This window comes from Musa acuminata, chromosome BXJ2-7, assembly GCF_036884655.1.
Source record: "Musa acuminata AAA Group cultivar baxijiao chromosome BXJ2-7, Cavendish_Baxijiao_AAA, whole genome shotgun sequence".
Lineage (NCBI taxonomy): Eukaryota > Viridiplantae > Streptophyta > Magnoliopsida > Zingiberales > Musaceae > Musa > Musa acuminata.
In genome coordinates this window covers 5139697-5271966 of record NC_088344.1, presented here as the reverse complement: position 1 = coordinate 5271966, position 132270 = coordinate 5139697, and the positions used below count along the sequence as shown (strand labels likewise).

The following is a 132270-nucleotide window of genomic DNA, read 5'->3' as shown; positions in this document are numbered from 1 at the left end:
TACGTGGAAAACCCCTTCAATGTGAAGGGTAAAAACCACGGGGCAAACTAGAGATAATCCACTATGAGAATAATGAATATACAAATCTCAATCTCTTGCCCAAAACCCTAGCAACAATCACAAGAGAATAACTGGGATACAAGGATCACGTCACTGCCCACAATATCTAAAACCTTCCAAGTAATCACAGCAAGAGCCTACTGTAGATTTGATCTAACCTGAGATGCTAGATGATTGAGAACAGTCTCTCTGCGTTGTCCTTGTCTTCTTCCCATCTGCCTCGTTGCTGCCTTTTTATAGCTTTAATCTGCCTCTAAAACACAGCCACCACACCCCCCTAATCTTAATTAGGGTTAGGTTAAGAGGGGGGGTGGGCTATGGGCTGATAAAGCCCACATGGGCTGAATATGGGCCATCAGCCCAACAATCATGTATTCAACCCAAGTGATCTATAATAGAAGATAGGATTTCCTCAAAAATTTCTCTATTCTATCAAGAAAAATCCTCTAGTTTGTTGAGAGAAAAATCCTTCCTCTTGATAGCGACAATTTAAACTTCTTTATCTTCTATTATCTTCTATCAGAACAGTGAGAAAAGCGAAGCTTCTTCGCTCGACCAATATAGCTAGTTGAGAAAAGCAAAGTTTCGCCCTTGCCTTCGGGTAGTCGGCCAGCGATCTGCTGCTGGATTTCTTCCTTCCTCCTAATATGTATATGTATAAATAGGAGAATGACATGTTAATGTATTTAAGCTTCTTCACTTCTTCAATAATTGTTCTTATCTTTTATTATTTTTATCAATCTTCCTCCCACACCAAGATTGAAATCTAAAGTGACACTCCGAACCTTAGTCTCATCCCTCCACCGTACCAAGATTGATGTTTGGAGAGATTTTTCGACATAGTCCCTTCGATGTTCATGTTAATATTCAAAGGGAATAGAGAATTTGACCTTGAAAATCATATTAATATTTATATTTTATAGTTGGTGCCTCCCTAAGAGACACCTTTTGTAGTTTATTTTTAAGTGATCTAATTGTGCAAGGTCATTTAAGACAAACAATTTATCTCAAGCCCTCATATTCAGATACCTCAATTCTCATACTTAAAGGACATTGATAAGTCTTGAAGATCTTTTTACTATATAAATATCATGTATGGTAGATCTAGATAGATCGAGAAGAATTTTTTTTGTTTATATAAGAGGATATATAAGAATTTTAAGCATGAGTTGGAGTTAAAAAAATTATTTTTCTATATTTATTAATCTCATATCCGCACATTATTGAGTTTGTGTTTTATTGTCAATTTTCTTTATTGTAATTTTTATGATCAAAGTTTTCTTCCCAGTGCTTGTAATTACACTAAATTAATTACTGTGTGAGCTGCACTCTGAGCAAGAAGCATTATCCTCTGCTCTCTGGCCTGCACTCAGTGGTGTGCCAGCGGTTGTCTCCTCCTTTTTGATGAGATCGAAATGGCATGGGCATAATCCTATGAGCCTTCGCCATTGCTTCTTAAGAGGATTACTTTAGGCAAATTAAGCATGGGAGAGAGAGTTGTAATCCACATTTTTTGAGTCTTCCAAAAATAATTGTCCATGATATTATTTGAAATCAATGAGAACTTCATTAGTCATTTTCATTATAATTTTGTGTAATAAATGCAACTTATTTAGTGGCCAGTAGGATGAATCAACCTAAAGCAGAGGCGGGGACAGACCGGGAAGCATATTACTGAGATCCATTTCGTTCTCACCGGCCGCATTAGACTGAAAAGAAGTGAGAGAATACTCGAACCATCAGAAACCTTGATGAAGAAGAAGAAGAAGAAGAAGAAGAAGAGCTTCTATCTATATTCCTCGGATTCAACACCCTCCTGGGCACTTCCCACGTGAGTTCCCTGGTTTGTCTTTCTCTATACATGCAGCAGTCCATCAAGCTATATAGCACAAGGCAACAAAAGAGTCCAAACAACAGGACCATATGCGCATGAGAGAGAGAGAGAGAGAGAGAGAGAGAGAGAGAGTGTGTGTAACTCATATCAATCATTCAGGGGCAAGTCCCAGCTGTGATCATGGTGATGAAAACCTAATGCGCATGAGAGAGAGAGAGAGAGAGAGAGAGAAAGAGAGAGAGAGTGTAACTCATATCAATCATTCAGGGGCAAGTCCCAGCTGTGATCATGGAGGTGAACACCTAATGCCTTAATTACCAGCTGAGACACAGCATGGAATCTGACTTTTATTTCTTGATGGTTTCAGATGAAGGCATGCATGTTCTTGATTTCAGACCAAAGAAAGAGCAGTTTTAGAACGAGATCTATCGGAACACTTAACACCACCAAGTCTTAGGAGGAAAACAAAAGTGATCCGGATCCAGTACTAGGCTTTGAATATAATCTGAGTTGAGGAATGCCTGTCATAAAAGAAAAGCTGACAGGATTCTCCTATCGATCACCCACCCAACCATCACCATCACAGCACAACACTCATCGTGTGCTGACAGCAACAGTAGCATCCCATATCTTGCAAGAACCCAGAGCCCATGGTCATGGTGATGGTGGTGTGGGTGATATGGTTGACAAGAGCTCGGTTACGAGCGCTGCGGAGGGGCATCGAGGAATGGCCGGAGCGGGATCGGCGCCCATGGGCCCGGGATCGTGCGGTGGTGGAGGAACTGATGGTGTTCCGGCATCGGCTGCGCCGGTGCGTTGGCAAACGGTGACGAGGTTGAGGTTGTGGTGATGGTGGTCGTCGTGGACGCGGTGGAGTTGGAGACGCGCTCGCAGGAAGGGCACATGGTCAGCGTGGTGGGAGGAGTCATGTGCATGTAGAACTGAGGCGACAGCTTCAGAGCTCTCAGCTCTTGCACTTCCTTCTGCAGTCTCCTGTTCTCTTCCGTGAGGGTCTCGCAGCACCTTCGCAGGAACTCGCAGTCCACCTCTGTTTGCTTCAACTTCGTCCTGAGATTAACCCAAGCATTAACGAGATCAGTATACGAAGGTCACAGCATCATCACACCTAATTAATCGCCGGAGAAAGAATACCTTGCTCTTCGGTTCTGAAACCACACTTCCACTTGCCTTGGCCTCAGGTTGAGTTGTTTGGCCAACGCCAGCTTTTGCTTCTGTCATCACACAGGAGAAGCAGACCCATGTTAGCAACGATTGCTCCACCATCGTGTATCGGTAGTCACCGAAGGAGGAGAAGAGGGACTTACGGGGTTGAGGGTGTTGTGCTCCTTGAAGCTCTCCTCGAGGATGGCGGACTGGTCCTTGGAGAGGCGGAGCTTCTTGCGGGAGCCATCTCCGTCGTCCTCGTCGCTGATCCCGCGGTCGGGGTCGTGCTCGTCGCCCAGGTGGGTGTCGCGCTCCGCCCGCTTGCCGCTCACGCTCGAGAGCGTGCTGTTGGGGGACGACGCCCCCGCATCCTCTTCGCTGTCCCTCTCCACGGCGCCCGACGATGGCGCCCGGTTCACGTCGATCCCTCGGAGCAGGGGCAGCGACCGTGCGTCCACTGCTCCTCCGCACACCTCCAAAACCGGTCTCTTATCTGCTAACGGAATGCCACACACTCCATAAGAAACTCGTACTTGTGCAATCAATCTTTAAACACGGGAGCAAGAAAAAGGTTCAGATCTGCGATCACTACCTGAGTCAGCAAGGAGACCAGCCCACTGGGTCGTCTGGTGGCAAGGGAAGGGTGGCGATGGCGGACGGCCGGAAGCAGAAGAGGAAGGCATGAGGTTGAGCTGAAGAGGCAAATGCCGATGATGATGACTGGAGGAGCTCAGGCTGAGACTCAGACCTAAATCATCCTTTCCCATCATCGTCTTTGACCACTCCCCGCTCTTCCTTTCTTCCTTTCTTTCTCGATATGTCCTTACTACCTCCTCTTTACTTTTTCCTCCTCTTTCTTGCAGGGATCCTTAAGGAGGCAGCAGCTAAAGCAGTGCAGCTAAAGGTCGGAAAGGGTCTGAGGCGCTCAACAGAGGGATGAGATGGGTATGGAGTCGGGAGGGGAGAGGAGAGGGTATTAAATAGTCGGTGTCTTCCTCCCCATTGTTTCAATGGTTATTATCTGTGGATGTCATGCTTCTTCTCACCCTAATCATCTCAATCATGACTCCTTATCACTAACTCCTCCTCCCTTTCTTCGACGCTAACCATAGTTAAGCCAACTGCTTTGGGCCGGCGGCTAACTTTGAGCGCTGACTCCCCCCTGTCTTCGGCTCTCTTTTCTTCTCCCGCATCAACCTTTTAACTGCGTCTCTATAGCATGCAGTACGCATGTTTTAAACGTATGGATGGAATAAAAGTATATATGTATCTTCGAAGCATAATGTATGTGCACATATACGGAGTATAAATACGGATATCCTCTCTCTGCTGTCACACACACCACAATGCAAGTTGGCGGAAGCTGTGGCACATTGCGGGAGGAGGCCACCATGATTGCCATACATGGTACCTATCATTGCCTTCGAGTTGTGCAATTATTACTCCTGTTGATGTTGATCCGAGATGGGATCCTCAGCAACATTGTGCCCCCACACCATTTAATGCCCGTCCCTTTGCAGGACTCCTTTCACTATCTCTCTCTCTCTCTCTCTCTCTCTCATCTCACCGTGTCCCTCAGTGCACAACCATCATCACTCCATCATTAGCCATCAAACAACATCACCACTCCCGGATGATCTTAACCTCATCGCCATTAGTAAGCTCAGTCATGGTCGGGTGGGAAAAAGGAATCGAGATTGCTTGTGTCGAGATGGAGGAATAAGAGGTAGGTGGCTTCTTGGAAACCTGCACAGTTCACGATAAGCGGTCCCGCAACTACATGCCGGTCTTTAAAGAGAGCGACTTCAACACACCAATTATTCTTCCGACTCTCCTGTCAAGCCAATCACGAGAGCGTGGAGCTCAGAGGCCATTCGTGCCGAGAGAAGGCCGAGTCAAGTCGAGTCGAGCCGAGCCGAGGGAGGGTGGGGGCGGGGGTGGGGTGAGGGCGGGGGGGGGAACAGAGTGGGGTGGGGTTTCACGTGGGAAGGGGAGGACCAACACCATGGCACCCGGGTCACGTGGGCCAACATGCCCCTGCGACGGCACGTGCGAGCACGCCCGGGACAAGGGCGGCCCCGCCCGGTCGCCCCACTCACCGACACCCACACCCCGCAATCATTTGCACTTCCTCCCTCCGCCGGGTCCCACACTTCCCCCCACCCCTTTTCCCATATTACCCACTCTCCACGGCATCCAATTTCAGTTTGAATTTTCAAGGGATTATTTGGTATTAACATAATACAAGTATATATATATATATATATATATATTCTTTCATAATAAAAATTAATGAAAACAACAACATGAAAAAGAATGATCCATATGTATGTAACATCATGTTCTATTTATGATAAACAGGTTCGAAGATGAAATATAACCATACATGTCACCGATCCAGCTTGCGGAAATCGAAAGCATTCAGATTTTTGTTCATCGATGGGGACCAGTTGGATGCATTATTTGGATCCAAGAGATCATGTTATATCACATAGGATCCCGTGTAGGGTCGTAGTGGGATCCTTTCCAACTGTACTGTGCCAGAGATAGTTGAACGATAATTGGATTTTGGATCGGGTTCCGACGGCTCTCTTTGGATCCTTTACGAGACTCGCTGAGAATTTATTTTGTTGGCGAGTGATGTGAAAGAAATAGAAGGAAATAATTGGTGATCGCAAACATTTCACATGATGAAAGGGATGTTGTTTGATTTCAGTTGGCATGTCATGAATGCCATTATTGGCTCATCCTTTTTATCTGCAATATGCACACACAGGACAAAAGGGTAGTTTAGGCAACGGGGGACGAGAGCGGTGATGGGCGAGTGCGTCGTGGGACCCGATTTGCATCTCTTCTTCTTCCTCCTCCCTTCCACCACCTCGGAACCTGTGGATTTAAACCCCGGCATGATGTCGGGGGTAGCGATGATTAATGGTGCTCCCCACGATTGCTTGCTAGCTGTCCCACGTGTCCCTTCCCTCCCTTCTCTCTCTCTCTCTCTCTCTCTTATCATCATGCCTCGTGGGAGATGAGAGAGAGAGAGAGAGAGAGCGAGAGAGAAGAGAACGCTTTCCAAGAACACAACACAACAAGCAACCCCCAATAATTACCACTTTAATGGGAGGGCGGTACGAGGGCCAACTCCTCCCCATGTGACCCGCAGGTGGCCCAACGCCCTCTTTCCCGCCCCCAAGGATCCCCACGTTCACCGTCCTGCCCATCCCAGCGCCAGCCAATCCCGCCCCGTCACCCGTGGTTCGCTCGTAATTAATGGCTTCTCGAGGGCTGAGGAGGTAGTAGGTCGACGCGCTTGCGGTTATCTTAAGCTCCGTGGCCATGTGGCGGGGACGTGGACTGCCGGGAGAAGCAGCGGGAGGACAGCGAGGCGCACGTACGTCCCAACCCGTGCACGTGCGGTCAACCCACCACCCCGCTCATCATCATCATCATTGGGAACTCAAATGTTTATTCGATGCGAGTCTTTCGTTCTTCGCCTCGCCGCTTTCCTCGTTGCTTCGCCTCTGTAATGAACGGAAGTCTTGTAGGGAAGGAGAAGATTTTAGATCATCCGCGAGCGGTCCGACGCATCAGAACAGATCTGAGCCGTCGGGCGGAAGTTCCTGGGACGTGATGCGCACGTGCGGTGCGCGACCTCGTTGTCCCCATGTGCGCACGCCCTCCTCGCCGCCGCACGGATAACGTCCGCCCTTTCTACCGAAGTTTCCCGTCCGTTACAACTACCGTTATAACTAATAATAATAATAATAATATTATTATTATTATTATTATGTTCAACTAAAGGGGCAATCGTGAAAATTTGCTTTTTCCCAAAAAATTCATCCAATAATAATAAGTTCTGAGCACTAATTGTATTATAATGCGATGCAATATAATTCGACTCGGAAACGATAGACTCGGTCGTGACCTAATCACAGGATGGGTTTTCCAAATCCAGCTCACACCACGTGCAATTGGGTCTTATTTAGTCTAAAGTCTCAATCAATAGACCTTCCTTAGTGTAGTAAAAATTATATTTGTGTATGACAGTATGGCCTAACTTAGGGAACTTTTGGTGATGTGGGCCTGCTTGTCTCCTCCTAATTAAGTGGGATTAGTAAACATTATTGAGGAGATACATGGTTGGGGTGTTGGATTCCACATGAATGGTGGGATTATTAAAGCATGAAGAATGAAATCTTGGGTTGAGTTCCCAGCCATTATTATTCAAGCCTGAGCCCATCTGTTCCTCACCGAGTGTTGGTTATCACAACATATATAATTAAGGTTTGCCTCTCTGTGTTCTTCGATCTTTTTGGTAGCCGCAGGTGCTGTCATTGTTTCTCATCATTTTAACTAATAATTTGACCTTGACTACTACTACTACTACTATGATCGTTTGTGATTCGGTAATACATCATTCGTATAAATGTCATATACGTCGATAAATGTTAACATAGAATATTGTCATCCGTTCCGAATGTTGATTCTGAATCAATCGAGATCTTATTTTATATTTTTTTTATTATTATAAAAAAATCCAATGAATCCAATTAGAGATATATTGAATCATACAAAAAGTAAGTCAATAATATACTTGACAAAGTTTCTCTCATGCTTAGATTAGTATTGATGAGGTGTCACTCAAATATCAAGATTTTTTTGTCAAATGTATGGTAGTTAACTTTTTGGATTGGACATTAGGAAATTAGGGAACACACTTAATGGGCCTTTTATAGTAGAGGTTATAAGACTGATAATATGTCTTTAATATCAAGAACAGTTATATGAGGTTTTTCGATTCCAAATGTAATAATAGGTGCACATGTAACATAAAAAAGTGTCGCTCCATAAACCCAAATGTTGATTACGTGATATTGAAATGTCAAACTCATGGCATCGATGTGTCGATCATATAGCTTATATCAATCGAATGACAGTGATATATTGACTCTATCGTTACCATATAATATCTTGATTAAAATAATAATTTAATTAGTATAATTTTAGTAAGTTAGAAGAAGAGTAACATTTAGATCATAAATGGAAGTGCGACTCTCTCTCTCTCTCTCTCTCTCACACACACACACACACACAGCATATGATTAGAATTGTACAGTTCGTTCATAATTTTTCATCTATGCATTATTAGAAAATTTCATGTTTCGGTATATCATATCTTACATCATTGGCATTATCAACACAACTAAAGAAATACGTGATTCTCAAAGTCGAACTTAAAATTGGTTTTGACGTAAATCTTCCATAGAAACACACTCGGATTGGGTTGGCATATATGATTCGAGTAATTCTACTATCATTACTTAATGGATCAATTATCATCGAGTCTAGCTGAAACAAATGATATTACTTACACACATCTAATAAGTATGGCAAGAGAACCTAATCTAAAAGAACTATCTGTAAGTAGAGCTAGAGATGCATTCCAGAATTTGGATCTTGATGAATGCATCAAGGCTTTAGCGAGTGAATTTGTGACATCCTATGGTTGAATTGTGTTCATTAGATTATTGTTGGGTCAAAGCTCATTAAGTTTGAATATGACTGAGGTAGATGAAAGGCACAGACCCAACTATTGCTCTTAGAGTCAGTAAGTATTAAATGGATATATCATGAAGCAATTCACTTTGCAGACTAAACTTTGCACTTATAATTGCATCGATGATCAAACAAACTGCATGTTTTCTTAATCTAATTCATAGAATTTAATATGTTGAACTTTGCACTTCAACTCCATCTCGGGCTCTGTCAATGGATCGCATTTGAGTCGACTCAATGCGAGATCCGACCCGACCAAATCAGCCCGGGATCGAGTTTGTGATCCAATCGTGACCCGAACGGATCAGAGTCTAACCCGATCCGATTGGGACTGCTCGGTCGATTCGGATCCGTTCGCAGCTCCACTCCCTGCAGGCCACGTTAACTAGAAGAACCAGACGCACCACCAAACACTTCATTCCTCCATTCATCTGTCTCCATGTGTGGTTGACCAGTTAACCTCAAAAACACGAAAATAACACCAAACACATTGTCATACCATTCGTAAATTGCCACGTTTGATCGACTGCCCATTAACGAACCAACCTCACTCCTTCCCACTGTTTCTGTTTTCCTTTCTCCTCTCTCTGTGTATCTCTCTCTCTCTGAGACCAGTTTCCGGAAGTGGAAGCTTTTTCGTTGGTCATCCAAGAAAACTCCATCCAAAGCCTCCCTTGCACCAATAAAGAAACCATCTTTTCTATGTTTTCTTATCCTTTTAGCTTCTCCCTGTTCTAACACCTCCAACCTCTTCAATCCCTAAACTGAGCCCGATCCCTGTTCGAGATTCTACATTTCTCCTTGAATCTCAAGAAAATGGCAAGTATCCGGGTTTCTCGCGGTTAGGTCGAGGTTGGCGAGCCTAACATGGAGAGGAGCCACAAGATCAAGCTACTTCTCGGTTTCCTCTGCTCATTCCTTGCCCTCCTTGTCTTGTTGGCATTGTGCCATTACTTTCGGAAAAGATTAAGGTGGCGAGGGAGGCGCAAAAGCGAGTCCTTGGAGGTTGGCGACGAGAGAGGAGGGGCTGGCGCGGAGGAGGAGGGGGAGGAGGAGTTGGAGGCGGAAGGGCTGGTGAAGTTCGCCGGGGCCGAGAGCTTGACGGTGCACGACATCTTGGAGGCGCCGGGGGAGGTAGTCGGGAAGTCGAGCTACGGGACGCTGTACAGAGCCAGAATCGAGCGGAGCGGCTCGGTGTTGCTGCTCCGGTTCCTGCGGCCATCTTCCGCCGGCCGGACCGGAGAGGTGCTGCTCGTGGCTCGGGCGCTGGGGGCCGTCCGGCACCCGAACTTGGTGCCGCTGCGCGCGATGTACGTGGGACCGCGAGGGGAGAAGCTCTTCTTGCAACCCTTCTATGCCGCGGGGTCTCTGAAGCAGTTCTTAAGAGGTGAGTCCTAGGTAGGTTTGTCGGTTGTTGGTGGCGTAAAATTGGCATCTTCTTCTTGGTCTGAAGCAAAGTCTGCATCTTTCTTGTGATCTGTTGTCGATGTTGATGAAGCAGAGCAATCTTTACTTCTCCGTGTAGTCACGGAATGTCGGGCTTTTAAGATTTGGTAGTATTCTAGTTGCCTTAAATTTGATTTAGATTTTGGTGTCTCTACGTGCTTTACAACGTCGGGTTTTTGATGTCCTTGAAATTGCGTGACTACATAGAATTGCAATTGAAGAACTATATAGTATAAGAACTGTAAAATATAAAGAATTCACCTTTTCTTTGTTACTTTTGATTGAGCTGAGAAAGTTTGTGTCAATTATAATTGTGTCGGGGGGAAGTTTTCAAAATTTTGTTATTGTTACACAAAGAAAACCATAATCCTCTTGAATTTTTTGAACATTCTTGGAATTTTCTGTGCTTGATTTGGTTCTTTTGCTTTTAGCAATCTGACTGAAGATCCTCAATCAACAACTCAGTTCCTTGGATTTGCTATGTTGCAGTGTTGTTATCTATTTCCTTTTATTTGTTTATATATCAAAAATCTTTTTCTTTCTCTTGGAAAATTTATGGTCCGGGTAATTAGTTTACATATTTATGCTCGTATGAAGATCTTCTTTGGAAGCAATTGTATGAAAGATCTTATCGCAGAGCAACTCTCATTAAAATAAGCTGTATGGTTAATGCTTCAGTTGAAGTGCTTACTGGATTCTACAATAATCTACAGCTGGTGTTGCTGAAGCACACAGATGGGACATCATTCTTAAGCTATCCCTTGGAATTGCCAAGGGGCTGGATCATCTTCACACAGGATTGGAGAAGCCCATCGTGCACGGCAATCTCAAGACGAACAACATTTTGCTAGATGCAGATTACCAGCCTCACCTTGCAGATTTTGGCTTGCATCTTATGTTGAATCCAGCGGCAGCCCAGGAAATGCTCAAAGCCTCTGCAGCTCAGGGATACAAAGCCCCTGAGCTGGTTAAGCTGAAAGATGCTAGCAAAGAGACTGATGTCTACAGTTTGGGAATAATCTTATTTGAGATGCTCGCTCAAAAGGATCCCATTAACATCAACTTGTTACAGTCCAAGGATTTCCATCTTCCAATCTCATTAAGAAACTTGGTTCTTGATCATAAAATCTCAGATGTCTTTGACTCCGAGCTCCTAAGCCAGAGTTTAGATAAAAATTCTGGTAAGGCGCATGGTCTACTGATGCTTTTTCAACTGGCAATTGCTTGTTGCTCTCCTTCGCCTGCTTCGAGACCAGATACAAAGCATGTTATTTCACGGCTGGAAGTTATTGCCTGAAGATGAGTTCTCTATTCTGCCATGGTAGCAAAGTACTCCGTTGTTATCAACAATCATTGTTCATTCAGCTGTGGTGGCATAGCACATCATCCTAATGGCATTATGACAAAAACCTCAGGTTGTCGAAATAGAGGTGGGAAATCTTTTAATTTGTGATCTGGATGACAGCATGTTGTTGGGAAAGTGGTATCCAATGTGAGCTCGGTTGTTGCTGAGGAACCATCAGCAGTGTGGATCTTGGGATTGACTTATTTTGTATTTTTACAGAGATGGACAAGGAACTTTAAATGCTTGAAAGATTGAACTTTGGCTACATTTGGAGGACTGCATGAGCTGGACAGTCGGGTTGTGCAAGGATGTGAAGCCAAGAAAGGGCAATGACAACTGCATTCACCTCTTCTGAGCTCCCAGTTTTATTGATCTGACTCAACTGTACTCACCATACTGTAGATGCATTAGTGGAATCTTCTCTTGTTTAAGGTAGTAGCCTCCTGATTTGCTGAATAGAACAACAGATGTAAAGCATGGAGGAATTTCCCTTGTTATAATTAAAGCTGTCATCTTCCCAAGGCATTAGGCATGAGCAGAAACTTGTCCATAAGAGTTAGGCTATGGTCTTTATCTTCAGTTGGGTGTGGTTTTTAAATGTTGACATGCGCTTGAAAAAGTGGTGGTGTTGCAGAGATTCCCTGCTCTACTGATACCGACTTGAATTGACCAGCTCCAAAAGTTGTCCTAATTAATTCAATGCGTTTCTGTATATTGATTAATGGAGTGGTCCAGAATGTCATCTCCACTTCCTTGTTTTGTTTGACTCCAGTGAAGCAATATTGTATCATCTTAGATAGCAAGTTATGATGAGGGGTGGCTCACTTAACAGCAGGCACTACAACTATTTCTGAGCAAGTATTTCTCAACCAAGTGGCTGTCTGAATCACAACATTATCCTACAACTATCTATGTTTCAACAAAATGGGCTGCAAGGTTTAAGGGTTCAGTAGAAGGCAGCAGAAGAAGAGCTTTTCCATATGACATGTATAAAATCCCAGACTCTTTTGCAGCTTTTGCTTTGAGTTTTAAACGATGTCCAGCCCTTGATAACACAACACAAAGGACAGTGGAAAGTGATTCAACCAGCAGGTGCTCCACTTGGTAATGATGGTAGGGACATTATGGCCACCATCATTCTAGTAACTGGCAAAGCTGCAAACTCAACAAGCTCAGTGCTCCTCCTTTTGTGGCAGTGCATACTTGGACAATCATGCTTGGACCAGGTTAGTGCTGGGAGCTTCAACTCTGGCTTTCCATTACTCGAAACTCAAAAAGTTTCTACATATTAAGTTGAGTTGAACTTAAGATCTCAGATGGTTACAAAGTTAAGAAACAATTGTTAATACCTAACTGGTGATGCCTTTCTCTACATAAAGGTAAACATTACTTCGTCTCTTGTCCAGTTTGCAGTGGACCAAAAGTGTAAGAGCTCAAACAAGGTTGTTGCGATGGTGCAGAACTGTGTCATGCAAATGATTCTTGTTACTAAGAAGAGAGATGACGACAGTTCAGCAAATATTGATATTACTCGAGATCTGTAGCATGGTGATGTGTTTGTATTCACCATCAGGTTCAATCTTTGTCTCCCTGCTATTGATTTCGGGAGATGAAGAAACAATGATAAGCAGCAAAACCCTGGCGATCGTCACTGCTAGTATGGCTTGTGGTAGCAAGCAAGCAAGGTAGAACTCATGATCCTCTAGCTCTGAAACTTTTACTTGTGATAGTAAAAGTATCATTCATTTGCCAAGTTCTTAGCTCAAGCCCAAAAGCAAAGAAGCCATGTTCACAAGGCCCAATCATGACCCAACTGATAGGATTTATTTACTGCCTAATAACTCCAATTTATTTTTACTACATGAGGGATTGAATATTTTTATTGAGAAATTCGATTGATTAGATAATAAGTCTTAAATTTGAATCCACATATAAGAGTTTCATATTCATCATTTAATATAATGAATTAAAAAAATAATGATCTTTAAAACTTGACAATGTGCTGACAACTGTGTGTCTTCATAGAGTGAAATCATTGGATAAAATTAAATCTGGTTTTACTTTACCTACCTTTTGATGCCATCTGAAAAAAAAGATATCTGTTTGATCTGAAAAAGAGATGTCATCCAAGATCGAAGAAAACTAGATTCTTCACGGAACCACCTAAATTGATGATTAGGGAGAAGAGTTGAGAGAGATAGTGTTATCCGTAGATATCTTGTATTTATAGGTGAGAACATAGGGTATAGGATAAGTAATCAGGAAATTTTCTCCCATTATATATCATCTTAATCCAATTAGTTATATTATAACAATTATAAAGAATCACAAAATAATAGATAAACACGATAACCATTTGATGAATTGTTTATTTTCACCCATAATCCAAATGGAATAGCAGCTTCATTAAAACTAATGTTACATTTAAATTTTGTCGATTCAACTCAAAATTCTCACGCCACACGCCTCACTACTCCCTCCCCGTCCCCTATTCTCTCATTAAGGCCAACTGATTCCCTTCCCCCTAATCGAATCAACTCGATATGAAATAAGAGATGGGGGAAGAAGATTAAGGAGAGAAGCTGAAGCGCCCCATCTCCTCCAGCTTCTTGCATTCCCCCACCGCCGGCCGATCTCCTCGCAAACCCTCGCCCCGAATTCGATCGAAACGGCCCCGAAACACTACGCTTCCCAAATGCCGATGCTGCTGGCCACCGATTTCTCGTGTGAATGCAAGAGCTGATCGGCCGTGTGGGGATTCCTCCATCCCGAGTCGGTTTGCTCGCGATGAGCCGCAGGGTGCGGCGGCGGACCTCCCAATCCAGAGATAAGGAGAAGGTCGCCGTGTCGCCGCCCTACGCTGAGGCTCCCGACCACTGCGAGATCCCGCGGCCCGGCGGCTGCTGCTGCGGCGGCGGCGGTGGAGCGGCGGGCGTGGACTGGACCGCTCTCCCCGACGATACGGTGGTACAGATCTTCTCCCGCCTCAATTACCGCGACCGAGCGAGCCTCGCCTCCACCTGCCGCTCCTGGCGCCGCCTCGGCTCCTCCCCTTCCCTGTGGACGTCGCTCGACCTCCGCGCCCACCGCTGCGACCCCGACATCGCGGCCGGCCTCGCGGGGCGGTGCGCTCACCTCCGCCGGCTCCGCTTCCACGGATCCTCCTCTGCCTCTGCACTCATCTACCTCCAGGCGCGCGGCCTCCGGGAGATTGCCGGAGACTGCTGCCGCGAGATCACCGACGCCACCCTCTCCGTGCTTGCCGCGCGCCATGAGGCCCTCGAGAGCCTTCAGATCGGCCCGGACCCCTGCATGAGGATCACCAGCGATGCAGTCCGCCATATAGCCATGTGCTGCACGAGGCTGAGGCGGCTGCGCCTCTCTGGTATACGGGAAGTCCATGGCGAGGCCATTAACGCCCTTGCGAAGCACTGTCCGCAATTGGCGGAGCTTGCGTTCTTGGACTGTGGCTTAATCGATGAGGGTGCACTTGAGAAGGTGGTGTCACTGAGATTCTTGTCGGTGGCTGGCTCGAGGAATTTGAAGTGGTCTACGGCATCCCTCTCATGGAGCAATCTCCCAAGCTTGGTTGCTATGGACGTCTCAAGGACGGATGTGTCTGCTAGTGCTGTCTTGAAACTTCTCTTGACGTCAAAGACTTTGAAGGTACTTTGCGCTCTCAACTGTACAGTATTCGAGGAGGAATGGAGCTATAATTCTACAGCATGCAGAAAAACTAAGGGAAAGCTGCTCCTTGCCCAATTCTCCAACGTGTTCAGTGGGGTTGCTTCTTTCTTCAAAGGATATGGATATGTTGTTAGAGAACAGAGTATTTTTGCAGAATGGAGAAGCTTGCTGAATGAGGATAAGAACCTGAGTGATATCATGAGCTGGCTGGAGTGGATACTCTCACACTCTCTTCTTCGAGTGGCAGAGAGTAATCCAAATGGAATGGATGGATTTTGGTTGAGACAAGGGGCTGCTCTTTTGCTGAGCTTAGTCAAAAGTTTTCAGGAGGATGTACAGGAAAGAGCAGCAACTGGGCTGGCCATATTTGTAGTGACTGATGACGAGAATGCAACAGTGGAACCAGCAAGAGCAGAAGCGGTTTTGCAAAATGATGGAATCCCCTTGCTTCTGGAACTTGCAAGGTCTTCTCAGGAGGGTGTGCAGTCTGAAGCTGCAAAGGTTGAGCGTCTACATCTTTGATTGGATTTCTGATGTGATTTTGTTAGGTTTATTGAAAGATATTTTGTATGTGCAGGCCATTGCAAACTTGTCAGTGAATTCCAAAGTTGCAAAAGCAGTTGCTGATGAAGGGGGCATACGTATCCTAGCTAATCTCGCAAGGTCCTCAAACAGAGTGGTTGCTGAAGAAGCTGCTGGAGGGCTTTGGAACCTGTCTGTGGGAGAAGAGCACAAGGTGTGCCTTATGCTGGATATATGTGACCTGCCTTTGTTATTTGCCTCAGTAATCCTGTTGGCTTTTGTTTCAGGCAGCCATTGCTGATGCTGGTGGGGTAAAAGCTCTGGTGAATCTTATCTTCAAATGGACATCTGGAGTTGATGGAGTTCTTGTATGCCCCATTAAAGAACGGTTCATGCATAATATAAGAATTTTTTTGAATGTACTTGTTTTATCATTTATGTTTAAGCAGGAACGAGCTGCTGGTGCACTTGCAAATCTGGCTGCTGATGACAAGTGCAGTGTTGAGATTGCGATGGCCGGTGGTGTCCGTGCACTTGTTACACTCGCTAGGACATGCAAGGTTGAGGGAGTGCAAGAACAGGTCTGAAATTTTTCTAGTTTTATCTTGCTATTCTTTGTTTCTTTTTCAGTGATTCCTGGAGCATGTTTTTTTAATGATGTATTACTATGAATAGCTTTAATGCATCAAAGCATGAAACTTGGGTTGTTTCAATCTTTTTAATACAGATGTAATCATTGTAGTCATTCAGCTTGTCCATCGACATAACAAAGAACATATTCTTGTATGGAGATTATTATTATTATTTTTTTGGTAAGTTTCTTGTATGGAGATTTGCTTGGGAGACCTATAAATGTTGGAGTTAGAAGATGTGAAATAATACATTAGTGGTATGAGAGGTAGAGGGAGACATAGAAAACTTTATTGGAAACTATAATAAAGATTTAAATACTCTTATTCAACTAAAATTGTAATTTTTTACATAACTCAATGGTAGCAAAAGATCTAGGTAGCTGGCCCTAAATAGTTGGGACTTTATGCCTTTGTTATTGTTGCACAAATGCTTGCTTAAGGATGATAGTATTAGTTTATACTTTCTATACATTGTAGTGTTGTTTATTAAAATGGCTTACTTCTTGATGCTAAATTCATTTTGGTTGTATGTAGTTTAATCATATCTAATTAGATAAAATTGGATTCTACTTGTTGGGTGGTTCAAATGTTATGGCAATTCTGGAGATTGAATCATTACCTCTTGTTAAGCTAATGCTTGAATATGCATTCCCAAAAGACACTCGAGTCCCATGATTAACCAAATTATTCCACTTTTTGTCACTGTTTTTCTATGTAATAGTAGAGGGGAAAATTTGCATTTCTTCCTTGCAAACAATTCTTGCTTGATATCATAGTCTTCAGATGCATCTAATTTAAAAGACTTAACTCTGATCTGATGGTAGCAACATTTTTGCCAAATCCCTTGATAATAGATTTCGACAACTATGTTAATACTGCTACGGGTGGAAACTTGCTATATATATATTTTCTGCCCCTACTATTTGGTGCTCTGTTGCTAACATAAAATGATCATTCGATTGGTTCTTGTACTTTCTTGATATGTCTGTATGTTGTTCTTTAAGGAGTTTCTAGAAAGAGAAGAAACTGTAGGTACTGAAACATTTGATAGTTTTTTCCACACCCAAAGACTGTCTCCTAGCACCTGTAATGGAGTACAGTTTGGGATTTATTTTTCTTCAATTGCATAAATATGCCTTTTGAAGTTGGCAATTCTGTGGTCAAGATGGCTTGTAAATAGTATGCTTTCCGGTTTTCTTCTACTTGTCCGATTATCACTTAAATGCATGAAACCTTTTTCTTTGGATATACATTTAATATAGTGTTCTACAATCTGATTGGATGATTACCTGAGTTCATCTGTTGGTTGCATATGGATACAGCTTGACCAAGAAAAAAGGATTATAGAGGGACTTCTATCTTGTTAGTGAGTATGTTGGGCATGGCAGGGGGTGGTGCTGGAGGAAGGGTGTGAGAGGAGGGACAGTATAAGGATCGTATGATGGAACAAGTAAATGAGATACAAGGGAAGAGCTGGAAACTGGTTGAAGAGGCTGTGGGAGAGAGTTAATGGTGCGCTACAATGTAGATCTTGATGCTTGACAATGTTGGACGGAGGAAAACTCTTAGAAAAGACTTCTCTTGCCTTTTGCGACAATTTTGTTTTTGAACACTATATTTTTGAAAATTAAGTTTTCAACTTCTCCTAATTGAAAATGATGTTCTTTTCCCTGGTATCAGAATAATCATATTTGATCTTTTGGAAAGACCCATGGAGTAGTATGTTACCTTTTAGTAAAGGAAGATTCATGTAGGAATATTGCAAATATGTTGGGTGTGAAATGAAATTTTACCTCTTTTATTTTCTTGTGGTGATGGGGGTTAGTTAGGATGGGGAAAAACATTCAGTTGATATGTTTATATGTACAACATGTATACATGTACATGGGGTGAGATAAAAGTGAGAACTTAATGCACGAGATCAGTGTTAAGTGATTGTTTATGATTATTTGCTAGTGAAAATAGTGGTTGGATATAAAACTGAGCAATTCAAAGAAAAAAAAGAATGTAGATTGGGCTCAATTTTAGAGATATCAATAATTTCTGAAGTCATTGGACCAGTTCCTTGAAATATTTCACTGAACAATCCAAGTGCTCAACCATTAGGTTCTTTGGTGATGCGGTGAAATTAGCAAAAGTAAGTTTTAGCCGGCTTTATATTTTTTCTTTCAGAATAATATTCCGGACTTTGGTACCATTTCTGGTGGTTGTTTATGTTTAGGATAATGGGAAGAAGGTTGATTTATTTTTAATTAATCGAGCTTTATGTGGTGATCTGTTTCCAAATTTGAAGAGTCTTAAATACAAAATATTGTGAAGATCTGGGCATGGTTGGATGAATCTTAGAAGTTAGAACACTGTATTTGGTTGATTTGTTTTGTATTCATAGTTCATGTAGGAATTAACTATTTCTATGGAAGAAATTGTGACTGTGATAAGAATAAGGAGGATATAACTGCTTCATATTGATGAATACACTTGCTTTGAGTGAACATTTGCATTTATTGCCTTCTTTTCTCATGTTTTTTATTTACTACTGTTTACCTTGTTTCTTTATCATATTCTAACTCTTCATCTTTAATCTCTAACACAATCTATCTTTTGGGTTATATTTATGCTGTTTTGTGTTACTTAGGCTATATATTACTTTTGATGTGGTTAAATATGGAAAATTTAATTGCTACAACTTTGTTAACTCTCATGTGACCATGTGTTCTGTTACCAGTATTACTTCCTTTCTATCTTCTTGGGATTTTTGGATTCTTAACTTTTTGACAATCCGGGCCGTTGGTCAGAACATTGGCTACTTGCTTTAAAGTTTAACCTGCTACTCATCGACATGTATTGTGAAACGGTGTGTAAATCAAAATGCATATGTTCAATGACAGATCTGATGGTCCTTTTTTTAGGCACATTTTAAGGGTTTGACCATTTGTTTCATTTGAGTCCATCCCCTTTGTTCAAAATCATGTTTTGCTTTCAAGTTTCAAGGTTTCTTCATTCAGGTGTTCTCCTCTCAGGCTGCTCGAGCATTAGCCAATTTGGCAGCTCATGGTGACAGCAATAGTAATAATGCTGCTGTTGGTCAAGAGGAGGGTGCACTTGAGGCACTAGTGCAATTGACTTTTTCTCAAAATGAAGGTGTAAGGTGATTGTTCCTTTGTATTTGTTTGCTCAGAAAGCATATTCATTTTTGTAAATTGTCATCTTATATCGTATTAACATATTTTCGGAGTTTAAATCTCTTTGCATGTGTAATAGATGACTTTATTTAAAGTTCATTTTTTCTTTTTCATTTTTTGCTTTTGGATATGAAATTAGCTTTTGCAATTCTTTTAAGTGTGAAGACCAACTTGTTGAGTTTCTTTTTGTTAGATGATTTTTTTTGTTTGTGTAATTGGCCTTTGTTAATACTAATATTTCATTTTCAAATTGTTTATGCAACTTGTGATAGATTTTTATCAATCACTCAGGCAAGAAGCTGCTGGCGCTTTATGGAACTTATCATTTGATGATAGAAATCGAGAAGCTATCGCTTTAGCTGGTGGAGTTGAAGCCTTGGTATATCTTTATGATCGTCGACTCCATTCCTTTTTCATATATGAGTATTGTTTTTTTTTTGTGTTTTCCTCTTCTAAATAATTTTTCAAGGGTCCTAGTGCTCTTTTTCTTGATACCTCAAGAAATTATATATAATGATAGTCAGGGTTAAGGATCAATAATTGCTTTTTGATTGATGAAATTTGCAATCTAATGACATTGTTGTTGACATTGCTCGATGGTGGGAAATTATCTATGTACTAGTCCTTGATAATTAGAAGCAACAACTTGGTAACGAAATTCTTTATTTTTTGCATCTGTAGATTTAAATATTTGCTAGTTGAGGTAATAGACAAAGGATGTTGTCCAGACATAGAGTGGTCCATTTTGTATCCAATGTTTCTAATCTTGTAGCATCTTTGGGTAGCAAAATTTGTGGAAAGGATGAACATTTTGTAGGCCATAGTATCATGCCTTGAAACGAGAGATGAGATGAGTAGTGATCCCCCATTCTTAGCCTAACACCCATTCAATCTCCCACCCCCTGCTTGAAATGCATTTTCGATGAGTTCAAACTTCAAAACTCGTTTTAGGGCATTGGCCATAGATCCACCTCACACCTTCCCTTGCTTCGTACCGAGGATGAGATTCATCATACAACGGTGTCAAAAGGAGATAGATACTCATGGCTGATAGAGCAGCTGAACTCAACAAATAAGCCTGACCTTGCGAGTAGTCTAACACAGAGCTTGCAATGATAGCTACTCTCTATCTTAAGACAGGGGGCATTGGGTGGATGGGATCTTCTGGCCAGGATCAAGAGAAGACCTCATTGCATTGCCTGGTTCTTTCACTTGAGGGAAAGCAAGGAGTAACTTGGACTAGAAAGCACCACTTGTCCGAAAACAACGATCGAATCAGGCATGCGATGGGTTATAACTATATCGGTAGCAGTGATTTCAATAGGCGCTCGGGCGAGGCGAGGTGAGGTCCGAGCGCCTCGCTTCATTTCCAGGCAGCGCGCTTCAAAGAGGCGTCGCTTGGGTGCTCGCTCGAGCCCAGGCGCCGAGCACTTTGGGCGAGCACCTGGGTTAAACCAGGTGACCGAACCAGCGTTTTAGGTCTGGTTCGGTCTTCGGTGCTTTAGTTGGTTTAATCGAACCAACTAAAGCACCGATACCAACCTTCCTCTCGCGACTTCCCGACCCTAACTCTGCTCGCCGCTCCCGCTGCTGCTGCCGCTGCTCGTTGCTACCACTATCGTTGCCACTGTCGTCGCTCCCGCTGCTCGTTGCTACCGTTGCCACTGTCGCTACTCACCACTCCCGCTGCAGCTGCTCGCTGCTACCGCTACCACTGTCGTCGCTTCTACTCCCGCTGCTCGCTGCTACCACTACCATTGCCACTGTCGTCGCTCGCCGCTCCCGCTGTCGTTGCTCGCCGCTACTACTACCGCTGCCACTGTCGTCACTCGCCACTCCCACTGCCGTTGTCGTTGCTCGTTGCTACCGCTGCCGCTGCCACTGTCGTCGCTCGTCGCTCTTGCTACCGTTGGTCTTAGTCAATAGTCTCGATTTTCCTCTTACTCACACTCTTCTCACTTCGATAGTATACTGTTAACAGTATATTAACAGTATAATGCTAATTGTATACTAGTAATAATATTTTTATTTATTAGATTAATAATATATTATTTTGATTTTAATACTGTTATTTTTTATTTATTTGAAATTATTGTTATTGTTTTGAATTTTGAGACTTTTTGTTAATGTGATATTGTGATTTTGCAAGATTTTCTTAATTTAATATCATATTGTTATTTAAATAATTATATTTATTAATTATATTTTATATTTTTATATATTAGTGCCTCATTTCGTTCGAGCGAGCGCTTAGCGCCTCGGGCGTTTTTGGACCTTGGCGTCTTTTGGCGCCTAACGTTTTTTAAATCACTGATCGGTAGGAGTCAACTCCAACTTGATGGATTTGACTACAGGGGACTTAAAACGGAAGGGAAATGCATGATATCAAGCCCAACGGGTTTCTTAGCACAAGCGTTCCCTTCCCAAGCAAGGGGAGGTGTGAGGTGGAACTACAAGTAGGAACTCACTAATTCCCCAAGCCTATACTCGGTCTTCGTTCCCTTGGTCTATAACTCCTCTTTCCTTCTTGCTTCTATGTTTGAGGGCAATCACTCTTCCGGAGGCTGCTTGAGTCGGGAAATCACTTCCGGGCTATAGAGAAAACCTCTTCTTCTTGCTCCTGTATGAGGGAAGGCACTTGTACAAGGAGTGCCTTTCCAAGTCAGTTAGTGCATCATCCAAGAGAAATTATATACTCATGTTGTTATTATCTATAGCATAATAACAGTGCAAGAAAAAGAATATCAGATTAAGCTTATATGAAAAAGAATTAAAAAAATATGGAATTATTCTACTCAGGTCATCAAGTTACTTACCTTTAGTTTATGTTACAATGAAAACTCACAGGTAGCCAATAACCTTAAGTTGAGTTCTAAAACAAGAAAATGATGTTTTGGTCATTTCATTGCGTTATAAATAAAAAAAATCAATACAATGTTTTTTAAAAAGGTCTGAAATAAAAATTGTACAAATTAATTTAATTGATTTGTGGTTCCATTGACATATTTAATCGATTAACATTTCAATATATGTTAACAGTTTCTATAAAATAAATATAAAAGAATCCCAACAAAGTAGCATTGATATAATATAAAGAATACTCCAGAAAGAAGAAAAATAAATAATTCAAGAATGTATGAGGATCAAAATAATAATAATAAAATATATTAGCTTAATTGGAAGATTCACAAGATTTATTTTTTTGGGATTTTGAAATCTAGTTTATTGTTAAAGAATCTATCTAATGATCCAAGGCCAAGATGATCTTGGTGCATTCTCGGATTCTTGATGATTCGTATGTTGTATCAAATGGTTTCTAGTGTGTTTTGATTTCATTTGGCTCAGTTATAATGTTTTTTAATAGCGTTAGATTATTTTTGTTGAGGTGTTGAAAACAACTGTAATTGACTATATTATGTTTCTTTGGTTGGCGTTACTCGTAGATCATTATGATACCAAATTTTTAGGTTGCAGTTGGTTTGGTTGAAGTTGGAAGTCCATTTGGGTCGTTTACAGAATTTTTGTTGTGGTGGTCGAAATAGGTAAACTTTTGATGTTGTTGTTCCTAAACTGATATAAATACCTTTTTGAATCTTAGTATGATATGTCAAATAGTCTTTAGTGTGTTTTTATTTCATTTGACTCACAGTGTTTTAACATAGTATTATAGTGCCTTTGTTGAGGTGCTGAAAACATTGTAAAACTATTACAAAACAGTATAACTGACATTATATTATGTCTCTTTGATTGTCGTTGCTCGTACACCACCATAATGCCATGTTTTGAGGCTTGTGCTGAAATTACTGTAAAGCTATTGAAAAAGTGTAGGTGACATCATATTGTGCCTCTTTGGTTGTCGTTGCTCATAGACCATTATAATACCAAATTTTTAGGTTTGTAGATGATTTGGTTGAGGTTATTTATGGTGTTTTCAAATAAGCTTTGCAGTGTTTTTGTTGTGGTGACCCAAAACTGTAATATGCTAATTTTTTTTCCCCATTTGGGTAACTAAACTGCTCTGCAGACCATATGGATTGGACCATGCGACTTTGCAGACCAGTCCATCCACTTGGACGGTCCATAGGATGTCTCTGAGATTGGCTAGAAAAGTACCATTGGGGCTGGTTAGATGTATTTTTGGCATTCAAACAAGGGGCATCATTTGAAAAAAACATAAACAAGGACACTTTTTGGAAAAAAAACAAAAAGGGGCTTTTTTCTGGGAAATCACCCATATCTTTTTTCCCCAAAACTAGTCTTGCCTACCAACATAAATCTTTAACCCCGAAGGGCAAATAGATAGTAAGAATGAAATTTAGGTAATTCTTGATAAGTTTGAAATAATAATAACAAAATATCATTGTAAAAGAATTCATGATCAGTTGGATATTTTTTCTTAATCAAATCAGCTTAATTTAGGTGTATAGAAAAAGAACTAATTATTGACATAATTGAAACTCGAGTTGATTATGATTAAATGATTTGAACCAATAATTGATTGCTTAGCCATCTTTAATGAGTCAAACTGATCTGTAGGTCTAGCCAAGTGAGTTCTAATTGGCTCGATGCCATACATAGTCATAATGACAATATTGCTTCCCTAACCATTTTTCACCCTGTAGATGGATGGAGTGGCTCTGATGCAATATTTAGTTCATTATAATTCTGAAATTAATGATAATAAAATTTTTTCCTCAATTTTTTTTGATGTGTTTGCCTGTTGTTATAGTGTTATTTGGTAGAAAATGACAGCTCATTTTAAGCAGTAGAAGTTCATGTTGTAACTTCTATATACATTTAAGTTTTGCTTTGATGAATTATTTAGTTTGTTGATATTTTCTCTCTGGGAAATTGAATTTTTTACAATCTCCTGAAGACTGTAGAGATCAAGCATAGGCACTGAACCCATTTTTTACAAAGTATATTATAGAAGGCAAATATTCTAGGTACATTGGAGATCTTATTGATTAGTGCATTGTTGCACAATTGATGGGTCTTATGTTTGAATTCATGTGAGAACGAGTGCATTGTTGCACAATTGATATGTCTTAGATTCAAATTCATGTGAGAGCATAAAGTACACCATTTAATGTAATAAAAAAATTTCTTAGTTTTTTAAAAAGGTACATGGATTTTTAGCTTAAGTGGTGAAGGCGGATTTTGATCGCAGAATCTTGTGATGACCTGACAAAGACTTTTACCAGCAAGCTATTCAGTACCTTCGAGATACATGGATCTTGAGAAATGAAATATGACAATAGTGTTGGCTGATAGCAGTGGATACAAGAAAAATCAGCTTCCATTCTAGTATGTTACCTTTCACTTTGTTTACAATAATTCTTTTCCTGCCTAAGGATTGCCTTTTCCGTTGCATGGATGTATTGCAATGGAATTGTACTGTGCTAGTTGGCACACCTGTGTATTGACTGGCATGTCTAAATTTAGTCTAGCAATATGTCAGCACCTTGGCACAGCTTGACATGGTATGTGCCAGCTGAGATAAGCCTAATGACAAAATAGTCTGTGTTTCTGTAATACTTTAGCAAAACTATCTAGTGAATTTTTTAGTCTTCACTAATTGAACTCATCCATTGCAAGAGGCTTTTATCTTCAGTCTTAATTGTGTCCTTTTGTTTTCTAGATTTATCACTTAACGGACTCAGTTATGATGTGTCATACTAATCATTTCTATCTATATATTGAATTGCTTGTTCTTATTACTGGTCAATACTTAGTTTCTTTCTTAAGCTTAAGATTCAAGTTATTAACACAATGCTTAGTTCTTCTTGGTGGTTTTAAATTGTCTGCCCAATTTATATAGCTTCACTTCTTCTCAGTATCTCTTATACTTTATCTTCATACTGATTGGATTCTATGTTGTTTTTTTAAATACACAAACCTAATGTGGGATTTGGATAAGGTCAATGTTCATTTAGAGAGGTTATTTTCGTAACTCAAACCATGATCGATATTCTATATTGTCTTTTCAGTAGATAAAATTTCACATTGTTAGTTCAATATATTTTTTCGTTTAATTTTACAGGTAGCTCTTGCACATGCATGTGCAAATGCTTCTCAAGGACTTCAGGAAAGGGCTGCTGGAGCTTTGTGGGGCTTGTCAGTCTCGGAAGCTAATAGGTAATATCACTTGTAGTTAAGATGCTAGTGATATGATTTGTTGATCCTGCACTTGTTGATATATGATGTGGTATCCAAGGATCACCATTTCTGGAACGGATATGGTCGGACTGGTACATATGGGTCAGTGTACCATGTGTTGATACACTGATATGTACTGGTGTTTCAAACAGAAAGAAAAGGAAGGAGAAGAGGAAGGGGTGGTGGAGGAAGAGGAGAAAGGAGGAAGAAGGAAGAAGGAGAAAAGAAGAGGAAATGGAGAAGGAGGAGGAAGTTGAGAAGTTGTGTGCGGCAGAGGTGTTACAAGGTCATGGTGGAGGTGTGTGGCTGTGCATGGCAAAGGCGGTGTGTGGCGACCATGTGGCATACTAGAGAAGTGATCAAGGTTATCACACGAACTGTTGTTTCCTTTCTATATGGGCAGGCTGGACCGCTTGAAATGGAGGCAGTCCTGGTACTGGTTCATAACTGGACTGGTACTTACTGCCCTTTTTGTATTAGTCCGGGTTAAACGCCATTCATTGGTGGTACCTGCAAATCATGTTCTGTAATAAAGTTATAATAATATTAGAGATCAGTTACTCATATATTGTCTAATGCATTTCTTGAGATGATGAGCAATGACTAAAAGTAGTCAATAAACTCCTCATGCCTATGGATATTTTACTTGAGGTAAGTCTAGTGTTTAAGAGGAGATAGTGATCTCTACAACAGCATTCACTCATTTGGAAGGAGATTGCTGAAAACTACCATGTCTTCTAAAATGGTGAGCTGGATGTATTTCTCAATCTTTCTAATCTATTATACTTTTTGGTCCAAATTATAGTTAAGTCGGATAAGAACACCTTTGATGGTGTGGACTGGAGAGCAAACTTCTTGGCTTGTTATTTTTGATCCACGATATCTTGTAATTGTGTGAACTATGTCATTAGTGGGTGTGAATTTTCTACAAAATTATGATCAAAAGGTAGAAGCACTTGCAAGGTAATTACTAAAGTTTGTTGTCTTCAATTCATGGATAGAAGAAACGTAATTCTCAGGACTCATGCAAGGGTAATGGAAATTTGAACTGGAAATAGATACTCCACATAAGTATTTTCTGTCAGGTTTTAAAATAAGCATTTGGGCACCCTATGTCAACTTGTGTTGCTTTGATTTTTCTGAAATTAAGAATTGGTTCATAAGTCAAGTTGCCTGAACTTACGCAGGTGATGATCAAGTTTTTAAATTGAGGATGAGGTCTTGTTAGGGTATATGTAGTATAAACAAGTCAAATTGAGGATACTTTTGTTGGTTTTAGCTAATTTTTTCTGTTATAGGTTTAATTTTGTCAAGTTTGACTAGCTTGTGATCTTTAGGTTGGGTTAAGATTGAAAAGAATTTGGGTTTTAGAGCTAGCAGCTAACTGGTTTTGATTGCATTATGCAATGCAATTTATATGATCTTAAGTTAGACTTATGAAGCCATGTTACTGCATGCCACTTGTGAATCTTTTTTTTTGAGTTTGTAAAAGTTGAAGTCAAGTTTCTGTACTGGGTGTTCTTTTTGGATTTCAGTTTCAATTCACTTAAGTACCAAACACCAAAAGTACACCCACTTAAGCTAAAGTCCACTTCTGCCACTCGTTTGCGTGAAACTAAATGACATAGTATACAAACACAAAAATGCCATTTTCCAGCCAAAGTCCACTGAAGACATCTTAGCTTTTTCACATGGTGCATGCTGCCATGTACCATGAATTCCTCTGTGCCTTGGTTGTATCTGGTATGTGCTCTAGTTTCATCTGCAGCATGGCAGGGTCACAATTCTTGCTTCTTGTGGGATGCTACTCAGGGTTGAGAGGGCTATCATTACCTTAATAATAAACATCATCTGCAACTGGATTTGAGAAAAGGAAGGCCGTGTAACTTTTTGAAGCAACATATATTTATATAATATTGGTATGCCACAGTAAGTGGTTTCATCAAATTCCTATTTTTTGTTTCTCATCTCAAGGTGTTTTCTTATTTAAAGATAATAATATGCGATATGCTCTAAAAGTTCTTATACCTGCTCTGGGAAGAGCTTGGACCATAATGTGGCCCAGGGATTGGGCTTGAGTCAGAGCCAATTAATAAACAGACTGGATTGTTCGGTTCGGTTCATTAGACCTTATCTATTCTGAAAGATTCATTTCTGATAGTCGCTGAATCCTGATTGTAACTTTAATTGTTTCTTTTTCCAGCTTTAATTTTTTCTGTTGTTTCTTCTATTAATGTATTTCTTTATGGTATCTAGCATCGCAATTGGACGAGAAGGTGGTGTTGCACCATTAATCGCATTGGCACGCTCAGATGCTGAAGTAAGTTGTGTTATATCTCTGGAAACGTTCAATTAATTTTTTTTGGATCTATCCATGGATGCTGTACTTCATTTGATTTGAAACTTTGAAGTATTATGCTGAATTGGATATTTTGATAAATTAGACCTGAAGGTGCCAAATTGGAATAATTGTTGAAGTCTATTAAAAAGTAATGATTTTTCAGATTGGAAATCTTTTATGAGGTTGTAACTATTTCGGATTTCTTTAGCTGTTGGTTGAAGCCATCATGCCTAAATTGTTGAACAAGATAGTTGTTGTTATTGCAATACTTGATATCTGCCATCCTGGCACTTTGACCTCGTGACAAGTTTGTTGCTGCTATAAGTTGTGAGGCTGAAATGAGAATGTATGCTGTCAGAAAAGCTGAAAACAATGCTATATGAATTAAATTGACATTTAAAATTACCATATATTCTGGGAGGCATGCAATGCTGGATTTTCAGATACTAAATTTCTGGTAATTAACCATATATAGTTATTACTATTGTCTTTAATTAGGTCTTTCCTTGCACTTCATGCTTTCATATGTACAAGATGATAAGTCGGTATCAAAGTTGAAAGGTTGATTTTTATAGCTAGTGAAGAGTGCTTAACTATCAACATGAGATTCCATTGTAATGCATGTGATAATTTTTGTTCTATCCCTTGGAAGAAAAGCTAATTTTAACTAAGAAGATCAAAGCTGCTAACAAGTTCATTTAGCATAATATATATGGACTTTCAGTAGGCCACAATATTGAATTAAATGAATTGATACAATGAATGTGCTGTTGCATGTGTACATAAAAAGTTAAAAGTCAACTTTAGTGCATAACTAAAATCCTGATTATATACAGAGTTATGTAGATAAACTCTTCTTCAAAGTTTGGTAGTATATATGCATTTAAATGATGGAAAAATCTAAAAACATTGTAGTCTGAGATTTTAAGCATAAAAAAGGTGATATATTTTGTTAGTAATTTTCATGATACCACACATCAGACATTGTTATGCGGATTTTCCAATGCCAAAAATGTAATTTGAAAAGCATCTGTCCTTAAGTAACAAGGTTCTATCATAAAAATTGAAAAATGAAAAAAATGATGGAAAAGGTATCATATTTCATCTCGTATTCTCTTTGTTATTGAAATGGACTATTGAACATAATTATTTGAAAATTATTTCTTAGCAATAAGTAGCGTTGGCCAAAGAACTAGAAATTATTACTGTCTTATACAATAATAGTTATGCAATAAGAACATAACTATTATTACTATCTTAGAAATTTATTTTAAATATTATTTAACCTTTAAATAATTCTAGCATTGAGAATCATCAAGAATTAGAAATTATTGTGTCTGAGTACTTCATACTTTCTTTGTGTACAGGATGTTCATGAGACTGCCGCTGGGGCTCTCTGGAATCTTGCTTTTAATTCTGGTAATGCTCTCCGAATAATTGAAGAAGGGGGAGTTCCAGCTCTTGTACATCTTTGTTCATCATCTGGATCAAAAATGGCTCGTTTTATGGCTGCATTGGCACTTGCTTACATGTTTGATGGAAGGTACTAATTGAAATATTCCTTCTTGGTCATCTATGATGTTTTAATCTTCAAAGATTAAGCCATTTATGTTGATTTACCATATCGACATAGTTGTCACAAGATTTCCTATTTACTAAGGGGATAAGCACTTAAAGTTTCTTTTTGCTGCTTAGCCTTGCAGGTGTTAAAGAATTACGATTCTAATTTTCATGGAAGCACATAATGATATATTTAAATATGTAGTTTATAAATATGCATATGTATAAGAATTCATGTGCTGATTTGACTTCGAAAAGGCAGAAAATTGAGTCGAACTCAATGTTTCTTCAGGATAGATTTATTAGATGGTCCTATTCCTATGTATGCATATATCTGCTGAAATGAAAGGATGGTTTGTGACCTCTTAAATTATGCATGTTTCAACTAGGTGTACGGGGGAAAGAAAAGAGAAAAAAAACTTTTTTTGTTGGTTATGGCTCCTTTATATCTTTTTTCTTTGATCTACTGAATTTCCATCTTGGTGGAGCTATAGTAACTTTTATTTTGCCCTGTTAATTTTTCTGTTATTGTACCCACCGTTCTTGTCTTGTTTTTTCAAACTTTAGTTGTGTTCACAGAATGGATGAAGTTGCACTAGTTGGCTCTTCATTAGAAGGTCGTTGGAAGAGTGTTAACTTTGATGGGGCTAGAAGGATGGCATTGAAGCATATAGAAGCTTTCGTGTTGACCTTTTCAGATCCACAAGTTTTCTCGATGGCTGCCTCATCCTCAGCTCCTGCAGCCTTGGCACAGGTAGCGGATGCAGCTCGTATACAAGAAGCAGGTCATTTGAGATGCAGGTTTGCATTTGTATTCTGTAGTTACTAAATTATAATTTTCAGCGTAGGACGGATGAAAATTTAAATTTAACACTGGTTTACAGAATTGTGAAATTTGGTGGTGCTGAAGCTATGAATCTTTTCTTTTTACTGTAAGCACTATGGTTGCTTCAGCTGTTACATACTGCAGCAAGAGGGTGCTGATACCTGGAACTCGGGTATTAATACACATTTAGGCACTTACTATGATTATTAGTTGATTACTATTCATTCCAAGCCTATTCACTGGCTCGGATATTTATCCAAATTTGTCTTTTTTATATTTAGAGGAGTTTGAGGTTTTGCCTTCCCCAACTCTGACAATTCATCTCCCTCTTCTGATAAGCACTATGGTACCTCTGGGTTCCTGAGGCAGGTGCTGCATTACTTGCGGATGTTGGACGGGAAGCTAGAGGAGCACAGAGAGTGCTGGAAGAGAAGTGGTCTGTTCTAACAAGAGTTCCGGGTTGGGAGATACTTCCTATTAATGCTGCCAGTGCCCCACTTCACACCAAGTGTTGACAGGGGACATCATCATGTTTTGGTGAATGACCAGCACTGCTGGTGTCAGCAGGAACAATAACTAGATAAGCGCATGATGTTTGTTGAAGTTTGTACCTAGTTTTGTGAAATTTAAATGTCTAAAGCAAATACAGTTGCTCTTGGTTGCTTGAACCTAAAATGTTTGACTAAGTTTGAGGCCTTTCCTCTAACCCAAGTTAGGTCTTTGAAGCAACTAGGCATGCCTAAACTGATTAGATAAATAGTTCAGATGTAAAACTTTTGTACCTTGCATGGCTTGTGTGATTCACAAAATCTGTCCAAAAATTTTAAGCTGTTATGTTGTTTTGCAATGACATTCTTGAATTTATTTGCATTGTTTCTGTCCACTTAAGGTGTGACCCTTTCTATGCGTTCTATGTTCATTCTGCTGATATAGTTTACAAGAAAAAAGAATCTTATTTACCTTGGTTTGTATTATTTTTTAATCTTCTTTCCAGTGCTGCTGAGATTGGGAGATATGTTGCCATGCTACGGAATCCTTCATCTGTCCTTCGTGCCTGTGCTGCTTTTGCTCTTCTTCAGGTAATGCACGATCATTATTTGTATTATTCTGTAAAGTGTCTTTTGTTTCTGATGGTGGATACACATTTGGGATTTTGGATTCTTGCTAACCCTCTCTCCCTCGCCGTCATCATCCTCTTCTGTCTTCTTTTAGAGATGCAACTCATGTTGATTAATTATGGTGTTAATCATCTCAAGCTCTCAAAATCTTTCACCTGACCTGTTGTAGAACTCTAGCCTCTTAGCTGAATCAAACAGGTTACCTTCATTGAGCTAGTAATTTTGAGAAAAATAGAAGGATGCTTTTACCATGAAGAGGTGGGAACTAGTTGGAAGACAGTCTTCTTATAATTTAATATTTTATAGGGAATAAATGCTATGAATGTTTAGAGAGAATATATGGAAGAAGACCACACCACAATAATTTTTGGAGGGATAGATTGCTTGGATGACATATTATCTGTTAGTGCCAACCCTTGTCTAGGTGGAAACCCAGAATGGCACCCTTCACCCTCTGCCCCATCTCCCCCTCATACCGCCGCCACCCCCAAGGTTTTGCCTTGGTATTTCAACCTGAGCTCCACCTCTTGGTGGAAAACTGAATTGCCTCTGCTTTTGCCAAGGTTTTGCCTTGGTGGAAAACTGAATTGTCTCTGCTTCTGCCAACCCCATCCTAACATTATGCTATGATTGATTAATAAGTGGTTCATGTCTTGGTGGAAAACTGAATTGTCTCTGCTTTTGCCAAGGTTATCTAAAATTATGCTGGGATTGATTACAACAAATTCTTGACCATGAATTCATGATGCTAGCAAGGCCGGTTCCCAATGTGGCACCAACCTGGAGATGGCCCTAAGTGCTCGACATGCTGGCCATGGCTACCAAGAGGCAGGATTGTCCATGGTCATACTTGTTAACATTGCCTCACGTTGCAGCCTTACTGTATCACCAGAGAATAATTAGTGTAAACGGTTAAAATGATGTGACAGTTTAGGATAAAGTATTAGATTGTTTAGTTCATTGACAAGAGAAGAATAAATGAAAGGAAGAGGAAGCATAGAAGAGGATAAGCAGGGTCAATACCCAAGAAAGAAATGTCATCCTATCAAATTGTTTCATGCAAGATTGAAATCATTTGTTAATATGCCTCCCTCTGCATATGTGGATTCGTTAAATAAATGACCTTTATCAAGGAATTTCCTGGCTTTTTAAAACCAGGCTTAAGTGATGCTCATCCAAAAATAAATAAATAATTAAATAACTTCCAACTTAAAACTCATATTTGGCTTAGACTCAACTGACTACAAAATTATACCTGCAATAGTCTATTATGTAATTCATGATATGCTTGTGTTATTCCTTGATACTTGTAATAAGGTTAAAGAGTTCTTTGGTCAACTCTACTTATTGCTAAGAAATCATTTTCAAATAATAGTTATGCTCTTAGTGCATCATTAAGAAGTTCCACAGTTTTTACATGCTTTCACATTCTTAACCTGCAGTGAGATTCTAATGTCATATTTTGACAAAATCATTTTTGTTTATAAAATCTTTTCTGTAATTTATATTATATCCAGAAGCTAGAACTGGGAAAAACTATGTATGCTGCAGTTTAAATTGATCTTATCTATTTAATTGTCATCCAAGGGACTTTTGAGCACATTAAGTTTGTTTGACAATGATGGATATTGTCTTGGAAGTTCTCTCTAAAGCTTGTTGGGTTCAACCAAGTCTTCATGGTTCTTCTCCTTTTGTAACAATTCTTTGTTGCTATATCCTCGAAATGCAGTTCACTATTCCTGGAGGTTGGCATGCAGCACACCATGCCAGCCTTTTGCAGAAAGCTGGAGCAGCACGTGTCCTTCGTGCCGCTGCTGCGGCTACCACTGCTCCCATTGAAGCCAAAATATGTGCAAGGATAGTTCTCAGGAATCTTGAACACCACCAACTAGAAGCATCAACATAAGTCAGACAAACAGGTAGGTTTCATTGTATAGGTAGATCAAAAAGTTCCAACTTGTATCAGCATGAAATGAGGCATGCACATGAGTTCTATTTCACTCAAATGCAGAGTTCTTAATCATAAAGCTTTCCTTTCTCCAGGGGAGGGAGAGTTCGGATTTCCTTCCTTCGCTGGTTCATATACTTAACAATAAGACCCAAATGGGGCTTGTGTTAATTAGGCATTTGTAAGTTTGCATGGTTTGTCAGCCACATTAGTGCTTGGGTGTATTTTTTTGTTAGTTTTTTTGGCATGTACAAGAGGTGATAGTGGCTAAAAGAAACTAGTCTCAAGTTTTGCACTTCATTCATTTAGACACTATGTTTGATGCCTGTTCCAGGCTAAACGAGGCAGATTAATAACAAGTGTTTCGGCCTTCTCATGAAACTTTAGTGCTAGTGATATATGGATCGATATCATTGTGTTTGTTGTTGACAGAAAATTTGCATGTTCAATAACCCACTGATTCATGTGATGTGAGGTTTTCTTTCTTTTTTTTTGGATTTACAAGATGCTACAGATCAACTGATGCTGGCTTATTATCTTCTCTAAGACTTTTGGTTCATTCAGAGATGAAGAGAAAACCCCTAATTCTTGCCCTGCTTGTCCTTCCCTCAGCTTTGCAACTTGTGCTTGCGACCGTAGTTGCTTAGTTTTCTTTGTGTCAAGTTCTTTCAACTGATTTGATGAATTAACTTGCATAAAAATTTAGGAAAGAATCAGTAGTCATGATATATGAAAAAAAGGAAAATGTTATGTTGGACAAACTCCAATCCCCATTAGAGATGAGAGAATAGCATTGCTAATTCCGAGCTGAAAGTAGTTTGATATTTCTTTTTTCATTTCATGCTATATTTGCAAGTTTTTTTTTTAATATATATTTCCAATTCTCCTGCCTAAATTAAGCTCGAGTAATTTCTCAGGAAATGTGTTTATGTTTTTGGTTTTCCGATAGAACCTCTACTCATCATTCGATTATCTTGTCGATTAATCCTTTGACATAGCAACTCATTGACTAGTAATTGAACTTCACAACTGATGTTTATCTTTTTAGCTCATCCTTTAGTTAAAATGTTTTTTTTGTATCACTTATATAAAAATATATATTTAATAGAAGGTTAATTTCTTAGACTAATCAATTGATTTTCTCGTGATGATATGAGATTCATTAATAACTACTACCTCTCATTGGAAACTAAAATGGAAACTTTAAAGTTCATAAACTAAACTACATTAGATTCCATCAATTGTGTTTTATGCAATAATGGAAACTAAATTTCACATCTAATAATCATAGGAGCAAAGCAGAAAGTATGGTTCATCTTTGAACATAGATGGAATAACAATAAAACTCCAAGAAAACAAATGATAATTAGGATCAAGTTAATTTTGCAGGGAATTGTGTAATTACAGATGCAAGTACAGAAACTAATAAAGATAAAGAAGACAACAACTCGATGGCGACGGCGACGGCGACGGCGACGGGGGATGTCGAGATCCATACCCCACGACACATCAAGTCGTCATTCTGCGTTTACCATCGCATCAATGTTTGTTTCCGAGGGATTCCTAAGCATTCAAGTACTAACCATCGAGAAGGTGCCAATCTCGCACAGCAGCCAGCATCTACTTTTCTCTCTACAACACTAACACATATCTGGCTTTCCTTTTCTCCAGCTGTATGATTAACCTGATTGAACATAGAAATGAAAAAGGTGGATTTGATGCACCAGACTTACCAAAATCATAAACGAGCAATCTTATATAAGAAAATTAACATATTTGAGGGAGGAATTGAAAGCTGTGGTCCTCGAGATGGTGAAAGACCGGAGGAGGAGGAGGTAGGTGCACAATAAAGCCTTCAATTCCAACCCAATAATGCTGCTGATCTGTTCTTCCCTCGCCGTAAGAAGAAGATGGATAGCATCAGGTTTTGTTGCTTCGAAGTTGCTAGCATTATGTTGTGGCGTGGCCCCCCGATGTATTGCTTGCTTGCAAGATTGTAGTTGGAGATGCTTGGTAGCCACAGGTTTTAGGGAGGCAACTAAGAAGCATACAATGATGAATGTATTTAATTCATGAGGAAATCCATGCCAATCATAATAACACTAAAGAGAAAATAAAATGAGCTTTCTTTGATAAAGAACATTGATAAGATCAAACATACTTGTCAATTTGATCGATTTAATTTGGTTATTTTTTAGTACTCACATGTCTATATCTTATGTCTCTTACCGGACGAAAGATTTCTATATCCTATATTTTACTTCTGATAGAAGATTACATCGACACTTATCTAGTAAAATTTATATAATAATCAAGTTAGTATACATTCATAAACGTCTAAACGCTCGTAAATATTGGTTCATGAAAAAGCCTCTTTTGATATAATATTATTTTTATAATCATTTATTTAACAAGAGAATATATCTTTTTTACTATTTAATTGATATCATATGCATAACAAATCCTTTATCGTCTTCAATAATTAATATGATGTGTCCAATATATATTTATTGGTTTTCATATATTGAGTCCTATTTGACCGAAAATAATGATATGATCAAATAAGTTATAAACAAAATTATTCTGGACTTAAATGATTTAAATGGATCCAACAACTCGGACGGCCCACCAACCACATCACCGTTATGTCACACATTACGGCGTTAACGTTATGTCACACCGACAAGCACACTTTTTTTCTCTCTCCTTCTCTTTTTTTTTTCCCTATTTATTTATTATTTTTGAAGCAAATACTATGATTCGTTTCTTTCATCTCCTCCTCGCCCAACTACCCGTCTCTCCCCCTCCTCCTCTCCAACCTCCTCCTTCCCTTCTCTGCCCTCTCGTGGTTCTTCGATTTGATCGCGATCTGTGCGGTCGAGAGATCTTTGGCTTGGTATGGTGCGTGAGATGAATGGAGGGGTGGGGGACGTCGGGGGAGAGGATTGGACGGAGGAGGAGAGCGTCAATGGCGGGAACGACGTTTGGAGCTCGTCCCGCCCCGCGGACCACCTTGTGGTGATGGTTCATGGCATCCTCGGGAGGTTGTTCTTCTCTCTTGATTTCCGGATGGATTGTTCTTTTTTGTTGTTTGTTCTTGCGGTTACGTCTCTGAGCTGCTGTTCTGTTTGGCTTAGGCGTGGATTTGATTTATCTGAGGAAAATCCTAATTTCCTTTAACTTGCACTCTTTCCTGCGCGTTTGGGATGCTGAATCCTCTTCTGTTTTGTTGGAATCGTGCTGACGTGATTCTTGTTTCGATTTTGCAACTTTATACACGAAAGAGCTAACGACTATGTTTATTGAATTTTGCGACTCATTATTTCTTTGCATCTCTCATACTATCTAAATACAAAGAACTTAGTTTGGAAATCGTGGACTATTTTATTATATTCTTTTTAGTTATAGTGTCTTGGTTTTTTTTTGCTAGAAAATTTTATCGTGCTCTTCTGAGTGTATGTGCACGGTAGTTAGTGCCATGAATTTGGAGGTTGTCTTTGTTGAAACTGCAGGGTTGTCCTAACTTGATGCTTGCACGTGGAAATGAAGCAACATAAGCAACAAAGGTTTTTTGAATTTTGTAGACAAGGCTCTTCTTTGTCTTATCACCTGTTTCAATTGGTGATTTCGAGCAACAGAACTCATACCTTAGTTTTACTCCTTTGTGCAAGTTATAATTTTGTTTCTATTAAAAAGGATGACTTATTAGACTATTAGAGTTCACAAAAGAAGCTCATTTGTATAGTTCCAGAGAGAAAAATGACAAATAGTTATGACTAGTTTCCTCTGTGATCACTGGTGTCTGCCAAACACTCTTCGTAAACATGATCTTAGGAGTTACTTAAGCTTTTCCATCTAAGTAACACAATAATTGTGTTGATTTTTCAACTGAAATATTTGTTAAATTCTGTGGCCACTTAATTGGCAAGCCTTTATGGAACAATGCAGCTGATTCTTTTATTTCATCCTTTGGATCTGCAAGACTGCATGCACCGTTTCACATTATGCAAAGGTTTGAAATTTTGGTTGCAGCACTGCTGACTGGAAGTTTGCAGCCCAGCAATTTGTTGCAATGCTTCCAGATAAAGTGATAGTTCATTGTAAGTTATGCTTTGTCAACTTTATCTAGGCCTGCACTGAGTGTGTCAGTTTATTCTGTTCTTTGAATGGTGGATATCATTTTTCCTTTCATTCTTGAGAGATCATAGTTTTCTACTTTGCTTGACTTCAGGTTAAGATAATGTCCTGCCTTTTCTTGTCTACTTTTGATATTGTTACATCATATGGTTTAGGATTTTTTTTGTTTTTGGACAGCAACTTAGGATTCTTATTGTCTAAGAACAAAGTATGAAAAATGTCAAAAATTAGAAGCTTCCTGTTTGTTGCAGTTGATGCTAAGTTTGCTTCGGTATAATGATAGATAACGTTAGATCAAGTCATTCTTGACATAGTCTTCCATACTAATCAATAGACTCCTCAAGTATAATTTCATGCACCTTTCATCAACTCTTAACCCATGCCAAAATGTTGTCTTGCACATATTGGATATGATCATTCTCTGTTTGAAAATTTTTTATGTGAATGCCTGATTTTGTATATGCAGTCAACCATACAATTGCCAGCATTTTTTAATCTTTATCATGCAACATATTGTATTAATAGTCTCAGTTGATCTTTAAATCTAGGAGAAATGTGATTTGTTGTCCTCCAAGAATAAATTGCCTTAATTGGTTGTGAAATATCAGTAAAGATGAAGTATGTTGGAATATCGATATTGGTCATCACAACAAATTATGTTTTCTAGATAATACTTAGAGAATGAGGAATCTGGTTTTGACTTTCAGTGATTGCAACATGTTCTTTAGTAAGTATTAGAATTCCATTTTTTTCTTTCTCATCTTTTTGTTGTTGACATCCATGACTGGTATAAAATGGATTACCTGACTAAATAATATGATTTATTTCTAGATTATGTGATTTTTTAATTTTTTTTCTTGGGTTTCCTGTTGTGATGATTTCATGTTATTTTGTATAAATTGTGCTCTAATGAAATCTGTCCTATTTATTGTATACCCTGTAGGACATTGACACACTTGTTTTTGTTGTAGGCAGTGAAAGCAACATGTATAAGCTAACATTAGATGGTGTTGATATTATGGGTGAACGATTAGCAGAAGAGGTTAGTTGCTCTTAAATAATATAAACATCAGATTTCTGAAATACATTTTGTTGTTTAGTCTTTTGAAGCAACCTAGTTAGCCAGATTATTGAAGTGGTCAACAAAAGGCTGTATCTTCGAAAAATTTCATTTATTGCACACTCGGTTGGAGGATTGGTTGCAAGATATGCAATTGGGAGACTGTATAGACCCCTCATAATGAAATCCCTAGAAAATCCTCTCTGTGATGCCTGTGATGATAGTCACAGAGGTACTATCTATGGTCTGGAAGCAGTCAATTTCATCACAGTTGCTACACCCCATCTTGGTTCTAGAGGAAACAAACAGGTACTCTTCCATTTTTTTTTCTTTGTTTCTGAAATTTTACTTTTATATACTTGGCCAAAGAACTAGATGGAAATTATGAATTGGAGTTAAATGTGACTCAGAAAGGCCTCGGCAGGTGATGGGATAAAAGGTGAAAATAATTATTAGGCCAGTCATTGGAATAACGCATAAAGACAACCTACCGAGCTGAATAGTACTGTTAACTGCTTTCTCCAGGCCACATTCCATAAGTTGTTTCTTATATGTATCTTTATTCTGAATATGCATCTGTGATTAAAGATGATTTATCAAACTCCTTAATTTGAGAAACATCGCATACCTTGATGTAAACTTTCTTTTGCATACTTGTTTTTTTCAATAAGCTCTAAATTCTACATTCTTCATAGCACTAAGTGTATTAAACATCAAATAATCTCCTACCCATGATTCACTGTGAATAACCTTGCATCTTGACCCTACATGTACATTATGGTGCTCTTACAGTTTAATGGAACATTGACAAGAATACTTCCTAATGGAAATCTTGTTTGAAGGGAAGTTTGACTATTCTTGCTTTATATAGTTACATGTCCATGTAGGGCCTAGATTAAGAAAGGTTCATGAAGGTTTGAGTAAATGTTACAGCTGGTTGTGAACTTGACATTGATGCCCCTGGTGCTAAATTTCTGGGGCAAGCCAAACATAGATAAATAGAGTCCTAGAAGGGTTGTAGCAAGCCATTTGGCTGTAAAACGATCTAGTCGACTGCTTAAGTATAAAGTCATGTATTCAAATAACAATACAGCAATATATTCCTAGACTTTGAAAGACCAAACAAAGGATAAACATAATTAATTTCATATATCGAGCTGCAAAAGACAAATAGCTAAACAATGTGTAGTCCCATTAAAATCTTTAAACATTCTCTTTTCCTTCATCTTCTTACAGAGCACCAGTAAAATTCATAAAAGTGCATGTTTTAGCAGTAGTTTTATGTTTCTTATGTGCTCATATTTTTTCATATTCATTCTATCATTTTGACAAAGAAGTAGGCATATTATGGCTTGGCATATATTTCAGGTTGTAGTTCTTCCACCATGATTAAAATGCCAGTTGGATGATATGATTTGACTGATTCCATCTTTAGGGTGGTATAGATTCAACCTCACCACCAGTTTTGATGTATACCAAATGAACCATGCACTTTTGTTCCAGAACTGTGGTTTAACTGCTCTGTTTTTATTAAAACAGCTCAAAATCTAGACAATTTCTTCACCTATTCTATAGTTCAGTGTTGAACTGAAACCCCGCCCTAACTTTAATAGATTTTTACTAATCTTTGAACCGTCCCAAAATCATGAGATTTTCCTTATTCGTTTTAGTCTAAAAGATACATCTTCATAGCAAGTCCACTTTCCGACAAATTTTGGCTCCAGAACATTCATCTTCTGATGTTCTACCAACTTATGAGTTCTAAGTTCTAACCTTGTTCAACATTTTCTCTTCTTTGTGTTTTAGCTACCAAACTCTTTTGTCTGGTTTGGGTCAAGTTCCCTCATTTTTGGCCCTTTGGGGCCAGGATGGGTGGTTGGGGTTCTTTTAAAACTAAAATTTTTATCATTGTTGAGTTGGAGTCATCCTCTAGTTGTCTCATTGACATTATTTATGGCTATAGTGTAAAGCTCCTTATAAGTTGAACTATTTCTTGTTCTTCTGAAACTATGTTTCAGAATATGTCATATGTGATATTATGTCATCATATAATTGCATTCCAATGTTTCATATGGGAATTATCTGCAGGTCCCATTTCTTTTCGGTGTCACTGCCATTGAAAAAGTTGCTTCTCTTGTCATTCACTGGATATTTAGAAGAACGGGCAAACATCTTTTCCTAACAGACGATGATGAAGGAAAGCCTCCATTATTGCAACGAATGGTGGATGATTGTGATGACCTTCAGTTTATGTATTCTCCATCTTTGCTTTGTCTTTGTTGCAGTAGAAGGATTTATGAATTATGAGATGCTATTTCTGTGTAGCATGATCACACTATGAAAATTCATGAATCCAGGTCTTCCCTGCAAGCATTCAAACGCCGAGTGGCCTATTCCAATGTTGGTTATGATCGTATCCTTTTGTTGTAATTTTCATGCTTGTGGTTCAGTTAGTTTCATGCATACAGTTTTCTGAGAATTTTAATTGGCAGTTCAGTTGTTTTCCACAACTGAATAAAATTGAAGACATAGTCGGCTGGAGGACGTCATCTATCAGGCGTAACTCTCAACTGCCTAAGGTATTCCTTTTATTTTCTTTACAGTTGCCCCTCGATATTTTACTAATTCATTGTTGAGGATAATTTATTTTATATCTAAGTCTTCATACTTTTTTTTCTTATAGTGGGAGGATTCGCTGAGTGAGAAATACCCACATGTTGTATATGAAGAATACTCAGCAGGAAGCAGAAATGATAAGTGCACAGATGATTCACTAATTAATGGTGACTGTGATCTATTAGAAGGTAAATATCATCATTTCATATTGGTTTGAGTATTCTAAAATTTATTGCATAGGTTCCTTGTTGCATAATGTCACCAAAACAATTTTACTTGGCATTTCTTATTTGTGTACATTTTTTTCCTTCCGAAAAGACAGGCTGTTCATCCCTCTTCATGAATTGCTATATTGAGCATGATGATCCGGGTGATGATTCAACTGTTAACCATTTTGGTGTACTTGTAATTATATTCTTTTTTTTTTAACCTGTCAATCACTTGAGTCTTTGTCCTCCAAGTTTTTATGTATAGAAATTACCAAGGAAAAGCTATATAATCTACAAAATTGTCATTGGATGTAGGGTTGCAAAGATAAAGTGCAGTAACTCATGGTGGTAGTACTGTCAACAATTTGGAGATGTGCATCTAGTAATGATTGTTAACCAGTTTGACCTTAAATAAAAGAAGAAAAATGAAGAAGAAGAAGAAGACAAAAAAAAAGGAAATTCTGGTTACAGAACAGTTACTGTAACTGAGACAAGGATCAGTTAAAAGTATTCTCATGCAAGAAGACATTGGCAAAGAATAACTTTGACCTTGCGGAGGTCATTGAAACCAGTATGAATATCAACTGTGGTTTTCAGAACTAATACAATGTTAGCTGAGAAGAAATGTTATTATGAACCATCGATGCAGGAAACAAACATATAGAGTAGTCATCACGAGGTCTTTGCATGTATACATGAATGAAGTGTCTATTTTGAGTTAAAACATGTAGATCCGGAAGCCAGAGTAATAAATGTAAATTTTTTTGCTGGTTGAATCGACAGCACAAACTGTAGTTGGCTAACGTTTGGCTTTATCTTCTGCAGAAAAGCTAGTAACAGGCCTCGCACATTTGTCTTGGGAAAAAGTCGATGTCAGTTTTCACAACAGCAGCATCCATAGGTTTGCTGCACATAGTGTCATTCAGGTCTCTCCTTGGCCATTATGACTACCTGTCTGCCTCTCACTGTTCCTTGTTCTTCCCCTCTCAGTGATAAGCCTTTCTTCTGTAATCGCTTATATGTTTTGGTTGGATCTGTCAGGTTAAGGATCCATTCATGCATATAGAAGGTGCAGACGTTATACAACATATGATCGATCACTTTCTTACTTGAGGAAACTAAAGAAATTTTGGGTTGAAATGATGATTGTGCTCCTGTATGCAAGTTCTTCATCGTAAGAGTACATAGCTACTCAGATGCCAGATGGAAAATAAGGTTTGTAATCAAACTAAATCAGCAGCCATAGAGCTGTCACTCTTCTGGTATCCTCGAGTCCTTGAAATTATTTACTTTCAGGACTGATGACTGTTCTATGTATATAAGTTAAGCTTCAAACAATACATGATTCATCTACTGTATATGCAGATATTCTGCTCGTCCACCATTTTCGATATGGGATGATGTCAAGACAAAACCTTAAAAATGATACATGATGTCATGGTAAGAAAAAAAAGAATCATCTGCATCTTCTTATATTTAAGTAAAGATGCAAGGTTGAGAGGTTTTATAAGAGTTATTTAAAATTCACATTATATATTTTGTCGTGGTAATATTTTGTAAGGTTTCCTTTTATAAATGTTATATAGGCATCAAAATTTGCATTATTAATATCTTTCATTTTTTTAATTTAAAATTTACATGAATAAGTCTGAGGGAAATTAAGACCCAATCGATCGTGTTCATTTAGAAGTTTTAGAACTGAAATGACATTAGAGGATGCACCATATTCAAATGCTAAATTCAGCATGTCTTTTGATTTAACTAATGTGTTGGTGACATTATGCATTTTCATGAACTAATTGTTCAAGAAGTATCCGGATAAATTTATGATCGTCTAATTAGTTGAGATCATCATTTATAGCCAAATAATACATTCTCATAAACTTAGAGGAGTATGAGATTCATTTATAGCCAAATAATGCATTCTCATAAACTTAGAGGAGTATGTTAAGCACATTCAAATAATTTTTAAAATTATCAAGGAGAATATTTTGTTCGTGAAAAAGGAAGAAGCGTTACTTTGCTCTGATAAATATTTTATTCTTAGGACATCGAATCAACGAAGGTTTCATTCATATGGATAAATCGAATGTGCAAATCGTGGTAGAGTGGCGAATACCAAAGAACGTATCAGAGCTAAGATCCTTCTTAGGTTTTGTTAACTATTATCAATGCTTTATAGTTGGGTACTAGAAGCACACAGCTCCATTGACAGAGTTACTAAGGAAGGAGCAGCCTTGGTGATGGTCAGACAAATATGACATGACATTCCAACACCTAAAGGCTATTGTGTTCCAAGAATTGATACTTAAATTGTTATACTATGGGAAACCTTTCAAAGTCCAAACAGATGCTTCGAACTTCGTTGTTGAGGGAGTATTTATGTAGGAGAGTCACCCAATAACCTACGAGAATTACAAGCTCAACGAGATCGAGCGGTGATATTCGGTGCATGAGAAGGAGATGACAATGATGGTCTATTATCTACCAATTTGATAGCACTACCTTCTCATAACGTAATTTGTGCTAAAGACAAACAATATTGCGTTGAGTTACTTCTAAACTCAAAAGAAGCTCTCCCTAAAACAAGCACGGTGGTAGGACTTCCTAGCTGAATTTGATATGACAATGGAGTACAAGCCCGAAAAAATAAATATCGTAGTTGATGCATTGAGCAGGAAGTGGAGCTAGTGAATGCAATGTAACTAGATGGCAGAAGCTAAGCAAGTCAACTACACTCCAACTTTCTTTCCATGATCAGGGATGGACTATATAGTAATCCCCAAGTAGTAACCTAGATGCAACTGATTAAAGAAGGATTTGTCTATACCAAAAGGAATAGAGTTTATGTTCCTCAAGTAAATAATTTGATAAATGAACTCTTGAGAGAGTGTCACAATTTCCTTTGGGCAGAACATCTAAACATTGACTGAACGTTGGCTCTCGTAGAGATGACATTCTATTGGTCGAAGATAAGGACTGATATGGAGGAATATGTTTGGATGTGCCTTACTTGCTAATAATATAAGGTAGAACAGCGAAAGCCGATGGGATTTTTGGTGTTGCTGTCCGTGCTAGAAAGGTTGTGACAGAGCATTTCTTTGGACTTCATATCAAACTTGCTGATAGTATAGGGACTTGGATTGATACTCATGGTGGTCAATCAGTTTTTAAAATATGCAACATTCATTGCTGCACCCCTACACTGCTTAGTAGAGGAGGCAACCAAGTTGATAATAAAGAATATGGTGAAGTATTAGGGAGTCTCGCATAATATAATCAACGATCGAGACATGTGGTTAGACGGATGACCAAACTGAAAGAAGTAATATCTTTAGCACTACGTGAGTGTTAACCGACGAGATTGGGTGAAGCTGTTGAGCATAGCCTAATTCTCCTACAACTTGCAATTGAGCTCTGCATCCAACAAGAGCCCCTTTGAGATCATTACAAGATAGCAACCATCGACTTCTCACACCTTAGCGATCGATTATACTAGTTGTCTGTCAATATATCACTTTGCAAAGGAATGATACTGAAATATAGATATTGCCTAGGTTTACTTGAGAAAGTAATCAAAAAGATGAAGTGGGCAGATTTAGGAAGGCAACCATAGGAGTTTAAAATCGATGACATAGAGAAGCTCTAAGCAACAACACTCCAGTTCTTTAAGCATAAAGTGTATAAGGGACTAGTATGTAAGTATAAATGACCATTCCTAATTATTAGTAGGGTAAGCAATGTCTCCTACAAGTTGCAACTGCCTGCATGACTCAAAATTCACTATGTCTTCTACACGAGCAACTTAAAAAATCTACCATAAGTCCGCAAGATGCTTCCCGAAGTATTACAACTCAACTACCCATGCCAGAGTCTCTTATGAAAGCGAGTTGAAATCATTTTAGTGGATCACAAGACAAAGTTGGCCAATGGAGTAGAGCAAATTAAGTATTTAGTGAAGTGGCAAAAACTTTCCCAAATCGAAACTAGTTAGGAGCCTAAAAATGCCCTACGACAAGAAGAAGCAATCATCAAAGCCTACCAGCAAACATCGATGAGGGTGTCGACAGTATAAGTGGGGAAGCATGTCACGGACGGTCATTGCACACCCATAACACCTTCGTCAATGGATCGTTCATCGCTTTTATTTGCTTGTACATATGTTAGCAACATGTTTTGCCTTATTTTTACGTGGTTTTGCTTAAAAACTATGAGCAGGAACAACTTGTAAGACCATAAAGTGATCACTTATCAGAATAAGCAAAACTACCCCAAAATGACCTAGTTTTCGTATGCTATAGCCTATTTTCTGTGAGTTGCGGTATAGAGAATAATGTTAACCATCTTAGCACCCTAGAACATCTCGAATAGCACCTAGCTAGATGAGGGTTTAGGGTAATGTTGGGCATTCATTGGTTCACAAGTTCGCACATTAAGTTTATTAGAGCCTATGAGAATTTGCCAACACGCCCAACACCTAGTGAGTAGTCATTTACGAATTTACGATTGTTCGTTTGTCTTCTAAAGTTATTGTTTTCTCCTTTCTCTCTTGTATACTAACTTTTTTTTCTTGCACATTATGTGTTTGTTGAATTACTTGTAAAGCTATCAGCTTGGCAACTATGTCGGTACCGACACAAATGTAGAGCATTGAAAGGGTCGCTCGGTATTTGCATCAACGCCGACATAGATACAGAACAATACCGCTCTTATTCGCATCGTTGTTAATGCTGACACAAATATAGAGCGATGCCACTTTGTATTTGTATCTGTGTCTCGGTATCGATGTAGATGCTGAGTGATCCTTTCACCACTCTATATATGTATATATGTCAGTGTCGAAGTAGATGCAGAGCATTAGCATCTACGTTATCCTCTTCCTCCTCTCCTTTTACCTTTACCTCTTATTATCGCTCTCCCCTCTTATTATCGCTCTCTCTTATCATTCGTAACAAACGATATCATTATCTGTCATCGTAAAAAATATAACTATGATATTAAAATTATTTTTTTATTCATCGTTTCGGTAAAACTTAGATGTTTTGTAATTCTAGGAACCGCGAGCAACAGCCATCTCAGATGCATTCAACACAAAGGAGGGAGGACTGTTGTTGGATCTTGAGTAGCTTATAGCCTAAGCTTCGTCCGATTTCCAAGAGCCTCCACCACGGAGAAGACCTGCCCAAGAAGTAGGGTTGGGGCTTTTGGATGGAGAGGGTTTAGCCGGACTTACAGGGGAGAAGGTGGAAGAGATGATTTGGGAGATGCATCGCCAGAAGTAGGGTTGGGGCTTTTGGATGGAGAGGGTTTAGCCGGACTTACAGGGGAAGGTGGAAGAGATGATTTGGGAGATGCATCGCCAATAGGGTTGGATGATCCAAAGATTACCAGGGTCAGGTGAGCGAACAACCGTAGTAGCTTGTGGAAGAGGTCTGAGTTGGAGTCGAGAGATGATCACTTGGGGCAGGTCGCGAGGTAGGCTATCGTAAAAATTCGGAATTCGAGGAAGATGAAAGACGATCGAAGAAGGGGTATTGCAACCAGAGATGTTATTGTTCTCACTCTCGTCAAGAAGTCGATGAAAATTTACTTGTATCCGGGAATTTCAACACCCAGTCTATTACAAGTGCAAACGAACGAAAGAATAATAGTGCACACGAAGAGGGATAGGATTCCGTCTTCTGTTTTTGTTTTTTTGTTTTCTGTTGCTTTTGTTTCCTAAATCTCTTCAGCTCACGGTGACTTGAGCACATCCCAGAGAGGGGTGGGGAGATAACGGCGACAACGGCGGCACGTTAAAGATTCCCTTCGTGTCCGCCCCCTCCCAATCCCACACGCCCTTCCAGCTCGACGGCGTCAAGGGGCAAACCGACATCGACGGAACGAACCCTCCGTCGCCGCCTTCCTCCATCGCCGGCGACCTCTCCCTTTTGATTCCCCTCACCGCTTCCTCCTCCTCCTCCTCCGCCTCCCGCTTTCTTTTCCCGGATAGGACCTGCGCGGCCGTCGTCATCGCCGCGTCCCACTGCTCGGAGCTCCCGATCTCGTGGGGGAAGTTAAGGATGGCCTTGCGGCCGCGCATCTGGAAGGCGGCGCGGTCGTACGCCCTCGCCGCCTCCACGGCGGTGTCGTAGGTGCCGAGCCAGACCCTCGCGCCCCGCCGGGCGGGATCCCGGATCTCCGCCGCGAACTTCCCCCACGGCCGCTGCCGGACCCCGCGGTACCGCTTCACTTCGTCGCAATCCGCCGCCGCTCCCACCGGCCGCGGCGGCACGGATATCGTCAGCGATGGCCGGCGGCCTAGCGCCGGTTCGGGGAAACGACAGGCTCCGTCGCAGGGGAAGGCGGGGGCCAGGCCGGGGGAATCGGGCTGGGGAAGGTCGCCGAGGAGGCATTGACGGATGAGGTCGAGGGTGGAGTCGTCGAAGCCGATGGATGCCTCCATAGATTGATGTATCAGAGAAGACGATAAGAGATAACTGTGGTGTGGAATGCCTTTGGAGACCACACAGCCTCCCTGGTACAATATATAGAGAAGCTCTGCGGTATGGTTTTGGGATCCTATACAAACCTAACGGAGCATCAGAACGTACAATTTTCCGATGCCATCAGAACCGTTGATGTGAGGTAGTAGGAGATGGCGGAACCGGTGGATGGGAGGAGTGGTGGTATTGGATGCAGTAGAATTGTAGAGGATCCCACCAACTCGAAGGATGCTTCCGCGAATGAGATCAGCGCGCGGGCGTGGAAAGAGGCGAAAGTGATTACTACACTAATATTATATCCCTAAGAGAGGGAAAGCGTGACATCACTAAAAGACCGGTAGTAGAGAAAAAGAAGAACGGAAGGGAGGTGGAAGCGGCAGTGAGCTGCCAAGTTGCGTGGCACGGATGGATCCGGGAAGGCACCGGGTGACATGGACCACGCGACCTAGCGGGCCCCGCGACACCATTACTGTATTTTATTGGTCCTTGTTATGGACACGTGATCGATCTACCGAGGGAAGCCCCGCGATGGGCGCATATCAAAATTGGCAGAGAATCCATGACCCATTTCTAAGATCCTCAAGAATTTTGGTGATCGATCGATTGAATATGGACATTTATCTTTATATCACACACTAAATTCAGCTTGAATCAAACTGAAAAGGTCTTCTGGAATCAACAAAATTCAAATGAAAAAAATAAATAAAAATATTTTACCGAAAAAAATATGCACTACATATTCATTTTTGCTTGGGGCGTCCTGTTTTCTATTTAAACGAAATTGGCCTGTCTTTTACTAAAATAACTTAATCACATATGCTATTAAAAAAAAATGATTATCATAAAAATTTTAAAAATATAAATCTACTTAATTTTTTTTTATCATATTTAATTATCAAAATTAAATATTTTTTAAATAAAAGTATGAGAATATTTTCATGTAAATCGAAAATAAAACCTCGAGATAAAAACGAATATGGGGAGCGGGAGGCTTTTTTTTTTCCCCAATAAAATGTCCAAACACTAAATGGAGAAATAGACTGGTGGAGTAACAGTTCAGAGCATTGAACAGTCTGCCATCTCTGTGACTAGGACGAGACATTTATTTATAGCCTCTCGTGCACATAGCACACATGGCATTAATAATAATAATAATAATAATAATAATAATAGTAAAAAGGTTCCTTTACCAATATGAAGACATAAATTGAGACCCCTAAAAACATATCCAACATCTCGGGTGTACATAATACATATGGCAATTTTTGGTAGGAATGATTTCAGCTTTTTATACATATCCAACATCTCTGGCCTTTGGATGTTCTCCATATCCAATAAAGGAAGCACTGCAACTGCACAATGTTAGATTGAAAATTAGAGCAGCAACAACGTAAGTTTCAGTGAGTTCAAAATTTTACAAAGAAAAGCTCTTTTAGTCAAAAAGCAAAAGATAGTTTTACCTTTTAATCTTCCAAACCTTCGATCATGGAAGGTCACTCTGGATGTATAGTTTCAAAGCGCTGGGATCCATGACCAACCTCTGTCAAAATCAACACAATCTGAATCTGAACAGACCCAACTCAATAGTTTATTGATACATTGCAAAGATCCTCCAAATACAATGTATGTGACCATTGCAAGCCTCAGGAAGACAAAATAATGATGGAGATCTTCCAGGACCAGGGAATTTCATCTGAGTTTGTATATTAACTGATGAGCAAGATTGGAGTAGAATTTTACACCAAACAATCATACTAAGGATACCATCTAAAGAAATGGAGAAGGTAAACTTCTAACTGCATGCAGAATGGAAATGCTTGTACCCATCTATATGCAGCAAATTGACAGTCATAGAATTGATAAGAAGACCTACCAACACATGAAGAGAGAATCATAAGCTACAATTAGAGTCCCCCTAAAAGAACTCGAAGTCCAAGTACTTTCCTCCCGATTTCATGTCTGCCCCTAGCATCCTCTTACTGCTACTCTCCACAGCTTCTGCAACCCCAAACTTCAATGAAAGTTCCATCTCGACAGGCCTCGGTACCTCCGGTGGTGTGCTGCATCGTATGAGTGCCCAGTTCACACCTTCAAAGAAAGGGTGCTGCTTTATCTCGGTAGCTCCTCTTTTCACGCCCAGACGATGCTGGGGCTCTTTAACCAAAAGCCCTCTTATCAAATCTCTGCTTGCATAACTAGTTGATGGGGTTTCAGGGAACCGAAGCTGCTGGCCGACCACGTTGAACAATGTTGCCCTATTGCCAGAGCCTTTAAAAGGTGTCTTTCCATACAAGAGTTCATGCAGTAATATGCCGAACGTCCACCAGTCCACAGCACTTCCATGGCCTTCTCCCTTAATGATTTCAGGGGCCAAATACTCATGGGTCCCAACAAAGGACATTGACCGGGCAGATGTTGGCTCAGCTACAAGTTGAGGCAGGGCGGAAGAGTGGTGCATCGATTCGACCTTTGGCTTCCTTTCCTTTTCCTTGTTTCTTTGTGGGAAAATTTTTGGTATGAAGCACGAAGGCTGAATGCAGACTGATGATGGCTCAACACAGGCTGGCTGGACGCAAAATGCTCCAGCTGACCGTTTGGAAAGATCAGAATCAAACGATGATATTTTTATGAGTGTTGGTGAGACAGCACACCTTAATGATAGATCAAAATCTGAAAGCATTATGTGGCCATCATCACGAACAAGCACATTTTCAGGCTTCAGATCTCTGTACACAATTCCAAGCATGTGGAGATATTCAAGGGCCAGTAGTACTTCCGCAGCATAAAACCTGTTTTGTAATTAAATAAAAACCCTTATAATTTATTTAAAAATAGAAATTTCAATTTAGAAGTTCACTTAATGGCAAATACAAATGTCTTAATACATTTTTCACATTTTCCCCTTCAGTCTGCTCAATACATTCATTCACTTGCATTTGCTTCAGTGTTTTTGTTTTTTGTTAAATGGTAGAAAATTGGAGATGCTAAGATAATCTTAAATCATTTCAATATAAAGCTTACTGAATTATGAACATTACTCGATGAGAATTTTATCACAAAATTTATTATGTTGACAAGTTAGCAACTTTACACTATGTTCAACTTGAAATAAAGGAATACTTTCAGGAAAGAGATTAGAATTAGTATACACTATGATCAGAAGAATAATAAATATTGCTTGTTTATAAGAGACCAAGTGGGTAGAGAAAAAATCTAGAGATGTTGATAGTATTAGATTTAAAATTTGGTATACTGAAAAAGTTAAACACATAAATGATGTAGGAATTATTGTTGATAAAGATCTTAAGAATAATATTGTAGATGTAAGGAGATTTGAAGATAGAATTATAGTTCTAAAATTTATAAAATGACAAGATGTTTTGAATGCCATTAGTGCTTATGCCCTCAAGTCGGATTGGATGATCAAAACAAAAGAGAATTTTGAGAAAGCTTAGATGATATCATTGAAAGAATGCTTAAAATCGACTTATAATTAAAGAAGATTTGAATGGTCATATAGGGAAAACATATTATGAATATAAATGGGTGCATGAGGGCCTTGGTTATAGGGAGACAAATGAAGATGGTGATATGATTTTAGATTTTGCAACTTCGTATGATTTTATAATTGTAAATACTAAATACTTACTTTAAGAAGAGAAATGAACATTTAATTACTTATAAGAATAGTCACAACTATAGCCAAATAGACTTTTTTCTCGTTAGAAAGGTAGATAAAGTTATATATAAGAATTGTAAAGATATTCTTAGTGAAAGTTTGACGAATCAACATAGGTTGATGATTCTAAATATTTATTATTTTTAATAAAAAAGAAAAGATAGTAAATACTAGGACCATATAACGAAATTTTAATGATGATACTGTACACACTTTTAAGAACAAGATGGAAAAAGAGACGACTTAGAACTTAGATCAGGATAATATTAATACTATTTGGACTATAATGACTAATAAGATTAGGAGTTTAGCAAAGGAGATTCTTGGTGAAACTAAAGGTAAAGGTGTAACTAAGAGAAAGTTGATGGTGGTGCAAGGACGTTCAAAAAAAATTTTTTACTAAAAAATCAGATTTTAAAGATTGGTAAAATTGTAAAAATGAGAAAAAATTTAAAAGATATAAAGAATCTAAAATAAAGACTAAAAATGGTTAGTATGACAAAATATAAATCTTATGATAACTTTTATACTAAAAATAGTGAAAGAGATATATATCGAATTGATAAAGCTAGGGAAAGAAAGTGTAAGTATTTATATAATATTAGATGCATTAAAGGCGAAGATCAAAGAATACTTGTTAATGATAACAAGATTAAGGAAAGATGAAAAAATTATTTTTATAAATTATTTAATGAATATTCCATATAGGACTTACATTTAACGATAAATAATAGTGATATATTTAATAATAATATAATTTTTCATTAAATTAGAGCTAATGAAGCAAAAGGCGTATTAAAAAAGATAATAATAGCTAAGAGTATGGGGCCTAATGGTATCCCAATTGAGGTCTGAAAAAGTCCATGAGACAAGGGAGCTTTGTTATCTAGCTTATTTAATAAAATCATGAGATTTAGAAAAATGTTTGATGAATTGAGAAAGAGTCTTTTAGTACCAATTTACAAAAATAAGGATGACATACAAAATTATTCAAATTATAGAGAAATTAAAATCATGAGTCATACTATGAAACTTTAAGAAAGAATTATTGAAAGTAGGATAAGGCTTGAAATGAATATATTTGAAAATCAATTTGGTTTTATGCTTGGAAGATCAACCGAAAAAGCTATTTATTTATTAAGACAATTAATAAAAAAGTATTGGGAGAAAAAGAAAGATTTCTATATAGCCTATGATAAAGTTTTTATAGATTTATCATAGTGGGTTTTAGAAAAGAAAGGTGTATCTACTAACTATATTATTGTTATTAAAAATATGTATTATAATGTAGCTACTTGTATTAAAACTATAGGGAGTGCATCTAGTGAGATTCCTATTAGCATAGGATTACACCAAGGATCTGCATTAGGTCCCTACCTTTTCACATTAATAATGGATTAACTTACCAGTCACTTACATAATAGACTTTCTTGATATATGTTATTTGTTAATGATATTGTCTTAGTTGATGAGAGTCTACATGGAATTAATTATAAATTTAAGTTATGGAGGCAAGCCTTAAAAACTAAATATTTTAGATTAAGTAAAACTAAAACTAAATATATAAAATATAATTTTAATTATTTTAGAAATAGATAAGAGAATATAATTAAATTAGATGCATAAGAAATCAATTTAAGTAATAGCTTTAGGTGTTTTGGATCAATTATTTAACAAGATAGAGGGATCGATGAAGACATTATTCATAGAATAAAAATATGATAGTTAAAATAACGAGGGGCATTAGGAGTCTTTGTAATTATCAGATACTTTTGAGATTAAAAGAAAAATTTTATAAGACAATTGTGAGAACAATAATGTTTTATGGATCCAAGTATCGGGCAGTTAAGAAAAAAACATATATAAAAAGTTTATGTTACCGAAATGAGAATTTTGAGATGGAAGTGTGGAGTTACTAGGAAAGATAGGAAAAGAAATATTTTTATTCATGAACAACTAGGTATCGCTTCGATAGAGGATAAGATAAGATAAAATCGTTTAAGATGATATAAGTATGTGCTAAGAAGACATCCGGATGCGATAGTCAGAAGAGATTAAATAATTAATGTTAGTGGTACAAGGAGAGATAAAGAAAGATAAAAAAAAACTTTAATAAAAACTATAAATAAATATTTCAATACTCTGAACTTAACTAAACATATGACATCTTATATATTTCAATGGCAGCAAAAGATCCATATAGCCATCCCAAAATAATTGGGACTTACGGCTTTGTTGTTGTTTTTATTGTAATTTATCATGTTGACAAATCTATTCGAATGCTACACATGTTAGTTGATCTTTTGCCAATTAGATGGATGGAGAAAAACACTCTAAGATTGCTCATTCTTTTGTTATATTAAAACTTATATATATCCTATTACAATGGCATAGAATTATGATATTGCTCAAAGCAATAAAGATGACATGATTTTTCAGAGACTTACTAATAGTGGTGGTCATTACGCTTGTATGAAATAAAGGGGTATACTCGGCTTAAATTTATAAGTGAAAAGATTATTGGTAAGTAGTTGTTCAAATGTTTGAAAATTATAATTTGGTTAAAACCAAGGTTCATCGTACCACGGCATACTACCTAGTATGGACGGTATATACCGATTTGATAGGGGATTGGTATATACCGATTTGTTGGTACGCTCCATCATACCATATTGTCATGAACGGTCGTCGCGCACCCGCAACAACTCCGTTCAACAAACCGTTCGTCGCTCTCATCTACATGTACAGCTGCTTGCCAGCATGTTTTATCTTGGTTTTGAGTCATTTTGCTTGTAAAAATGTAAGTTTGAACAAGTTGCAGCACTACAAAGCGACCACTCACCGAACCGAGCAAAACAACCCTAAAACAGCTCCATTTTCGTGTGCCACGGGCTGTTTTCTGCAGTCCGCTTCCGCTCACAAAAACGTCAGCCATCTCAGCCCCTTGGAACCACCCAGGTGGCACAAGGTTGGATGGGGCTTCGGTATAGTGTCGGGCGTTGAATAATCTTTCGTAAGTTCGCACGTTACCTTGACGGGAACTTGTTGTCGTGCCCGGCACCCGGTGAGCAGCTGCTTGTGAACTTGCAGCTGTTCGTTCAACCTTCTAAAGTCCTTGTTTTCCCCCTCTCCCTCTTTTCTCTTATGCACGCAAGGTGCTCGCTGAATTGCTTGTAAAGCTTCCCCTTTTCATGAGACGTCGGGACTTGTCCGTCGCTCGTTCTTCGAACTAATCAACTTTCTCTTTTTACAGGTCCTTCGGGACCTGCGAGAGGTTGCAAGTGGGCTAATCTTTGCGGACGCAAATCGCAAGGGCAAAGCGCGACTTAGGCAACGCAAGCTAAGTTCGCATCATTGCCGCAAGGGTGCCTCACTGTCACGGACAAACTTCTAAACAAGGTGTTCGATGTAATGCTTATACATGTCCGTGTCGTTTGGCATATTCATGCCTTGTACAGCAGGTAGAGGGGGCGACCGAAGGCTTATAGTCCTATTTTAGTAGGGTTGGTGGCCTCTTTAGGCTTGTAAATAAAGGTTGTGTCATGTGGATACGTGCGAGAGCTTTTCGGTCTGTAATGGACCATTTTACCCTTTGTTGTGCCACTGTTCAGAGCTTGTAAAGTCTGTTTGTAATTTGCATTGTCTATGAAGTGTTTTTCGGACATGTTTGCTTGTGGATCCCGATTGAGGCGTTCTCTCTAACCCGTTCTCTCTTTTGTTGGTCCTAAGGGACAATGAGAGGCTTCGGGGAGGCTGACCTTTGCGGACGGACACGCAAGGGTGCCGCACGACTTAGGCAAAACCAGCTAAGTCCGTGACATCACGCCTTAGGCAATTCCAGCTAAGGCCGTGACAATATGTCGATATTTGGAACGATTCGATACATACCATACCGATGGCCGATCTGTCACGAACGATCGTCGCGCACCCATAACATCTTTGCTCAACAAAACGTTCGTCGCTTTTGCATGCTTTTACAGATGCTTAGTAACATGTTTTGCTTTGATTTTGTGTTTTTGCTTGAAAAATGCAAGCAACGATAGTTCGCAACGCTGTAGTGCGACCGCTCACTGCGCCGAGCAAAACTGCACCACCGCACACAAAACGTTAGCCATCTAAGCACCCTAGAAACCCTTGGGTGGCACCAGGGGGGATGGGGCTTCGGGGTAGTGTTGGGCGTTGATCGGTATGCATAAGTTCACACGTTAACTTGATGGAAATTTGTCATCGGGCCCGACACCCGATGAGCAGTCGGTGGTGGACTTACGACTGTTCGTTTTGCCTTTTAAAGTCCTTACTCTCTCCTTTCTCTCTTGCACTCAAAATGCTTGTTGAGCGTATTGGCTACATTGTTGTTAAGCTTTGGAACATGTTTCTTTGCATCTATTACCTTCTAGAGCTCATTGTTACAAACTAACTCTGTTTAACCACTTATACTTTATAGTAAACAATTTTTAACTCTTTTGATCGCATAATAATTATTATATTCTACACCATAATAGTGTTTTTTAATTCTTTTATGTATAATATTTCTTCTACCTCAGTGATCTTCTTAAATTTACATACTTAGGTTTCTTGATTTATTTTAAGTTATTAATAGCTATCTTCTTTGTACCCAAGTTTCAAATGAAAAATATGAAATACTCATTTATCAATTTGATGCTCATTCTAATTGTTGTGCAATCTCTAGTTCTTTCTTCTTACGGTTTCCTATTTTGTAAGTCACTACTCTAAGACACATTCTTGAAGTAATTTCTTAACCAACATAGATCCGATAACTTTGAGAAAAAAGGGAAGAAATAAGAACTTGTTGAGCTCCCAAAAGAGCATGCAGTACCAAAGACTATGAATTTGTGTGATTAAAAATTAAGCCCCATTGTTAGATAAAAACTGGAGGCAACTTGGGTAGCTGAAATGAAAAATCCTCTACCTCTAACCCAAAAATATTGATGTTTTTTTCAAGAACAAAAGGATGTGAATGCTTGTAACATCCAAAACAAGGTGTAACTCTAAGGAATAATTGCCCAAACGGATTGATGGTACCATGCTTAGAATTGTTACACTTAATTCATAGGATTAATCACTATTATCAGATCTGGCCTAAGTGGTGGCCTGGACCAATTAGGACATGGTTAAGTAAATATATAAAGTGATATAATATTAACTACTTAAATATTAAAAAATGTTAAAATACATAAAATTGAAATAATAGAAAATTGATAATATAACTTTGGATTGTAGGTAATCGAAGAAAACATGTTATTCATTATTTTTATAGAAAGGTGGAATTTATCCTATGTCGTAGTGAATAGTTAAGTATCCAACCATCAATAAGTTTGTAAAATGGAGATATCTCGTTGATAAGGAAGAAGGATATGCTCTGCCTCAATGTCCTGGAGATCAGATATCTTGTAAGAATGAAAAATGAGGCTGAAAAAGGGATGGAACAATTAGGGCTAGAGAGGGAAAGGACACAGGCTAGAGGAGGACAATACAAAGAGTGATACAAGACGGATGATGGTGAGCGGTGTTAAGATGAGAGGATGTATAGTATTGGGTTAAGAGGAGGCATTCTTGGTATATGTTAAGTTAGCGATATGGATTATCCTCCTAATCCAAATGACTGAAATGCCCATGACAAAAAGGAAAAGAACACCAGAAAATGGAGACATGCTAGTTATTTGAGAGTAGCTAACAAAACTAGACCATTTGGATTCAAACTACCTAGTTCTCATGCGTAACTGGCTAGGTCAACTGGTTCAATCCAGTTTTAAAGCACAACCAATCCAATTACAGAACACCAACCAGCAGTCTGAATCCCCCTTGTTTTGCTTAAAACAGCTGATCTGGTTTGGGTCAAATAACTAAGGGATAAATTCCCACTTAAAATATGCACTTGAAAAACTTCAGTTTGCTGTGATATTATTAATTATAGAACCCAAGAGAGGAGGGCCTTTTCAGTATATCATTGGACAAAATCAGTTCAAGTCAACTGATATCAGGTAATATTGATTCAACACTACAATTGGTTAACAGGCCATATTTTTATAGAGAATCTTAGAAAGCAATAGTTTAAGAAATTAAAGCACATTGTTACAACAAGAAAGAAAAATTCTTCATCACTCTTATTTTATCATAATTGACCATAATACCAGAGAAGGTATATGTTAATTTTCAAAATCAATACCTCCATATGGGATCAGATAATGAATAGATAACTAATCGTTCTGTAGAATGGAACCTCCTTTCCATCAAGGGTAACAATATCCTCAGAACCCCTAAGGTTTATGATTCAAATAACTAGTCATCAATTCATGTCCATGGTGACATCTCTCTATATCACTGTTTCATCAGGAGACTATCCCTCTGCAGCACAAAATGCACCTAAAGTATAAAAACTATCAGATTATGGTTGCTAGGCCTCCTGTCATTAAGTAATTCGAAAAATAGGCCAGTAAAATTTATGCAACTTAGACAATCCCTGCTAGCTGATGCCTTTGAAAGACACGAATGTTAAAAAGGTGAAGTAACTAATCTCTGTCAAACTGAAAATTAGTGGGAAGCCATAATGATCAGTGAATTTACTAGCAAGCTCCTTACTTGAAATAGGATAATCCATCTATGTTTTTGCTCATCTCGTTACTCCAAAAGAGTATTTGAAAGCTTGTTTTTGAAAGCAGCAAATGTAAAAAGTGTGAAGTAACTGTTCCCTGTCAAAATGAAAACTATTGGGAAGCTCAAATTAATAGCCAAGAAATTAGATAGCTCCTTTAGAATGGACAGAAATTTGTAACTGCAATAATCTATCAACGTTTTTGCTTAAAAAGTATCTTAATGGATGGTATAACTTTCGCCTCAACTTAAAAACCTACTTCCAATGGATGGCACAAGATGATTAGACTCCGTTGATTAAGATCAAAGGACAAGTGGCAGAAAGTTGACGTATAACTTAAATTCAGAGTACACTAAACTGTACTCTCAGGAAAAAAAAAAAGATACACAATGATAGTTATAGATACCAAATTCATTAGCAAGAAAATTCAATGCAAAATGCATAGAAGACTACGAATTCATAGAAGACCTTAATAATTAAAGCTTTCAACAAGTGGTAAAAATATTGAAGCAAAATATTAGGATATACTGGAATCGGGCAATAAATACTCATCATTATGTTATAAATTTATGACTGGAAGAATAAGAAAAAATGATGAATCAGTAAGTCAATAGAAAACTCCAGACAGAAGATATTATCATTCTCAAATTTGAAAACAGAACTAGTAAAGGATAAAATCACCTAGATTAGTAAATATTAAAATTTCATGTTATAAACAATACCTTGCTGCATATTCAGAGAAGTGCTTTCCAGGCTGGCGCTGTCTCAGTGTGTGCAAATCACCACCAGGGCAGAACTCCATCACCAAGCATGAGAACCTGTCAGTCTCAAAGTGTGTGTACAAAGTAGGCAGGAACGGGTGATCCAGAAGCTGGAGAATCTCTCTTTCAGTTTGAGCCCTTGTAAGCTTCTTCCTGCTTGCCAATGATGCCTTGTCCATTACTTTAATTGCAAAGTAGCATCTTGTGCCACTCAGTTCAGACAGATAAACACTACCAATATCACCACAACCAAGCCGTTTGAGAAGTCGAAAATGACTCATCCCCAAAATACCATCCCTAGCCCTAACTGCAAGAATAGCTTTCCATCTTGAATCATTCCCCTTGTGAGGCTTATTAGCACTCCCAGTAACATTACTCCAGTTACTATCATCACTGAGACCACTGCTATCACTTGCTCTGCTGACGCTGCTTTTAGCACTCTCAAGCGAATCCCCTCGCACACTTCCCTTGACACTTCCACAGGTCCTTTCCACACTGAGCATACCGTCACTAGTAATTCCTTCACTTCGATACGTGCTTGTGCAGCTGTTTACAATACTCATTGCAGTTATCACACTGGTGCTCGCAATGCTGCTATGAGGACTGACATTGCCACTTGGGGGGAGGGAAGCATCCCAGACGCACTCCTTTTCTTCAGAATCATGCCCATCACATGTCGCCTCTGTTGATTGTGATGCACAGGGAACAGAAAACAAAGAACTCTCTGTTCCCACTTCATTTTGTTCCTCGATTGATCTTTCTTTTGGTGATAGAAGCACTTCATTTGATTTGACTGCAGGAACCTGAATTGAAATATCTTCTATAAAAGGGACTTTTACAGACAGACCTCTCATCAAGCACCCAGCTTCAGACTTGTCCTGATTGATTGCTACATATGCTGCTTTCATGTGATCAGTATCAACAGGTTCCATGGGATGACTTGCCCCCAAGAAAGATGACTGCCCCCAATCTTTGTAAGAGTCCGTCCTCCTAAAGCTATTGACTTCCAGTGCTAACTCCTTCTCTTCTGTGAAAGGGGTCTTGCCTTTCCATGCTTTTCTGGGTATAGTAGCATCTAAATCTGAAGTCTTCACAGCATTGGATGAATCTTCTTCATTTTTCACACTATTCCCATGCAAATCCATTGTGTGATTCACAGAAGGCAGATGAGCAAGCACTGTCTTCAGTTCCGAGAATCTATCCATCTCAAGCGAATCCTTAACATTACCTGCAACTCAACTCCGCTATTGTGCTTCCTATATGCTCGTCAAAGCCTACAAAATCAGGCTCGTTATATGTTCAATGCCCAACCCACTATAGATTCAACGGTAGGCCTATATCAACTTCCAAAAGCATGGATTACTGGCATCTAACAGTTTCCTTGATGTCAAGATCAGAGATATACTATATTGCATTGCAATTACTAGAAACAGGCAGTGCGAGAATGCAACATGGAGTGTGAAAAATGAGTGGAGAATTGACCTTTTCCACCTTTCCAGAGACCTGAAAACCCAAGAACAGCACTATCAGAACAAATCCATAACCTCAACTCCCAGTCAACAAAGGGACCAAACAGCATTCACTATAGCAAATTACCTCAAGAAACCACAAGAAAATAAAAAATAAATAAATCTGCTTCAATCATCACAAACTCGAATCATGACCTCCAAATATCTACATTTTAAAAAAATCCAAAATCCTGATATTATCGTTATTCTTTCCCCCGCCGAAGGGCATTCTAATCCCTTCCCCTAAATTAACAAGTGGATAAAAAGAAATCGAAATTAGAAGTGAAAAATCTTCTCTCTCGAAGCCCGAAAAACAAAAAAAAACATATATATACCACTCTAATCTGCACGGAAAGAAATGAATCGGCTCACCAAAAAACAAAAAGATCCAATGCGATCTCCAAACTTTACCTTAGGGTTCTCGCTTCCTTGGAGCTCCTCGTGCTTTTACCCAACTCGCTCCTCTCTCTCTCTCTCCCTTCTTTGTCTACGTAGTGAGAGGGAGGAGAAGACGACACACAAAAGCAAGGGAGATAGGAAAACAGGAAGTGAGTGTGACAATAACAAGCGGCGGAATTAACTCTACATTTCTTTATTTTATGTTCTTTTTATTTAATTCTCCTGCTTTAGCTTTATTAGGGACTGCGTTATTTAATACCTTCTCTAGTTAATTATGGTTGTCACTAACCCGATTGCACTTTGCTTGGGACCCACAACTTGTCCGCCCCAGTCACCGTCGAATCTTCATCAGACGGCGGCCTCGTTGGGTTGGGTTGGGTCTTATGATCACGACCGTGATAAGGAGGTCATGATGGCAGATCATCGCGGGAGGGAAGCGGCCTACCAACTTGGAGCGGATTAGGATCCTCTCCACTACCCACGCGTGGGACGGCAACCAACGCTCCATCATGACCGTCTATCACGATGAGCCCGATCAATCCTCGTGATGACAGGGCGAGCGATGCTTGGAATGGATCCAACACGCAACAAGGTTGGTGTGATTCATAATGATCAATATTTTCCTGTCCGTCCGTACTTGTACTCATCCTTTACCCGTCCGTTGAACGGCGGGTGCCACGCGGAATTCTAGCGGGTCCCGCTCGCTGCGGACACAGAGGTGACTTCCGAGTGGGTTTGGTCGTCGTCGTCGTTGTCCGCAGAAGAAGACAAGCCCTTCGTGTCTCGACCAATGAGAGGTGACATTTAGATCGTATGTCGCATAAGAGTCATGTATAAAATCAAACTTAGGTAATATGAAATTTAATTGACAATATCAATTGTTAAAGTATATATTGGGTCCTTTAAGAAAAATAACTTTTGAAATTTATATTCTCTAATTAGATCTTTAACATCAATTAAATCATGATCGAATGATTGATTAGCTTAAGATGATTTTTTTTATAGTTATAGGGATCCCCCAATCCAAACCCACATTATGCCTTTCTTTCTCAAAGGGAGGATAGAAAAAGGGCTTTTTGAAGCACTTGGTATTGGAATTAGGAAAAGATGTCACCCTCCTGCCTTGTGCCTCTTTGATGATTCCTCCTGGCTTTTGTGCTATTAAAGCCTGTGCAAAGTTATGGTGGTGGGCCTCATTTTGCTTCTTCCCCTTCCACCATATGCCTTTCTTTCTTAACACTGTGATTACAATGCCTGACCATAGTGTCAACGATGAGCCACAATGTCGAGTGTGAGGACATTGGAACACTGAGGATGACACAAGTGGTGTTACATCACCTACTTTCTCACTCCCACCACCATACAAGACATTGTTTGTGATGCAAAAGGTTCCTGCATATCCACATTCGGAAGTCAATGTCTTTGTGAGATAAATTATCTTGTGAATGCGACTTTTTTTTTTTTTTTGAAGGCAAAGAAGCAAAACAGAAAATACATGATTACGAAGTTTAAGTTAGGGCATGACTTGGAAAATTAAAAATATTATTAATGTATAGAGATCGTCTCTTTTAATGATTCTTCTTGACTGACATGGAGAACAGGTATTCTAAGAAGGACGAAGGAATTAGTAGGGAGAGGCGGTTATTGAAAGTGGTTTCGTTTTCGAGTAGTGAAACTTAGTTTGGGAGCTGAGCAGCTGTCTCTGCTGGGTAGCCTCTTGGCCGTGCTTCCGGGCTACGTTGACAATCCTACATAATAGGCCTATGTCGAGAATATCTCGACTCGATCTATCCGATGCTTAAATTAGGAAAACAGAAAGAAAAAAGGACAACAATATCAGCATCAGCAGTGTAAATGAGAAAATAAAGACTTAGTTTGCCTTGGCTTAACTTGGGACCAGACTTTTATATCCGAATGTTGGGTGGAGCAAACTAGTCTCCACTAAGGCCCCTTTTACCATGTGTGGCAAAGGTATTTAATGAGGTCGGCTTGTCGACATGTGCCCCTAGGAATGACACTTGGGGACTATCGGGATGAGGTTTCTAGTTTGTCTTCCTTGCTTTTTTGGGTTAAGCAAAGAATAGTCTTTTTATCATTTGTCCAGAAGAAAAAGCTAGTGAAGTCAATCATACCTCTGATCATTAATATAGAGTCAGATTCTCTTTCCAAACTACCAGAGTAGGTCTCACAAATCTATTTTAAAAAGATCGAGACAGATGATATGACCTCTCACTAGTGATCGTAGGGAGTAAGTGATTCTTAATCTTTTATTTAAATATTACTTACACAACGGAAAGAGATGGGAGTGTAAATTATCCCTATCAGATATAAATGCATTTATAGTTTATCCAATTCTTTTTGCAACCAAAGGGTGTTTGCTTGCGATTCAGAAGAAGATTTTCATGTGTTCATTTTTTCCAAAACGAAGATTTTTGTGTTAATATGGTGTCAGGGTGGAAGATTCTGTGTTTGAATCTTCTAAGAACATGATGATTGTTTGTATAAGCTGGAACCATGCATCATGATGACATAGGCCAACACAGTTGATCCAATGGGCCATCATGGACTAATCTTATGTGCAGAATAAAGGCAAGATAAGCATCCAATGTGTGTAAGGCAAAATCCTGGTCTAATCTCAATACTTAGCTTTACAAACATGCTCATGTTCATTGCTCCAACAATACTCCACCCAGAAACTTGATAGAACATGCTATATTGCTTGTCAATTCTTGGGTTATTTTTTTGCCATGTTCAATTAGCCTCATTAGTTATCTAAACCCAATATATGTATAAGTGATAGGGAGAAATATTTGACTATAATTGGAGCTAAAAAATAAAATATAATGGCTGACTCCATCATGTAAATAAGAACCAGAATAAAAAAATTTCTCAGAATGTTTTTCAATTTGAAGAATATTTTATTTACTCAGTATGTATGCTCTAACTATAAAACAAGCCTGTCAACAAAGGTTAGACCTTTTTATTTTATATAGTAATCCATCTCATAATTTTCTAACTAGAGAATCAGAAGAATCTTATCGAGAGAGGCGTATCGAAAAATTTAAATTATTATTTGTTTAAAAATGATAAATTATAATACTGGGAAACCTTTATCACCAGATTGAGAATTTTGAGAAGAAATGCATGCATGTTTTTTCCTTGGTTGATTGAGGGCCATCAATAAGGGACAAGTAGAAACCTTGGTATGAATTGATTGGTAATAGTCACACCCCCTGTTTTATGTCATATCTCAAGGAGCTCAAACTTAAGATGTCATGCACAATTTAAACTTGGTCTGAGGTTGGGAGGCCTAAGTTGGAACCCTTCCTTCCATCAAGAATATAAAGAAGAATCATGCACATTTTTCATGCACCATTTCACAGTGAGACTTGAACCATTTAGCTCTCTTCTACCTTCCAAGTCATTCTCAAACAAGGACATGGAATCTGCTTTCTTATCTTTCTGCAATCCAATCCATCCAATGTTGGAGGGTAACATGTAAAGAAAGACAAAGATAAGCTTATGAATCTAAGAATTGAAGAGAAAGAAAATGTCAGCCAAACAAGTCTTTATCATGTCATCCTAACAGCCATACATCCTTCCTTGCTGTAGCTTCAATGGCACCCCTAACACTTGACTAATGTGCAGAGTGACATGAGAAGTGCCAAGAAAAACAGATCTTGCAAACTACCTAACCTACTTGAGCTTCACACTTGTTTATGGTACAAACTTACGATCGAAATAAATTATTTAAAGTTAAATAAAAAAAAATTAAAAATTTAATTTATAATTTCTTATAATTTTTTGGCCCTCCGATATCTCTCGTGTCACTAATATTTTTAAATTTATCGGAGCTATACTTAATTGTTTACGAATGAAAATATTTTTATAATTTTTTCTAGCAATTTCATATTGGTGTAATATTGGAATAATTTGAAATGGAAGTGACATGCTTGTAGTTTTGGAGATACAATTCAAATTCTCTGAAGCAAATAACACAATCTGGTGGATGCATTTGTTTCTGTAGAGATCGAACGTTAATACCTTTGCACCTCATTTCCCACTCTGATTTAGGATTAAATTATCTGTGAACATGATAGAATATTGTTGTTCAAATTCTCGTTTGTTCTCTTCTGTTCGTCGATGGCCCCATTTATCCTCACGTAGCGGTAAGCTGGTCAACCTGATGCTGCATTGGTCCGCTCTCGAAGGGTTCATTCGAAGCAATTCACACCCAAAGTCCTCATGGAAGTCCACGAGGGAGCTCCGATTCTATATACCTCGCAAGCGAGCATGTTACGGGGGGTGGGGAAAGAGATGAGTCAAGCGTCGTGCTTCAAGGCTTCGACCATGGAGGCGGTGGTGGAGGAGCACAAGAGGGAGAAGGTAGTGAAGCTATTTGGCGTCAGGATTCTGGGGACGGCCGAAGGGGAGGAGGAGGAGGTGATGAGGAAATGCTGGAGCATGGGTTGCTTGGCCTCCTGCACGGTCGCATCTCCCTGTGCCGCCCCCGGCACCGGCGGCAGCAGCCAGGCCTACGTCTCCGACAGCGGCCTGGACCAGTCTTTAAAGAGAGGGAGCAGGAGAGGCCAGGAAAGGAAGCGAGGTTGGTCTCGTTTGCCTTTTTGCTTCTCTAGTTTTAGTTTTAATCATCTTGACATCCTTCCTCGGGATTCGATGTTCTTGAATTCACCCTTCGAGATCTACCAGCTTCCGAGTGAGTCCTTTCTTTCTCTTGGGGTCTCACTTTCCTGCCGATCTCTGAGTTTGTTCTTCACAGGAATTCCCTGGACGGAGGAAGAGCACAGAACGTTTCTAGCTGGGTTGGAAAAGCTTGGGAAGGGGGACTGGAGAGGAATCTCCAGGGAGTTTGTGACCAGTAGAACTCCAACCCAAGTAGCCAGCCACGCTCAGAAGTATTTCCTTAGGAAGAACAATCCCGGCAAAAGGAAGCGCAGGTCCAGCCTCTTCGATGTGGTCACCTCTGATCGAGTAAATTTCCTTCTGTCTCAGCATTGATCTTCTGTAGCTCTTCTGCCTTCCTTTGATGTAATCTAGATTTCAGCCGCAGGTACTGCCATAGATGCAGTATGGCCCCCTGCAGGAGTTGTTCGTGTCCATGGAGGCACCCGTTTGGTAATCCTCTTGCAATTTCAACGTAGTTCTGATTGTTCCATGGGTTCTTATCAGGTGGGGATCTCGGGCAGCAGCACTGTGGGAGATGATCCAGATCTCCTAGGAGTATCTTCGTCATACTCAAGCTGCCAACCTCTCTCTTCTGATGCTCCTCTGTCAGATGAACCCAGTGATTTGGAGCTGAGGATTGCACTTCCTGCGCCACACAGTCTGACTAAATTAGCTACTCAGGGAGCAGCAGGTGCAATAAGAGTGATCTGATCACGCATGTAACATCTGTTCATCTTTGTAAGTGCCATATTCTGTATAATAATAAATGAAACGCTCAGAAGGTAGATGGTGTCTTCCTGAAGCAAAGAGGCCTCGAGGAATACCTTTGTGTCCCTCTCTGTCTCTTCCTCTACTTTGTTGTTCCCATCTCAGTGACATCAAGGATAGATGCTTGTGTAATTCTGAGCATTGGGTCGTTTGGAGGTTGAGATAATATTCACCGCAGAAAGTTGTGTGGCTCACTGGAATTTGGTCTTCGTAGATCCAGACATGCATGTTGAACATTGATTTGAACGGTCTCCAGGTGAAGATGAACCCTTCGAACATCACGGTTGTGGAGATGCACCCTGGAAACTGCACAGAGCTTGGTAGGTGCCAGTCTAATGGTCAACAATGCACTCGTCCATGGATGGGTGGAAGTCCGAGGTTCCTCAATCTCACAAGTCAAGTTAAGACAGGTATGAAGGGAAAAGGACTCAGGGAGGTAGTTTCTGAGAAAGTTGCAGAGACTGTAATCAAGGAAAATTGGAGTACCTATAGCATTTCGATCTACAGACTAAACACAATTTGTAGGGCAATTTGCCAAAAAACGGACAAATATATATTTGATCTTTTGGGTTTATTACATAAGTTTATGTCAAATCAGACTTCCAGTTCATTCATGAAATCAATGAAACAAGGTGATGGAATCACGTTTTCCTTAAAGATACAATGAAACTGTAGTTTCTGTAGCATCAATCGTTGTCTTTCTTTCATATTCACTCATTGATGCAAGTTTCATTGAAGCCTTGTAGCCTTAGCTAAAAGAAAACCCACTAAAGACTCAATAAAAAGGTGCTGAAGCAGGAAGGGAAGTGCTAATTAAACTTCGGACAGGCATTGATTTTTGTAGTAAAGGGAGGGAAGTTTGGGCTTTCAGGATTCCTCATCGTTAAGAAAACAATGATAATGATGCAAGCCAGGAAGAGTGCTTCGAGGTTCTAATTATTGCGCAAGGTTTGGAAGCAGAGTCTCCAAGAAATAAGGCTCTACCTGGAGAAGTCATGTCAATAATTCTGGAGGATTGTAAACGGATCATACTATCGAACTTCGGGGGAAGAACTGGATACCATAACAAAATGATTTCAAACATCACTAGCTTCCACAGAGGTTAGTTGAGAGTCTGTGCATAGATTAAATTGATCAGAAGGTCATTGTTCTAAATTTGATATTACTGATAAAGAACAGCTCAGGTATCGTAATAGAAGACGCATTTTTAGTGTAGAAAATTTATCATCTTACCATCAAAGCATCGAAGACCACAGCATTTGGTACATGAATCTATGTAAGTTCAGAATGCACAATTTGGAAGAGAGTTTATCATTAAATGTATGTAACACAAGATCTCGAAAGATCAATAATTGGTCAGACACTAGCAGAGCATAATGATCTGAATATAACTCTGCCACCGCCTTAGTAGGTGCTTAGTGTGCTCACTGCATTTCTTCTAATCATTTAGCTTTCTGTGGGGTGTTTCTTTCTGTTTATCGAACAGTATTAGGACTTCTGTGAATCTACCTGCCACTAAGTATGGATATGTAACCTTTCTCATCAACTATCCTCCATTAGAAGTGGTGAGGAAACAGAACCTGCAAGGAGAAAGAATATCATTACTCTCCACAGTCGGCACGCTTTGCGGAATCAAATGATTTTTACGAGTATACTCCTAGAAGAAAAAAAAGTTACCAAATGGAGAGCTTGGACATACGGTACCTTCCGCTTCCTGCTGGCTTGGATGATCAGTTGATGGGTTCTTATGATGCTGAATTATCTGTGCTATTTCAACTCGAACCAGAACAAATAAAAGGGCACCAGCGATAAATGCTCCAAACATTAGCATCTTGAACACCAAACTCCATCCGTGTCTTGAAAGAAATCCAGTGACAAGAGGCCCCAGTGCAGCACCAACTGAACCAGTACCGTCTATAATGGCAGTTACAGTTGCCAATGCTCGCGAATCGCCTTTGAGTGAGCTGTGAGTACCGAGATCAGCCGAAACAGCAGTTGTTATCAGAGCATAAGGCCCATTGACAAATAAGCCTGTGATCATCATCAGCATGATGTTCACAGACCGAGAAATGCACCCATATGTGTGGTAGGCATAAAGCGAAGGGATCGCTAAGTATATGAATGTGGCTGCTGTGGTGGCCCTTGCATTGAGTTGATCAGATATGAAACCAGCAAGGATCCCACCAATGATTCCCCCCACATCAAAAAGAGTAGAAAGGTTCCCAGCAGACTTAACTGACAGGTATTCTCCTCCAATTGCTGCAACATAAGAAAATGAAACAAGAATATCACTTGCAAGATTTTTTCTTCATAGTGAATTAGGCATATCTGAATGTGAGAACTTGTTCTGTTACAGCTGCATCTAAGATGTATAAATTGAACTGAAAGAATGCAAGTAACAATAACATATGCAGACAATAGTAATATAATAAGAGTTCAACTTGACAACTGTAATTAAGAAAGGTGCCTCTTTCCCATAGAATATGAGAAACACATGCAGTGCTGCAATCTTTGCTTTCAGAGTGTTGATAAGCGATACTGCAGCATACAGCCAAAGCTGCAATTGTCTTCAAATTTGGTCCAGTTAAAATGACTGAATGTATTGAACAATTTCACGAAAGTAGTATATGACATGCCAGAAAATAACTTCTGATATAGAGTTATCAGTACATCACACTCATATATGAACTGAGTACTTGCCCTCACAATCTTCTATTAGCCTCCTGCTAAACAAAATGTTATATTTTAGGTCTAAATACAAAACTAATATACATGTTCAAGTCTGCAAGTATAGAAAGTTATGTCAGAAACATCCTACCAGCACAAAAAAAACTGACTAGAACACTGTCAATTTGTCAGGACTTGAAATTCTGACATCTAGAATTATTTGGTGAGCAAACCAAAAAACTAATCTCCAAAAAGAGGTATCTTTGTGAAGTTTCAAGTATAACAGGATTAAATTTTAAATAGAGGGTGGACCTCGGTGTCATGGAGAGATTGCTCCTTTGCGATATAGATGATATGGCCCGATTCACGAAAACCTCAGTTGTAAGGTAAGTCTACATATGTTGAGCTTTTCCAGATCCAACATTGCAGGAGAGTTGTGTAACAGTGCACGTTTCAACTTACACTGTTAACTACCTTAAATTTACTCTTTTAATCCTTTCAAGTTATACTTCTTGCAGGTTCTAGCCATCTATATCTTCCTTCTCAAGTATTTCTTCTACTCTTCATTATATGGGAATGCATCAGAATCCTCTGATCAAGTCAATTATACTTCTCCTCAAAGCCCTTAATTAGTTTTCTTCAATGAGTGGAATGATTCATTAGTTGATGATCGAAGAATATTTCGTTACAAGCATAGATTAGATTTGAAAGAATCATGTAAATCTCAATCAGAAGCACACTGTGTCTTCAGTGCAAGAGGCTATCCAATAACAGTTGCTTATAGTTCTCAACATGGAAAGTACAAAAAGTTTCTTCTCAATCAAAATAATAAAATAATAAATCATATGTTGAATACGAGAAAAAACATCCTTTTGCAACCAATTCTCAAGCTCCAAACAGTTTTTTTTTTTTCTTTTGCAAACCATCATAATAATAGGAACTTGTTGGGAAGACCACAATAAATTAGAAAGTAGAGTATAATGCTCAAGACAGCATTTGTAGCATCATAAATGAAGATGTAAAATTATGATAAAAATAATCTAAATTCTGTCAATAATGACAGCAAAAGTGAAAGCTATCCAATCACTAGTCTGGAGATCAGACCAATATGCTTGTTTCAACGGTGATCAAATTGAGATTGAATAGTTGAACTGAGTAAGGGTAACGCAACATATAATGAAATTAAATATCAAGTTTCAGAAAGTAAATAAACAAACAACATTAAATAGAAAAAAGAAAAAACAAATAAAAAAACTCTCTCACATAATTAAATCAACTATATGAAGTTTCGACCAACCTACAGAATCAAGAGTCTCCTAGCAGATGCTTCTGATCATGCAATGGAGGGAACAAACAAAGCAAGAAACTCAAATTAAAAGACTAAAGTATGTTGTACTTTCAAGCAAGGTAGGCAATTTCAAGCACCAGTCAAAGCTCAGGATGATACTGTAGTGGTATGTATCAGTGTACCGAATGTCGGTACTCAGCCTAGAAAAACCAGAAAAAAAAGAAAAAGAAAAAGAAATTTCTCAATGTAGGGCTTGTACCATTCTGTACAAGGTGGCACATGGACATACCGGGCAATATAGGTAATGTACCGAGCATACCACCCATTTATCCTCATCCGTCGAATTGTAAATAGCACCCCATACCGTACCGTACTTGACGGTATTGCAAACCTTGCTTTCAAGGCAGTGAAATAATTAAGAATCCAAATTATTTTGGGTTCTATAAAACACTTGTCTGATGTTTCCTACCTAGATAAGCAATGATTATAAGACACTCTCCCCATAAATCTGGTACAAATACTTGTCATGCAGCCTCAATTTTAGTAGACCAATCAAACTGAAGCAACGTCTACTTCATGAGAAACCAAGAACTCAATAACTACTTGATCTGATTCAGACCAAAGCAGCCACCCAACTATCTATTGCAAGGGAGAAACACCAATTTGTGACACATTCAAATGAAGGGATAAAAAGAGAATATGCACAAGAACAAATGAACCATCACTCTTTAAATTTTCACAACAAAATCAAGGTTTAACTTCATTGGAACAGCTATGAAGTCAGTTATGCCCATGGTTTTTTATGACAAAATAAATAAGCTTCACTAAAATACTTTTTATTCTTGTTGCATGGCACAACACCATCAGGGTCACCATTTCCTATTCATGAATGAACAAAACAAATTGCTTCAAAAGTATTCTTTTTCATATGAAACTTATGAGGTAAAATGTTGTTGAAGTAGGATGGGTTTTTAATTCTGGTTGAGGCCTCTGCAGTGAGCTTTCTGATATTGTCAACCATAAAGGTCTAGCAAAAGATTTGTAGCATGATGCATGTGCCAAATATGTCATGTAAAGGCATGCACAATTTGCAAGCATTAGTAATACAGAATTACACAACTTTGCACCTTTCCCATCCAAGAGGACACCATAATAGCATTATCATTCTCATGTCTCTGTTATAAAATACTCTCATTGGATCCAAAGTCAATCATGTGAAGACGATTCTGATTATTAAACAACAAACACCGCCCACAAATCACATTCTCACTATACTAAGCACTTCATTTGCGAGATAACTAATAACCATATCAATTTTTTTCTGATTCAACACGATAATCCCAATCAATATTCAATGAACATGTAGAGAGCCTTAATTTAAGCCAGCAATTGCAAACTATGCTCATCTAATAGCTTTGATCTATGCAAGTTTTGACCTCAAGGCGAAACCTCCCCTACATTTTAATGCCCTTTTCTTTACCTCAGTTGCAATGTGCAAGCTAAAAGACTAGTGTCATTCATGCAAACAAGCAACCCGACTCCAACTTCCCCACAGATGCAGAAAGGTAAAAGAAACTTATAGTTCTAATGTATCCTACATTAATCAAAATCCATTTTTTTTTATTCACTACCAACAACCAGACGGAGTCAGGATGAGGAAAAGTTACCAGTGTGGCTGAGGTAAAATGGCAACCAGTATAAGAACGTGTAGGCGACAAGCTTTGAGAAGAAGAGACAGAGCGCAAATGGAACCACCCCTGGTATCAAGAACGCCTTGGCAATCCCAATGGCATTTCTTTTGTCGTCCGTCGATTCCATCTCCTGCCCTGCCTCCTCATCTTGAACATCATTCACCTTGCCATACCGGCTGCTACCAAGCCCAACGTCTTCCGGATATGCAGCCAAGAAGAAGTACACCAGAATCCCACCGGAACCTATCAAAGCCCCTGGCAGAATGAACGACCAACCCCACCCCCGCTGCAGCACGCTGGCCGCGAGCAATGATCCACAGATGTTCCCAACTGAGGTGTGGGCATTCCATATCCCCATGATGAGTCCTCTCTTCCGTTCCCCGAACCAATTCCCAACCACAGCCACCACTGACGGCCACCCGGTAGCCTGGAGCAATCCGGCCAGCATCTGCATGGTGAGGTAGAATCCAAAGGCGTGAATGTTCAAGAAGTAGCCCACGCCGAAGAGGGCAACGAAAACACCGCTGCCCATCATTCCAGCAGCGAGGAACTGCCGGAGGTTAAGGCGGTCACCGAGATGACCTGCGGCGTACATCCCAAGGGAATAGCAAGCTAGGAACGCAACGTCAATCTCGCCAAGCTTGGCCGTGCCATCGGTCCCGTTGAACGGCGGCCAGCCCTGGCTACCGGGCGATGCCAGTACCGTGCGTCCGCCATCGGACTCGATGAAGACAGGGCCGAGGGGCCAGCGGGGCGGCTTCGACGAGGGGGGCTCGGGGTCGAGGACGCTTTTGACGATGCTGGTAGGCTTACGCGAGGCGTGGTAACAGGCGTAGGCGACGAAGGTGAGGGCGAGGACGAGGCCGCGGTGGGCATTGCGGCTCCACTCCTTGCCTCCAATGCTTCGCAACAGATTGATCCCAGGCGGGGCCGACCTCATTTTCTTCTCTTCAGAGCACAGTTTCCAACGCTAGACCTCTAAAAATCCGATCTTTCTCGTCAAGTTTGATCCTTTTTAAGATTCCAAGAGTAACCGTTGATGGCGAGGCCGGAGGATTTGAGGTCGTAACGTACTCATATTCTTCTCTCCAACCAAACGCAGAGACCTATAAAAATCCGATCATTTTCTATCCTCGGGAACGAAAAAAATTGATCTTGTTTGGGATTCCAACGAGGTAGTGTCAAGGAACGAGGGCGGACATGGGAGGCACGAACCACGTTTTCTCTGTAGGATCCAATGCAACCCACGGCAATAGACCTCCAGCAATAAAAAAGGGAGGGGATGGCGGAGGACGGGAGGAGAAGAAGAAAAGGGAAGGGTTGGTAGAGTGGAGAAGTGGGGCGAGGGAAGTGAAGGTGGTGCGCAAGCGGGGGGAGGAAGATAGCGTAGGCGGTTCGTTGGGAGGTAGAGGAGGAGCGCTCGACCGGTCCCGGTGTTGGAACGGGGGAGGGAAAGGCGGCGCCATTGTCGTGCTCTAGTCGATGGTTGGGGAAGAATCGACGTGGCGGCCATGGGAGGGCCAACATGACACGGAGGAGGTCCCGATTGCTCGGTGCTTGCTTTCTCCGGCCTGCCATTGCTTCTCCCTCCCCAAGTTATTTTACTTTTGGTTCTGCCAATTCCTTATAATCACATTGATTCAATACCCGAAAATAATAAAAAAAATACATAAATATCACAAATTTGGGACAATATGATTTGGATAATTTTTATCATCAATTCCATATAGTTAAATTGATTTCATCTTATCCAATTTTTTAGTATTTCTTATTTTCTTGTAAAAAGTATGTTTTAGTGTTTGTTTGGTAAAATTTTATGTAATAAAGTTGAGAAGAAAAAAAAATTGGAAAGTAGAAATTATTCTTATTATGTATCCTTTCATCTCTTATCTTCTTATAAAAGAGTATGTTTTTAATAGATAACTTATTGTGCGTTGGTTTATTTTGGCTGTTGAAACCGCCTAACAAATTTAGAATTTATTTAGTAAGTCTAAAATAAAAACATACCAGAGACTAAAATAAAATAGCGATGCATTGGTTGAGTTAGATATGTTAGATGCATGCATCACACACATAAGGGATGCATTCGTCTTCAAATCTAAGTCGAAATTATTATCTTTTTCAAATTGTACATATTATATATTTCATTTGATACAATTGTAATCTTTTTTATTATTATTATTCTTTTACTTGGGTATATAAAAAATATTAGAATATTATAATTGGATAATTTGAAGATGAATCAATGAATTGAGTTTTTCTTTTTCAATATTATGTGTGAGTGGTACGATGTCACAAATTATCTTTCCTATTGTATGATTCGTTGGGGAGTATTTTTCTTGAGCCAAAGAGAGTTTACTAGTTATCTTTTTATTTTTTTATTTTTTTAAATTACTATCTTTTTTTACTTCTCTAATTTTGTTATTCTATTATTAAAAAAATTATTGCTATTCGTTATCATGTATGTTGGTGTATGCTAAGGGGATGTCAAATGCATGAAAAGTATAAAGACATTTGGGTATGCTAATTTAAACCTCCATATAGGGGTGTTTAATGTATCAGATGCACAAGGGCATCTATGCAATGTCGATTAGAATTGATCATAGGTGTCGGATGCATGATATGTGCAAGAGCATTGTATTGTATGACTTTTGTTGGTATATTGAATGCACTTATGAGTGTTTAGTTGTGTTGACCTAAACTATCCACCTATCATATGTATAAGACATGCAAGAAAATACCAGGGGTGTCCAATGCAAGAGATGCAAGGTGTCAACACACTAACTTAAACTTGTTGCATATACAATATCAATTCACAAGAAACATGGAGATGTTGGGGTGGGCCAACTTGAACTACCGATATAGGGGTGCTAGATACATGAGATACTAGTGGGCATTAGTGTTGGGAAACTTTAGGAGAGTATTACATGTGCAACAAAAATAAAAATAAAAATCGATTCCCGAAAGAAAAATATCGAATTGTCGTGTGATGACCGAGAGCGAAAAACTCGAAACGATAAAAACTATATAAGTGGTAGAGACGTTCTCACATATGGGAGATTGTATATCTCCTAAATTGTAAATCTCAGTTCGTGGATAAAGGAGTTCTTGCAAACTTCTCTATAGTGGTGATCCACACAGTAGACACAACGATAACGCACCTCCTCGAGTAGCAGGTTCTCTATTCATGATCACGCATCACCACATAGTAGTAGTAGACAAGAGAGGGGGTGGCTCACGGCTAAAGGAGAGATAGGGAGGAGGAGATAGGTGACTGACGACTATACGGTCTAGCCTATGACTCATGAAACCCCAACTCCTATTTATAGAAAGCTCCTACTGCTAACCCTAATGGATCTACCTTAATGGATATTGGATCCCCATCCAATAACCACTAGGTTAATGGATATTAGATCCCCATCTAATAACCACTCTAAGTTCTATTAGGTCTCACCCAATTGATCCATCAAAACAAGGGCTGGCCGTTGTTTTGTCCAATCCTCTATTCAATATCCTATATAGGATATAAGATTGGATATCCTATATCCAATCCTTTATTCATCACATTGTCCACCATATGTATGTATGTAAACTTCTAGGTCTAATACTAAATTGGCCATGAGTTGTACATATCAGAACTCCTTCTGATTTAGTGAATTATTATCCTTATAATAATTCACTCAACTCATTTACTATAGACGTACTATGCTATTACGTCATAGTCCTTACACGGTATAATGGGATATAATCCATTGGACCTATCTGCCCTCTGTTACCATGTATCTATAATCCTTCATTCATCTAATATATTAAAGATTGTATATCGGGTATGGTGCTGCCAGGCCCATACGAAATCCATCCGAGTCTCATTCTTATCATATTCTCTCGAAAAACTCCTTCTCTCTCAATCTGAGTCTCGTTCTTATTGGATTCTCTCAATATGATTGACCCTAGCCAGGGATTTGCTAGAATAAAGACATATGAGATATTTCTCTCATAATATTGAGAGTAGATGATCCTCTATTGATACTTAATTACCTTCATAAGATTGATTATTATTCCTAATGATCGTATGTACTAGATTTGGAATCTCCATACATATAAGTCTGGTATCAAAGAATGAATTACTCAAATAAAACATCCTTGGTATCTCAAGTCTGGACTAGATACACAACTAGGACTATAAAATCACTGTATGACGATGAGGTATCATTAACCATCCAATATTTCATAAGCGAATCATTCAATAAACTTATTTTCCAATGAGCACCTGTATTATATTCCTAGTATCTCCACACAAATAACTATGAGACCAACTACCTCTATCATATAAACGGGTATATAGCACACCGGTTTGTCTGATTATCTTGATGTCCCTCTCAAGTAACCTATGACCAAGAATATTTAGGATCTATGTTTAAAAGCGAATTGGTCTCATTATCATAATCTCATCATGATCCAATTCTCATTACACAGATCCAAAGACAACACAATATATATTCATCACATAATATAAAATAAGAAAATATCATTATTAATATTAACCAAAAGAGATTATATAACATATCATATGTGACATCACTCACGTGATTGACTTGTTTGACACTTGTAACTAATAATTGGGTCATGATGACTTGAATCGCCTACGTAAGTGGCATTGGACACAAGAGACATATAATAACATCAAGATATATCTGTCTAAATATGCTATATATGGGTGTCAAATGCATGAGATATATAAAGAAATTAGGATGTGCTATCGATATAAGTCTTGTCAGATGCAAGAGATGTGCAAAGGTATGACATTGACATATAATGGCATCAAGACATATCTGCCTAAATAAGCTATAGAATATGCTCTAGAACATCAATATAGAATATGTGATACTCATGCGACACATGAGGATATCAAGACATGCTAACTTAAATTGCCTATGTAGGGGGTATCGATACATTAATACATATGGGTATTGAGTTATGCTAACTTGTACCCCTCGCATAAGTGGTGTTAGATCCACGAGACATGTCAACTTAAATTGTCTTAGGTGTCAGATGCATGAGATATACTAGAGCATTAGGGTGTACCGACTTGAATTACCAGCATAGGTTTCATAATAGGTATGTGGGTGTCAGGACATGCCAACTTAAACCTCTGATGTAGGGGTGTTGAATGCATGAGATGTACAATAGTGTTATAGTATGCACAAGACTTAGAAGGTGTCAGATGTAAGAAACATACTAGAGGACATTAGTGTGTGCTAACAAGGAGTGTAAGATGCATGAGATACATGATGGTATTGAGATGTCTCGGATTAAATTGCTTAGATAGGGGTGTCAGATGTAAGAGACACACAAAGGCATCAAGGCGTAGAGTATTGAACCCCTTGTTTAGTATATACGAAAGCATAAGATATCATGCCAACATGAACCACCTACATACCTAGTGTCTCACTTATGAGATACTCAAGAGTGTTAGGACATGTCAACCAGAACCACCCATGTAGAGAGGTGCATCTTGCAGGAAATGGGCAAGGGCATTGAGGCGTGGTGACTTGAATGACCCCCATAGGAGATATTAAGTGCATGAGACATGCAAGTTTGTCGAGCATGCCAACTTGAAGCATCCTTGTAGGGGGATGTTGATGCATGAGATGCACTAGGGCATTAGGATATGGCAAAATAGATCTCCTTAGGATATGCCAAATTGGATCACCTATGTAAGCATAAGACACATGGGCATTGTGGTTTAGTGACTTAAACCACCTGCATATGGGGTATCAGACATAAAAGATGCATGATTTCATTGACATGTGACCTGAATCCCTTGTATGAGGTGTCGGATACATGAGACAAGCAAGGGCTTCAAACCATGTCAATTTGAACTGCCCACATAGCGAGTGGACAAATAGGATATGTGAGCGTGTGTCAAGACATACAGACTTGAACTCTCCACAGGTGTGTTTGATGCAGATGACACATAAGGGCATCACAATATGGCATCTTGAACCACCTGCATAGAGGCTATCAAACCATGAGACACACCTAACATGAGTCACTCGTGTAAGAGACTTCTAATGGAAGAGATGCATTCACGAGCATGTCGATATGTGTTGACTTAAACTGCTTGTGTAGGAGATGTCAGACGCATGGGATACACTAGAGCGTTAGTGCATGCTTACTTGAATTACTTGTGTAAAGAGTGTTATATGCATGAGATATGTGAGGACATTCGGGTATGCTAACTAGAACCATTCTTGTTAGTAGTGTTGAATACATGAGATAGGTGAGGGTATTTAGGCATATCGACTTGAATTGCTTATGTAGTAAGTGTCAAGCATATGAGATGTACAAGAGCTTTAGGGTAAGCTATTGGTGTAGGGGCTATCAAACACAAAAGATACACTATGGTGTTGTGGTGTGCCATCTGAATGGCTCAAGAAGGCGTGCTAGGCTCATGAGATGCATTATGACATTATGGTAAGCTAACTTGAATCATTCTCATACAAGTCTTGGACATATGAGATACATGAGAACATCAAAGTGTGCTGACTTGAATAACCTACATGAGAATTGTTGGACCCATGAGATGCATAAGCCATGATGACTTAAACTACTAGACTTGAATATCTAGCATAGAGGCATCAAATGTTCCAATTGAAGTGCTTGTGTAAAAGGTATCAAACACATGAGATGCAGAAAAGCATCAAGATGCTATGATATAAACTTCAATAGCATAGGATGCTATTGAAGTGCTCATGTAGAGGATGTCAAATGCAAGAGATGGCTTTTGTTAGCAGCATATTGACTTAAATCTCTAGTGTGGGGGGTTGTCATATGCATGTGAGGTGCGAGGGAGTTTGGACCAATGCTGACTTGATCCACCCGTGTATAGAGTGTCGGACACATGAGAAGCATGAGGGTCGAACCGTGTCAATATAAACTACCAATGTAAGGGATATTAGATGCATGAGACATGTTAGGTCATCGCAGCTTGTTGACATAAATGCCCCATACAGTGGATTTCATACACGAGATGCACAAAGATATTAAGGGATGTTAATATTAGTTGTTGGAGTAAGAGATTTTGGATGCAAAATACATGTGAGGTTCTCGTAGCATGCCAATTTAAACCTCTTACATAGCATGTGCTAGATGCTTGAGATGCATGAGGTCATCAATGTATGTTAACTTGAACTATTTGGTGTCAGATGTATGAGACAGAGAGAGCATTTGGGGTATGCTAAAGGGAGTGTTAGATATATTAGACATAGGAATCATTGGCATATGTCAACTTAAGACACTCACATAAGGGTTATTAGACACATGAGATACACAAGCACATTAGGGTGTGCCAACTTGAACATCTTGTTTAGAATGTTTCAAACACCAAAGAAGAGTAAGGGTATCATGGTATGTTGACTTGAACCACCCATGTGGAGGGTGTCAGATACATGAGATGTATAAGGCATGTTGACATGAACCACCCACGTAGGGCATTTTGGATGCAAAAGTTACGCAAGGGTGTTATGGTGTCTCTACTTGAACTTCACATATAGCAGTTGTCAGATGCATGAGAAGCACAATGTCAACGATATTTATCTTCATGAATTGCTAGTGTATGATATGTCGGATGCATGAGACATACAAGAGAGTTGAGGCTAGTGCTCACTTGAACTATCCATGTAGGAAATGTTAAACGTATGAGATGCATTAGAGTGTTGGAGCATACCAACTTTAACAAACATTGTAGGGGGGTGTTCGATACATGAGGGCATCAAGGAGTGCCAACATGAATAACTCATGTATGGAGTGTCAAACACATTAGATGAGCATGATCATTGAGGTGTCCCAACATGAATAGTCAATGTAGGGGTTCTCATATGCATGAGATTACTAGGGGCATTAAGGCAAGCCGACTTGAACCTCTCACATAGAGAATGTCAGATGCATGGGACACACAAGAGCATCAGGATATACTGAATTAAATCATCCACGTAGGTTGTCGGACATATGAGATGCAAAAGAGCATCGGGGCTTATACATAAACACTCTATATGTAGTGAGTGTCAAACACATGAGATGCATAAGGGCGTTAAGGCATGTTAACATTACTTAACCACCCACATATATGGTTTTGGATGCAAAAGAAACTCGAGGGCATGCCAACTTAAATAACTACATAGGAATGTTGGATACTACAAGATATCAGCATGTGTCAACTTAAACCACCCGTGTAGAGAGGTATTAGATGCATGACAAGTATGAGGGTGTTGAGGTATGCTAACTTGAATCATTTATATAGAATGTTCCAATTGCATGAGACATACCGGGCATAGAGTGTTGCGAACTTGAATCACTCACATAGAGGATATTAGATGCATACATGAAAGCATCAAGATATGTCGACTTAAATCACAACCACAGAGGTATTGAATCATGTATTTAGAGGGTATCAGATGCATGAGATACACAAGTGCATCAAGGGTGCTAACTTGAACCACTTACTTACGTGGGTGGTGTCAAACACATAAGATAAGACGCTTAAGTTAAATGAGAATTCAAATCATACCTAAAGAGTTCTTCCTTGTACCACCCCAAATAGAGAAATTTAGTTTAGATATTATGTCGACTAGGTGTGATTCCATAGTGCCATGTCATCATCATGTTGATTAGGTGAGCCTAGATGACACTACATAATCATCATCATCTGACTAAGTGCACCCTCGTGGCCAACAAGGCACCACACGTCGAATCTCAACCAATTACTTACGGTTTGACTAAATGTTATGTGTCGTGTTTCGATTGGTTGTCAAAAGTAATCGCATATCACATAATATCTGATGCCATCCCATTGAAGGACAGTCCATAGAAGCAATCCGGAAAATCTCCTACAAAAGCCAAGATGCTGTTCGTTTCTCGTAATAAAGCCTATTCTCGGATTGGAGGGCTACTTCAACCTGGGGTTCCAATACTCTGTAGAAGGAGCAAGATGCGAGAGAAGGGGTGGGAAAAGTATAGACAAAACCAAAAATGGATCTTGCCATACCTTGATTCTGCTCGGTGGTCGAGTGTGGAGAAGCACTGATAGACAGATTTAATTGGAACGATGTGAGCCGCTCATGATGATTTCATAGAGCCGGTGTTGCTACGTTGAGACGCAGAAATGGACCCGCTTCTGGCAGCACTCATTCTTAGCAGGAATTCTAAAGTGCAAATGGATATCGATCGATACTTCCATGAGTAATCATGGCTGCGACAATGGCGATGACTATGAAAGCAACAATGGCAGTGAAAGTGAAAGACAACCAGGCCAATGGCTGCGGTTCCCCTTTCGTACTCTGACAGTGTCCTTCTCGTCGTAGAGTAAGTAATCTATTTCCTGTAATTCTTGTGACGGTTCTCTTCGTTAAGCAACACCTTTGACGTCCTTCAAATGGTTTCTTAGGCATGAAGCCAAATGACGATGGAATAATGAAGAAGATACATATAAATCCTACATACGTATACGATGACAGGAATGTTCTTCTTTGACGTGTGTGAAATGGGCCTATCGTACACATACTCTTCTTCTTGGAGAGGCTTAAGAAAGAAGCACTTCGTTAAGTAAAAGGCGACAATAAACACCCAGGAGGAAGATGACAACCAACAGAGACTGATGAAATAGCGCCTGCCTTTGCTTCTGGTAGAGCAATAAGAACAGACAGAGCAAAGCGAAACCAAAAGAAGAGCAAGGTAGGTCTGTCATTGTTGATGGAAGGCAACCAAGGAGCTGGTAGTTCCCGCTGCTATCTTCTCGATGTCCCTCCAGTCTCAAGGCCCTCCGTGGCGGCGCACCAAATGGAGTTCGGGTATCCCAAAGATAGCTTCCAAGGTCTGGGATTCGTCGTTCCACCACATGGAGGTCCATTTCTGCTTTCGACCGATGCTGTTCCCTTCACTAACCCTACTGCCACATGCTGTGAAAAGTCTATTTCCGATCCTTGGAGCAATGAAGAGGTAGGCAAGTATATGGATAGATCCGTATGGGTTTGGCAAAGTCGATGCACTTCCTTAGGCATGCATGGCTTTGATCACCTTTTTTGTTTGGGTCTCTATGCCATATAACCAGGTGGGAACCTCAGATTCCAAAGATCCCAATGATCAAACAAGCTCTAGCAAGGACGGTGATAACTCATGGTATGAATCTGAAACCACCCCCCCACTCCCTCTCTGTGTCTCATATCCTGAGCAGCAGACTACACCATGGAAATGATTATTTATGTGCCAAGTAGGTGGAGGGGCTCTTCTTTGGAGAAGGGGAAGGTGAAGGTGAAAAGGAAGATGAGGGAGCCAAGGTTCTGCTTCCAAACAAGAAGCGATGTGGATGTCCTAGACGATGGGTACAAGTGGAGGAAATATGGGCAAAAAGTGGTGAAGAACAGCCTCCATCCCAGGTACCTTCATCATCAGTCTTTGAATCATGACACCAATCGATAAGAATGATCATGGATGTAGGTAAATCATCACAGATATCTTCTTACTTGAAAGACATCAAAACAACAAGAAAGATTCTAATAAATCCATATGAATGCATAAAAGGACATATGTTTTTTTATTTGACATGAGCTTTAATCTCATCATTTCAAATATATGCAGTTTCCTTTTCTTTACCAGTCAAGCTTCCAAATGATGAATAGTAGTGCCACTGACTGTATCCAGGCATTAAGAGTGTGGATGTATGAAGTCAATAACTGTTCAAGAATTTCCAGAGTTGAAAATACATCTCTCATAAATGTTGGAGTGAACTGATGATAAGCATGCAAAACTGGCATTTAAGATCTTTCTCTATTTATGTTTTGAATATATATATAAAGAGAGAGAGAAAGTAGCACATTGTTGGAAAATAAATATAATTAATTTATGTTTATAAAAAATATAAAGTCATTTAGGCAACTATGCAAAACACCAATAGCACATAAAACTCATTGGAACAAGTAAATGAATAATATGTATATATTGCAAGACTTGACTAGATTCAGATAGCCATTGATAAAGCAAACTACAGTTGATAAGTGAAACCTTTTTGACAAACATGAAATCAATGATATGGAATTTGATGTTGATTTAAGTAGAAATTTTTAGGTAAAATTTAGGATTATAAAGATAGAGAAAGATGGATGACAGGTGAAAATTTTCTTTTCTTTTTGGAAGTGCATCAAATGTGTTATCTAGCTAGGAATCATAGGAGGGGTTGCATTCCACACGAAACATCGAGCTTTCTACATGTCTTTGTCATCTCAACTTTGTCAGCAGAAGCTACTACCGCTGCACCCACAACAACTGCAGAGTGAAGAAAAGAGTCGAGCGACTGTCGGAGGACTGTCGAATGGTCATCACCACGTACGAGGGTAGACACACCCATTCTCCCTGCGACGATGAGAACTCTTCCGAACATGAATGTTTCAGTTCATTTTAGGAAGTCGACCCACGTAGAATGCGTTGTTACTACGTGAGTTCTCTTCGGAAGTATCTGAAGGACCATCATGAATAATGGATGTTGCTCAAGCTTTGTGTCTCTGAGAGGATCGAGTCTTGTGGAATGGCTTGTAAGATTGCTACTAAAGCGCTGCTTCTCTATCAACATATTTAATTATGATGCTCACTTCGAAACACAATCTTATCATATGCCTAAACTGTTTTCATGCTTTTGTCTTCTCGCAAGAGGATGATTGGGTTGATGTGATCGTTTTCCTTTTCCTTCACAATTTCTTGGCTAAATCATATTCCCAGCATCATTTTGCATAATTGTGGGCAACAAGATTGTATTTTTTCCCAAAAGAAAATTCGATCTATTTAAAGAAAAAGAACTGTACACTTACAAACGACTCAACAGATCTCAAGCAGCAGTCTTCAAAGTACAAACGATCCTACGAAGCAAAAGCCAGTGAAGACATGCTTTGACACTCTCTGATAGTTCCAGAGAAGGCTTAGATGGGGAAAGGTTGGAGTGGTGACAGAGAAAACGCACAGCTACGTTCCAAGTGGTGTTAATGGCTTGGTGTACCGACGATCTCAGCTCGTGGCAGAACAAGGAGTAAATAATAGAGACCTCAGATATATTATCAATGGAGGATCCAACTTCAACATATTAAAGAACTCATGGAATGAAAGAGATGAAGAAACAAGATATAGATTTCGGAAGCTACATTTGACAGTTAATCTCTCCAGGACTGTATACATGCTATGTGCTTCGGCCATGTGAGTGCTGTAGTGCCATCAAATTTCTTCCAGGTTTGTAGAGCTGCAGTCAGGTCATCTATCTTCGCTTTTATACTTCGACAGCAGTTGCCGTGCACCGTAGTCACTTCTTTGAAGCTCTCGCTGTCTTGACAGAATGTACTGAAGTAAAGAGTGTCTAAATATCGAACACTGATGCCTAATTGCTTGAAGACACCCGCAGATTTCAAAGCAGCAAGAACATCTTGATCATGCTTTTGCCCAAAGGATTCTCTTGACGCAGACCACATGTCGAACAGCTTGATGGTTTTGTTGTTGGACCTCACAAAGAAAAATCCTGTGTTGATGGAATTAGAATCGTCGAATGGATTGCCATTGTATCTGTCGCAACTTATCTGGAAGTCCTCGCCATTTAGATTCAACTTGGCAAAGGGATTCCTTAGCCATATGACATCCATGTCCTGATTACAGCAAAAGCAAAAAAGGTGAGATCGGAAATGATTCGACTCTTGGAATTGAAATCTAAGGCCTACATTGACCGACCGTGAAGATGAAGTTGTATCCGTGCTCAAGGATTTGTCCAAGAATGAGAATTTTCTGCCACACCAAATCAATGTAGCCAGCAGACATGAAGAGCTGCTCCTTGGAGAAATTAAGGCCCTCAGCAACAGGCCTATAACAATGAAGATTCAGCGTTCTGCAACGTTCGAAAGAAATTTGATCCACTGTGATGAGGAAGAGGTGTTTGATCAAGAATGCGGTACTCTCCCCTTCTGTCAGGCTTCTCAGGAAGAGATCCAGCATGCCGTTCTCATCGACATATGCCTTGTTTAGGTAACTGATGATCACGGTCTTGTTCCCCATGGAAGCACCTTGCAAAGCTGTTTCAAGCTGATATGTCTGGCCAAAAGCAACAATAAGATGCATGAGCAAGGAAGAAGTATGAATCTTTCATATACGAGAGAAGATCTTTGCAGGACTTCAGCTGACAAAAGTGAATCGAATTTCTCATCGATGCTATGGTGAATGTTTAAGGAACTCTGGAATTCTGTGTACCAACATGGTTTGATGGTTTGAATGAAGATACAAAACATGAACTCTGCTTGTGAACTCAACATATGAGACAAATCCTCTATATAGAAACATTTTGAAGATTACTTTCTGCTCTTTTGAAATGCAACAAGTTCAGAATCTACCTTCCATGATTGGGAACAAGAACCGTGAGCAGGAATTGTGGCATTAAATGTGCCATTGTATGCATTCCGGGCATCAAGCATGGCCGTGAGATCCTCAATCTTTGCTTTATTTCTGGGACAGCAGTTTGCATGCACCGTAATGACCTTTGTGATATCCAGGTTATCCTGGCAGAAACTGCCGAAGGATGTCGGATCCAAGTATCCCACTTTCATGTCCAACTGCTGAAGGACTTCTTCGGACTTCAAAACATAAAGCGCATCGTCTTCTCTAATGCTCTTTGAGTGATGCATCACAGCATATGATTGCTTGAACAATGCAGTAGTCTTTTCGTTTGAAGAAACAAAGTATAAGCCACTGTTGGTGGAGTTGAATTCTTCGAATCGATGCCCATCGTATACACCGTGACTTAACAGCATGTCTTCTCCACCGTGGCTCAACCTTGCGAATGGGTTCCTTAGCCACATTACATCCATTTCCTGTAAGCGCAGAAGTGCAATAAGAACTACAGATGTGTGGTCTTTTGCATGCATGAATGTTTGTCCAAATTCCGCTGACTTACTGTGAAGATGAAGCTGAACCCACGGCCGAGAACTTCTCCGAGGAAGAGAGTTTGTGTCCGAGTGAGGCTGGTGTAGCTTGCATTTTGAGAGCTTGCATCTGGCGAAGTGAAAACATATCCAGTATATAGCTGGTAGCAATGAAGCTGAAGAACCATGCAGTTGTTGTATGCTGTCGGATCGGCTGCAGCGAAAAGAATGTGTTTGATCAAGAACCGAGTCTCCTCCCCTTCCCGCATGCTTTGGAGGAAAAGTTGGAGGATACTGTCGTCTTCCGCAGAGGCATTACTAATCACTCCTATTATCAATGTCCTGTTCGCCATGGAAGCTCCCTCCAACTGTCTTTGAAGCTCGTCTTTCTGGGTCGTCTGCATGGCCAAAGAAAGTACAGAATGTTTGAAGTAATTATGAACACATTTGTTTTGCTCAATTAAATGTTATATCGTTAAGTCGGGAAAGGGGATGAATTCGGCCAGCTGAACATGCAAAAATCTATGGAGATCCCAAACATCGAAGTAAAGCATTACCTAAAACTGTATGTATTGGATGACAGAACCGAAAGTTCATGCAAGAAATTGAACAACGAAATCAGGTTCTGCTGATTTGACTCAGCTGTTAAAGGCATTGCTTCTGATCATTATTGGATAGATAGATAGGATAGGATTGCAAGATGAAGAACAAGTTATCTAAATGAAGATGGAGGCGAAGCTCGTTCGGCGCACGGGCATGCGTACGTACCAGCCGAAACATGGACGGTATTGACACCTCCGGGAGCCATAAGCAAGCGTATGTCAGCACCGCAGCAAGGAGAAATGCCACAACAAGGCGAGCCGTGCGAGGCAAGACGACGACTTCATGGCCGAGGCTCATCTTCGAAATCGTTCGCAAGACATAGAAGCTTGGCAGCGAGACCTCCTGGTGGTTCGGAGAGGTGCGGAGACGACGGCTGTCGTAGCAAGTGACAACAAATAAGATAGAGATGCGGTAGTGATTCCTCACACAATTACATCTTTCTCTTCCCCATTGTAATTCTACCACACTAAAGATCATAAACCCTTATGTATTTACAAAGATCAGAGGACTTTATATGTAATATTACAGCTAATTTGTATTAGTTATAGTGTTGACTTTATATGTACATATCGAAAACTCATCGTAATACTAAAAATATTTAGAATGCATGGGAGACACTATATTTGTATATATTGACTCAAAGGACTAAAGGAGTGTCTTAAATAATATGAGATATGCATATATGCTATTTTAAGTCTTTTAATGATTAATACGGTTTGGATAGTCAACTTTGTAAGGAGATAAGTATAGAGATATGATTCTCATGATTATTATTGCTTTGGGGATAAGTCATTGTCACATGATTAAGCCCACATAATCCCAACTTGAAACGCAAAACTTGGTGTCACCAATCTCGAGGAAAAGAAAAGATTAATGATTTCCTCACCGACCAATTGGTTGCGACGAGATCTGATCTTTCTTTAATGTTTTCTTTCTTAGGGGCTACTTTTAATGTGCTGCAGCTATGCAATCAATTCACGTTGAAGTTGTCGAGGGTGATTTCTTGGGATCAGAAGGTCTTCTATTCTTTTTATCTTATCTTTTTCTTTACGAGTGTGTTGGTAAGCTGAGTTCGAGGGAAGTGTTGCAATTAGTTTTTGCTAGACTTTGTATATTGTTGTGGGTGTTCTCAAGAGACAAATACATATATATTTTGTTAACAAACGATAAGGGATAAAGACAAGATTCGATATTAGCAAAAATCAAATTTTATAAGTTAAAATAGCTGAAATCTTCCATAATCAAGAATTGTTTTGTTATTTCTTTCAGTAGGGAAGAAATATCGAACCACGTAAATTTTGATGTTTATTATTTTCAAGGTTTGTGGTAATTTAGTGTGGCTTTAGTGGATTGTCATCTAATAAGAGTATCGTTAATAATTTCTGCATGCTTTTGCTATGAAGAAGTTTGAAGGTATAAAGTAATTTCACTCTCTAATGGATATGTAAAACGATATTCTTGACCAGCAAGTTTAGCAAAAAAAAAAAAGATAAGTACATAAACTTAAAAAGAATAACAACAAGAAAGAATGTGATGCTACAAACCAAAAAAAAGGACTCATACATCAGGTGTTATAATATGGAGAAAGAAAAGAAACATGTGAAAAGAAAACTTGAAATTTGTCACGATGAAAGCACATGGTTAATATACCTAAAATGCATAAGTCAAAAAAATTCAACCCATGTGAAGAAATCTACTACGGCGAAGGCATAAGGTCAACATGCTTGATATGCATGAGTTAAAAAAACCCAATCTGTATGAAAAAATTTATCATGATTGAGGCACAAGGCCATCATGCCCAAGATATATAAATCGAAAAAAATTAACCTACATGAGAAGAAATCTAACATAGGAAGGCATAAGGCCAACGTACTCATGACGTACTAGTCGGGAAAACCCAATCCGTATAAGAAAGAATCCGCCACGACGGAGGCATAAGGCCAACATGCTTGAGACGCACAAATCAGAAAAACCTGACTCGCGTGAAAAGAAATCTATCACGGTAAAGACATAAGGCTAACTGCGGTAGAAACGTATGAGTTGAAAAAACCTAACCTATGATAGCAAAAATCCGTTATAATGAAAGCACAAGACGAAATGCACCCAATACATAAGTTGAGAAAACCCGACCTACAAGAGGAAATCTCGAATGCTCCCATAACGAATGAACTAAATGACACACTTCGAACCCCTCTCATAAGAACCCTGAAGCACGCCTTTAGGCCTAGGAGGAGGGGGACAAATGATAAGAAATACAATATCAATTAACATGTGATCGCCACATGGGATCCAAGTTACCCTCCACTCATATGCTTATATGGACAGATTCAAAACAAACAAACATAAACTTCCTTCTCATCTATTATGATTGGAAAGACACACATAAACTTCGTTCTCATCCATTATGACAAGGAAGACAATCACAAGCTTCCTTGAGAAGATAATCACAAGCTTCCTTCTCACCCATTATGACGAGGAAGATATAAAAAGATATCTTAAACTTAATACAAAGAACTTCTTTTGAACTATTGGAACTCACATTTAGGGAGTTTGGACCATGGACTGAGACATCAATAATATTTGTTCTATCAAGCATATTAAGTCAATATGGCATATTAAGTAAAAAAAGTAAGTCTTTCAATAATGTTCAATGTCACAAACAAACAAATATATATATATATATATATATATATATATATATATATATATATATATATATATATATATATATATATATATATATATATATCAAGTGTTTTTATATGGAAGAAAGAATGTTATTGGCTCTCTTATGATGAATAGTGATGAAGTTATTTTTACAACAGCCAATATCTAGATTTTACTTATCTTCTTCATATTGTAAAAAAAAAGATTGTTTTAATTCGTTTAATTTAAAAAAATGATTATAGTGGATACATAAGAGCCTTTGTATTTGTTTACTTGGAAAAATATCCAATACAGTATGCTAACTCTTGCATTTTAAGAAGCTGACACATGATCTGTGCTAATTTATGTATGAAGTTGGAAGATCTAACTCTCATCTATCTCAGTATTCAATAATAATAACTCTCATGTATAACTTAAAAGCTTTCACTAAGGAAGTAATACAACCAATAACTTCAAAGATCTAACTCTCAGTATTCAGCAAAACCTTGCAGCATTAAATAAGGAAGTAATCCAACCAATAATTTCCTAGGCAAATTGGTACGATAAGAAATTTTGATCATTCACAATGAACCTTCAAATAAAAAATGTGGCTTTCTAATGGATAAATTCAGAGCTTAGTATTTGTCGACTACGAGAAGTATACAATATAGACTAGGGATACTCTGACTTCATATACGCGAAGTCCTTACAAAGCTGATAAATCATCTGTGCTAATTCATGTATGAACTCTGAAAAGCTTTCACTTGCTGAAAGGTTAATGGCAGACCCAACTCTCATTAATCTCAGTATTCAACAATAATAAATCAATCAATATGGTGCATATGCATATTGTCTGTGTCATCCCATCTACAACAGGAAAAAACTTGCTACTTCATAATCTAAGGTAAGTTTCTTTTAATAAGCTAAATCCAGAAGCCACTGTAATTATGGAACCAAATAAGCCTCATGTCAATTGAAAATGAAAATTATGGAACCAAATAAAAATAAATATTATGCACATGAATTGTTACCTGGAAGTCTCATAGATAAATGCATTGTTTCTCAAATTACCAAAACAACTTTGACAGACAACAGGAAAACAGTGTGTAAATGAGACTCAAATAATGTAAGTTGTATGCAATATCAGAGAACCAATGTAAATAAGCAGATCAAACTTCCGGATGCTTGCATAGTATCAGTTGATATTGCACAATCAAAAAAATGCTATACTTTTACCATTATAACAAGTTGTACATTTTTATTGCTCTTCTGAACAACTTACTGGTTGACATCCAAATATAGCATGCTATAAGATGGCAAACCATGAATCAGGTTCCAGTCACAGATAACCACAATCCACTCTTTTAGACAAGGAAATGGCTATGCGCATATACAGTACTCCTTTGGTGGGTAGTAGATGTCAACAAACATAATTTTCAGTCTTTCAACTATCTGTTCCAAAATCTTATCTTCAGAGATAATTTTGGGAAAGTGTCCCTCCTCTGACTGTGAGATACTGTTTCTGATATTATTGAAATCAATTTCCGGGGAGAAGAGCAATTTAGACAAGAGATCTTTTTTGGATTGCTTATCGTACTTTTCTCTTTCACCTGTTCCAAATGTGATCAAATTGTATGCGTATACAAATTTCTTTTGTCCAATTCTATAAGCTCTGCTGATTGCTTGCCTACCTACTGCTGGGTTCCAAACAACATCCAGCAGTATAACCCTTGATGCCCCTGTCAAGCTTATCCCTTCACAGCAAGCCTTGGTTGAGGCAAGTAGCACTTTTGCTTTGCCTTTTGTATCATTAAAAATATCTATTGAAGGTTGACGATTTTTTGTGAGAATCTTTCCATCCATCTGTAACACCTCCTTTCCGTCATTCCAACCAAATTCGTTAATTAGTTGTTCTTTGATCATAACCAATGGCTGTATATACTGACTGAAGATCAACACCTTCTCATTGAGTGGGTCACACAACCGAACAACTTCTATGACGAATCGTGTTTTTGCACCCTCAACTGGGCTCAATTTCAGTTTTTCTAGCAAATTAGTATCGACCAGAGATTCTTCTTCCTCAGACATGTTCAGATGAGTCACAAGTGAAGGATGAATGGAAGCTAAGCATACCTTATATTCCCTCTCGAAGTTGCCATGTGACCCAATGCACTTTATTTTCTCAATAATGCATTTCTGCTGAGGCAGGGGATCCAAAACAATTAAACACTCCCTCAAACCTGGAAGATTTTTAAGGATGCTACCATTATGAACATGCACAAAAGGTTTTAATATTGATCGGACTTCCTCAACATTGTCATTGGTAACATCACTAGTTAGAGTAGCCCATATTCCTTTTCCCCCACTTTCTCCTGCTAGGATAGCTTGTTCCTTGTCTAAGAAAATCTCTTGCCTCCTACAGGATTTCAATGTTTTATTCGAGATCTTTTCAGCAAACTTAGGTCTTACCAGACACAAAATATTGTAAAGCTCAACAAAATTATTCTGAAAAGGAGTTCCAGAAAGGATGATACGCTTCTCAGTTTTGACTTTTCCTAATACCTTCCATATAAGACTCCGTTCATTTCTAGGAATATGGCCCTCATCAAGAACAAGCAAACCTGGCTTCTCAAGAAGGATCTTACTTAAACCAGTTGAAGCCTTGGATGTTAGTTGCTTGAACAAATTATAGCTTATTCCAAGGATACTATTGCCTCTGCCCCATGAACAGAGTTTCACAAGACGTATCAGATTGCTTCTTTGAGGTTCTTTCTCTGCCAGGGAAAGTGCCTCTTTATCTTCCTTCCCATTGTATTCCAAAGAATTCAAATTATGGATAGGTATACTGACATCCCATTTTCTGGCTTCTTCTTCCCATGTAAGGAGCATTCCACTGGGAGCAATAATCACAGGCCTACATTCTGGGAAAACCTTCATGTAAGTTTGAATAAAAACAATGGATAAACGGGTCTTTCCTGTTCCAGGGGCATGAGAAATCACACAACCACCAAGCACATCAGATCCAGAACCCGACTTTAACTCATCAAGGTGAATCCCCCCAGCTAGATTTCTCCACATAAATTCAAATGCTTCCTGCTGATGCTCATACATAGTTGTATAGACACCTGGAATGAGATCCCACACAGTTCCACATAAATGACTATGAGAAGCTTGTCCATTTAACTTCGTCAATGTCTCACAAAGGTCGTTAAAATGCAGTTGGCCACTCTCACTGCTGCAACATTTCCACTCAGACTTCTCCCAAGTGTTTGTTTCCTTAAACATGAAAGTAAAAATACAAAATTAAAGGTCATTAAGTTTCAGCAGCATAAGGTACTCCTGCACTATGCTACAAAATAAAAACTGACCACTCACCAAAGATGGAAAAATGTATCTGATCTCCAGCTGAACAAAAGAGCAGAACTTGCATTTGATTCCTGTTTGTTCATCGAGGATAAAACAATGTTTCCCTTCACAGCATGAAGTTAATGGATCATATTCTGGCTCCTGTGTGTCGAATTCTTCTCCTTGACACTGCAAAATATCAGGGGATCTCTTCTTTTAAACTTAACAAGAAAGAAATCACCAAATATGGTGGAAATTACTGGATGAAATTTCACATGAAAGTGATCTATTCTCAATGGGCAAATTGGTCTCTATGCAACAGATATCTCAGTTTAGGGCATAAATATTAAAGGTATTTATCACATCTACTGCATGAACGTGAGGGATGATTGACAAAATAATGGAGTTATAAAAAGGAAAATTCATATGTCTTCATTAGTATTCTAGTGATTTCTCTGATTACTTTATGTAATATATAGAAGTTTTCAGAAGTTAACAAATAAGAGAATGCGAGAACACCAAAAACTTTGACTCATTTTTCGAGTTGAAGTAGGCCAAAACATGAAACTCAAATATATTAGTCAGATAAACATATAGAGTAAAATCCTACAGTTTATAATCTAGAACCTAAATCTAAATAGTAGTTTACATTCTTCTATTCTCATTACATAGAATTGAATGATAGCACCTTTACATATGCTACTCTCCTTCCTTAGTAGAAGCAGTTCAAGTTTCGTTAAAACATTATTTTATAAAAGAAAAAGAAGAAATTATCATGCATAATTCAGTTTTATGAAGTGAAATTATCCAAATAAATTGTTCTCTAAATTATCAAGACAATCTATTTAGTAATTATCCTATGAGAACCAACATGTGAAGAAGGAATTTCCACATAGACCTCAATTGGCAAAAAATAAAGTTCCTTTTCTATTTAAATATGTTAGCATATTCATGAGCATGTACAAAACAAACTTGATTGATGTGCAGGGAATAATATTTTATGATTGGATTTTTTGGATAGTCTAGATTTGACATGAAAATTTGTGCAAAATGATAAGAAGGTATCTTTTGACTTACCTAAAACGCTACCCATTCATGGCAACAAGTTAGCAACTTTTAGCTATCCATGAAACAACTACATGTGATGATATAAACCACCCTACAATTTGGTGAACATTTGTCAATATCTAACTTCATCATGAGCGTCATGCTTAAAGACATACCTTATCAGCATTGTAAGTGCCAATGTTCTCTAAGCCCATAGCGAATTCAAAATCAGCCCACAGTTCATCCATTGCTTTTTCAGAGTCAGATTTCTCAACTCCTTTTGGTACTTCAAAAGAGAAAAAGTCAGGTTCCTCACAGTATGGCTCATTCTTGGGAGGAAAGGAATCAACCGGAAGCTTTTCTGTGTGGCTGAAAAATGCATCAAGACAGATTTTGATACCAGAATGTTTTAATGGCCTATCCCGCTCTCTCTTTTGGAATTTTCCAACACGGAATCCCTCCAGTTTGATCCCTTCTCTCTCACCACCATCGGTTCCATTTTCACCACCCTTCTTATCCTCTTTATTTAAGCCAAAAAGCTCATCAGATTCATCCACATCTAGACAAAATGTCTCAGTAGCGATCCCAGGCTTGTTTTCCTTCTCATCAAGCTTTGAATCAAAATGTGACTGGGTGCGAACTGAAATGCCAAAGCCACCACGGCTCGCAGGGCCACCAGTGCTAGTTTCAGTGTTGCTAACTGACAGAGGGATGTTGGTAACTGAGAACCTTCTCTTCTTCAGCAAAGACGCAGAACACCTACCATTCTCCTTGCACCCATTGGTTCTGCCTTCAAATGTACTCCTCATGCTTTCGGCAGCGAGTTCATTGGTATGATCATATGGCACATCTTCCTGCGATGCTTCCCCGTCTGCGTCATCATCATCTGACTCATCCTCTTCAAAATATTGAACATATGAAACTCTCTGCTGCTTTCCCACAGATGATCGAGTCCTCTTTGCGACACAAGAATCAGTCGTCAATTCTTCTTTAGCTTTCGCACCATCTTCATCTGATTCCTTAACGTCTCTCTGTCCAGAAAGCTCGTCATTTTTGACCGAAGATCCCCAATCCTTTTCGACATCATCGAGCGCCATATCTTCTTCCGTTTCATTGCCATCTTCACAATCGAGTTGGATAACCTTTTGACTGGAAGAATCATCAGCTTCAACTTCTACATCAGCTTTGGAAGGTTCTCTATCTTCATAAGTGTCGTCTTCCTTTTCTTCCTCACTTCCAACTGGAATGCTATGTCCATTGGATTCAGCTTCCAACTCCTCTCTGGAACCGTCGATTTCATGAATTTTCCCTATCTCAGCTTGTCCAGCATGCAATCTGGATTCTGAGTTGCCCCAGGAGCCCGCTTTCCCCTCGTTAGAAAATGATCCCGACCTCAGGGAACCCTGGACAGAGCTCTCACTCTCATTTTCATCGCTTTCCACATCAAAGAAGACGGCGTTCTGCGACGAGGAGGACACAAGAGACTCCGAAAAATGCACGGAGTCTCTAACCCAACGAACCGTCTCCTCGCGATTCTGACGGCCTTCTACTCGCCGTCCTCTTATCCCTCCTCCTGTCCGCCGTCCTCCTCCTCCCTCTCCCACCACCACCACCTCCTCCTCATCATCAAGGAGAATGACATCCGGCTTGTCGCACTGGGTCTTGACCCTGGTTCTGGAAGCTAGGGCATCTCCTCCACGACCGCCGCAGCCGGCGGTTGAACGGAGGGAGGAATTGGCATCGGAGTTCTTATCCCCGTTCAGGGCTCGGGTAGTCCGCGTCCTCCGCGCGACGGACGCCATCTTACCAAAACATTTTCCGGCGATTGCAGCGACAAGGAGCTCCAGAAAGACGAAGGGCCTCCACTTTTGTCACAGAACTGGCGTGAAAGCGAAGTCCAAAAGCCCGGGAAGATAGAAAAGGCAAGGAGGTTTCGTGGTGAGGGTACCGCCGGGGCTCTCTCACGTTCTGTAGTGGCTCGAGCCTGCGAAACAAACAACCTGAGTGACCAAAATGCCCCTACGAGGATTCGAAGCGTCGTACCAGTGCTTTGGCAATCGTGAAATTTTGATTGGTTGGATAATAAATGAATCATTCGTGAAGACGCCGCAGTCAATTTTTTTAAAAATAGCCGTAGAACATCTCAAATTTTATAAACTTTTTTCATAAATAATTATTTTATCCTCCATCACCTTAATTTTTGGTCCCCTCCACACATTCACCACGCCTGTATCTGCCGTCTTCATTCTTCATACATTACCCATGTCAATCCAACCACACTTGCGAGAAACAAGAATTAGAAAGGAGGTGATAAAACATATTTTGGATCGAAGACACGTCACAGTCGATGCTACACGCCAAGTCAGAATCCGTACCGATGTGTTGTTTGGTACGTCCACCACGCCAACCCAAGAATCAGCAAGGGGAGCACCCTCATACGCCAAGTCAGAATTCGTATCAAGACGTTGTTTAGCATGTCTCGTCCCGAGAACCTAGGGCGACGTCGTTTGACGTCGCTTTGTGCGTCCCGAGACGACGGCCAGTCTGAAGTGCCATCTCAACTCTTGAAGATTAGGGGTCATGTCGAACCCATGTACAACCGACCCTCGTACAATAGTATAAAAGCCCATGGTCGACATCCGGCCAGGGGGAGGAGGCATAAACAATTTCAACCCACAACTGACTCGCTCGTCGAAGTGGCCAAAGTCGGGAATCACCGACGAAGGTCTTTTTTCAAGCAAACAGCCACCCTCGAGCCACGAGCGTTTCGACCCGAGAATCGCCATCTAGTGAACGAGGACGAGCTGCCAACCAACTCGGGAGCGGAGAGATGCTGCTCAACGTAGGTGGTGCCCGGACCGAAAAACACTTATCAACACTCCGTCACGAGGTCCCGACCCTCCTCGGCGTCCAGTTCAACCAAAAGAGAACTCTCAACATCGACTCATGGATCGAACCATGTTGACTCATCAGCCATGATACATTTATTCATAAAGAGGCTACGCTATGAATAATAAAGAATGGTAAAACGAGGATGATGAGCGAAAGATGAGTAGAGGTGGCCTCAATTTTGATTAGAGCGGTCAAGAATAATTACAGTATTCTTGGTTCTCGACAACTAGAATTGGTGGTCTCAATTTTGATTTGTTTAAAAGTTATTACTCTAATTTTATTTAAGAATACTGAGTTTAGCCCAAACTTGATTTTGACAAGAAAAGTTTTTTTTACAAGTATTTTATTTTTTCATAAAATAAAAATCTCTTTCTACAAAATAATGTAAAAACTAAACAAGGGTGGTATGCAAAAAAAGACCAACAAGTATTTTATCTTGTGTTGAAATGTCAACGCTCTAATGTCTCAACATCTTCACCGTATCATCTCAGACATAGTGTTTCCTCTCGGGTATGGTTACAACAGCATTCTATCGGGTGAACTGTGCCAATTAGAACCGTTATAATCATCGTAGTGGCCGTTTTCTGGTCCCTTTTCTCGGCCGTCGATGAGCCGCGCGTCTCCCCCTTTCTCGCGTCATAGACAAAAGGAAAGAAGTAGTTTATCGTCGTCGCCACCAGCTCTTACTCGTAGCCCAAGCCCAACCCCCCTCTTTTCTCCGCTCGCGAGAAGCATCGCCGGATATGGCGATCTCGTCCTCTCTGCCGCGTCTCGTCCGGCGAACCCCTTCCTCGTTGCCGCTCCGATGGCGGCTGAGGATGTTTCTCGCCGGGGAGCGATCTAGGCCTTTCACCACCTGCGAGGGCTCTCGCCCTTCCATTGTCCACAAGCGGAGTCTCGACATCCTCCACGACCCCTGGTTCAACAAAGTATTTAATCACCCATGAGATCCTTCTCTCTGACTCTTCCACTGCGTGTTTGGGGTTTTTGGGAGTATCGAGTTGTTTGATTAACTGGTTATTGGTTCATTGCGCACGGATCAGGGCACAGCCTTCTCCATGACCGAGCGGGACCGTCTGGATCTTCGCGGGCTTCTTCCTCCGAATGTTATGACTCCGCAGCAACAGATTGACCGATTCAGTACGTTTCTGGAACCGTGTTCCTTACAAGAAATATCCCGAATTTTCTGTGATTTAATTGAAAGATCAATTCTTCAAGATCGTAAGGATTAATTTGTCAGTATCATTTTTTGAAATTTGTATTGGTTTTGCTAATTATGATGATGCCTGTTGACTTGAATTAACAGTGGACTGGTGGTGGATTGAGCTACAGAACAGGATAACTGCAAATGACGAGATGCTGATGCGTTTTCCTGGACAAGCACTTTCAGCTTATGTTCTTTAGGTTATCGATGGGAAGACTGAAGTGTTAACTTAGGATTGGACATGACAAATCGTTGAGGGTAGATGTAAAATCCATCAAACAAAAGAAAGAGAAATTCTATTAAAGATGGCCATCCTTACGTTGAGTTGATATGCCTTTTATAGGCTGAAAGAGAAATCTATTAAAGATGACCATCCTTATGTTGAGTTGATATGCCTTTTATAGGCTATACGTATCTTGCTTTGAGAGTAGAAGGTTATCCTAAAATATTTGTAACTTCAAAACTTTCCTAATAGAGTTTGTTAAAACAAGTAAATAAAATCTATATTCTATTCAATCAAAAAGTTAAGAAATTACATAAGTAAATATCAAAGTTAAATCTCTTGATTCGGTGAGATAAGACGTGCCTCATCTGACCCCTTCATTTGCATAGACTTCCATCCTCAAGTTCATGGGTCAAACTTTTATTCTTTTGCTTCATAAGAACAATATTTTTAGTAAATTGTTTCAATCATTCCTAGTAGCAATTATTCATAAATGTTATAGTTTAAACTTATTTTACTTAATATCCAAATTCACCATATGTGATAGAATTGGAAGACATTAAAATCTGTGGTTCCAACAAAATTGACAAGTTGAAACATGTCACCTTCTGAATGATGATGCTTGTAGGCCATAGGTCAACTTGTATATGAAAATAGTCATCATTTACAATGAATGCTTCACCAAGTTCAGAAAATTTGTATGCTTCCTGCAGTTCCAAAATTTCTATCTTGATTTGTTTTTAAGTACTCTTATCACAAACAATGGTTGCTGGCTTTCTTGTCTGTGTAGCTTCAGTAGCAGCTACAAACACACTCTTGCTGTCTTTGTATTTTATGATCTAATAGTCTATCATGTAGGATTTCTATCACATAAATATTTGTCATAGTTGAGACAGACAATTTGATCCTTTAATTACTGTTTCACTTGGAACTATGTTTTTGCATGTTCTTTCCTTTCCATTATCTGTTCTCTAGCATAACCTCCCATATAATCATAAAATCTATTCCATCTGCAATAACCTGCACCAGATAATTTCCTTCCCTAGTCAGTTTGGAAGGTAATTAGTGAGCTTAAGCACATTTAGAGGAAAAAAAAAAGACAGTGAGAGAGGAGAGGAGTCTGCTGAACTGGGCTCAAATAAGCCCAAAAGGAGACGCAATAGTCCGTTTAGGTCATATTTGACAGTTGGAACAATGTAACAGTCAAATTTGGACCACTACCAACATGTACAGGTTGGTACAGGCTGTACAAGTTGAAATTGATCAGTTTCACTTAGTATCAAGGCTGTACCAGGTGGTAGCGTTGTAGCAGGCTTGAACTGCCTGGTCTGCACTTGGTCCGTGAGCCAGGCAGTGGTCGGAGATAAATACCAGCCAAAATTGCAATCTATGTGTAAATCAACCATTTATTCTTTCTATCCTTGGGGGCATTATATTTTAAATTTATTTTGGTAAATAATCTTTCTTGTTTGTAATCTATATGATTGATAGACTTTTCTTGTAGATCCTTTAATCATCATGAAACTTTCTTACAGAATCTGAATTTTCAATCAAATCTTGTAATACCAAATTGTGTTTTCTTCTAAATTTTTTTCTCATTGGCTTCCATTGAGTAATCTTTGAAACTAAAATGGAACGATGGGAGATAATGCCGTGTGTCAATTTATGATTTTTAAAAAAGTTCTTATTAAGTACTGAAATTATTTCAAAGAAAAAAATAACAATGCTGAAATGAACGCATGTTGAACTAAACCCAAATCCAACTATATCATCAATTCAAAGGAGAAGAAATAGAGGATATCTTGAATGAACAATATGTTTTTACAATTTGATATTCAAACCTTTTTTCTGATGATACAATTCTATCATCCACGCATAAAATGTGCATCGGTGCAAGACTTCTTTTCGCAAGAGACAATACTTGAACTAGAGTGAGTTTGATTTATTTTTTTATTATCTCTTCTATCCTTGTTATCTTTCATGATCATTGTCTTTCTTTTTCCTCTCTTTCCCTTCCTCTATTCTGAAAATAAAGAATCATATTTTCTCTACTCACCATGCACTTGTCCAACATCAAACATATTTTTACTTATTCAATGTGTAGGCAAAACTGTAAAGGGGCAAAAGTTCTTCAATGGTTAGTTTGGAGGGTGTTCGTGAATGATAACGATAGACACTCTGACCTTCCAACTCCCTTTAGATTGTTAAGCATACATTCTATATACTCTCCATCACGTTTGGTAATTAAACCATGAACTCATCTTTTGTCAGTCGATGCACAACTTCTGATGATCAGATAACCTGCATTGGTAGCATAAATTCCAATATAACTTCTGGCAATGGCCGACACCCAAGGTTTGATGGTCAACCTCCAGTCACCAATGCTGAGACACTGGCCCACTTAACATGGTCCAGGGATATAGTCTAAGCTAAATGTAGCATAGGAAATAAAGGAATCTTACACGCAGAAGGATGTTTTCTTTGCCAAACATTGAACTTCTCCACCTTCTTAGTGGGTCTCAAGTCCTTATAAGTTAATGACCTAAAACATCTCAACCCAAATCATGCTCTTTACAATTCATCAATTAGACTGAAAATGCTATTTTTCTTCGTTTCAACAGTTTGTTTTGTTCATATGCTAGTCATGTATTATTTAGGTTTATCACGACATGATTGCTATATATTTGTTTGACTTATGTATTAAATTGCTTTCATTGTTCTGTTACTCAGCAGTCTGTTGTTTGCATTTCTGTAACATGAATTTTGGAAAGCTTTTTTAAGCTGGCTTTATTTTAATTGAATTTTTTATGTTGTAAAATTTTTAGAAATGGAGTACTATGATTGATATGTTTCTAAGTAATCAGAATTATTCAATAATATGTTGAACATTTTTCTACCTAATATCTTGCATTGTCGTATGTTGGTTGCTTATATGTTTCTAAGTAATTTCCTGTATTAACAGTGGTTGACTTGAAAAGACTGGAATTGAATGCGAGTGATGGGCCATCGGATACCAATGCATTGGCCAAATGGCGCATTCTTAACAGGTTGCATGACCGAAATGAAACAATGTACTACAAAGTGAGTTTTGGAAGTTTGATTATAAGTACTCTATCTTGAGTTTGCTGATTGTCGTTTGTCGTTTGTGGAGGATTCCTGTGACTGAGATACATCATTTAATCCTTCTGCTAATTAATGAACCTGTTAGCCTTTTGTTATGTGATGACTGGATTTTGACCATTCATGGGCACAAGTAATGTTATCTAATGGCATCTTTCTGATCAATGTACAGTTCTTTGATGACGGGCACACTACTTTATTCAAATTTTCATTTATGATTTCAACTCTTTGCTTTGGTAAGTGTGGTTATATGGATTCGCTTAAACATGTGCAGGTGTTAATTGAAAACATCAAGGAATATGCGCCAATAGTGTACACACCCACTGTTGGTCGTGTCTGCCAGAACTATAGTGGTCTCTTTAGACGACCGCGGGGAATGTACTTCAGTGCAGCTGATCATGGGGAGATGATGTCTATGGTATATAATTGGCCAGCTGAGCAGGTAGTCTATTTCTTAGTTCTTTGAATTGAAATTGGGAACAATATATGGATTTTTCTTGGCAGTAATTATTCTCTGCTGGTATTTGAGTTACTTTTTCTTTTTGCACAACTATACGAAATACTTATCAAGCAAACTTGCTATTCCTGTTTTGGCGATACAGTTACAGTCTGCTTTTTCAAGTTAATGAGGCTTGACCTTTTTTCATATCTGGCAATCCATTATCCTAAGTAATATTGTTTCAGAGTTTGCTGTATATACAGTGAAATTAGCTCAGTAAGCTGTATGCTTTTCAATTGTATCAACAGTTTCATGTTTGTAGCGCATCCTATTTGTAGTGCATCCTTGGTACCTGTCAGTGTCACTTAAGGTCAAGCTTTTGCAGGTTCACATAATAGCTTTTACATGTTATGAAAAATATATGCTAACTCTGATTATTGTTAGATCTTGATTCATGCCCACAACTATTGTAGTGTTCGGAGGCTACCGCTCTAGTTGATTCGTGCCCATACATCTTAGAAAAAAAATATATTGACTTCCAGTTGTGGATAGATGTTATACTTATAAACATGATTCTTGTTCCATGATTAGATGAACTTAACTAAAGCACATATCCACTCAATAACCTACGAGATTCTTCTATGCAGTTTGTTTTGATGTGGCAGGCAATTTCTCAATCTGAACAATTGTCAGAGTGATGAAGTCTTAGGTTTTCTCTAAACCTAGCTTTCGATTACTAGATGCATGTCCAATTCTTCATCTCAAAAATTGATTTTTGGACATTGCATTCCCTTCCTTGCTCATGCTGGAACATTGTTGCATGTAAGGAACAAGGTTTTGTACTGACTACGCATACCGATATGGTGGTGGTGTATGAGATACACTTACCAAAGGTTGAGGGTTTGAAACGTCATTTGATATATTTACATCTAAAATATTGGTCTGGTGGTGGTGTACCAGATCCACTTCCTAAAGGTTGAGGGTTCGAAACCTCTTCCAACATATTTTTACACATAAATATTGGTTTGGTGGTGATATACTGGATCTACTTCCTAAAGGTTGAGGGTTCAAAACCTTATCTAACATATTTTACACCTAAAACACTGGTCTAGTGATGATGTACCAGATTCACTTACTGAAGGTTGAGGGTTTGAAACCTCATCCAATATATTTTTATACCTAAAATGTTAGCTTGGTGGTGGTGTACCAGGTCTATTTACCAAAGGTAGAGGGTTCAAAACCTCATCCGATATATTTAAGAGATGCAATACTTTGATAGATTATCACAAGGTATTGGGCTCGAATTGTATTGATTATTTACAAAAAAGTTCCCAAATAGCTAAAAATGAAAACCCTTTGTCAAGGTTTCTTTCTCCTAATCTTTTGATATATAAATTGAACTTAAATAAGAACAAAAAGCATATCTAAGTCATAAATTAATAGAAATTGTGGTCTCTAAGGATCGAAAATAGAAATTATTATCTTTTCATATCCATTGGGGAAACACTTCATCATATAGTCCTCCATCAAAGAAAGTTGTTTCCATTAATTCAAGTGTCCCTTCACCAACAAAGAATTCATAAAGAGTTGAGATGTTGGATTAGGTGATGAAATTCTGGGATTTGAGGAATGTAATACATCTACATAACATTAATATATACCTAGATTTACCATTAAAACAAATGATGGGATTCCACAGTTAGAAACTTTTGATCTTTTGAAAGTTTTATATCTTTATGGTATGTTTGTTGGACCCAATCTTGGAACTGCTCTCATGACAGATTATACTCAAACTGTGTGGCATTGATGCATGTATGTGGTAAAAGTTGTTGCCACATGATCATTAATAACACATCCTAGGAGCCTCTTGAGGCAAGTGTAACCATGGCATGTAGAAGAGGTTGAAGTAAACTAGGAACTACAGCTATTGTCACTGAAGTACATCAGCTGTGTCATACCATTTCAGCCGAAATTGCATTCCTTGCTTGTCGGTCGGCTAAAAACTTTTTTGTTACAGTTGTCTTACAAAATTTCCTTAGCTAACGGATTGTCATTACATCACATCAATTGAGTGCTGTGGATTTGTGACATATTGATGCTATTGACTTAGTATTAATAGAAATGATTGGTAGTCCCCAAAGAAAGTTAAACTTCTATTTGGCAAGACAACCTAAGGTGGAGTTCAGATGTTGGATAATAGGCAAGACAAACTCATGGTTTGGTTGCTTTGTCCTTTGGGACTTGGGCTTATCGTTTTTAAATCATGGCTCATTAAATGGCTGATGAGTAATGAGAAGAGCCTCAATGCATAGGATGTAGCTTGTCTAGTGCTCAAGTTAAACTTGAATAAATGTGCTATAAGGAAGTGGAGGTGAGTCCGAGCTCTTCTGCTCTTCTTGTGGCCTACGTTTTGGACCATGGTTTGAGCAATTATTAGAGAGTGCTTCATTTGAATTACTGATTGTGCTGCCATCATAGATTGAATCAGTAACTAAGTTTTCAATTTTTTTCTCTTCAAATGTGCCATTAGTGCTGCAGTTCTTTGTGACTCCTCATTTAGTGTTTATCCTTCAACTTAGCTTTGTCACATGCTGTACAAATAGCACACTTCTAGTGCAACTTGTACTTTACATTAGTGCCTTCTCTCTGCTCATCTTCTAATGGTTGAATTTCTCATTTTTATAACCCAATATAAACCAAGGATAAAATAATACTTTGAAAAGACATGCATGTTTTGTCATACATCATGTTTGTTTTAATACATTATTAAAATGTGTAATAGTTCGACACTAATTTATACAATACACATCAGAAATTGCACATATATCTATATCATTTTGGATTAAATTTGTATTTTGAACAGGTACCAGAATACTGCAAAGAGGCATAACCTCTGCTTTTTTATCTTCCTCTGATAGTTAATATAGCACAAAGCAAAATTCTTAGGAAAAATGGATTCTTGTCATCTGCTAAGTCCATAGGCTTTGGACAAAAAGATTTGTTGTTCGCTTAGTCTTTAGCACATTAACAGGAATATTTATATAAGCTCATACAATTTGATGTTTTTTTTATCATTTCATAACCTGATCATTTCCAGGCTCTTTCTAGTTTCTGAAATGTGCAGCTCACCAATAGATTAGCCCATGATTTTTTGTTGATGAGGCAACTTTTGATTTTAGGTTGATATGATTGTGGTAACTGATGGAAGTCGAATTTTGGGCCTTGGTGATCTTGGGGTTCAGGGTATTGGCATCGCAATTGGGAAGCTGGATTTATATGTTGCTGCTGCTGGAATAAATCCTCAACGGGTATTATTTATTCTTCTATTATTTTGTTGACCATAAGTTCAAGTTTAGTTTTTTATTCCTCACCTGATTTTATTTAAATGGTATATATTGTATGTGCTATCTTTAGGATTTGTTGATGATATTCTTTTACCTATTAGAACCCTATATCGGTAATCCCTTGAGTCACGCCTTCCTCCCTTCTTTGTTGATGTTTACACATCTCCCTCACTCTCTTCTCGCTCATGCTCACCCCTTACGTAGCACACAACCGCTAGTTCTCTCATCACCTGCTACGGTTGGCTTATCAGCCAATGCCATACAAGGATTGTTTTATCGCTCAAAACGGTACAAAACTGGCGGTACATACCGATCCATTCATGGACCAATATGTGGATGACCCTTGTTTAGGGCTCGCATTCTTCTGGTCGCTGCCCTCTTCCTGTGTCGAGTAGTTTGATCCAACTTGGCCTATCACTTGTAATGCTTGATATTCTTCATTTCTATTTCCAGTAATTGCACTCAAATCTTGTACAGTAAAAGGCTTCTTTCTACAATATTCACTGAAATAGTTTGAAGAAAACATTTGATACTTACTATCATGGTTCGCATTACCAATCCATACCGGTGTACTGACCAACTATCGGTATGGTACATGCCGAGTTGTATCGAGCTGTACCGAGTATACTGACACATGATACACTGGGGTGTACTGATGTACCGCCCATACGAAGCGATACACTTCGATACGTCAAATTTTGCTTACTATAGCCCACTTAGTGAAGCCATGCATTTGAGTCATTACAAATTTTACTACATTATGTATTGAGATCAAGGATTTTAATTTCGAATGATACCGTCTATGCTGGGCGGTATGTACTGGTTCGCCAGCAAATTGGTACGCGGATTGCCCGTTACCGGACGGTATTAGCCTGGCTTCGGCGAGGGAGAAGAAGTGTCAAGAGAGAATCGGGAGAACCTCAACCCTTTCCGATCCGGCGTCGCCCTCCCTCGACGATCCCGATCCAGGAGGTAACGGAGAGGCAACGGCTCGACTTCTCTGTCGTGTCCTTCGCTGAAGGCCGGAGACACCTGCGACCTTCGACGTCTTTGCCAAATGCCGCAAATGAGGAGAAGACCGCATTCTTCTCCTTGTTGCGTCGTGTCGAAGGCCGGAGATGTCTGCTACCTTCAATATCTTCGCCGAACGTCGTAGATGAGGAGAAGATCACATTCTTCTCGTCGCGTCGTGCTGAAGGCCTTCGACGTCTTCGCCGAACGTTGCAGATGAAGAGAAGACTGCGTTCTTCTCCTTGTTTGATGCTATGAGGCAAAGAAAAGGAGGCGACGTCGCCGAGGCAGTGTACGACTCCTTATATATATATATATATATATATCGTACCGAGTGGTACACCCTGGCATACCGCTCGGTATGCCTGTACCATACCGTATCGAGCAAAGCTCGATATACCGGTACGGTATGAAATTAAAAACCATGTTTGAGATATTGATTATATTTGAAGCCTACTGAAAGCTTTTGTTTGTCAAGATTTCTGCCACTTTTCTGTGGTCTTTTGATGGTTCATTATGCTAGTTTGTGTTTTCTGCTTGTAAGAAAGAATGATCATAAGAGCTTCTTCAACAACATCCTTTCTTGTTTATATTTTAATCTTGTCTTTTTTACTATAGGTTCTTCCTGTGATGATTGATGTCGGAACTAACAATGAGAATCTGCTTCAAGACCCACTTTGTAAGATTCTTTTGTCATGCCATCAGATTGACAAATTTTACCTGTAAGTTCTAGAATTGTAAATGGAGCAACCTATGAACACATTGCCTGCTGGGAGCCATAACTTTGATACCTTTATATTTTCTCTGAAGCCAAAATATTAGTGAAAAATGAGTTTCTCAACCTGGGTATTTAATTTGGTTCTTCTCTACTTTAAACTTTAAACTTATTTTATAATTGAATTCTACCTCATATCTGGCAATAACATTAGAATTTCTGGGATCTTTGATTTGAAGTCTTTAATTTGTTAGTTACATGCTTTGTCAGATTATTCATGTTGTATTAAGTATTTAATATTTCCTGCAATATTGAGATAGCATTTTAAGGTCTGTATTTTTCATATTGTAGTAGTTGTGAAACCAAATATTTCGTGTGTCTGCAACACAATCTCTTTTTTCTGTTTCTTTTTGTTCAGCAGAAAAAATGTAACCCTTGAGTTCAATTGTTGGAATGGGACCTTTTGGCAATGCATTCCTATTTCATCTGGTGGTATCTTTTTACAAAGAACAAAACAGAGTCAATTTAAGCTCCTATATTTTACTACTGCTGATTTAGTTGTTCCTAATACCTCAAAACACTTGCCCATAAAAGTCATAATAGAAGTTCTTGTGGAAGGAAACAATGAAGAAGAAATTACAAGGGTAAAGGCAATGGCTTAGATAGCTGGCTCCACAAATATTTTCTAGAAGAAACTGTATCAATGTTTGCAGACATAAAGTAAATACGATCATCATACAAATGTTACTTGTCAGGGTGCCTTTGTAAGAGCTCAGATTATGTCCAAGAAAATATGCTAATTTGAGTTGTAGAATAGCTTAGCTACCTTCTTTGTTGTTGATTCCTCCCACTTGCATGACAGTTCTGCTGAAGGCATGATCATAAATCATGCAATGTAGTAGCAGACACCCTAATTTCCCCAAACATGTGAAGTGTTCCATGAAGAATTGAAAATTTTGGTATGGACAACTATCACAAGGCATAAATAAAAACTGCAATCTAAGGCAATTACATATCAAACAAGATGCAGTTTTACATTTATGAATGTTTCCTTCATGATATAAAAAAATAGTAAATGTCGAATGATCAGTACCTCCGGTTATTGACTGTGGAATGAATGACATATGCAAGGCAGAATGAGCATGACAATGGCAAAACTAGGGTCTATGGAATCAAATGATTGCATGGTATAGATCAAATAAGAAAAAGTCTGTTTCTTCACTTTGAAGTCAAAAGCACAAGTTGTGCTCAGAGAAAAAGGGCCTAAATAGTCTTAAGTTGCATTTAAATCTTGGTCTGCTAATGCTTTCAGTAACTTATTGGTCCTGTATGTACCAGTATACTGATCTGTGTTTCTTGGTATCATTGAATTAAATAATTGTAAAAGTGAATAGGACTATACTGGTATCGAGCTATATGTTTCGATACTAGTACTTGGTCAGACTAGCATGGTCAAGATTTGAGACCAAACTCTTAATCCATACCTTAGCAGTTTTTGGTCAAAGATAGCTTTAATGAGGAACTCTCCTGCTTTGGTGAGGACTCAAAATGGTTTGAAGTGTAGCAGTAAAAGAAAGTCTCAACCGGACAGGTTTTGAGGTTTGATACAACAATATTGGATAATAACATGTTATGGTCAGGCTTGAATAAGAATCTGTCAAGATACTCAAATCAAGGTTCGCAATACCGTACCGTACCGGAGTTTCGACCTGGGCTCGGTACCGGTACGGTACGGTATACCGCTCGGTACACCCAGGTGTACCGAGCGGTATATTCAGGCGTGCCGAGCACTGTAGCAGTACTACAGTACTGCTACAGTGTCGGAACGGTACCATATGGTCCGCGTACCGGAAGTCTGGCGGACCGGTATGTACCACCCGTACCGGGCGGTACGGACCGGTACTGCAAACCATGACTCAAATAACACAATAGAAGTCGTGAATTCCTTGAAATAGCTGCTGCCTCAAAATCATTGCATTGCCTCAGAATCATCTTGCTGATTCTCTATTTTCCATACCCTTGAATCCTTCTATCCCTCTTATCTGCCACTCCCTCATTCTGCTGCAATATAACCTCCGTTAGATCCAAGCGGACTTGAGTAGTCTCTCCAACAACTTGGAGAGGGTGGCCAGTATATGAATAATGATGTCTGAATTTGCAACCAGCAGGACAGGTTATAGTTTTCCTTTACATTTATCTTTTTTATATATTTTTAAACTAATTGTTTCGGTCCAGTATATTACTGTTACTGGCCTGTAATACTGGTCCAATTGGCAGTCACTACAGAACTAATACCCAAAAATTGAAATTCTTTTCTATGACAAAAGAATTAGGATTAATTATTTTAATTTCATTAACCATATTTCAATACTTGATGAAATGTTTTTATTTGTAAACGATAGAGGATAAGATGATGGAGAATGATTTAAAATGGTACGAGCATGTGCTTTTGATTAGTTAAAAGATGTGAAATTGCTAATATTAGTGGTACGAGAGATAGAGGGAGACCTAATAAGACTTTATTGGAAATTATAACTAGATTTAAATATTCTTAATTTATCTAATAATATGATTTTTTTCTAAGCTCAACGAGGGCAAAAACCCAACGTAACGGATCCTAAATAGTTGGGACTTTACGACTTTGTTTGTTGTTTAATATTTCAGATTTTCAGTACTTGATTCAAATTCAATATATCTAAATTCATATATCGTTGTTGTTATCATCCTAAGAAGGATGAATGGAGGACTTGAATGCTGATCAACATTTGCTTGTTTGACCAAGTACTAGTATTGGAATGTATAGTTAGGTACTGGTACATATGAGGGTTTGCAATATCGTTTGATATAGTATGAACGATATTTATTGCTCTTATGAGGGATTAATATATGGACAACCTAATCTGACCAGTATAGCTATGGCAGGTATTATCCTGATATGGGCTTGGTACCACCACATTGTTTCAGGTCCTATACCATGGTGTCACGGACTTAGCTGGAATTGCCTAAGTCATGAGGCACCCTTGCAGCAATATCACGGACTTAGCTGGAATTGCCTAAGTCATGGGGCACCCTTATGCTAATATCATGGACTTAGCTAGAGTTGCCTAAGTCGTAAAGCACCCTTGTGCCAATGTCTTGGACTTAGTTGGGATTGCCTAAGTCATAAGGCTCCCTTGCATTATCCGTTTGCAAAGGGTCAATCTAGTTGCAACATCGCTCAGGTCCCATAGGACATATAAAAGAACAAATTGATTAGTTTGAAAGCAAGCGATAGACAAATCCCGACGTTTCGCAAAGAGGACAGCTTTACAAGTAATATAGCAAACACTCGGTGTGCAAGAGAAAAGAAAGCAAGGATAAAACAAGGACTTTAGAAGGCAAATGAACAGTTGCAAGTCCGCAAACAGTTACTCACCAGGTGTTGGGCGTTGATGGCAAGTTTCCGTAGACTAAACGTACGAACTTGTGAAATCTAATCAACGCCCAACACCAGGTAAGTAGTCGTTTACGGACTTGCGACTATTCGTTTGCCTTCTAAAGTCTTTGTTTTCACCTTTCTCTCTTTTCTCTCTTGCACACCGAGTGTTTACTGAATTGTTTGTAAAACTACCCCCTTCGCAAGACATCGGAACTTGTCCGTTGCTTGCTTTTGAACTAATCAATTTGCTCTTTTATGGGACTTACGTGACTTAAAGCGAGGTTGCAACTAGGTTGACCCTTCACGAACGAATAATGCAAGGGAGCCTTATGACTTAAGCAATCCCAACTAAGTTCGAGACATTGGCGTAAGGGTGCTTCACGACTTAAGTAACTCCAGTTAAGTCCATGATATTGCCACAATTGTGCCTCACGACTTAGGAAATTCTAGCTAAGTTCGTGACAATACGATGAGCTTACTTAGGGGGTGACACTAACCAACTAACCATTGGGTCACTATTAGGAACCTTGTGGGGGCTATAAAAAGCGCCCCGCACCCCATTCTTCCCCCTTACACTTACACTCTTATTCTCTCTCTTTCTTACTCTCTTTTTCTGGCTACTCTCTCTCAAAAACTCTTTCAAAATAATTAAAGAATCATTATGGGAGGTTGATTTCCACAAGAGGAGTAAAAATCAAGATCCAGTCCATTCTCTTCAAATCAAGGTAATTCCAAACCTAATTGCTAAGTTTTAACCAATAGTCAAGTTAGACGTTATGCTTATTCTTGCATGATTAGACTAAATTTCAAAGCTTGAACCTAATTTAGTCTTAATTTAATCTCTAGTTTTGGAGGATCTAAGCTAGATCTATGAGGATCAAGCTTGGATTCTCATGGATCTAGCTAATTAGGTAAGAATTTATGTTTGTTCTTATATGCTTATTCTATAGTCCTAGCCTGTACCTGTATAGGCTTGGGCAAGTATATCATATATCTTCGTTTGATATCTCATTTGTTATTTTATAATTTAAATTCATTTTATAGGCATCTAATTTGATTGTATATAACCTGAAATATGTTCTCTCTTAATTTCCAGTCTTCTTTTAGGCTATTTCTGAAATCCAGTACCTATGCGCACCTGTATGACTCAATACTGTACTGGTCCAGGTCAGGACCGGTATGGAATTGGTACATGGGATTAAACCCCTTGGTACTAGTGCCATGCATTTTGAAAATTTTTATTATTTTATGCAATGATGTCTAACAGTATAGGTTGTGATACTGCCCGGTGTACGGATAGGTAAATATCCTATGAGTTACTAAAACAGGTATCAAATTGGTATTTAAATCCTTGGTATGAAGTATCACCAACTTTCCAAAAAGGATTCATTTTTAACAATAATTTAAAAGTAAATTCTTTTAGAATTATGCAATGCAAACCCATAAAGTATGTAATGGGTATTAGTATCCAACACGATACACTGAGCATCTTGATGTGTCTACTTATCATTGGTTCATGTACTTTGCAGGCCAAGGTTTATTATTAGACTTTATTATATGTCTAATTTTTATTTTTGATCACACTTCTTAAATATTGATAGACTATCCTAATTTTAACTTTTACAACTCATTCCTAATATATCATCAAGTAGATCTAGGACTTCAAGAGCATCGTCTTGATGGTGAAAAGTACCTGTCTGTCATCGATGAATTTATGGAGGCTGTCTTTACTCGATGGCCACACGTCATTGTACAGGTAATATTTAATGGCACACTATTATTTGTTATTCGAAAGTTGTAACCACCGTTTGGATATCTATCTTGATTAGATTAGATTTTTATAACATGTCTCTTTTTTACAGTTTGAAGATTTTCAAAGCAAGTGGGCCTTCAAACTATTGCAGCGTTACCGGAGTACTTATAGAATGTTCAATGATGATGTCCAGGTAAAGACAAAGGCATAAACTACTTATTATCATTTTATCTTTTCCAATTTCCTTATAATTACTTGCCATAATATTTAGGAGGTAGAAAAGGTTTATTCACCATGTACAAGGACCTAGGTGTGTTTTGTGCATGTATTGCAAGTCCTAGTGCTTCTGGATGCATCTAATGGAAGGACTTTAAGATATCAAGTGTGCTTCTGTAAAATTTGTAGTCCTTATGTTGACCTTCTACATCAAGCACAGATATTAAGCTACGATAATCTGCATAGGCAATGGATGCGAAGCTTTACCGCTTTTGTGCTATCATGTAAATTGTCTGAATTCATATTCGAGACCATTATAAGCTTTACCCCTTTCCTGCACACTGTTTTGTTTTGTCAAAAAACAAAACAGTGCTTTAAATATATCTCCTTCCCAGGTTAAAGTTTGAGCATAGAATATGACAAAAAGTGTTATTTTATGACATTTAAAATCTAGGATCAACCATTTGGAAGAAATCGATCAGGTCAACTCAGTGGGATTGGGTTTTATAGATTAGAGGATCAGTTTTTTTTTTGGAAAAAATAAATGAGAACATATTAAAGAACATTAAAAAAAAGAAATAAATTCTTCTGTGGACTTGAGAAAATGTTGAGTATGCATGGGACCAAGGTTCGCCGAACCGTACCGTACCGGCGTTTCGACGCTGGCTCGGTACGGTACGGTACGGCGTACCGAGCGGTATACCGAGGTGTACCGCTCGGTACACCTGATTTCACCGATTTATCACTCCGAAAATACCTGAAAATTAAAAAAAAAGTTAGGATAGAGTTTTCAAGTTACAAATAAATATAGTAATAATATAAGTTTAGCAAAATCAATGTAAATTTGGTAAAAATAGCATCACATATCTTTTTCGGGCTTTGAGGTAGTCTTGTTCGAGGTTCGTATTTCAGCTCGTTATAGATTGAAATATCTATAGAAAAATCAGTTGAATTGTTAGACTATTTTGTTACAATATAAACTCTAAAATTCAAATGAATTAAATAATCATATATCTAGATATACCTGATTATTAATTCTACCACCAAAACGAACGACAGGCCTCCACGGGTGGTGGATCGGGGTCCTCGATCCGATACATATCAATATGATACGTTTGTTTGACCCAATCATGAAATTGATCACATGACATAGTGTATTGATACACCGTATGCCATTGATGCATCAATGTGGTACTGATCGTAGATTGATCGTCATAAATCATATTTGTCCGAGGCAGCTCTTGAGGCATATATTGGTGTTGTTTTGTATCATGCTGTTGCTCAGAGAAGGATGACCAACTATCACCATACTGTTGTTGCCCATATGATTCTTCATAATACGATGGCTGTGAATACGATGAGTCTCTTTCTGTGTCTATATCATGTATGCTCTGTCGCATTTGTTCATATTCATCCACTGCCTTCCCCTTCCCCTTCTCCTTTCCCTTCCGCGCATAAACTTAACCAGTACCTTGTCGAGTTCCATGATCTAAATCTTGAGTGGCATGTGTAAAATATTGCTCCTCAGTCCATTCACCACCCTCAAGTTGTGCAGACGAGACCAACGACTGCCCGGTATCACCGCCATCATCTGTTGAGGCACTGCTGTCCGTGTTGCTGTCATGTCTCTGGACCGAACGAGAAAGAGAATGTGATTGTGAAGGTGTCTCGTCGCCCGACTCGATTCTTTCCAACGATGCAACTGATGCTATTGCCTTCCCCTTTGCCTTTGCACGTTGGGCGGACGAGTGTGACCGTTGGGTATCGGTAGTTCCTCGAGCAGTTTGACTCATACCTCTTGATTAGAAAGTTCTTCCTCTTAATCTTCCCAAATTTACCGATTGAATTCACAAATCGTTGTTTTATAGAGTTTATGAGAGAAAAGAAATGTTTGAGAGAGAGTTTAAGAGTGTATAATGAAATAGGAGAGAGAAGATTAGTTTAAATAGGAGGAGAAATGGCTACAACGGTCAATTTGACCGTTGGAGCACTGTAGCACTGCTACAGTGTGGTAACGGTCGATTTCGACCGTTACCGAGTGGTATCGGGCGGTAACGGTCGAAATCGACCGTTACCGAATGGTACCGGGCGGTAACGGTCAAAATTTCGACCGTTACCGCCCGATACAGGCTTTTTTTGGTGTACCGCCCGGTAGAGGGCGGTCCGCGTACCGGTCACCTCTCGGACCAGTACGTACCGCCCGTACCGGGCGGTACACATCGGTATGGCGAACCTTGCATGGGACCATGTCACTCATTGGCAGTCATTTTGTGGAAACAATTCGGTAACTCTTGGGCCCTTTATTTTTCGTCATTTTTTTCCACTTCCTCTTATCTTTTGCTTTCTGCTTATTTACTTTTCACCTTGAATTGATGAGGACCAACATATCCTCTCTATTTTTTAGGCATGCTCATATTTTTTTTTATGGTTGATCCCTTTCCAAATCAATCAAACCAGAGTGAAACTGGACAATTTTTCTTTGCACCATGGTCTGATAAGAGTCATTGAGCATTTGAAAGGGCAAATAACATATTCAAGACTCCCTCTTTCTACGAAAAATGTGTGAATGAGGTGCTCTTCAAAGTTTCATATATCCCACTCCATTTATGTTAATCTGGAATGGATTGACAGGTCATGTGCCATAGTTTGGTAAGAGGCATAGAACATTTAAAGGGACGAATGACATGTATGATGTATACCTCTTTTATGAGTATATGTAGATGGAGGTCTTTCTTGGGATTCTGAAGTTATATGACATAACCTGACCTATGATGTTCCTGTCTGAGACCAGTAAATTCTCACTGAACATGTTGTATGTTAAAGCACCATTTCTGTTCTGCCATGGTGAAGAAATGTGGAGAGAAAAGAAGGAACAGGGCAATGCCCTTAACGCCCATTGTGGTATAGCTATAACATACAACTACAATTTCCTCTGCAGGATCCCTTAGAACTGAAAATACCCTTATCTACAATTGTGATGAAATAAATAACACCATACACAATATACTTCTAGACTCTAGAGATCCATTCTATTTACAGGTAAGGTTGACAGAGAGGCTCCAGTCTTCAGCAATCCCATTATCAAATACATCAATTCACTGCAGGACGAGGGAACAGCTTTCCATTTTCTTAGTCGACTTTTATTTTAGATTCTATGCCCTTCAGCATCCTTGTTTCATGTTCAATGTCTCTCATTTGTTTGACTTTATTCTGTCTTCTCTCATTCATTTGACTCTTTATTCTGTCTATAACATTCCATCCATGTTGACTAGAAGTTATTATGTGGATATTACCTTATATTTTATTTTATCAGCAGCTCCAGCCCTTATTCTCAACATCATGCTTCATAATTGTCGGATCATCTACTGATTTAGAGATTTGATCAGTCACATTATCAGGATCTGGATGTTTTGAGAAATTTTTGCATTTAGTATCAAGTCACTGTCAGTTAACTTTTTATTACCATTAACATAGTTGTTACCCATATTCCATAGTTCCAAATAAAAATGAACATTTGTATTTGTTCGGATTGACAGTTTAGTGGCATTTCAGGTCCCTGTTTTTCTTATTTTGATTTTTCTCTTTTTTTCTTTGTATCTAATTCATAGTTCTTTAAGGAGCTACAGTTAGTGACATGAGTGCTTTGTGCTTTAGAGTTTAGAGACTTTAGACAGTGTGCTTTAACTACCAGATTATTTTTCCTTATGAGCATATTATGGAGTGGCTATCGTTTACTTATGACTTTGATATTGAAGACCAATTTAATTCATTAATATCCCAACATCTATATTAACCATGGATTACACTTTGATCAGTTAACTTTATGTACAATGCAAGTAATTTTAATTTCATTTGAAACTATATGTATTTAGCTCGAACTATTGTCTTTCAACCTACTTGTTGTTATAGGGAACTGCTGGGGTTGCAATTGCTGGTCTCTTGGGAGCCGTAAGAGCCCAAGGAAGACCAATGATAGACTTTCCAAAGCTAAAGATTGTTGTTGCTGGTGCTGGAAGGTTTGAAATGATGTTTATTTGTTTGTTTTCATATTTTCAATAGTTTTTGACGCATAAATGATTATCTTGATTCTTGGGTATGAAAACCTATAATAATCTGTTATTGCTGTAATAGCTTTTGCTATTATGAATAGATTTTCTTTCTTCCATTGCATAGAGAAAATGACTGCTTATGCATAGTTTCCTAGCTATTAAAAGAAATCAAATATAATATGTAAATATATAGTATGGCATGACAATCCTGTTCAAATGATAAGATAAAGTGAAGACAATTGTTTATTTGTAATTACGAAATGAGTTTATGTTTGCTGTGCAAGGTATGCCCTAATATACTTAACAAGCTGAAACAGTGTCCCCATGTTTTGCAAGAGATTTGCTCTCTGAGAAAACATTGGCAATATATCCTCTATGGTAAATGTGGCTACCAACTGATCTTGAGTACTAGATTATTATACTTGGTAAATGTATTAGTAACTTATACAAAGAATTTAGAGTTTTAACTGGAACATGCAATGCTAGATAGGGTTAGAATTTAAGACTAAAGTAGAGAGAAATTGAGATACAAGGACTGGAAAAAAATGTTTTTGTCTGAAAATGGAGCTGATTTGATTCATGTTGAGTTAGCCATCACCATGGACAAATCATTAAGGTATTTTTTTTAAGGCAGTTAAAAAATGTTTAAAGAAAACCATTTAGTGCATTTATAAAAATAGACGAGTAGCAATTTGCAAGATTAGTATCGGTATTTCCTTTTGGGATATTATGACCCAGATCAACAAGATTGATTAGGTTAGACTGCAAGTCGTAATTAGCTAAAGAAAACCTGAAAATAAAAATATACTCATAAAAGTAGCAAAAAATGAAAATAATATAAAGTTTGAGAAAATAAATAACTTCGTATTTCATAGAACATCTAGCTTCCTAAGAAGACATGAAATCAAATTGCAAAACACAAACAAAATTATAAAAAAATGTATAATGCAACCATTTTAAATTTAATTGGAAAATAAAATCTATTCATGCAAAATTACTATATGACAAATAACAATAGAAGTCATGTAAATGGCTCAAAACATAACAACTTGTAGCTTGGAAGATGGCCATGGATCCCATTGTAGCTCTAGTATTTCACTTATCACCATATGGGTGAAGAGGTCATGTAAAGACAAACAAAGAAAAAAATATCCAATGAGTGTCCATGGATCCATATAACTTTTGGCTATTGGTGATGAAATTGCACTAATGGTGGCAAATGATGAACACAATCATTGAAGCAAAGGACTAAAATGCCTGTTTAACTGGTACGGCCTGACCAGTCATAATTGATTTGAATCTTGTCTGATACATGGACTAGGACACGCTTTGCAGTAAAGCGCTTATGGACTAGGACACGCTTTGCAGTAAATTGACCACATAATATATGGTAGATACCATGGAACTCAATTTCGCATAGAACGATCTATACCAACTGGTTACCCACCTGTTTGTTGATCTATAATATACAGTCAGAATCATCTTTCTAATAAACGCTTGAAGAAGCTAGTACATGCTTTTAAAACATGCATATATCTGCTGTTCATTATTGAGGATCAAGAGTGGGGGGATGCTATGTAGATTTATTTAATTCTCAATTTGTACAAGATGAGACAAATATGTGCTAGATAGGTTAGCATTATTGAGAATTAGGATGATTCATCAATCGATAAAGTAGGAGATCCACCATATCTATCTAGATTTAGTGCTATGTAAATACGCGTATTGTTGGGATGATGACACCAAGAGGGGGCTGAATTAGTACAAGTATATGATTGAATTCTGTATTGTTTTCAATTAAAGAAGCAAGTATATAACAATTAAAGAACATAAGCAAGAGAAGAGAAATAGATAAGCCTTTTATAGTGGTTTTGTAAATGACCTACTTCCCAGTCCCGATTCCACATCTCTTGAGGCCACCAGTATTGTTCCCTAAATAAGTGAAGAGTAAGACCCTTACACGTTATACAATTTGTGACACCCCTCTCTTTACAAACTCATGAAAGAGATAGAACATTTAAGGGGGCAAGCGGGTTCACTGGGTCAATTGTTGGCCCTTTGCTTCTCTCCTATCTCCCTTTCTTTATTGGGAACCTGGTGAAGTTCGAATTTTCATGAAATTTTGGGCGTATTGCCAAAAATATTGTGCCAAAATGTAATGAGATCTGGTTTGAGGGTCTTTGTACATATGGACCGCAATGAATTTACATCTTTAGACAAATTGGCCACATAAATGAGAACTGAATCAGTGCTGGTGTAAGGGTCAAAACCATTTTGATATATCCTTTAGAATTAGGGTTTCGAGACTTTAGAGTTTAGACTACTCACTGCCTCTAAGTTGTCTTGCATCACCCTGAGTCTCCAACATGCTCTGCCTGCCACTTTTCTTTGAAGAAGACCAGAGGACAGGGCAAGATTTTAGAGCTAAATTGCTTCTCACTGGAGCCAAGTAGTTTAACTTCTTCATTGATTATCTTTGCCACATTATTTTCTGATTAAAGAGTCCGAACATATGACTGATGGTAACTCCACTCCTTGATAACTTCAGCATATGTTGTCATTCCCTACATGGTAGTAGGATCGCTAATGAATTTTCACTAAATCAATTCCAGAATCTAATTAATCAACTAATAATCACTAGGCATGATTTTCTTTAGCAAGATCATCGTAACTATCAGTTTCTTCTCTATTTGCTACTTCACTTCCAGTGGCTTATTTGTTAACTCCAGCATATGTTATCATTCCCTACATGGTAGGAGGATCGCCAATGAATTTTCACTAAATCAATTGCATAATCTAATTAATTAATGAATAATCATTAGGCATAATTCTCTTTGGCAAGATCATAATAACTATCAGTTTCTTTTCTATTGCTACATCACTTCCAGTGGGTCATTTGTTATGTTATATCATCTCTCTATATTTTTTTTTTATATTTTAGTAAACATGTGATCTTGATAATCAGATTAGCATATGATATGAAACTGTCATTCTTCAACAGTGCTGGAATAGGAGTTCTCAATGCTGCAAGGAAAACTATGGCAAGGATGCTGGGAAATAATGAATTTGCCTTTGAAGGTGCTAGGAGCCAGTTTTGGGTGGTTGATGCTATGGTGCGTGCAGGATTCCTTGTCACTTTTGATTGTAGTGTAGAAGACATTCACTTTTTTTATGATGTATGTTAATTGAAACACATACAGTCACTTTATTGCTCCAAGAAACTGCATCTGTTAGAGGGAGGGTACTCTCCTGTTAACAAATACTGAGCCAGGGCTGTTGCTTGATGTGACTATAATAATTAAAACAAGGTGGTGTTTCCAGTGGTCCCTGATGTTTACTACAATGAGCAACACAAAACTGTACATGAATTTTTGCTCATTTTAGCCTCTGAATGCTACTGGATTAGGCAACATCAGGCCCCAGCCTGTTAATGATGCTGATATAGCACAGATGGCCATCAGCAGCTGGTATTTAGTTAGTCTTTGTATCTTACTATGTCAACAATGCAGTGATATGGACTTAAATGATTCTATGAGGCTAATTGCTTGGTCAAATCATAAATAAAAAGTAGATGTTGATGGTTTTCTATGCCAAGATAGCATCAGTATTGCACCAACAATAATTCTCTTAATGAAGTAACATTTGTGCCACTAAATGGACAAAAGGAAAGTATAGGTTTAAGCTGCTCATCAAGTTTAAGTTCAGGGACAATTGGTGTTGTTGCATCTCCAGACAAAGTGCCATCTCTCTCTCTCTCTCTCTCTCTCTCTCTCTCTCTCTCTCTCACTACGGCCTGATTATTGTTGCATTGTCATAGATGGTAAATGATGTAATCTTTTACTTTGTCATTCAAAATGCTCCAGTAATGAAAATAATGGAGATTAAATTGTAATGGGATTAGCAAAATTTGACTTGCTGCAATGCTGACATATTGGCTACTATTTTCCATGGTTGTTCTTAAGGAATACCAGAACCTCTTTTAGGATGCTGTTGTTTTAAAGCTTGAGATTAGTTCTAAACAGAACCTTGTGATATTGGAACTTTTTCTGTTGTTTTGAGCCTCAAATAGACTTTTGTCCTCTGACCAATTGTGTGCTATATAGTTAAAATCTTTTCCTTAGAGATCTTATATATTTTCTAACTCGGAAGTATCAAGAAAATGATGTTCTTATTTGTATGATTTCTCAGGGTCTATTAACAGAAGGCCGCATGAATATTGATCCAGAGGCTTTACCATTTGTTAGAAAACTCAAAGAGTCAGAACGTCATGGTCTTCATGAAGGGGCAAGCTTAGCTGAAGTGGTAAGCATTTTGCTTGATGTGATATATTTTAAGGTTAGTTCAACGATTAAAATGCCACAATCGAGTCCTACCATGAACATAGTATGCACATACTGCTTGATGCTTTGGAGCAGGGTTTGCCTTTTCGGGTACCAGACCCATTTCAACAAACTATTGGAATGGTACATAACAGTTTGTACCAGTGTATCGAAACACGATATGCCTGTGCAAACTGGTGTTTCAACAAGGAAGAAAAAGAGGGTGAAGAGGAAGGGGCAGTGGAGGAACAAAGGAGGAAGGAGAAAGGAAGAAGGAAGAAGAAGAAAGAAGATAGAAGAGGAACGGTGCAGTGGTAGTGTCCCTGGGACGCAGCAGCAGCATTGAAGCAGCAGCAACAGCATCACAGCGGCGAAGAGGCAGCGCTACTGCAGCATCGCAGAGGCAAAGAGGCAATGGCAAGGGTTGCGGCATCATACACGAGAAGAGGGCTCACGTTCGCGAGCCCTTTGATTTTTTTTATTTTAATCGGACCACCCGAAATGGGGTGGTCCACAATCGGTCCACACTTAGACTGATACATACTGCCCGTACCTTACCATTTCGGGCGGTATAGCAATCACTGCATTGTAGTGCCTATAACAATCATCTGCCTTCAGTTTAGAAAGTGGCATGGCATGTGGCACTTACATGCAAGAAGATTTGAAGTACCGGTTGCCTCGGTTCGGTATGGACTATCCAGTAAGATCACTTCAAATGCATTGCCAAAAGATAACTCATACCAAATTTTGTCTGTTTGTAAACCCATTGCCCAATACTGGTACCAAGATATTTTCTTTATTTTTTAATATTCTTTAAATATGGCCTCTCGAAGGGCTATAAATAGCAACCGGCCTTTAGCAGTAGCTTCTCCCCTCTCTCTTCTTTACCCGCCTGTGTTGCACCTTTACCTTTTCCTCTGCCCTCATGAGTTTGAGAGTCATGCGATGATGTCAGCCTAAACCTTACAGTCCTTTGCCCTTATGACTATGAGGGTCGCAGCGATGATGTCGACCCAAGCCTTGTAGTCAACATCTATTCTTCCTTAAAGCATTAGTGCATGTATAAAGGGATGAGACAACGACTAGATGACTCGGTGATATGAGTATAGAAGCTATAGTGGAAGTGGGCCAAGTCAATTAAGCAAATCATCCATGACAAGAACCTCTATCGAGCCAAAGGGTGAAACAAGAGTGCTAGCTTGGGGCAGCCAATTGCCCTTCCTTAATTGAGCATGATAGGCAGCATGAGGCAGGCTAGATTAATTTCATCGAAGGACTTGGCAAGAGGATAGCATTTGACTTGATATGTTGATCTCGATCCTGTTGCTTACCCTCGTAGTCAACAAAACAAACACTAACGGAAAGGAAGGACATTGGGAAAGATATTATGAAGTCGTTCAACCAAGGATCGCACTTTCATATCCAAGGTTTGTACAGGTCCAGGGTTGGGCTAGTACCTACCATTAGATATCGATGTACTGATACAATGTACACCAATATGTATTGGGTTTTAAAAAAAAATTATTTTAGGATTTTTTTGTCCTATTTTCTTGGTTTATAGAATCAAATTAAATAAGAAAATTAGCTATAATAAATAGAAAATGTAAATTATATTGATCAAGAATAGAAATTCATATGATTATTCCATTAACATATAAAATTTCATATGCTATTCCATTAACATATAATAAGGACAAAATAGAGGTAATGTAGGAGGTGATTTTCTACAAATCAGATAATACATGGGAAAAGATTCAGGATGCCAACTGAATTGAGGGTTTGATGAACATGGTGGAGAAGATTGGTTTGCAGTCTGGGGTGAATTTCAAGAAGACTGGACAGCAATTGATGGAACACAAAGAAAACCTGTTTTGGACATCTTGTATAGCACATTGTATGGACTCGATGATGGACATCACATTAGTCAGCTGACATCAGTCACAACGATAGTGTCAAGGGTACAATTAATCACAAAATTCATCTTCAATCATCAATGGGTGCAGTCCTTAATACAGAAGGTCAAACATGAAGAGATCCTTTAACCTGGCTTCACTTGCTTTGACACAGCATTGAAGTCCATTCAACAAAAGAAACTTCAGTCCAATGTATTGTTCACATCAACAGAATGGGACAAATCTCGATATTCTAGTTCCATGGATGAAAAGAAAGTGAAGAAATACTTCCTATCTTCTAGGTTCCGTCTATAAATGGATAGTGGTTGGCTGGCACTAAATGGCAGTGGTTGCCCAGCACTAACAATCTCCCCATGCCATGGCAAGTGAACTTTTGTTAGTGAACCTTACTCCAAAAGGTGTTTTATATTTGAGAGCAGTATACAGCTGTTCAAACCTTGTTCAAAAGACCATTTATTTTAGGTATATGGAACCTGATTATGAAGAATGATTGTTTCATTTTCCAGATGTTTAAATCTTTATGCACAATGACATTGAAAATATATTGAGTCTGATTACGTAGACTGATGGTTTTGTTTTTAAGATATATAAATCTTTAAGCAAATAATGAATTGCAAATGAAGCTTTTTATCATGTCAAGCTTAGAAAAACTGAAATTTCATTATAAACTTGTTGAAAATCAGTCACATAGTTCATGTTCTCTATAGAAAATTTTCTCTATTGCATGTTATTTTAATAATTCCTTTTATCACTTTTGTTTATGAACTAGGTTACAAAAGTAAAGCCTGATGTTCTACTTGGACTATCTGCAGTTGGTGGCCTTTTCTCCAAGGAGGTACAAATTTATAGGAAATGATATGATAAATATTTATTGAAGTTATTGACATTTTGGTTCTATTTGTGTGTCAGTCTTATATATCCAACCGACAGAACATTTTAGCTATAGGACCTTAATATGGACTCAGTTTATCAATTAATTTAGTTATTTACATGAGTGACATCCAATATTTCGAAAAACAAATAATTTATTGGAGTAACTTCTATCGGCATATTTATGCATCTAATTCTAGTGATGATGCGTGCTTATTTCAGAAGTATGGAAAAAGCTTGCTTGCTAGCACATGTTTGGCATTCTGTTTATGTAGATAGATGAACACCATCTTTGGTCAGAGTTAGTGTTTGGATCTTAAAATAAGGATAGTTCAGTTTAGTCATAACTCGGTATCATTCTTAACATGTCAGTATTCTTTTGCGGTTATGAGTATCAAGTTGGAGTCAACTAATTTATCTTTCCTGCCACAAGGTAATAACATTACATCGATGCCACTTTTCATCAGAGATGAGATTTATGAACACTATTTGTCCATCAAAACTTCTAATAAAAGGTGGAATTGAACTTTTCCTTGGATTATTGTTTTTTAATTCCATCTTTGAAGTCAAATGATAATTATGTTCACCTTCTTGCTTAAGTAATCATAACTAATACACCATCAAGGATTTTTTTTCCCATGACATCATTCCTTGCCAACTATATTAATTCTTAAGCTATGGTGGAAGATCCGTAGGCTGCTTGCTGTCTTGCTGTGTTTCAATTTATTGGAAAAAAGCACTCTTCCTTTTAAAGGATCAAAGAGTTTAGATTTTCGACAATACTTTTATGAGTACATAATATATACATTCATCATACTTTTCCAGAATAATTTACATGGAATCACTGTAAATTCTGTGTTGTTATATTTCAGGAGGAAGTCCAAGTCATTTATACATTCATCTATCTTTATGGCTTGATGGAATCATTCAAACAAATTCTGTAAATCGCTTGAGAATTTCCATTTATACTCAAAGTCCTAGACATTTTATAACAATCAATTGCCATATGTTGTATCTAATAAAAATTAGAGACTCAAGACCCCATTCGTAAATTATATCTTCATATAGTATAGCAAGTTTTTTGAACTCATTATTGAAGGCTTTTGTTTGTTCATAGTCCATACCATATATTCTGCTATTGCGAAAATGTCCTAAGGTCATCGAATGACTGAGAAAAATAGACTGTATTGTTGCTATGTTGTTTTCACCTAGGTGCACTAGAGTCATGTCATGTGATGCTAACTTCTAAGCATATTATTCGTCTAGAATAAAATGTTAATCACTAAAGTTAAACATAAGATGATAAGATGATATGACATTGACAAGTTTTCTTTGCCCCAACTTGCTGAATGTTGGAGACTTCCGTTAAGAGTTTAGCCAAAACCTTTTAGTGAATTATTATGTATATGAGATAAACAAAACACGATATTAAACTAACAAATAGGTGCATACATTTATGTGAACACATATTTTTGGAAAAAATGATTATTTCTCTATGGGAGAGGAAATGTGTGCCACTTGCTACATGGAAGCCAGTAGTAACTAGGTCATCACCAGTCACACAAACTTTGGCTCCTTGGGCCATGCCATGTTTAGTCCAGAATTGGGCTAAACAACATGACCTTCAAACTTTATTTGGGCTTTACCCAAATTGGATGTTCTGGCTTTTTGATCAAGGGCCAAAAGCTATGCCTGCTCGAGTTCCATACAAAACTCATAGATCAAGGTCTTGCTTCTCATCTTCATTGTTTCCCTTAGCTTAAGCTATTGCTTTGGTGATGCTCTCAACAAGTGGCTCCATGATGTCCCCTGCAGAATCTCTGTTCTTCTTGTCATTGCATCTAGAGGATAGATCTTGTGTTAATGTACGAGTCTTAAGAACCAGACATGAGAATCATCAAGGTCAAAGGGTTTGTTATAGAATAAGAAGAGAAAACAATTTTTTTCAAGGTTTGCCTTACTGGTCTGAACTGGTGTACCGGCCGATCGATAGTATGATATGTACAACTCCATATGAACATACCATGTGTCAATACGGCGAGGCATATTGATGGCACCAGAAAATGGCCGAAAATAGATCCAAAATTCCTAAACAAAGAGAAAAAAGTTATATTATGGTTTTTAAGTTAGAAGTGAATATGATTTTAGTATAATTTTAGCAAAGGTCATCTAAATTAGGAAAGAATAGTGACATCTTTTTCAAGTTTTAGGAGTAGCTTTGTGGGACGTTCTGGGCTTTCATTTCGTTGATATTAAATTATCTACAAAAAAATAATTTAAATTACTAGATTATTTGTTAAATACCTTAAACTTTAATATTCAAATGAATCAAATAATCGATGGATGGATATACCTGGTTCTACCACCAAAAAGAATGACGAGACTCAATGAGCGGTAAATCGGGGTCCTCGATCTTATGTATCTGTATATCAATTTAATATATTTTTCAGACCTAATCTTGAAATTTATCCCATGACATAGTGTATTGATACATTGTATGTCATTGGTACATCAATGTGGTGATGGTCATAGTATGATTATCGTGAACCACACTTGTCCGAGGCGGCTCTTGAGGCAAGTACAATTGTGGCATGTATTGGTGCAGAGCATGAAGAATGTTGAAACTTCTACTTTCGTCACTGATCTGTAGCTCCATATATAAGATCGATCACCATACTGTTGCTCGAAGAAAAATAATCGACTATCACCATACTACTGCTCAGAGAAGAATGACCAACTATCATGTCGAGCTCCATAATCTGAATCTTAGGTGGCATCCATAAAATATTGTTCCTTGATCCATACACCACCCTTAAACTGTGTCGATGGGACTATCGACTCCTCAATGTTGCTGCCATCGTCGGTTGAGGTACTACTGTCTACGCCGTTGCCATGTCTCCGAACCGAGCGGTTTGCTGAATGCGATTGAGAAGTTGTCTATGTACCTTTGATTAGAGAGTTCTTCCTTTAACTTAGGTATTAATCCTCCCTAATTAGCCTCCTAAGTTTGATCCAATCCATAAATTATAGCTTTGTAAAGTTTTAAGAGAGTGAAAATATGAGAATGAGAAAAAGAAGTGAGTGAGAAAGAGATTGAGAGAGTATAAGAGTATGAGAGAATGAAAATGGGTGAAAGAGGGGGAGAAAAGGGTTTAAAAACTCTTTCAAATGGATCTGACCGTTGGAAAGTGTTAGATATGAGCCGTCCATCGGTAATGGTTGAAATCCAACCGTTACCGACTAGTACAGGTTGGTAAGGGTCAGATTTCGATCATTACCTAACAGTATAGGCCCATATCGAATGATATAGAGCCTTTTAGTATATACCACCCGGCACAGGATGGTCCACGTACCAAGAGCACTAAACCAATCACAGTATACTGCAGTACAGCGAACCCTGATTTTTTTTTTATTACAAGCCGTAACAATGTTCTAACTTCATGTGCTGGGCTAAATCAGTAGAAGGCCTTTACGGAGTTACCAGCCCTCACTCCCAAGTGTCTCACTAAGATTGGTTTAGTGCTCTTGGTACCAAGGAACTAATCGCAGATGAAGTGATGGCTCCGAGAATGAAGCTAGATATAATTAACAGGTTCAAGTGGAGGTGTTGAAGTTTTGCTAGTTCTGTCAACAATGGTTCTTGGATCACACTCATTTTGTGTGTCTAGTGCCTAAGGTATTATGATTAATAATGTTTTCTTTTGCATTTTAATTACTTCTCTTTTCCATATATTCACTTTGTTATATCCTTCCTGGTCTTTTAGATGTACTGGTTTTGTATTTTGTTATTGGACATATCATTTTCTTATCATATTAAATATAAGAGGAACTGGACATTTTACTATTTTTTCTAAATCTGGCATGGGATATAGTTTTTAGCTTTTGTAAGGAATTTCTGTGGCCCATTCTTGTATTAAATTAAACTAACCTTATAGATCTTGTGGTTACTCATGAGCTCATGATTCCTAAACATGGCTACACTTTATTTTAGCATTATAGTACATGATTTGGGTAGATTTACAAAAGAAAAAATCAACTGGTCACTCATGTTTGCATTCTATCACTTCACTCATATTGAGGTGAAAAGAAAAATTCCAAAGAACTACATTTGGTTACATTGGTTAGATATCTTTTATATTTTGATTTCTATGGACTCCCATGATTATGATTTTATGTTGGTTGGATGATATTTACATCTGAGTAGGCCTTGCTGTTTGTATTCTGAATTTTATTTTCTTATGTTTTACTTCAATTTCTTTTAAGTGTATCTTTGGCCTATATTCACGTTTGCTGCTCAAATGTGTTATCAAGTTCTAACTAGTTCCTAAGCTGTAGAAGGTTATCAAGTTGCTATAACATAAAATGGTATGTTGTACTTAGGTTTTAGAAGCCTTAAAGGATTCATCCTCCACTAGACCAGCAATTTTTGCTATGTCCAATCCAACACAAAACGGTTTGTAAAATTGAAGTACTTAAGCTATTAATCTTATTATGTTTTATCTCTGATTTTTTTATGTCTAATTTGGTAGCTGAATGCACTCCTGAAGAAGCCTTCTCCACAGTGGGTGACCACATTGTATTTGCTAGTGGAAGTCCGTTTCATGATGTCAATCTTGGTATGTGTTGTATGTAACTTTATCTTCTTGTGTGCTTTTTGTTTGGTTGGGAGTTACGTGCTTGTTTCTGATGGAAAGAAATGCATGAACATGCAATTAGTTCAGAAATTTCTTGCCTCAGAAAAGTTCAGAAATTTTAATATAGAATTGAACATTACAAATCAATCGTCAGCCATAAGAAATAATAAGAAAGTTGTTTTTTCTTTCTCTATGAGAACTGCTCTAATGAATCACATGGAGCATCACACTAAAGTACTACAGTGCAACTCATACGTGTACTTCAATTTCTACTGCTAGCTTTAAAATGGTTTGGCATTTTAAATACTCATCTGGATTATTGTTGAGACTTGAGACCCAGAATGAGAAACTTAGAAGAACCTACCTTGAGCATCTATATTTTGGCTTCTTTCTGGTATATTTTTTTCTATAGATCATCAACAATAGTCTTGCATATTGTGCATCATGACCCCTCTTGGACTTTTCAATTGAGTTGTTAGAATCATGACTATAGTTACCCCTCTTAGACTTTGCAATTGAGTAATTGGACTAGTGAATCTGATGATTAGATGAGATTCCATCTTAACAATTTTGCACCAAGAAAAGGTAGCTTACACAATATTGGTCTGGTGATCTACCAGACCACTTACTAAAAGGTTAAAGTTTTAAAATCTCATACTATGAGTTTTACACATAAAACATTAATTTTACACTTAAAATATTGGTCTGGTGGTGGTGGTGTGTCAAATCTATTTACTAAAGGTTAAACATTTAAAACTCATTCAATAAATTTAGACGCGATACTTCATCCAAAAGGCAAGTTTCAAAAAGTTGCGAGAGTCGATAGTTCAAGTGGCACTGCAACTTTAGTTCTCATCTCAGGTAGGATTGTTATCAAAAGGTATATTGACCAATTGACTCAATTAAAGGTCTTTCAAGTGAGAGTTTTTTGGTTCAAGAATCCTATGAAAATCCTCAAGTAATATCTAAAACATCGGTATGATAGTGTTAATCCAACCTACTTATAAAGGGTTGACAGTTCCAAATCTCATTCAACAAATTTACATTTAGAACATATACGACCACCTACCAAAGGTTGAGACTGGAAAACTACATCTTTCAAAATTTCACATCCAAAATATTGGTATGCTAATGGTGTACTAGATCCATTTACCAAACATGTAAGGTTCTAAACTTATCCAATAATTTTAGACTATAAACATTGATATCGTGATGGTATACAGAATCTACTTCCCAAAGAGTGAGGATTGAAAATCTCGCCCGAGAAGATGTACACCTAAAGCATTGATGTGGTGGTATACCAAATCTATTTACCAAAGATTGAGGACATGAAACTACATCTAATAATTTTATACCTAAAATATTATTCTAGTTGTGGTGTACCATGTCTAGTTTATAACTTTATCCAATGAATTTTATAAATAAAATACTAGTCTGATATTAGTGCACTAACTCACTTACCAAAGATTGACAGTTCAAAATAAATTGACACCTAAAATATTTGTCTCGTGGTGATGTACTAGATCTACTCAACAAAGTTTAGGGGCATTTGAAATATCCTTGATAAATTGTACACCTAAATCTAATTGTGGTGTTCAATTTTGTAATTAATTAAAAGTTGAAAATTCAAGGCTCCATCCAACAAATTCTTAACTAAAATATTGCCCTAGTGGTGATGTACTAGATTTACTTATCAAAGGTTGAGGTTCGACATATCATCCAATAAATAGATACCTAACATATCGTCTAGTGGTCCTATACTAACCCACTTACCAAAGGTTTAAGATTTAAAATCTAATAAATTTACATAAAATATTAGTTTGATGATGATGGTGTACCTAACTCATATATCTTAGGTTGAGGATTTAAAATATTATTGTATAATTTTTATATCTAAAACATTGATCTAATGATGGTATATTAGACCCAATTATCAATGGTTGGTTGAGTGATCAAAATCTCATCCGATAAATTTACACCTATAATATTATTTTGATAGTGGTAACAGGATCTGGTTACCAAATATTGAGGTTTCAATCCTCATTTGACAAAATTGAGAAAATTGCAAATGTTACCTAGCTTGGTAAAAATTTTAACTATTGATAACAAGGTCCTGGAATTGAGTCTTATCTTGACCACCTACCCTCTGCAAATAAAGAAAAAAATAAAGCTGCTAATCTACCATAGATTGTACCAGTAATAAAGGACAAGTAGGCATTAATATTTTATTTGAAACTGTCATATACTTACGATCCTGTGGTCAAACTTTTTGAAAGCTTCGACGATTCATTGACAATCATCTACAAACTTGAACTACAACATAACCAATCAGCAAGGAAATTGTAATCTCCTACTTATGTATAGCAATCCAAAAGGCATGTAATGCCAGTTGATTTGGAGAGTGATGGGTGTTCATAATCATTGGTAGTGTTCCACTTAAGATTTGAGCTGGCTTCATGCTAGATATTATAATTAAAAGCAATAAATGTTTTGAAATATTAAACATCCAATATTTGCTTACATGGAGGGTCATCTTTCACTGGGAATGTTGCCCTACACAATGGTAGGAAAATATCCATATACCCAAACCCTATTATTTGGTATCTTATATACTATTTCCCTCAAGCCCATTAATTCCGTCCATCTACAAGTTGCTTGAAGCGTTAATGGGTTAGATGCGTGACCCGAAGTGCAACAAATTAATATGTTCTCATTAACCTAGCATATGATATAAAAATAATTGGATAAAACAAGTTGCTACTATTTTTTTATCACAAGTTGTGATGTTGCTTTTTGCAGGAAATGGTAAGATTGGCCACTGCAACCAAGGAAATAATATGTATCTGTTTCCCGGGTTAGTTGAGCTGTATCTTTGCTTCTTATAACTTGGCATCGCAACTTAGCTGTTGGTTTTTTTTACATCTGAGCAAGGCCCTTACCTTTCAGGATAGGCCTCGGTACACTTTTGTCTGGTGCACGTGTTATCTCAGATGGTATGCTTCAGGCTGCAGCTCAATGGTAGTCTCAGTAACGTTGTCTAACAGAGGTTTCATTTATTGTGTTAGAGAGGTCATTCTAATGACTTTTGTGTTTACAAATGACCTGCAAAACATATCAGTTTGGCATCATACATGAAAGAAGAAGAGGTTCTTAATGGGATAATATATCCTTCGATATCCAGGTCTGTGGTGAATCTTCCATAACTGAGAACATTGAAGACTATATGTTCGTTCTTATATATGATGGTTGCAGCATAAGGGACATAACCAAGGAAGTAGCTGCTGCTGTCGTAAGAGAAGCTGTAGCAGAGGATCTTGCTGAAGGATACCGTGACATGGATCCCCAGGAGCTTCAAAAACTCACACAGGTGAACAGTCATTTTATCTTGTTCTGTGATAGTAATTCAGAAAGCTCTAATTGATTTACCTTGGTTGTTGCTCCTCAAATTCTAGGAGGAAACTGTGGCATATGTCAAGAAGAACATGTGGGAACCCCATTATCCAACCTTGGTTTACAAAAGAGAGTAATCATCACATTATCTGTCTCTGAAGGTAGGTTCTAAAGTGGGCCGACCGACACGTTATGTGGCATCATTGAACTTTAACATTTTGATGATCATTTTCAGGCAAACTCTCATCAAGACTTACGGATCTTTTTTTTTTCTGTCTGTACCAGTATTAAATACTATAATTCTCCATTGGGACAGCAGATCTGGGGGTTCATTCTTTCTTTGAGAGTTGCTGCATCACATTTGTAAGTTTGAGGGTTTCTATGGCTAGGAATATCACGTGTTATAACTGCACTCGGGCCAAGAATTTAGTTATGAACACACAGAAACGGCATAATCTTTTCCCTTCAAACCATGTTTTTCTGTATGACAGTAACGCAACATCAGATAAAAATTTGAGTCCAGTGATAAAATTCTTTCGATGCTTAAGTACTAAAGAGCTCAGTAAAATTAGTTCTTCTATAGGTTCCCAACATTACCAGCACAGCCCTCATGGTCAGCTCATGTTGAGGTTTAATTGGTAGCCTATAGTTTGATTAGATGTCATGGGTTGAGTTTTATTGGCTATTTATTCAATTTGTTGATCTTTGTTTTTTCTGATTAAAAAAAAATCTGCTGTTGATGAACAGATGACCTTTTACTACTATTTTTTTCATTCGGTTTATAAGTCGATCTGGCCATACAAGTGGAAAAGCCTGATCTAGTTGAGGATTGACTGGTTACGCAAATCAGGTCTGATTTCCTTTCTCTTGACCCGAGTCGTAAAAAAGAAAAAGAATTTCTGTTTAAAGACAATCATTCTTGACAGATAATGAATTGATTGGGTCACACATATTTAATTGGCAGATAATACAGCATCTCAAATCTGCTCCGAGAGGTAGAATAGATGCCGACAAATAACTCTGTTGCATAGTAGTCAAGTAGAAATGTGTTCTATCCCACACGAAGATCCATGCACCTGTGTGTACCTCATATCCTCCTGCAATGCCTGTTGGAACCTTACATTTTTTTGGCCTCAAGTTCTACAGAAGCATAGGCAATCTGAAAGATGTACTCTCTTCCATCTATTCATATATGGACAATGAGTTGATCATTATTTTTTGACTTCAAAAAT

At 38.5% G+C, this 132270-nt stretch overlaps 10 protein-coding genes, 1 long non-coding RNA gene and 1 pseudogene across 29 annotated transcripts; 6 read left to right on the top strand and 6 right to left on the bottom strand.

Annotated features, from left to right (window-relative positions):
• Positions 1-2197: 2197 nt before the first annotated feature.
• On the bottom strand, positions 2198-4043 carry LOC135616811 (homeobox-leucine zipper protein HAT4-like; annotated as a pseudogene).
• A 5146-nt stretch (positions 4044-9189) lies between these two features.
• On the top strand, positions 9190-13190 carry LOC135616810 (putative kinase-like protein TMKL1). Its single transcript, XM_065116450.1, has 2 exons — positions 9190-10001; positions 10774-13190. Exons 1-2 carry the CDS (start codon positions 9482-9484, stop codon positions 11355-11357), a joined length of 1104 nt encoding a protein of 367 aa, XP_064972522.1. The 5' UTR covers positions 9190-9481; the 3' UTR covers positions 11358-13190.
• A 674-nt stretch (positions 13191-13864) lies between these two features.
• LOC135582323 (protein ARABIDILLO 1-like) lies at positions 13865-33761 on the top strand. 6 transcript variants are annotated; one of them, XM_065116447.1, is made up of 13 exons: positions 13865-15593; positions 15670-15828; positions 15902-15982; positions 16064-16195; positions 19252-19394; positions 19720-19807; positions 25472-25566; positions 27844-27907; positions 29296-29471; positions 30068-30289; positions 31309-31393; positions 33162-33351; positions 33476-33761. In XM_065116447.1, the coding sequence occupies exons 1-12, from the start codon at positions 14136-14138 to the stop codon at positions 33336-33338; spliced, it is 2880 nt and encodes a 959-aa protein (XP_064972519.1). In that variant the 5' UTR covers positions 13865-14135; the 3' UTR covers positions 33339-33351; positions 33476-33761. The 6 variants fall into 6 exon arrangements, 5 of the variants coding, with proteins under 5 accessions (XP_064972519.1, XP_064972518.1, XP_064972521.1 ...); XM_065116446.1 differs by having other exon boundaries at positions 33444-33761; XR_010488505.1 differs by lacking the exons at positions 31309-31393; positions 33162-33351; positions 33476-33761 and adding exons at positions 30373-30486; positions 30684-31276.
• Positions 33762-36128: 2367 nt separating this feature from the next.
• On the top strand, positions 36129-43006 carry LOC103990422 (putative lipase ROG1). 8 transcript variants are annotated; one of them, XR_001978923.2, is made up of 11 exons: positions 36129-36424; positions 37413-37480; positions 38489-38559; positions 38644-38886; positions 40666-40829; positions 40935-40990; positions 41104-41156; positions 41261-41381; positions 42228-42328; positions 42444-42617; positions 42768-43006. XR_001978923.2 is itself a non-coding variant. In XM_009409552.3 (10 exons), the coding sequence occupies exons 1-10, from the start codon at positions 36279-36281 to the stop codon at positions 42513-42515; spliced, it is 1095 nt and encodes a 364-aa protein (XP_009407827.1). In that variant the 5' UTR covers positions 36129-36278; the 3' UTR covers positions 42516-42760. The 8 variants fall into 8 exon arrangements, 1 of the variants encoding a protein (XP_009407827.1); XR_010488499.1 differs by having other exon boundaries at positions 37413-37484; positions 38493-38559; XR_010488502.1 differs by having other exon boundaries at positions 37363-37480.
• A 3963-nt stretch (positions 43007-46969) lies between these two features.
• LOC135616809 (ethylene-responsive transcription factor ERF105-like) lies at positions 46970-47912 on the bottom strand. The gene has a single exon (XM_065116443.1). The coding sequence runs from the start codon at positions 47845-47847 to the stop codon at positions 47131-47133; it is 717 nt and encodes a 238-aa protein (XP_064972515.1). The 5' UTR covers positions 47848-47912; the 3' UTR covers positions 46970-47130.
• Positions 47913-49082: 1170 nt separating this feature from the next.
• On the bottom strand, positions 49083-60997 carry LOC135616807 (serine/threonine-protein kinase D6PKL2-like). Of its 4 annotated transcripts, none has more exons than XM_065116439.1 (5): positions 60860-60997; positions 58902-60443; positions 49761-50676; positions 49348-49580; positions 49083-49239 (listed from the first exon to the last, which is right to left on the bottom strand). In XM_065116439.1, exons 2-3 carry the CDS (start codon positions 60143-60145, stop codon positions 49803-49805), a joined length of 2118 nt encoding a protein of 705 aa, XP_064972511.1. In that variant the 5' UTR covers positions 60146-60443; positions 60860-60997; the 3' UTR covers positions 49083-49239; positions 49348-49580; positions 49761-49802. The 4 variants fall into 4 exon arrangements, with proteins under 4 accessions (XP_064972511.1, XP_064972512.1, XP_064972513.1 ...); XM_065116440.1 differs by having other exon boundaries at positions 49348-49427; XM_065116441.1 differs by having other exon boundaries at positions 49348-50676; positions 58902-60214; positions 60423-60443; positions 60860-60991.
• A 3857-nt stretch (positions 60998-64854) lies between these two features.
• On the top strand, positions 64855-66386 carry LOC135582314 (transcription factor MYBS2-like). 2 transcript variants are annotated; one of them, XM_065116437.1, is made up of 3 exons: positions 64855-65453; positions 65628-65839; positions 66038-66386. In XM_065116437.1, the coding sequence occupies exons 1-3, from the start codon at positions 65093-65095 to the stop codon at positions 66242-66244; spliced, it is 780 nt and encodes a 259-aa protein (XP_064972509.1). In that variant the 5' UTR covers positions 64855-65092; the 3' UTR covers positions 66245-66386. The 2 variants fall into 2 exon arrangements, with proteins under 2 accessions (XP_064972509.1, XP_064972510.1); XM_065116438.1 differs by having other exon boundaries at positions 64865-65453; positions 65919-66386.
• A 1315-nt stretch (positions 66387-67701) lies between these two features.
• Positions 67702-73034, bottom strand: LOC135616081 (putative glycerol-3-phosphate transporter 4). Of its 2 annotated transcripts, XM_065115253.1 has the most exons (4): positions 72670-73034; positions 71924-72630; positions 68006-68560; positions 67702-67881 (listed from the first exon to the last, which is right to left on the bottom strand). In XM_065115253.1, the coding sequence occupies exons 1-4, from the start codon at positions 72885-72887 to the stop codon at positions 67844-67846; spliced, it is 1518 nt and encodes a 505-aa protein (XP_064971325.1). In that variant the 5' UTR covers positions 72888-73034; the 3' UTR covers positions 67702-67843. The 2 variants fall into 2 exon arrangements, with proteins under 2 accessions (XP_064971325.1, XP_064971324.1); XM_065115252.1 differs by having other exon boundaries at positions 71924-73034.
• Positions 73035-82028: 8994 nt separating this feature from the next.
• Positions 82029-83521, top strand: LOC135616437 (uncharacterized). The gene is made up of 3 exons (XR_010488338.1): positions 82029-82123; positions 82219-82380; positions 83240-83521. It is a non-coding gene; the product is annotated as an uncharacterized LOC135616437 (long non-coding RNA).
• Positions 83522-83945: 424 nt separating this feature from the next.
• Positions 83946-86956, bottom strand: LOC135616080 (uncharacterized). Its single transcript, XM_065115251.1, has 5 exons — positions 86656-86956; positions 85920-86285; positions 85360-85836; positions 84707-85063; positions 83946-84624 (listed from the first exon to the last, which is right to left on the bottom strand). The coding sequence occupies exons 1-5, from the start codon at positions 86785-86787 to the stop codon at positions 84142-84144; spliced, it is 1815 nt and encodes a 604-aa protein (XP_064971323.1). The 5' UTR covers positions 86788-86956; the 3' UTR covers positions 83946-84141.
• A 3560-nt stretch (positions 86957-90516) lies between these two features.
• On the bottom strand, positions 90517-95330 carry LOC135618034 (SNF2 domain-containing protein CLASSY 4-like). Its single transcript, XM_065118936.1, is given in 3 exon segments — positions 90517-92412; positions 92512-92663; positions 93701-95330. Coding segments are annotated over 3 exon segments (3678 nt in total).
• A 1661-nt stretch (positions 95331-96991) lies between these two features.
• LOC135582305 (NAD-dependent malic enzyme 62 kDa isoform, mitochondrial-like) lies at positions 96992-131631 on the top strand. Of its 2 annotated transcripts, XM_065116434.1 has the most exons (20): positions 96992-97349; positions 97464-97560; positions 100810-100928; positions 101242-101409; positions 104586-104714; positions 106380-106440; positions 111547-111650; positions 111757-111840; positions 115773-115879; positions 118914-119025; positions 120101-120214; positions 122914-122979; positions 127395-127467; positions 127544-127630; positions 130448-130502; positions 130595-130666; positions 130767-130829; positions 130901-131015; positions 131101-131199; positions 131324-131631. In XM_065116434.1, exons 1-19 carry the CDS (start codon positions 97164-97166, stop codon positions 131173-131175), a joined length of 1887 nt encoding a protein of 628 aa, XP_064972506.1. In that variant the 5' UTR covers positions 96992-97163; the 3' UTR covers positions 131176-131199; positions 131324-131631. The 2 variants fall into 2 exon arrangements, with proteins under 2 accessions (XP_064972506.1, XP_064972507.1); XM_065116435.1 differs by lacking the exon at positions 131324-131631 and having other exon boundaries at positions 97014-97349; positions 131101-131300.
• The last annotated feature ends 639 nt before the right edge of the window (positions 131632-132270 follow it).

Excerpts from the sequence above, each read along its gene's own strand:
- LOC135582314 (XM_065116437.1), top strand. The coding sequence starts at position 65,093 with ATGGAAGTCCACGAGGGAGCTCCGATTCTATATACCTCGCAAGCGAGC. Across the intron at positions 65,454-65,627 it reads AGGCCAGGAAAGGAAGCGAG|GAATTCCCTGGACGGAGGAA; the intron begins GTTGGTCTCGTT and ends TGTTCTTCACAG. Across the intron at positions 65,840-66,037 it reads ATGTGGTCACCTCTGATCGA|GTGGGGATCTCGGGCAGCAG; the intron begins GTAAATTTCCTT and ends GGTTCTTATCAG.
- LOC135582323 (XM_065116447.1), top strand. The coding sequence starts at position 14,136 with ATGCAAGAGCTGATCGGCCGTGTGGGGATTCCTCCATCCCGAGTCGGT. Across the intron at positions 15,829-15,901 it reads CTGTGGGAGAAGAGCACAAG|GCAGCCATTGCTGATGCTGG; the intron begins GTGTGCCTTATG and ends CTTTTGTTTCAG. Across the intron at positions 29,472-30,067 it reads GCTTACATGTTTGATGGAAG|AATGGATGAAGTTGCACTAG; the intron begins GTACTAATTGAA and ends TTGTGTTCACAG.
- LOC103990422 (XM_009409552.3), top strand. The coding sequence starts at position 36,279 with ATGGTGCGTGAGATGAATGGAGGGGTGGGGGACGTCGGGGGAGAGGAT. Across the intron at positions 38,560-38,643 it reads GTGAACGATTAGCAGAAGAG|ATTATTGAAGTGGTCAACAA; the intron begins GTTAGTTGCTCT and ends CTAGTTAGCCAG. Across the intron at positions 41,157-41,260 it reads GTAACTCTCAACTGCCTAAG|TGGGAGGATTCGCTGAGTGA; the intron begins GTATTCCTTTTA and ends TTTTTCTTATAG.
- LOC135616807 (XM_065116439.1), bottom strand. The coding sequence starts at position 60,145 with ATGGATAGATTCTCGGAACTGAAGACAGTGCTTGCTCATCTGCCTTCT. Across the intron at positions 50,677-58,901 it reads TTCTCTGAATATGCAGCAAG|GTTTTATGCTGCGGAAGTAC; the intron begins GTATTGTTTATA and ends ATTACAAAACAG.
- LOC135616081 (XM_065115252.1), bottom strand. The coding sequence starts at position 72,887 with ATGAGGTCGGCCCCGCCTGGGATCAATCTGTTGCGAAGCATTGGAGGC. Across the intron at positions 68,561-71,923 it reads ATTTTACCTCAGCCACACTG|CAATTGGAGGAGAATACCTG; the intron begins GTAACTTTTCCT and ends CTTATGTTGCAG. Across the intron at positions 67,882-68,005 it reads AAGCCAGCAGGAAGCGGAAG|GTTCTGTTTCCTCACCACTT; the intron begins GTACCGTATGTC and ends TTCTCCTTGCAG.
- LOC135616080 (XM_065115251.1), bottom strand. The coding sequence starts at position 86,787 with ATGAGCCTCGGCCATGAAGTCGTCGTCTTGCCTCGCACGGCTCGCCTT. Across the intron at positions 85,837-85,919 it reads GGTTCAGCTTCATCTTCACA|GAAATGGATGTAATGTGGCT; the intron begins GTAAGTCAGCGG and ends CTGCGCTTACAG. Across the intron at positions 84,625-84,706 it reads GATACAACTTCATCTTCACG|GACATGGATGTCATATGGCT; the intron begins GTCGGTCAATGT and ends TGCTGTAATCAG.
- LOC135616809 (XM_065116443.1), bottom strand. The coding sequence starts at position 47,847 with ATGGAGGCATCCATCGGCTTCGACGACTCCACCCTCGACCTCATCCGT.
- LOC135616810 (XM_065116450.1), top strand. The coding sequence starts at position 9,482 with ATGGAGAGGAGCCACAAGATCAAGCTACTTCTCGGTTTCCTCTGCTCA. Across the intron at positions 10,002-10,773 it reads TCTGAAGCAGTTCTTAAGAG|CTGGTGTTGCTGAAGCACAC; the intron begins GTGAGTCCTAGG and ends AATAATCTACAG.
- LOC135582305 (XM_065116434.1), top strand. The coding sequence starts at position 97,164 with ATGGCGATCTCGTCCTCTCTGCCGCGTCTCGTCCGGCGAACCCCTTCC. Across the intron at positions 97,350-97,463 it reads ACGACCCCTGGTTCAACAAA|GGCACAGCCTTCTCCATGAC; the intron begins GTATTTAATCAC and ends CGCACGGATCAG. Across the intron at positions 104,715-106,379 it reads CTGGAATAAATCCTCAACGG|GTTCTTCCTGTGATGATTGA; the intron begins GTATTATTTATT and ends TTTTTACTATAG.